Source organism: Alosa sapidissima, chromosome 4 (assembly GCF_018492685.1).
Source record: "Alosa sapidissima isolate fAloSap1 chromosome 4, fAloSap1.pri, whole genome shotgun sequence".
NCBI lineage: Eukaryota > Metazoa > Chordata > Actinopteri > Clupeiformes > Clupeidae > Alosa > Alosa sapidissima.
This window is the reverse complement of record NC_055960.1, coordinates 31000078-31140859: the sequence shown is the minus strand read 5'-3', so window position 1 is coordinate 31140859 and position 140782 is coordinate 31000078. Positions and strand designations below refer to the sequence as shown.

The 140782-nt window shown below is 42.2% G+C and overlaps 13 protein-coding genes and 1 long non-coding RNA gene across 26 annotated transcripts; 7 read left to right on the top strand and 7 right to left on the bottom strand.

Annotated features, from left to right (window-relative positions):
* Nucleotides 1-9239: 9239 nt before the first annotated feature.
* LOC121707749 lies at nt 9240-32260 on the bottom strand. 2 transcript variants are annotated; one of them, XM_042090535.1, is made up of 14 exons: nt 32002-32260; nt 31437-31664; nt 24731-24811; nt 24254-24298; nt 22586-22633; nt 19189-19212; nt 18843-18866; nt 18292-18369; nt 18176-18194; nt 18065-18096; nt 12314-12360; nt 10774-10831; nt 10234-10262; nt 9240-10060 (listed from the first exon to the last, which is right to left on the bottom strand). In XM_042090535.1, exons 1-14 carry the CDS (start codon nt 32171-32173, stop codon nt 9920-9922), a joined length of 1026 nt encoding a protein of 341 aa, XP_041946469.1. In that variant the 5' UTR covers nt 32174-32260; the 3' UTR covers nt 9240-9919. The 2 variants fall into 2 exon arrangements, with proteins under 2 accessions (XP_041946469.1, XP_041946470.1); XM_042090536.1 differs by lacking the exons at nt 18843-18866; nt 22586-22633 and having other exon boundaries at nt 18292-18382; nt 19190-19212.
* A 7596-nt stretch (nt 32261-39856) lies between these two features.
* tmcc1b (transmembrane and coiled-coil domain family 1b) lies at nt 39857-50352 on the bottom strand. Of its 4 annotated transcripts, XM_042089289.1 has the most exons (6): nt 50331-50352; nt 48244-48518; nt 44030-44458; nt 43196-43698; nt 42524-42659; nt 39857-41365 (listed from the first exon to the last, which is right to left on the bottom strand). In XM_042089289.1, the coding sequence occupies exons 2-6, from the start codon at nt 48472-48474 to the stop codon at nt 41051-41053; spliced, it is 1614 nt and encodes a 537-aa protein (XP_041945223.1). In that variant the 5' UTR covers nt 48475-48518; nt 50331-50352; the 3' UTR covers nt 39857-41050. The 4 variants fall into 4 exon arrangements, with proteins under 4 accessions (XP_041945223.1, XP_041945220.1, XP_041945221.1 ...); XM_042089286.1 differs by lacking the exons at nt 48244-48518; nt 50331-50352 and adding an exon at nt 46777-47781 and having other exon boundaries at nt 43992-44458; XM_042089287.1 differs by lacking the exons at nt 48244-48518; nt 50331-50352 and adding an exon at nt 44852-45102.
* LOC121707061 lies at nt 45414-47204 on the top strand. The gene is made up of 2 exons (XR_006031218.1): nt 45414-45552; nt 45724-47204. It is a non-coding gene; the product is annotated as an uncharacterized LOC121707061 (long non-coding RNA).
* Nucleotides 48478-50315, bottom strand: LOC121707550 (transmembrane and coiled-coil domains protein 1-like; the record flags this gene model as incomplete). Its single annotated transcript, XM_042090202.1, has 1 exon — nt 48478-50315. A coding segment is annotated over exon 1 (420 nt), but the record flags the coding sequence as incomplete, so codon positions are not given.
* A 7046-nt stretch (nt 50353-57398) lies between the features above and the next one.
* On the bottom strand, nt 57399-60441 carry LOC121707549. Its single transcript, XM_042090201.1, has 3 exons — nt 59530-60441; nt 59325-59387; nt 57399-59201 (listed from the first exon to the last, which is right to left on the bottom strand). Exons 1-3 carry the CDS (start codon nt 60428-60430, stop codon nt 57481-57483), a joined length of 2685 nt encoding a protein of 894 aa, XP_041946135.1. The 5' UTR covers nt 60431-60441; the 3' UTR covers nt 57399-57480.
* Nucleotides 60442-62851: 2410 nt separating this feature from the next.
* On the top strand, nt 62852-74043 carry LOC121707347 (glutamine-rich protein 1-like). Of its 2 annotated transcripts, none has more exons than XM_042089841.1 (12): nt 62852-63120; nt 65640-65920; nt 66146-66226; nt 66435-66575; nt 66955-67689; nt 70351-70510; nt 70992-71146; nt 71293-71407; nt 71870-71978; nt 72344-72495; nt 72780-72870; nt 73229-74043. In XM_042089841.1, exons 2-12 carry the CDS (start codon nt 65666-65668, stop codon nt 73416-73418), a joined length of 2184 nt encoding a protein of 727 aa, XP_041945775.1. In that variant the 5' UTR covers nt 62852-63120; nt 65640-65665; the 3' UTR covers nt 73419-74043. The 2 variants fall into 2 exon arrangements, with proteins under 2 accessions (XP_041945775.1, XP_041945774.1); XM_042089840.1 differs by having other exon boundaries at nt 66417-66575.
* Nucleotides 74044-74311: 268 nt separating this feature from the next.
* Nucleotides 74312-77120, bottom strand: rpusd4 (RNA pseudouridine synthase D4). 2 transcript variants are annotated; one of them, XM_042089842.1, is made up of 7 exons: nt 76746-77120; nt 76444-76615; nt 76071-76275; nt 75864-75957; nt 75484-75634; nt 75231-75328; nt 74312-75036 (listed from the first exon to the last, which is right to left on the bottom strand). In XM_042089842.1, the coding sequence occupies exons 1-7, from the start codon at nt 77007-77009 to the stop codon at nt 74809-74811; spliced, it is 1212 nt and encodes a 403-aa protein (XP_041945776.1). In that variant the 5' UTR covers nt 77010-77120; the 3' UTR covers nt 74312-74808. The 2 variants fall into 2 exon arrangements, with proteins under 2 accessions (XP_041945776.1, XP_041945777.1); XM_042089843.1 differs by lacking the exon at nt 76746-77120 and having other exon boundaries at nt 76071-76318; nt 76408-76538.
* A 9337-nt stretch (nt 77121-86457) lies between these two features.
* Nucleotides 86458-92298, top strand: twf2b (twinfilin actin-binding protein 2b). The gene is made up of 11 exons (XM_042089641.1): nt 86458-86735; nt 87649-87726; nt 87961-88139; nt 88268-88363; nt 88896-89000; nt 89176-89190; nt 89404-89445; nt 89774-89890; nt 90066-90216; nt 91603-91724; nt 91854-92298. The coding sequence occupies exons 1-11, from the start codon at nt 86711-86713 to the stop codon at nt 92019-92021; spliced, it is 1098 nt and encodes a 365-aa protein (XP_041945575.1). The 5' UTR covers nt 86458-86710; the 3' UTR covers nt 92022-92298.
* A 381-nt stretch (nt 92299-92679) lies between these two features.
* LOC121707789 (cytokine-inducible SH2-containing protein-like) lies at nt 92680-96355 on the top strand. Of its 2 annotated transcripts, none has more exons than XM_042090603.1 (3): nt 92680-93035; nt 94656-94847; nt 95639-96355. In XM_042090603.1, the coding sequence occupies exons 2-3, from the start codon at nt 94691-94693 to the stop codon at nt 96133-96135; spliced, it is 654 nt and encodes a 217-aa protein (XP_041946537.1). In that variant the 5' UTR covers nt 92680-93035; nt 94656-94690; the 3' UTR covers nt 96136-96355. The 2 variants fall into 2 exon arrangements, with proteins under 2 accessions (XP_041946537.1, XP_041946536.1); XM_042090602.1 differs by having other exon boundaries at nt 92681-93035; nt 94637-94847.
* A 1548-nt stretch (nt 96356-97903) lies between these two features.
* LOC121707072 (rho-related GTP-binding protein RhoA-B) lies at nt 97904-100811 on the top strand. 3 transcript variants are annotated; one of them, XM_042089318.1, is made up of 5 exons: nt 97904-98057; nt 98990-99152; nt 99308-99428; nt 99557-99687; nt 100490-100811. In XM_042089318.1, exons 2-5 carry the CDS (start codon nt 98997-98999, stop codon nt 100661-100663), a joined length of 582 nt encoding a protein of 193 aa, XP_041945252.1. In that variant the 5' UTR covers nt 97904-98057; nt 98990-98996; the 3' UTR covers nt 100664-100811. The 3 variants fall into 3 exon arrangements, with proteins under 3 accessions (XP_041945252.1, XP_041945251.1, XP_041945253.1); XM_042089317.1 differs by lacking the exon at nt 97904-98057 and adding an exon at nt 98227-98248; XM_042089319.1 differs by lacking the exon at nt 97904-98057 and adding an exon at nt 98441-98568.
* Nucleotides 100812-102179: 1368 nt separating this feature from the next.
* LOC121707071 (transmembrane protein 43) lies at nt 102180-108976 on the bottom strand. Of its 2 annotated transcripts, none has more exons than XM_042089315.1 (12): nt 108727-108974; nt 108368-108517; nt 108114-108248; nt 107875-107969; nt 105696-105745; nt 105480-105549; nt 105324-105394; nt 105042-105169; nt 104833-104907; nt 103742-103843; nt 103451-103568; nt 102180-103343 (listed from the first exon to the last, which is right to left on the bottom strand). In XM_042089315.1, the coding sequence occupies exons 1-12, from the start codon at nt 108736-108738 to the stop codon at nt 103141-103143; spliced, it is 1209 nt and encodes a 402-aa protein (XP_041945249.1). In that variant the 5' UTR covers nt 108739-108974; the 3' UTR covers nt 102180-103140. The 2 variants fall into 2 exon arrangements, with proteins under 2 accessions (XP_041945249.1, XP_041945250.1); XM_042089316.1 differs by having other exon boundaries at nt 103154-103369; nt 108727-108976.
* A 645-nt stretch (nt 108977-109621) lies between these two features.
* On the top strand, nt 109622-113910 carry zgc:112334 (uncharacterized protein LOC619199 homolog). Its single transcript, XM_042089577.1, has 11 exons — nt 109622-109730; nt 110263-110370; nt 110495-110591; nt 110714-110848; nt 110939-111137; nt 111373-111504; nt 111594-111693; nt 111815-111986; nt 112299-112443; nt 113035-113089; nt 113477-113910. Exons 1-11 carry the CDS (start codon nt 109659-109661, stop codon nt 113621-113623), a joined length of 1362 nt encoding a protein of 453 aa, XP_041945511.1. The 5' UTR covers nt 109622-109658; the 3' UTR covers nt 113624-113910.
* A 1087-nt stretch (nt 113911-114997) lies between these two features.
* On the bottom strand, nt 114998-117725 carry ndufaf3 (NADH:ubiquinone oxidoreductase complex assembly factor). Its single transcript, XM_042089572.1, has 5 exons — nt 117537-117725; nt 117060-117255; nt 116885-116951; nt 116645-116745; nt 114998-115598 (listed from the first exon to the last, which is right to left on the bottom strand). Exons 1-5 carry the CDS (start codon nt 117626-117628, stop codon nt 115503-115505), a joined length of 552 nt encoding a protein of 183 aa, XP_041945506.1. The 5' UTR covers nt 117629-117725; the 3' UTR covers nt 114998-115502.
* Nucleotides 117726-129537: 11812 nt separating this feature from the next.
* On the top strand, nt 129538-140000 carry LOC121707205 (NCK-interacting protein with SH3 domain-like). Of its 3 annotated transcripts, none has more exons than XM_042089570.1 (13): nt 129538-130073; nt 131663-131775; nt 132520-132730; nt 132954-133029; nt 133171-133697; nt 133836-134006; nt 135219-135305; nt 136199-136337; nt 136616-136696; nt 136918-137046; nt 137441-137533; nt 137856-138028; nt 138261-140000. In XM_042089570.1, the coding sequence occupies exons 1-13, from the start codon at nt 129903-129905 to the stop codon at nt 138483-138485; spliced, it is 2196 nt and encodes a 731-aa protein (XP_041945504.1). In that variant the 5' UTR covers nt 129538-129902; the 3' UTR covers nt 138486-140000. The 3 variants fall into 3 exon arrangements, with proteins under 3 accessions (XP_041945504.1, XP_041945503.1, XP_041945505.1); XM_042089569.1 differs by having other exon boundaries at nt 129540-130073; nt 133138-133697; XM_042089571.1 differs by lacking the exons at nt 131663-131775; nt 132520-132730 and having other exon boundaries at nt 129540-130073; nt 133138-133697.
* The last annotated feature ends 782 nt before the right edge of the window (nt 140001-140782 follow it).

Sequence of the window (140782 nt, the reverse complement as noted above, 5' to 3'; positions counted from 1 at the left end):
AGGCCTAACGTTCACGTTATCTCCAGACTGCCAGTGAGTGTAAAGAACTTTGTTGGCGTTGCATGCATCGGTTGTGAAGACACAGCTGTGCGCAGTTTCACGCGAGTCATCATTGCCCTTGGATATTTTCAGCCGGTTGGAAATTGGACTAATTTTATTTTTATTTTTTATTTATTTTATTTATTAATTTGTTTGTTGTCCGTCTTGTATGTCTTGGTGTCACGGGTACGCTGGTGACTACACCGCTCCGTCCGGCATCTTTTGCGTTTGTTATTTCTTAAATGTAGTTCTATGTCTTGGTGTCACGGGTACGCTGGCGACTACGCCGCTCCGTCCGCTATTGTCTTTGTTAGTCTATGTGTCAATGACAATGTCTTAGCCTATATGTGGAGCGCTTTGGGTTGCACTCTGTGCACGTTAAATGCGCCATACAAATAAAACTGACTTGACTTGACTTGACTATGATACATTACATACGAGGCTCTGGCCACTACAATGACTTCTTTGGCTAAAGAGGTGTCATCTCTGGCTGTGAACCAGCAGTGGATGATGCAGCAACTGACTGCCCGCCCAGCCGCCCCAGATGAGCATTCTGCAGGTGCTTCTTAATCTCCCTGGCCTTCCCCTCGGGAGGCTACTGATGACTTTGAAGGTGTTTCGCTGATTGCATCTGATAACCTTGAAGACGATTACATTGGCAACCGAGCTGCAACATCCCCTCATCCTTCGGATCGGAGCTCTGACCACAGCTCATCCTCACATTCTGTGCCTTCTGACAATTCTGCTGCACTCTCTGGTGATGAGTTCATTGCCCTAATGTGCAGAGCTGCTACAGTAGGTGCATAAAGCTGGAGATGCCAGCTACGACCCAGGTCCCACCGTCTCGGTTTGACAGGGCAAGAAATGCCACAAGTACACCATCTTCTCTTCCTGTGCTACCTGATTTTGTCAGAGAAATGAAATCTGTGTGGCAGCACCCTGAAGCTGCCACCCCACCCATGAGGCAATGGGCACAGTTTGCCAACATCAATGGAGCGGATGAGGTAGGTTTTGGTGCATACAATGGATGATTCCATAGCTTCTCTTGTACTCCCGCCTACAGCCCTCGTGGGGAAAGCCGTCATGTCCAAATAAGCAGTGTCGCACAACTGACAAATGGCTTAAGAGGACATTTTACAAAACAGCCTTTGGTGCACGCCTTATGAACACTACATCTGTTCTGGCATGTATCAAATGGAGCTCATAGAGGACCTCTCTGCTCTCCCTGCACAAGAGGTGGTAAATGAGCTAAAGAGAGTTTCAGAGGTGTTGGTGTACCTTGCTAGAGGAGCAGCACACTCCAGCGGGCGTTCCATTGCGTCTTTGTGGATGGCTCGGCGACATCTCTGGCTGGCTCAGTCAAAGCTCCCAGAGCCTGACAGAAATCAAAGTCAAAGTCAAAGTCTGCTTTATTGTCAATTTCTTGACATGTCAGGACATACAAAGAGATCGAAATTACGTTTCCCACTATCCCACGGTGGAGACAAGACATTTTACCAATTAGGTCCACAGACAAAACATAAATTAAACATTCAATTAAACAATATAAAAAGTAAATAAGAAGGCACATACAGTGAAGAAATAAGAGCAGCAAAAAAAAAAAAAAAAAAATACTCTGATGAAGTTGCCCCTCAGTCCTGGCTTTACCTTTGGGCCTGGTGCAGTTGAAATGCTTCACAGAGCTAAGGAGTCCAGGGAGTCCAAGAAACAGTGAGAGCAGCTGTTGCCTAGACCCCCGCCGCCAAAGCGCCCACGACCCAGGTGGGGTCATGCGAGTGGCAACTCGGTGCCTTTTTCAAGGAGCCGGCCCAATGTTCAGGAGCATGTACAGAGACGTCCTGCACACTCCTTTGCAACTGTAAGCCGTCGCCCTGGAACCTTCACCAAGCCCCAGCAGCGTGGCGGCTACAACCCCCGCGCTGCTCCTCCGGCGGCCCCACCACACTCTTCCTGACACTTGTGCATGGAAACTCATTCCACTCATGCATTCAGCCCCACCCAAATTGTGGCTTGGGAAAATTTTTCTCCTGTTCCATGGATCCTTTCCATAATAATGTTTGGTTACCGGCTGCAATTCAAGCACCGTCCGCCCATGTTCAAGGGCGTTCTTTTCTCTCACCAACCAGACCCACAGTGGCAACTGGCTCTTCAAAACGAGATCAATACACTGTTGGAAAAAGGGGCAATCAGGGAGGTAAAGCTGAGCGAACAGCAGAGTCGCTTCTATTCAAGCTACTTCCTTGTTCCGAAACCGGATGGTGGGTTCTGCCCGATACTAGATTTGAGACCACTGAATAACTACCTCCGGCCGTTACGTTTCAAGATGCTCTCTGTGAAACAGATCCTCCAGTCAGTTCAGGTGGGGGACTGGTTCACAAGCATAGACCTGAGAGATGCTTACTTCAACATCTCTGTCCACCCCGATCATCGGTGGTTCCTCCGGGTTCACACATTAACAGACAGAGCTTTCGAATTCAACGTTCTCCCTTCCGGTTTATCTCTGGCACCCCGCACGTTCACAAAGTGCATGGATGCAGCTTTGAGCCCTCTGCGCCAACAGGGCATCAGAGTGCTAAATTATCTGGACGACTGGCTGATTTGTTCACCATCAAGACGGCACGCCATGTCGGACACAGCAGTGTTGGTAGCCCACTTGCAGCAGCTGGGCCTGTCTCTCAATATAGACCCTTTCAACAAGGTAAACAAAAACAATGCTTGAACGTTCTATTTGGGCCCCAATCTACTTCCTCTGCATTAAGATAACATATGGAATGTTAAAACGGAAGTCTTGTGGGGCCAACTATGATGCTGATAATGGAACTCTCTTGAAAGGGTCTATAGAGAAGAGTCAGCTGAATCCGTCACAACGAATCGTCTTTCTTGGGGTAAATCTGGGACTCTGTGACCATGTTAACAAGTCTGGTTCAGGTGGTTCGCCTCGGCCTGTTGCATATGAGACCAATACAGAGATGGTCCAGGGCACTCCACCCAGTGAGAGATCGGAACAAATCCATTCTGATAACATCGAGCTGCTTAAGGGCTCTCCACTGGTGGAATACACCCAAAAATCTGAGCAGAGGAGTTCAGCTAGGCAGGGTCTGCCGACGCAAGGTCTTAACCTCCGATGCCTCCCTTTCAGGTTGGGGAGCAGTGTTGAACGGTGTGGGAGCTCAGGGAGTGTGGTATCCTCCATGGGACTCCGCCCACATCAATGTTCTGGAATTAAGGACAGTCTACCCATCTCTCTGCCATTTCCTGCCGGCACTACAGAACAAACATGTACTAGTGCGGACAGACAACATGTCAGCAATAGCTTACATAAACCACCAGGGGGGACTGAGATCTCCAGCGCTACACAGTGTGGCTCAGACACTCCTTCTTTGGGTAGACAAACATCTCTCCTCCATCAGAGCGGTATACCTTCCGGGCTCGTTGAACTCTGCAGCGGACCTGTTGTAAAGAGGCCGTCCGCATCCGAGCGAATGGAGGCTACACCCAGCCACAGTGCACCTGATTTGGGCTCGTTTTGGGAAGGCACACATAGATCTTTTCGCCTCAAAGGAGTCGGCCCACTGCCCACTTGTGGTTCTCCTTAAGCGCAAATGAGGCTCCTTTGGGGGTGAATGCACTGGTGCACCTGTGGCCCCAGGGCCTCCTTTACGCCTTCCCTCCAACCTCACTCATCCCAGCAGTGCTGGAGAAGACAAGGAGGGAGAACTTGGAGGTTTTGCTGGTAGCACCACGCCGCCACCAAGCGCCATGGTCAGGGGAGCTGCCATTTCCTGCCGGCACTACAGAACAAACATGTACTAGTGCGGACAGACAACATGTGAGCCATGGGAAATCCCTCTGAGGAAGGATCTACTATCCCAGGCAGGGGGGCAGTTGTGGCATCCATTTCCATCTCTGCTCAATCTTTGGGTCTGGCCACTGAAAGGGATGCACTCCTTTCTCAAGGATTGTCCAGCGCGGTGACACAGACTCTGCAGTGTGCTAGAGCCCCCTCTACAAGAGCACTCTATTCTTATAGGTGGGAGATGTTCAAGACTTGGTGCATATGCCGCAATGAATGCCCAAGGTCAGGTTCACTAACGTCAGTACTTGAGTTTTTGCAGGAACTCTTTGAACAGGGCAAGTCCCCTTCGACTTTGAAGGTATTTCTTGCAGCGATTTCAGCCTGCCATGAGCGTATAGATGGCAAAACTGTGGGAGCTAACCCCTTGTCTATACAATTCTTAAGGGGAGCTCAGCGACTACGCCCAAGACGACTTCCTTCTGTGCCTGCATGGCAACTCAATGTAGTCCTCCAGGCACTGACAAAATCTCCATTTGAACCCTTAGCAGATGTAGATATAAAATTGCTCTCTTTGAAGGTAGCTTTCCTACTGGCTATCACGTCTATCATGTCAAGCCGGACGGGGCTGAAATTGTGCTGCGCCCTAATCCAGCCTTCGTGTCCAAGATCCTCTCAGCCCAGAACTTGAACCAGGTCATTGCCTTAGACCCATTTCATCCCCCTCCCTTTGGGTCAGAGGAGGATGAAACATTGAATTGTCTGTGCCCAGTGCGGACCCTCTGTTACATCAATCGTACGCAAAGCTTCCAGGTAACAGATCAGCTTTTTGTATGCTATGGTGCAGGTCAGCAAGGAAAAGCCATTTCCAAACAGAGATTGTCGCACTGGGTGGTGGAGGCTATTAAGTGTGCTTATGAGCTGTCGGGACTCTCTGCACCTACAACGGCAGTGGCCCATTAGACAAGGGGTATTGCTACGTCGTGTGCTCTCCTGAAAGGAGTTCCTTTGAATGAGATTTGCCAAGCAGCTTGCTGGGCTTCACCCTCAACCTTTGCCAGGTTCTACTCCTTAAATGTGACATCCCGCTTATCTTTCGGGAATGCAGTTTTGAGTTCTTAACTGAGTATCCTACAGAGTTCCAGATGCCAGTTGTTTTTTTGTCCTGTCATTATTGAACTCTGCTGGGTGGTCCGTCCTCCGTGACGTTGTGACATACATGTATTCCAGCCCTCTGGGCTAGCCGTCTGGCAGCCTTTCTTGAGTGAAACAGAATGTTGGGTTACGGATGTAACCTTGGTTCTGTGAAGGAAAGAAAGGCTGCCAGACTTTGTCGTCACTCTGGACTTCACATTCAGGATTGATATGAGGACGACTGTGTGCCGTGCTCTGGCTTATATTCGGTGACGCGACACACTCACGTGGGTAATGTTTTGATATAAGTCTTCCTCAGAATTCTCGCACATGCACAGATTATATTCCAGCCCTCTGGGCTAGCCGTCTGGCAGCCTTTCTTTCCTTCACAGAACCAAGGTTACATCCGTAACCCAACGTATTTATTTATATATAAAAGGCATTCTGCTAGGCTATTTGAAGGTAGTTTTTCTTGAATATAAATGCATAAGGATGAACATGCATTGCATATTTTTAGAAAATCACAAATGATTTCTGCATATTTACAAATTATCAGAATTACTGACTGACTGCACACATTTCCTTCTGATTAAAGATTGTATAGGCTACATTTTCAGAAATTAAATACAGACATAACCCTTTATGTATTCATTAATCACAATCTAATAATCTTACTGTTGTCTTAAACTACTGATGAGTGCTCATGAAATTAGGCCAATGTATGACTGTGAGCCAGCATTCTCAACTCTATATAGCCTATAGAAACACACTGAATGTTGTTGAAGCAGATAGCAGTTACCAAAGTGTGACCCTAGAGGGCAGTAGATCTGATGGTATGCAGAGATCAAATGTGCTCCTCAGTAAAAACCCAGGAAAATGGCAAAAACCAGGACCACACACACACACAACTGAGAGGCTACTGGGGACTCAGAAGCAGAGGTGGGTGGAGCCAGACAGAAGTTTCCAAACGTTCTGAAGGATTCTGCAGTGAACACAAAAAAGTCTTATGTGAAATGCACTGAATCTGTTTATGGCAGGAGGCTTACTCTCAGAGCACACTTTAGGTTTAGGCTTGGGGGGATTTGTTTCTTTCCCAAAATGTCTAGGTGTCCCTGGATGTTAATATGTATGCATCTCATACATTGCACAGCCATCCAACTACTCCACACCGAACAAAGAATACAGAGTATAGCCTATTGCTGCCTGTGACACAGATAAAAACATCTTCTGGATGTTGTGGAATATATTTGGTAATGATTCTTGCAATATTTACAGGAGAAATCTGGCGAGTTTTCACATAGATCTCTGTTTCTCAAGGTCACCAAGTACTGCAGCAAGCACAGGGAAAAAAGAAAATAATTGGTTTTAGCTAGCTGGAGTTACAGGAGCAGCTGATGCAGCCAGGCAGCTACAGCGCTACACTCTGGGGGCATGTCCGTGAGCGCATGTACATGCCCCCGCCTCCAGAGTGTAGGCTGCAGCTGCCTGGCTTTGTTAGCTGCTGCTGGTAATCTATGTGAGAATGAGGCATCGTGGAGATGCAAGTATTTCCCTATAAGTCACTAGACTAACTCGGAGAAGTTCTTTCACTGCTGTTGCTTCTCCTAGAACCTAGAGTTCTGCTCATGCGCAGTCCACGCCTCATCACAAAACGTTGGAGGTACAGTATGCGACATCCCCTGTATGCCACGCTGATGACACAATTTTCGTCATGTGCTCAGCTAGCACAGCGTGCTCTGAACGCACATGCAGGTTCATGCATGCCGCTTCAGGGATCGAATCAGCCACCTTTCAGTCACAAGTCAGATTCCCTGATCAGCAGGTCATGGCTGCTCCAGCTACTTCAACATATTACTAAACTGTTGTTGTTGTTTTTACTAAACTAAAATTGGTGCTCTGTTGGTGGTTGTTTTATGTGTGTGTGGTGGGGGAATTGGCCTCCATTCAATTCATGAATTGAATTGGCTCTGGAATTGGACTTTGGAAACTTTGGTTACTTTGGAAATGTAACCATTTACTATTAAAGGAATTATCCGGAGTAAAATGCACTTTAGATCGATTTACGGATGATTGGGAGTACATACGTTGAGTTGACATCCAAATCATGTCATTCGGATGTATTTTGAGAAAGTTCGATGTTACCGTTTTTAGTCAAAGCTCGTTAGCGTGGAAGTGAGAAGGGCATATTATTTCGCCGCTACAAAACGCTATTTTTATACCTCTTCTACAGTTCCAAACAACATTGCACTTACGTGGTAGTGAGTAGAGGGTCCCTAAAGCCATTTTTGACCTGGATCCAGTGGTCCCCAACCTGAGAGACAGATGATGATGCACTATATAACATGTAGCAGGGGAAGCCATTGCATAGACAAACATCACTTGACCTGTCATGGGCTATTGGCTGAATGTTTTCTATATTTTCTTCCATGAGGCCTAGCCTGAGTGACATTGTGTCATCAATATTTCTGGACTGGCTGTCACTTTAGCAGTTGATCCATTGGGTGACTTCTATTACACAGTGTGTATCCAATCGTGCAAGCTGACAAGCTGAAGTCCAACTATCCCCAACAACTTAGGGGTGAGTTAGGGGCCAAGATACAAAAGTGAATCCATTAGACAAAGAATGAGTCAGAATTATCATGAACCTACATATACTGTATGTTTTTATACTAGTGTACTCTATTTGTAACTTTCTTATCAAAGACAGTATTGAAGAAATCATATGTATATGGTGTCTGTCAAGAGGATGTAGTGATTCCCAGAGTTCTCCTTAGATAATTTGGATTGTCTCTTTTGATGAATAATTTTATGATGAGAGATTAGAGGCAAGGTATCATAGTGTATGACTCAGACAAGTCTGCATGTCAGCACGGTGGGAGTGTTTAGTGTCAGCATGGTGTGAGTGTAGCTGTGGTTGACAGGAATAGCTGTGAGGTATGGTTTGGCCAAATCATCAGGGTGCTATCTGTACATCTATAAAGTTATCTGTTTCTCTTAAAGTGTGTGGCAGGTGTCAAAGATAGAAGAAAATAATTGTTGCATGCAGTGTTGCACGCATGTGCTTGCAGAGTCCATCCGGCTGTGACCCAAAGCTAATTGAGGACATTCTCAGACATTACTGTTTTCTGTCATCTGTGGCACTTTATATCTTACTTTAACAGTGACAATATAATTAAAACCTAAAACTGCTCAATAGAAAAACAACTCAATAATACTGCTCAATAAAAAAAATAAGTGTCTTGAAATCATACACTATTCATACACATTATCAGTCAGACTAACCTATGTACCTTATGTAAAGAATGTTTGCGGTCTGTAAAGCTTTATGCATACACATATATATTTTAATCATTTGAATCTTAATGCCTTTTGTTCACAAAAAAAGAAAACACAAATGTGTTAGCATTGTCCACAGAATACTGAAGAGAGCACTTTTTTTTAAATGAATGATTCATGTTGAGCACTGAAATGACTGCTGCACTTTTCCTTTTCTGGACAAAAGGCCAAAGTCACTTCTCACCTCATTTTGAATGACAAGACATTCTGTCAACATAATAGAGAGTTCAGGGCCATCAAATGTTACTTTTGTCTGCATTTATACTATATTATGAAAAGTATGATGTGCATGGAAGGTCTTTGTTTGAACACATTCTGTGAGTGTAACACCTCCGTCCAGTCAAGTCACTTTACAAACACACCCTAACCACACATCCACTGAATACTCTGACACTTCTGAGACCACTCCAACTCCAAACTCTGACACTCTCTGTAATGAGTACATCTGCAATCTGTTATTTGTGGGGGTATTTAAACCTGTTCCTTTTTTGTACCTCACTATAAGGTATTGACTTCTCTGTGCCAAACCGGATTGCTGACCTTTATTCTTTGGAACTCAATTCTCTGGCTTTCCTGATGTATGCCTGTAGTTACATTACTCTTTTCGGTTTTACCTGTTGCTGAACATTTTTTTGTATTGCCCACTGATTCTTGACTGTGTGCTGTGTTCTAATGCACAAATTACTCTTCACTTGGATCATTTGAGTTTCTTCATTATAATGAGTCAGCAAGTCACAGAAGGAATTCAGCTACCAGCTTCAAAATTCAATCTAATTCATAAATCAGTGCAATCATAACAAAACAAATAACCAGTACGCCTAAACATAATGAACCATATTTTGTCACTCTATGATACAATCACTGATCATTCAGTTCGATTAATTTAACTTTTGTAGATGAATAGAAGCTCTGCAACACTTTTATTTGCTAACAGCATATTATAAGTAACAGTATCATACAATATCAAGCAATAACAAAAACGTTATATGATGCAATGCATTCTTCGGCCATACTGCAAAGGTAGGTGCTAAAAGTAGCCAAAGCCAAAGTTTACCAAGTAAAATACCAAAGTTTAAGTAAAACCATCTACAGTTTTTACAACTTAACACACATTTTCAAAACTATGGCTCATTTTGTTTGAACTATGGTTCAAACTCTACTGACAATTCACAAAACTTCACAAACAAAATGCAAAACAAATCAGCAAAATGAAACCCTAAACTTTGTGGGGCAGTGTCTTTAAGAAATACAAAGGCCTGTTTCACAGAAAGGGCTTTATGATATTCAAAAGGCTTATAATTAGCTTAACGTTTTGCTGATTGTGCATAGGGTTTTGCTGTTTGAGTGATTTTTCAGAAATTGTGTGATATCATACCCAAACTTTTGTGACACAATCAAAAACAATAAACAGCCATACACAGCAAAATCCATAGTAAAAAGTTGAAGACATATTTAGCTTTTTTTTCTCTTTAGCTTCTTTTGTGAATTTAACACGTGATACAACCAACTTCACATTTTGGTGGTTATTATCAGCTAAATTGATCTCAAAATGAAATTCCATGAGATGTATTATAGTAGCAGTGCATGGCTAATGTTTCCTACTGCACAGCAGCTGTATCAGGGCATCTGCAGCAGGCTGTAGGTCATGTTCTGTGTTACCCCACTCCTGTGGTCCTGCTGCAGGCTGTAGGTCTGGTCCCTTTGGTTGGTGACACTTGGCATGTCAGATATGGAGCTGTAGACATGATATGGGTTTGACTAAAAAAAAATGGAGGGAGAGGGGAAGATGGATAATAGAATCAGATAAATATCTAAACACCAAAATAGATAAACACCTTCAGTCAACTTGTGGAAAATGTATAAAAACATAAGCATCCGTTATTATTTTGTGAGAATTAAAGTCATAGAAATGTTTAACATTGTGCACTCACAACATCCTGTTCATCCCCTTTTTCTTCATCTGAAAGAACAAAATGTTCCCCATCATCATCCATCCAACGGTGAGTGGGTGGGGTTACTCAACTCAGGGGTATTATGTTAAACATGGCAACATTGTGCACATGTCTCTATTTACGTTTGTTGTACTTACATGTATGTGTGTGTGTGTGTGTGTGTGTTAGAAAGAGAGATTTTCTAGAACATTTGTCAAGTGCAGAAACTGATGAAAAGATCTCTGGGGCTGTATGGTATTCAAAGATACATAGAAATACTTTAACAGAAACAAGATCGGTTCCTCTGAGGAACCTGTCTGAGGAATAAGTCTTTCTCAGTTCTCCAGCAAAATAAGGATTTCCCACAGATATCTGTTATCTCAGTCTGACATTGCTACACACTATACTATCCTCACTTTGACATTGGTTTAAAGTTGAACACTATAGGAATGGGTGGGCCTTTTCGATGGTGACACTACTGACCAACAAAAATAGAAATATAGAAAAGGAGAATAAAGGACAGATTGAGTTCTGCCTCACCTGAAGCTGGAGGCACTGTGGAGATCATGGTGCAGGTTCCAGCAGGGTCATCAGCAACCTAAATTTAGAAGTACTGTTTGTAATGCATTTGTCCAGCCCAGGGGCATCACTAGACCCTTTTTAGTGGGGCACGTGCCCCAGTATTTATGAGCTGTACCCAGTAAAATCTTGTGTTCAACTTTTTAAAAAAAACAAAGGGGGCAGTGCATTCATGTAGATTGATAATATCGGGAAAGGTTGGGTTGGGGTGGTTGGTTGCGGGAAAAGAGTGGATGTTTTTCCACTCTAAAATGTATAAGATTGTTTTAACCCCAATATAATCAAAATGCGCACATTCCATACATGCCTGTGTCTGCGTAGAATCGTTCTACTACAGACAATGGTAGATCACAGCAGCAGGCAATGACACCTCCGGAGTTCCATAGGCATGCAAAACTGAAGGTTTTAGGCTGTCCCTGTTTGATCACAGGTTCAAGAAAACGCCTTAGAGTGGATATAACGTCAATGCATTCTAGTTATATTCGGTTATATTTCATGTACTTTATTTCAAAGTCTCGGGGAAGTCTTTTAGACATCCCGAACAAAGGTCAGCGGGACGTCAAGGGAACCCTACACAATGTCGAGGAGGTGACGTTCGCCAGGGGACCTTTAGGGGACGTTGCCAGGACTTTATTTTGTTTACTGGGGAGGTAACATCTGGCTGTAGTTGGGGGATTGTCTTAAAGTGCAGGATTAGCTATATTTCCCCCTCTGCTGGAGAAATTGTGCATTATGCTATTTCAAACTGTGGAAAAAGGTAACGATAAAGCACATGGATTTGTTTACAAGCTAGCGAAACGGTTAGCATAAGTTCGGCAGAACAGTGTGGATGTTACAAGGTAAGAAACACGATTTAAAACGAGTTTCTTGTTTTTCACTTCTCTTTCCGGGACGGTAGTCTCAATGTTGCAAGGTTGGTTTTCCGCCTGGGGAAGCTAGGGGCAGCGGGGAAAGTCACCATTTTCACCGGAACAGGTCATTTAACCATCCAAATGATTAAACGGGTTTATTACGTTGAAATATACTGCTCAAAAGAATTAAGGGAACACTTCAATCATACACTGGATCGGTACTCTGACACTGTTTGCTTCTGAGCACAAGTAAAACTTTTGAGGTGAGTGTTTTATTTTGCAAGAACTGTCAGACATTATGAATGTAGTTTGAGGATGGAGAAAAGGGTAGAAGGTTTCAAAAAATGTGTTTTAACAATTGTGGAAAACTGTAAGCATTCCCTTAATTGTTTTGAGAAGTAGAGTTGCCAAGTTCCCCTTTAAGTCTAGTGACGCCTCTGGTCCAGACCTGTGTGCAGTGAGTAGCGGTTCTCTCTTTGACACAGTAAGACACAAGCTAGGGACAAAGCTAGCAGCAACTTTTAGCCTCCTTGCTAACATGCCCTCTTCCCATGTCTGAAGTGAGTTCAAATCTGATGTGAGACTATGTTGTCATGCAACAGGTTATCCTGAAAATGTATACAAATATTGATCCAGAAACGTATCCTTACTGTTAGTGTACTGCTCACAGGTATGGGTACCATTTCCACGTGTTGGTCTGAAACACAAATAAGAGTTAATTGGAATGGACTGGGCTTTAGTGATGCTGGAAAGATATATATATATATATATACATACAAAGAAATATACATTTCTCTTTCAATCGAGTTCACTCAATGTTAATCAATGGGATGACATTTTTGGATGATAACATCGATCTGAACCATCCACCGATTTGAATCTCCAATCACCCATCTCAAGGATTTCTGCCTATATACTGTATATACCCACCGCAAGGTACAAGTCCTCTTTGCATTTTTTAGCGATCACAAAGATCTGCTAACCTGTGCTCAAGATCGAAGCCTCCAACCCCCAGGCAGGTTGAAGCTCACTGCTAGGTGGATCCTGAGTCTGCTGCTTGAGCACTGGCTCCCCTTCCAGTCTCTGCTTTGAAAAGCAAAGAAGAGCCTTTTTCTACCGCAGTACACCACAAAGCCTTTATCAAGGTGCCAATATTTTGACAGCAGTAAGTATGGTGGCAGATTACTGTCGATACCCAGTTCCATATGGCTGGGCTATCCCTGCATCAGACGGGCACGACCTGCCTGGGCGCTGAGCACGTCTGGGCGGCTCTCTGTTCACCTGACTGCTGCAACACCTCGCAAGGATGTTACCCCGAACACTTTTGCATCATGGTGTGCGAGACCATGCCAGAAAGTTTCTTACACCCTCTGAAAATCATTACGGCACTGACCAAGAAAAACCTGGTCTGTAGGCCTAGCCAACCCTCATAGTAATAGGTATATTTTAATTTTTTCAAATGTATTTATTTGTTGCTTTTATTTTTCCTTCCAACTTGCTGAGGCCCCCCTGGCACCCCCTCGCAGCCCCCACTTTGAAAACCACTGGGCTATACACTGCTAGTCACAAACATAGTAGCCTAAAGCATGGTTTAGTGGAATACCTGTTCCATATGGTCTCACATGCAAGAAGATTCCTTCAAATGCGCCGCTGACTCAAAATACAGATGCGCTGTTTGAAGTTGCACTGTTTGCGATTGAAAGGAATGACAGATGTCATTCTCATTGGTTCAGAGGATGTTATACGCCCAAAACACACCATTGATAAGAACAACCTTTTTGCACCAAGCGCCTAACTTTTGATCACACAATCACGCCACTTAATTAGTGAATGCGGACTGGCCACACCTTTAATGTCTATAAACATTATCAAGTCAAGTCGGCTTTTATTGTCAATTTCTTTACATGCACTGGTCATACAAAGAATTGAAATTTCGTTTCTTACTTTCCCATGCAGACATAGACATACTTTAAATACAGACATAGACATACTTTAGACATAGACATAGCCATAGACAATAAACATTAAATTAAAGTGCGAGACTTAAATATAGAACATATATCAAAATATAGAAATATAGGACATATATCAAAAAAATAGAGGTAGTTGTGTTGTATATTTACATAGTCTTAACAGTTACATGAAGTTTAAACTTGTGCTTGTGTGACCTGTATATTTACATTGATATGCAGTAATTTCAAGTATATCAGGCTTGATGTGAAGCAGCAACACGTTAGGGGTTAGGGTAGACAGGATCCTAGGTTCCTAGGTTCCTAGGTTCCTGGCTGGCTGGTGGGTGGGGGGGGCTGTCAGTGATGGGAAAGTGGGTAGATTGTTCAGCATCCTGATTGCTTGGTGGATGAAGCTACTTGCAAGTCTGGTGGTGCGGGAACGGAGGCTCCTGTACCTCTTTCCAGAGGGCAGGAGGCTGAACAGTTAGTGTGCAGGGTGGGTTGTGTCCTTGACAATCATTAGTGCTTTGCGGGTGAGGCGGGTGGTGTAAATGTCCTGCAGGGAGGGGAGTGGTGCTCCAATGATCCTCTTAGCTGTGTTAACAATGCGCTGGAGGGTCTTCCTGTTCTGATCTGTGCAGCTTCCGCCCCACACTGTGATGCTGCTGGACACGATGCACTCGATGGTCCCTCTGTAGAATGTAGTCATGACGGGAGGCGTGGCACTTGCCTTCTTCAATTTGCGCAAGAAGTAGAGGCGAGTTATGCCTCTGACTATCTGTTTCTGATTGTCAAAATAGAGCCCTAAGATCGTTATGTCTCGTCAAAGTGATGAAGAAAGGTTCGCTTTATCACAGAATAAACCACACTCATTTCACTTATAGGCTATTGAGCTATATAGAGCAGTGCGCGCCACATAGACACAGATCGCCATTATTTTTATAAAGTATTGATTCTAAAAACCTCAGAAATCATATAGGTTTTTGCAGGAGGGCATCATGATGCCTTTCTAATATCAGTACACCATGCAACACCAAGTGAGACAGAGGCAGAAGTGGTGGTTCCCCTCTCCTCACGGGGTGAGGGAGTCGAGGCCAGCCCCAGTACCTGTGACAGCCCTCAGGCTGACACAAGCGTCTTCCGAAAGTTCCACAATGTGGTAAACCGCGCTACTGAGATGCTTCACATCCCATGTCCAGAACCACCACCGGTGACTGAGACCAGGATGGATGGCTACTTTTTCGGGTTTGCCCCACAAAGCATATGATGTTAATTGTAAAATTGACTCCTCAGTCCTCACATAGCCCTTGCTGCCAACATTGCTTAGCCTTAGTTGTGCCCTAACTTGATATAGTGCAGCACGGAAAAGTCAATACGACCCATGAGAGAACAAAAACAAAGGCTAAACAGGCAAAAGCACAGTGCCCTTTTGGATGTGTTAATAGAGTTTAGTTGTTAGCGATTGACCAGGCTTTGCTTTTTCAAATGAAATGCGTTTGTTAATATAGGCTAGCCGATTGTCAAAATAGGGAAGTTGAACTGCGTGCCTATACATTTTCAAACCGTATAGCCTTCAAAAAACAATCTTAAGTAAACGTGAAAGCCTCTAATAATGCCTCAGCCTCTAATAAGCACAATATGAAGTAGACTAAATAAAAACATGATGTTGGGATAAACACCGACAGTAGCTATATACAGTAGGGGCCCACTACAGGTCGTCGCCCCACCTATAGAGACCGGTGAGTTCGTCCAGGGTCATTCAATTCTAATGGAAACGTGAGGACAGAGAGGGCCGAGTGATAGCAGGTTCCTGGACAAGTTCCCGCCTCCTAGGTTTTACCCCGAACGGCGATAATGAAACTTGGCTATTGGCTCTCTGGACCATGTCCATTGGATTGCTTCAGAATGCCCTATGAGGACTTGTCTCTCAAGATGTACATATACTGTATAGGGAGAGGTCTGTGATGGGAATCCCTGGAGATTGGTTCCTATTGGTTAACATCTCGTGTTCTCCTTCAGAGAACCAATATTATATCGATAATATACTTACTTACTTACTTATACTGAATAAGCAGGAATTGTTAGTGATAAGTATGGTTATCGACAGACATGTGGACTCGAGTCACATGACTTGGACTCGAATCAGACTCGAGTCATGATTTTAATGACTTCAGACTCAACTTGATAAAATTCAGCATGACTTGCGACTCGACTTGGACTTGAATACTATTCACTTGAGACTTGACTCGGACTTTGCCTTTTTGACTTGTAATGACTTGACATGTCTCGAGTCAAAAAAGTCTCGCCAGTCACCCCAGAGATGCTTTCACCTCGCAACGAGAAAAACAAAACACATAGTGGACACAAACAGGAAGAGCACAGTGATCAGTGCTGCTGTTACCACCACCACACGCATCACACACTATGTGTAGGGCACCAAGAGACAGAGGAAGGACCAATATTAAATAAATATTAGCTTTACTGCAAACTGATTTGCATTCTTGTTAGAGAACGTTTACAATGTCAAAATGTATCAACAGCATGTTACATAAAGATGATACTTTTCGGGTCCTCTCCATTAAGATCCAACTTGAACATATGCTAGCCTACTCCATTTAATTGAGAACGCATCTCAGCGCGCACGAAAGGGGAGAGAAACGTAGGCCTATGAAGGGAAATCGTGAAGGAAACAAAGACGAGATTAGAGGAAATTGCGGATTTATCCGGTACTCACTACTTTTATAAACTGTGAGAGCCAGGGCACTTTGACATAGGCTGCACTCACTGTGATTTGGAAAATGGACAAGAATATGAAGAGTTATCTTTGCCTTTGTGTAATGGAACTGGCGAGTCTTCAATAATTCGTTTACGTGATATTATCATTAGCACATGATATTATGCCGATTGAAACGCATTCCACGTAGCTAGGTGGCTACTGGCTATGCAGGCTTATAATTCACTTTTAATTGCAAACAGAAAATGTCTAGCAAGCATCATGTCATTACATGCTTTTATTTCCAAAGGAAAGAAAGCTGTTTGTGCCAAATTAATATCATGCTTATCATTGTTAATATTGTGCTATACATGTGGCACCAACAATGTTAGAGTTTGTGGACTAGCCATAGCTATATTTGAATGGAGCTGGTAAAAAAAGATCATTAGGAGAACGTGTGAACAGTGGCACACAATGGGCTTAAAGTGACAGTGCACCTTTTACAAATGAATTAAACAGCATCACATGTATAGTATTTAAGAAATTAATGCTTTAAAACTAAATTACTTTGTCATTATTATCCTTTAAATAATATAGAAGTGTTTTACTTTTACCTTTGTGGTTACTCAGTAATTTTGTGATTTATGCTGTATTTAATATGGCATATAAGAAGCTTAGTCTTTAGGGAGAAAATGTACTTTTTAATCGCAATTAATCTAGATTAATTCATTTCAAAATATGAGATGAATTAGTTATTTTTTTAATAGTTTGACAGGCCAAAACGTAAAATATTTAACTGCAGCAATTTACTAATGTAGCCTATGTGACGATTCTTCTCGTCACCATTTATTGTAATCATTAACCATGACCTTGGCTTCCCTTATGAGTCGCCACTGGCAGACAGCCTAATAAATTGTTTGCAGGCAAATCTGTGGCCTAACACAGTGAAATGCCATCAGTCAAATTATTACTCATCCTTACAGTGGACGCCACAATTTGGAAAAACAATATATATTTGCTGCTGTGCTGAGTGTCTTGTAGCTATCCATTTTGTACAGATTACTCAGGTAGGCTCATGCGTATATTTCACAGGTATGCACATGCATATATCGTAAAAGATTTCAAGACAGAACCATTGAACATATTTTAATCTGTATTTATAAAAAACATACTGTAGATTAGATTGATGTGTTAAAATTATGATCGATAGTCTAATAATGGCATGATTAAGTGAAGAGTACCTGATGACTTGTTCAGGACTTGAAAAAGGTTGGGACTTGGACTTGGACTCGACTTGGCTTTGAGCTGACTTGGACTTGGACTCGGCCCTTCTCTGTCTTTACTTGGGACTTGACTGCTAAGACTTGGGACTTACTTGTGACTTGCCAAACAGTGACTTGGTCCCACCTCTGGTATATACTCTTTTGATCCGAGGGAAATTTGGTCTCTGCATTTCTCCCAATCCGTGAATTAGTGAAACACATTCAGCACACAGTGAACACACAGTGAGGTGAAGCACACACTAATCCCGGCGCAGTGAGCTGCCTGCAACAACAGCGGTGCTCGGGGAGCAGTGAGGGGTTAGGTGCCTTGCTCAAGGGCACTTCAGCCGTGCCTACTGGTCGGGGTACGAACAGGCAACCCTCCGGTTACAAGTCCGAAACGCTAACCAGTAGGCCACGGCTGCCCCACTAATTCATATTCAATATTCATATTGCTTAGAATTAAGGACTTACGCTGTCGGATTATGTTTGAGTTATGCTTTGATCTATGAGAAAAGGAAGACAAAATACTTTAGTGATACACATCTACTTCTTTCAACAAACTGTAATATACTTCTATCTTACCGCTGTGGATTTGATCTCTCTAGTGGAAAGAAAAATAAGCATAATCAATTAGGATCTTGAAATTAGTACTGCCATCAGAACTATACTCCAGGACATGGTGTCTATACAATACTTACGGAATCTCCAGAGAACACAGGCTAAGAGTCCAATCACCAATATGCTGGGAGCAACCACCAATATGATCAACAGTGGCACTGATAGAACAGCGGAGATCAAAAACACAAGAAGTTACATAGTTACATTGATGGTACTTCAAGATCTGACTATTAATTGAAACATTGAAAGATGTATTTGATCTGACAGAGAATTTGCAAACAAGTAAAATATTTTAACACATCTTATCAAATCTTTTGTTTCCTAAAAAGGTACGTGACAGACATCCAAATCATGTCTTTGGAACTTTTAAAAGTTCAGTTTATTGTCACAAAGTGTTGAAGGCAAAAGGACTCTGATAAAGTACCACAAAAAAGTTCGATTTTTACATTGTTGGTGCTTCAAGATCTGACTATTGACTGAAACACTGCAAGATAAATATTTAATTTATGTGCATGACTATTGGGCTTAAAAAACAAAGGATAACATAAAGAAAACAGAACATCACCCAGTGGAAAAATTACAAGCTAAAATGTCTTATTTGCAAAAATTCAATTAAAAAAACCTAATTTACCTTGTGTTGCAGCTTCATTTTTTTCTGGAAAGGTAAATGAAAACTAACTTTAATTGTTTGAAATAACTTAATTTTAATTATTTAGGCATTGTAGTCAACCATTCCTCTGAGCCATTGTTACAGTAGGTGAGATTACTAACACAAAAAGTTAGATTTTTACATTGTTGGTGCTTCAAAATCTGACTATCGACCAAAACACTGCAAGATAAATATTTAATTTATGTGCATGACTATTGGGCTTAAAAAAAAAGAAGAAAAAATAAAGACAACAGAACATCACCCAGCAGAAAAATTACGAGCTAAAATGTCTTATTTATAAAAATTCAATTAAAAAAACATAATTTACCTGGTGTTACAGCTTCACTGTTTTCTGGAAAGGCAAATGAAACTAACTTTCATTGTTTGAAATAATTTAATTTGAATTATTTAGGAATTCTAGTTATCAATTTACTGTCACAAGTTATTGTGTCTTTAACAGTAGACACAGGGGCGTCAGACTGGGGCAGGGACGTAGCACAAGATCCTGGGCCCCTACATAGGCAGTCCTGATGGGCCCCCATGTTCCTCAACATGTTCCTCCTTTTATTAAAATAAAATATATTCCAGACTTTTCTAGAGCCCCCTCTCCCCTTGGGCCCCTATAATCAGTAGTGGTTTTACCCCCAGTCCGACGCCCCTGGACTGGGGGTAGAAGTGGGACTGATTACTAGGGCCATAAGGATGCAGGATGATAGGTAGGCTATCGCACTTTGATTATGTTAGTTGAGTATCGCTATGGTTGAGCACTAACCATAGACAGTAAAACATATGGACACAGCCATCCCATAGACTTCAAACGAGACGAGTGAAGCAAATTTGAACCCATTTCCTGTTGGTCGTCTTCAGTTCTTGCGTATCCTCAGTCCAGGCGAGTGAGAAACGTGACCTTAAGCAACAGACTGAAACACAGTCACTCGCTTGGTAGCCGTGCTAAGAAAATTGGTAATGTGCAGAGTGCTGTGAGTTCGAGTGCAGCTGTTGGTGGGGATTTGTTCTGACATACAGACCATAGTGTAGTGCCAGCCCATCAAAACATAATTTGTTGTGCTGTTTTTTTCCGATGCTTTCCTAAATATCTTACCCATGGACAGGGGCGCCGCTAAGTGTGTGTGTGTGTGGGGGGGGGGGGGGGGGGGGGGGGCTATTAATAATACTATATATTATTAGGGGGCCCAGAATTATTGTCTGTCATAAATGATCTAGCAGCGTACCTGCCCGTGGACATTCCCCCAGACTGCCTTTGAGTTTCTTATCCAGAGAATACAGTTACAGTACTTCGCTCCTGTGTGACGCTAAGTCCCATGTTCATTATGTCATGATAGCATTGTTTTCGGAAAAAAAAGTTTATTACTCAGCCGTAAAGTGAGTGACGAGGCTATGGCTTAAAACGCTTCAGATGTAACGTTATTTGATGTCGATGTGACGCCAAAAGGAATGGGGTTCAATAGCCTGGGTTTTCCCATGCTGCCTTACGCGCGCAATTTTATTCATGCTGCTAGGCAGCCTGGATTCCATGGAGCAAATTTTCGCCTCAGTTAGGGGACCAATCACAGAATGGAGGGAGGGCAGCAAGACGATGACGACACGCCGAAGCCGTTATGAGCTACGTACAGACGCATTTGATAGACATTCCTAGCGCCCAATAAACGGCTCTGTGCATTCGTAAACCACGTTTCAAATACGAGAAAATGGATGCCTAGTTCCCAGACCCCATCTCAATGAGATGAGGTCTGACGTTAGCCAGGCTAGGGGTTCAATGGAATGCTAGCTGGAAGTGCTCAACTTCTAGCCTCAGAGCTGGCCATAGTGTCTACGCTCTCGGAACGTTCGCCTATCCCCTTGGCGCTAACTGTGCCTTTCTCCAAGAGACACATTGGATTACCAAAAAAATAAGGAGAAAGAGGGAAAGCAAAATGTGGGAAGACAACTAATAAACTTCCAAAGAAAGGTGAGCACAAACGTTAAAACACAAAATCCCATGGTGTTAAACTGCTTGAATATATCCGCAATCATTAGTGTTAAAAACAAACTGAGAGACAGCCCATGGAACGAGCAGATAGTGGGGATGGAAGAGGAAATGGGAACTAGTCAGGGCAACGGCATTTTTTTTTTTTTTTGTGGGGGGGGTAACATCCAGAGGGGGCCCATCAGAACTGCTTATGCATTTTTGTGCCCCTGACAACATCCACTGGAGACATCACCTCTGTTATTGTAATCTCTGGATTATTTACATCTGTAATTGACATTGAGACCAGATGCAGATTACTCATCAAAAACATATGGAATGTTTTTTGTGACAAAATTAAATAAATAAATTAAATATGAAATAAATTATTAAAAGTTGAAATAAATAAATAAAAGATTAAATAAATAAATAAAAAGTTAAATAAAATGTGAAATAAATAAATAAATAAATGTAAAAAACATATATACATTGACATTTACATTCCGCACGGTCATGCAATGTGCCATGAAATAAATAAATACGTCAGTCACCCATCAAGGCGGGACCTAACCACTGATTGCTGCCTGAAATAACACGAAATGATCCAGCTCTGAGTCAGACTGCACTGGCTTGCTACCTGTGAACCACACTGGACTTGGACTAAGGACATAGCTCAGACTTGTATCATAACTCACGAAACATACAACAACAAGGATTTCATTCTAAATTCATACTTTTGGGAAGATATCAGGCGTGAAAGCGTTCTGTCATTTGATGGGTCTGTTTGCTGTGTCTGAGGGTTGATAGACATGCTATGTGCACATCTAGAGCTAGCGATAACAGTTAGCACAAGCGTTAGCTAGTTATCGACATCTACAGAAAGCGAACTTCTATCTATGGCAAACGACTTTGCTATTGCTTCTATTTATAGTAGGGTGCCCAGACGTCCCAGTTAACTTCATTTGAGCTGAATTCACCTCATTTGTTATATGATACATAAACAATAAAGCTTGAGATGCCCATGCCGTAAACTCTTATTATGTGAGTGTCAGTGCCAGCTTGCTAGCTTGCTACATTGCCCTAGCAGTGTCCACAACTTTTCAGAGACTTTTTAGTTCTCAATATGAGGGTATAACTCAGCAGCCGACAAGGATTTTTGACAGCACTAGATGCTATGCTTTTACGTCCTGATAACTCACAGCCAAGAGTTAGCAACATAGAACACAATCTTTCTGAATGAAAATGCCTAGGTTATGGCTGTTAGCAGTAGCACCAGCTTTTAGCTTCTATCAATGACTTTATTCTGATCAGCCAGTCATGCTCACAAAGCTTGATTTTTTTTTTTTCAGGCAGCAACCAATCAGCGGCTAGGTCCGGCCTTGATGGGTGACTGAAGTATTTATTTATTTCATGGCACATTGCAAGACCGTGCATATGGAATGTAAATGTCAATGTCAATGTATATATGGTTTTTACATTTAATCATTTATTTATTTATGTATTTAACATTTTTTTTATTTATTAAACTATTTATTTAATCTTTTATTTATTTATTTATTTATTTATTTCATATTTCATTTATGTATTTCAACTTTTAATTATTTGTTTCATATTTAATTTATTGATTTCATATTTCATGTATTAATTTAATTTTGGCACAAAAAACATTCCATAAAAACACAGCATGTCATGTAGTAAGAGTATGCAATATTTGTGAACATCTTTCAAAGATACATCAACAAGAAATGGCATAGCCTACCAGTATTTGAAGTACATGTTGGGCTCACTGTGGCGTCTACCTGTGATGCTGTTGATGAGAGAAAAGAGTAAATAAGTACAGTATTGTAAGTACATTTTTACATTTAAATACAGCTTTCACTGACCAAAGTGCTGTACAAAATAAAATGTAGGGTTATGAGTATAACTTTGGATCTCTGAAGAACATGAAACATTAACAAATGGGAAGTCATCTCCTTATGACATCATCGATCTGAACCAGGGAACCAGTAGGGGTTAAGTCTTTTAAAGACCTCAGACCAGCCTCAAACGAGTCCAGGAAGTGAAGTCAATTCCGGAAATAAGTACATAATTTACTTTACTCTTTATGGAGAATACAGCTTGAAAAAACATGTTTTCTTTTACAGTTCATGAAAAAATAGTCACATTAGGTAGAAGCTTTTTATTATTATTCGTAATTCACATTTATTTATTAAATAATCGATCGCGACTGACTGTCCACGTGATCTGCCAGAGTCAGCTGGGAGGAGCCCGTGACTCACGCATAGGGACTCACGGCAGATATTGCACGAAATTTTGATTTATGGCTATGGTTTAAATGTCCTTCCTATTCATTAACATGAACATGATGACTGACGAAATGACTATGATGTTTAATAAACCATTGTAGGCATACATTTAACAAGTTATCATTATATCACATCACTTAAGTGTTTTCTGTAGGCTAGGCTACTGTGTGACATGCTTTACACTACAGCATAAAAATCAACAATAGGCTATCAACACGTTTGCAGTATCACTGTTGCGGAAATCACATACAAGAAGGCATCCTCTTGATTGTTTGTACATTTTTACACATTCCAACATAAGGAAGCAGCATGAGGAAACTTGTAATTTTTCTGCTTTATTTTCTAACTAATTTTACAAGTCTGTAGTATCACCGAGTACAGTTGTTACAAGAGGGTCTGGCATCCCTTTGCTATGATGCACTTCCTGCGACGGTCACTCGTCTCTAAATGACTTAACTCCCTCCTTAATTTATGTTACTGTACACCAACTGGCCTGTAGGTGGCCGGACATAGTTTTCTGTGAATATCTCGAGAACCGTAGGGCCTTGGAGCATCACCCTTTTTTTTGTATGTTGGTCCCATGTTAACCCATCCCATAACCGCTCATTTCATGTATAGCGCCACCTAGTTAAAAATTAATAAGCAAAAGAATAGGTGTTGTAATCACAATATCTCTCTGGCTGACATGGTCAAAACTGCACAAAATTGAAATCATTATCTGAATGCATGCCAAGTTTTGTGGACTTTTGTTCATGGGGGGCCATACAATAAATTAATTTATGTGTACATTTAGTGACTGTACACCAACAGAGTTTTCTGTGAATATCTTGAGAACTGTAGGGCCTAGGATGAACAACTCATGTCTAATATCAAAGAGGTCCTGATTGTGTATTGTGTAGAGGCAGTACCTACTATGGGCCTTTAATCTAAAGAATTTATTTTTACATGATGTATGAAACAGTCATTTAAAATCTATTTAGCACAATGGTAAACATAACTTTATACAGCTGAGCCAGGATATTATTAGGTAATCCAATGAATGCATTTGTTTCTCTTGTGAAAGCACAAATAATATCTGACATAAAAAAATGTAACTTGATTTTTTTTTTTAATTAACATACCAGGATCAGATGTTGTCTGTGGCTTCTTTGTTGTAGGTGGAAATCCTGCCACAGAAACTATATGTTAGTTCAGAAGTATTATCAACCTTAATTACTAAGGTCACATCTAGGCACAACTTAAAGGAAACATTTAGCAACAGGGTGAATATATGCCCATGCATGCTGCAAAAAGATGCAATATGACTAATTCAAATACAGGTATAGAGTTGCTTTATTATCACAAATATACACCACTGTTGAATAATTGAGGCTCATTTTCAATCAATCCATATAATCCAGCAATCCATATAAGCTATGTCTAATTAAAGACAGCTCCTGATTGTTTAGATGCAGTTCCTACTTCTCACCATTAGCTACAGTATGTACGGTATTATACCATAAAAGCTATAATATGTTTATTTACAGATAAGGTGATTTTAAACCTATACACCTATGTCCTTTTAAAGAGCAGGGCAAGAGCACACGTAGGGTGTTTACCTGGGATGATGTATTTGGCACTGCGTGGAGAATGGGTTGGGGGCTTTGTGTTCACTGTGTAATTACAGCTGACCCCCTCAGCTGACTGCAGATGCTTCAGTAAATCTGATCTGCTTACATCAAAAATGCAGTTAGAATGTCCATCTTTTTGCTGTGATGGTTTACTCGTAGTTTCACTATGCAAGTGGTCTGCAATGAAGAGATTACAACTGATGACATCAACAGAATGCCTGTAGATTTCACATGTAATCATGGTGAGGCCATCAGCCTGGTCATTCACGCTGATGACGGGTAATTTGTCTGCAAGGAAACATAACAAACAAAACTTTCAAATTAGACAATACAGGTAATAGTCTGTTGCTTTTTAAGAAGTAATGTGTCCGGAAATATCTTCCTGCTAAACCAGCACAGAACAAAATTGCGCTTTAACTTACTAAACAATTACACTGTTTATCCTAATCAGATTTCTTGTTTTGTCTTATTTATTGGGGAGAATCAACAATCAGCAACCTATTGGCTTAAGCACATAAGCAGACAACATTTTGATGCAAGCATGGAGGAAAAGTTACAGAATAGATCACTTACCTACTGAAACAGAGGAAGAGTGATCAGAGGGATAGGAAACACCAGAGATGGTGTAGAAACACCTGACATCAGTTGGTGAATAGAGTTCTTGGCCGGTCAGCTGAGCTATCTGCTCCCCTGTGAGAGAGAGCTGGCATGATGCAGAGGTGCGTGTAATGCTCTGATCTCCCATGAAGTAAAAATAACACTGAGACGCAGAAGATGATGCATAGACCTCACAGCTCAGATTAAATGTCTGACTTTTTCCGGTCACTGCAGGAAACACCTTCACTTTTGGTTTAGGAAGCTCTGTGACACCAACAAACAAGGCTTGTGTCATTATTCCCCAGGGTCAAAAACATGAGTAATGAGTAAATATGCTTGTATTGTATTGCATTGTATTGTTGCAGTGTTTATATGCATATCAGCATAAATATCTACTTCTCCATTTCCACATGCATATCAAACATTCACACATACTATATACTGTATAACATTTAGCAACATACCAGTGACTTCCACAGAGGGGTCAAGATCATATAGAGAGCGTATCCCATAGCCTCGGTCTTCATAATAGAAACATCCCATCTGCAGTTTAATTGGTAAATTCTGTCCTTGCCAGCTGATGAGGTCACACCCGCGGACAGTGAGGTGACATATTGCAGCATGACGAGCATCCATCTCTTTACCCACAAAATAGAAATGACACCCAGACGCAGGGGGTGACCGATGGGTCCCACAGTTAAGCTGGGCTACATCACTCTCATGCTTAAGTGCAACGTCCAACTTCATTTGGGGAGAAGGCCCTGTAACACATTGAAATGTGGTTATACTCACACATACAGTACCAGTTATAATAAGGACATTTTACTATTTCAATAGCAGTGTTTCTATATAGTTACTCCCTTGGAAACACTAATATCCCCAAAGAAACATGTTTTCCAGTTCTTCATGAACCCACCACAATATCTTGTATGACTGGCAGGAGTAAATGTAAATGTACCATACACGATGGTCATTCAATGTGCTGAAATGTAAATCCAAGTAAACGGTGAAGAACTACAGGCCTTAAAAGGACCCTACCTAGCACAGTCAATGAGGCACTTCTTGATGTTTCTGAAGGGTAACGTCGCTGAGAGTCTGTGATCATGTAGCTGCAGGTGATGTTGATCTCTGCAGGTGGCATTTGCTTGGCACGCTTCAAGAGCTCCTGGGGCATGACTGAGTACTGACATGAGGTTAAGGATGATGATTCCTTTTCCCCTTGAATGTAGAAAAAACACTTAGCAGGAGGAGACCTGTGAGGAGGCTGAGAGGCCACACAGCTAAGTTGAACTGTGTCTGACTCTCTAATGACTGTAGGAGTAACCTCAATGTGGGGCCGTGTAGATCCTAGAACAAAGACATATGCATACTGATGAATATGATGAAATGCACAGACTTACTGTACCGGTATACCATAAGGCTCATTAAATCCAATCTATAATGTGCAATGAAAATGCCAACACTTGTGCTTTCTCCACAAAAAAATGTATAAGTAAGTAAGTATATATAATCTTTTGATCCAGTGAGGGAAATTTGGTCTCTGCATTTATCCCAATCCGTGAATTAGTGAAACACACTCAGCACACAGTGAACACAGTGAGGTGAAGCACAAATGAACATTTGTCTTGCTGTGGAGAGGCATTTATTTTTTATTCATTATAAAAAATAATAATTTCTTTTGATGAGAACTAAGATCATCCACACAGCAAAAACACAGGGAGTAATGGGAAACTGTTTGCTAAGTATATCTTTTAACCGATCAGAGTATACCCGTCATTAATTAAAAGTCATTCTTGATTAACATACCTTGGGAAAAGGTAGATGAACCTGAAGAAACATGGAAGAGAAGACACCATCACTGATGTTTAGCATGAAGCTCATACTACTAGTAATCAACTGAGAAACCACTAAAGATCAAGCATACCAGCCACCAGGGATGTAGTGGAGGCTAAACGCAAGTAAACGCAGTTTATCCACCTCTGAAATTTCAGAAATAGAGTTTATCCACCTCTTCTTAGAGTTTATCCACCTCTCAGAAGAGTTTATTCACCAATTGCAACTTTTAACATTCTAAAATCATACTCCACATTCACACTATGTAGACTCATCAACATTCTAGGAACCATTTGGTATTGTTATAAACATTTGACAATAACTTCCACCACCACATCCGATACTGCATGTTGCAGTCCACCTCACTGAGATCACAGAAATCATAGTTTACCCACCTCTTATTTTACCACTACATCCCTGCCAGCCACCACTAGTGTGTACTTTTCAAAACAATAGTGAGTATTACAATGGCAACATTCTGTATGCAATGATTTCTTCATTAATGAATTAAGTTCATTACACAATGCACAATAATTCACTTTTTTACTATGTTTATATAGCAGTTCACAAATGCAGTTAATTCTACCATTTTAGCAGTTGCCATGTATTGTCATGCATGTACAGTATGTATCTATTATATCATATCATTTTCTCATAAAAGTACAAGCTTGTCTTGTAGATAGTAGTTCTTTACGTCAAAGAGTGGAACAGAGAAAATTAAATCCAAAATTAAGAAATAATAAAAAATAGAAATAACTTACAGCAAAAATGGCTGACCAGGAAAACTGTCATGAGAAGGGTGAGAGGTGCCATTTCTACTTCTAAATATTCACTGAAAGGGATTCGACAAAAGCTGTCCGACTATAAGTGGTTTAATAGAATAAGGAAGTAACAGTTGAGAAAAAAAAACTAAAGCTCAATGATCTTACACTCAAATCACCACAGGCCTCATTGTGGTTAAAGACACATTTCTCAGAAACTACGCGCTTGTTGATGATGTTTCACTCTTAGTTTAACTCCCCTTGCTAAGATCTGAATTCTCATCAAAGAGAATACAGGGTAACCTATAATAAATTATTTGTATCTGTGTCGTATATATTTTGGTGTGGTTGTTTGCCACAAGACACTGTTTGCACGGCGTCCAATCAGATTCTCCTGGGCTTTGAGAAGCCATCTATGGCAGCCGAACAATGAAAAAACAGAGACATAAAGTAAAGAGAAAAAAAAACAGAAGGGTATGCTGCTGAGGAACCCGATGAGCCCTTTCAAAAGTATCTAAATGCAAGTGCCAACATTCACAGTCCATATCGTTCAATTCAAATTTGCTGTATTTGCAAATTTGATGTATTTTTTAAAGTATGATCTCCCATGTATGCTCCCCATTCACTTGTATAGGAAAATAACTGCCCAAAGTGCGACTTGACTAATAGGACTTAGGCAACATTTTGTGCAACAACAAACAGATAACAATCTGTAAAAAATAAATTTGTACAAGAACTTTAATAGGCAATCAAATCATTTGACAAATATATAGTTGCACAAATAACACTTGATGTGCTGACAGAGGCTGACAGTCAGATGCCCAAAGAAAAGCATGAGGTAAACTTAACTGAGTCCAGAGTGAAACCTGTGATGGACCCTCTTTGGTATAACTTTGCAGTCATTTCCTGTCCTTATACATACATGCAATACTAGCACTAAGGTCAAACACTGTACTAAAAAAATACTTCTTTACTAGATGTCTGTGGTGTGTGTGGTTATGCAGTCAGCTTTATTTTAAAAGAACTCTGCAGTTTGAAGGTTTTATTAAACTGCGTAGGCCTAATGATTAACATGCATTGCATGTTTTTACATAATCCTAAATGACTTCTGCATATTTATGATCAGAATTACTTTGCACATTTTCCTTCTGATGAAAGATTGTACAAATTTTCAGACACAAAGAAATTAAATGAAGACAGAAGGCAGACATTATAAGTCACAATCTAATCTAAGTTTTGCTGTTGCTGAAGCAGATAGCAGTTACCAAAAAGTGACCATAGAGGGCAGTAGATCCGATGGTATGCAGAGACCAAATGTGCTCCTCAGTAAAGTCCCAGAAGGATGGAGAAACCCAGAACCACACACAGGCACAACATCTGAGAGGCTAGTGGGGACTCAGAAGCAGAGGTGGGTGGAGCCAGACAGAAGGTTCCAAACGTACTGGAGGATTCTGCAGCGAAAACAAAGAGGTTTTTAGTATAAATTTAATAAATTTAATCTGCTCAATGAGTTGCTACAGTATTAATGATGGGAGTCTTAGGCTATCCACACTATAGCTTTTTTGTTAGAAAGACTTGTCACGATTCAGCCTCTCGTCCACATTACATTGTATCCAAGCTCCTGAAACGTAAACACTTGGATCCACTGAAGACCCTGTGTGTGATTTAAGCCGGAGCCCTGCGCATTAGGCCGGTTTTCCACCAAAGCTTCGTACACAAAGGCATAGACTGTGAACGTCTTGTTACGCATTGAATTCAATGAGAACCTCTGTGAGCTCCGGTTACGGGCTCTCACAGAGGTTCCCATTTAAACCAATGGGCAACACGGCGGACACAGTTGCACAAAGTTGGTGGAAAACCGGCCTTAGTGTGGACGATGCTGCTAGTGCTGGTGAAGCCATTTGACTGTGAAGGTGCTATTAATTCCCCTGTGGCTGTGAAGTTGCTAATACTTCCCTGTGACTCACTGTCACTGGAAACTGATATTGCTATTAACAGAGACTGTGAACACCCCGCCTCTCTGGCCCCCAGCCTGCATGGCCTGCTCCCTCCTACCCCTCTAACAGCCGCATTATTTAATGTATAGCCTACTGGCGTACCATTGAAAGTGCTGGTAGCCTAGCTCCTTCAAGATATAACAGCCTTATAGTGACCTGTTTGAATTGCATTGTGTAGTGATTTCTAAAGAGTGGAATGAGTGGAAACTTCACCTTCGAGTGTGGTAAAAATCGGATATTTCAGGCACCAGGCCTAAAAGCCCCGGTAAGAACCAAACCAGTTGGTTCAAATCTACACACCTATGGCTACTGAAAAATGTAAGGTTCATTAAAGCCCTCCTTACACTGACAGACTTTGGAAAGATTTGCAAAGTTTTGGAAAAGATTTTTGAAAGACTACAGTCTCAGACCCTCTCACATCTAAAGACAAGTAATAGAGTTTTAAGTCACAGACCATGATTTTGCAATGACTAGGGATCTTGCAGGGTCACTACTATTTACAAGACTGCAACTAGATTCCTTTAAATTATTACCCATCGTGCAATAGATATCAACAGGAACTGAAATTATAGCCTACTAAACTCAAAGTTATATTTTCGTGTTTATGCAGCATTGTTTCATGCGTGACATCCCTAACTGATATAGAGTTGTTCTGTCACGTGGAAGAGCCGACTAAAGATGTAGGCCTATAAGAAACTAAATAACAAATTATCATATTCATGGGTTTCATCAGGTCCCTTGCTACAGCCTTCCTGTTTGGTGTTGAAGAGAAGTCACTATTGGTTTTTATATTATAATATACAAATATGTTTGATATTGTCGTAACGGCAAAACTAGAAAAAGACTGACTCCGACTGACTTAAAACAGCTAAGATTGGCACCTTACACTTAACGATCTAGTTGACGGGAGCGCGCCGCGATTCCTGTACAACTCCCATGATTTCTGTCCGACTTTGGAAATTTAGTCGCCGACTGTGAAAACAGACCAAAATCGTACAATGTAAGGCCGTCATTATCAAATGTTATTTTTAAGGATTAAAAAACATCATTGTTTTTTTCAAACGAAAGTAGCCTAGTGGTAATTGGAGAAGTTATGATAATGCTGTTGACAAGAAAAAATGTTAGAAGTCAGTCTTTCTAATCTATCAAACCATACAGCTCTGGAAAAAATGAAGAAAACACTGCACATTTTTCTGATGTCATCCTACGGTTGCCGAGTGACATTCAAATGAGTTGACGGTCATATTCAAATTTGCAGTGAAAGATAAAAAGACCTCTTTGAGGCTTATTCTCACCATTAGCTATGTACGGTATTATACCATAAAAGCTATAATATGTCTATTTACAGATAAGGTGATTTTAAACCTATACACCTGTGTCATTTTAAAGAGCAGGGCCTAATAAGAGCACATGTTGGGTGTTTACCTGGGATGATGTGTTTGGCACTGAGTGGAGAATGGGTTGGGGGCTTTGTGTTCACTGTGTAATTACAGCTGACCCCCTCACCTCTAGCTGACTGCAGATGCTTCAGTAGATCTGCTCTGCTTACATAAAAAATGCAGTTAGAATGTCCATCTTTTTTATTTGATTTTTTACTCGTACTTTTACTAAACAAGTGCTCTGCTATGAAGAGATTACAACTGATGACATCAATAGAATGCCTGTAGATTTCACACATAATCATGGTGTGGCCATCTGCAGCCTGGTCATTCACGCTGATGACGGGTAATTTGTCTGCAAGGTAACATAACAAACAAAACTTTCAAATCAGACGATACAGTTAATAGTCTGTTGCTTTTTAAGAAGTAATGTGTCCGGAAATATCTTCCTGCTAAACCAGCACAGGACAAAATTGCGCTTTAACTTACTAAACAATTACAGTACACTGTTTATCCTAATCAGACTCTCACATTAACAGCTGCAGCTGTAATAGAAACTCTTAATTTCTTATTTCTTGTTTTGTCTTATATATTGGGGAGAATCAACAATCAGCAACCTATTGGCTTAAGCACATAAACAGACAATATTTTGATGCAAGCATGGAGGAAAAGTTACAGAATAGATCACTTACCCACTGAAACAGAGGAAGAGTGATCAGAGGGATAGGAAACACCAGAGATGGTGTAGAAACACCTGACATCAGTTGGTGAATAGAGTTCTTGGCCGGTCAGCTGAGCTATCTGCTCCCCTGTGAGAGAGAGCTGGCATGATGCAGAGGTGCGTGTAATGCTCTGATCTCCCATGAAGTAAAAATAACACTGAGACGCAGAAGATGATGCATAGACCTCACAGCTCAGATTAAATGTCTGACTTTTTCCGGTCACTGCAGGAAACACCTTCAATTTTGGTTTAGGAAGATCTGTGACACCAACAAACAAGTATATCATTATTCTCCAAGGTCAAAAACATGAGTAATGAGTAATATACTTGTATTGCATTGTATTGTTGCAGTGATCATATGTTTTCGCTGCCAGTAAATATCTACTTCTCCATATCCACATTACATCAAACATTCACACATACTATATACTGTATAACATTTAGCAACATACCAGTGACTTCCACAGAGGGGTCAAGATCATATAGAGAGCGTATCCCATAGCCTCGCTCTTCATAATAGAAACATCCCATCTGCAGTTTAATTGGTAAATTCTGTCCTTGCCATCTGATGAGGTCACGCCCGCGGACAGTGAGGTGACATGTAGCAGCATGACGAGAGTTCATCTCTTTACCCACAAAATAGAAATGACACCCAGACGCAGGGGGTGACCGATGGGTCCCACAGTTAAGCTGGGCTACATCACCCTCATGCTTAAGTACAACGTCCAACTTCATTTGGGGAGAAGGCCCTGTAACACATTGAAATGTGGTTATAATCACACATACAGTACCAGTTATAATCAGGACATTTTACTATTTCAATAGCAGTGTTTCTATATAGTTACTCCCTTGGAAACACTAATATCCCCAAAGAAACATGTTTTCCAGTTCTTCATGAACCCACCACAATATCTTGTATGGCTGGCAGGAGTAAATGTAAATGTACCATACACGATGGTCATTCAATGTGCTGAAATGTAAATCCAAGTAAACAGTGAAGAACTACAGGCCTTAAAGGACCCTACCTAGCACAGTCAATGAGGCACTTTTTGATGTTTCTGAAGGGTAACGTCGCTGAGAGTCTGTGATCATGTAGCTGCAGGTGATGTTGATCTCTGCAGGTGACGTTTGCTTGGCACGCTTCAAGAGCTCCTGGGGCATGACTGAGTACTGACATGAGGTTAAGGATGATGATTCCTTTTCCCCTTGAATGTAGAAAAAACACTTAGCAGGAGGAGACCTGTGAGGAGGCTGAGAGGCCACACAGCTGAGTTGAACTGTGTCTGACTCTCTAATGACTGTAGGAGTAACCTCAATACGGGGCCGTGGAGATCCTAGAACAGAGACATATGATAACTGATGAATATGATGAAATGCACAGACAAATGTATACCATAAGGCACATTCAATCCACGATTGTTTTTTTCTCCACAAAAGAAATAAACATTTGTCTTTTTGTAGAGAGCCATTTATTTTTAACTCGTAATATGCTTAAAGGTCATTATTAATGATTAACATACCTTGGAAAAAGGTAGAGGAACCTGAAGAAACATGGAGGAGAGAGCATTATATATGTGATGTTTAGCATGAGAAGTAAGGATCAGTAATCAACTGAGAAACCATCAAAGATTAAGCAATTATCAGCCACTATTAGTCCCCCTAACAAAATTTTACCTTAAAATGACATTTTGATGGCACAAAACTTTTAATATGGCGAACAGCACTTCTGCTGCACTATGAGCAGGTCTTATCACTTGTAAAATAGGAAGTTGCTGTTCAGGTAGGAACAATGGAGAAAAGAACTGATGATATCTCTGTGCCCAAGTAGCAGTGCTTCGCCCCAATATAGTCCCAAGACAATACTTGCCTAGGAGATCACCTCGTCTTAAACTGCATTGCCATTTGTACTTAAGCTTCAAGATGTCCCAACAGTTAGTGCAAATATTATACTGTACAATACAGCATATGCAGAGTATGGGGCGTATGCCATATGCCTGAGGCTAATAAAGATAAAGATGTTTAAACTGATTTCTTTTAAATAGTTCCGATATATTTGCGGCCCCAGATTTATTTTTATTTCTGGTCAAAAGAATGGCCCTTAAAAGAGAAAAGGTTGCCGACCCCTGCTATAGATTGTTGAGTAATAGATTCATCTCTTTTAACTTGGTGCATTCCCTCTATATTGTGTCAGAGTTATGTTTATAGATTGTTGCTTCTTTAGTGCTGCTTTAAGGTACGGTAGTTTTGACAACAATAAGCAAGGGCAACATTCCTTATGCAAAGTTTCTTCATTAATGCAAGTTAAGTTCATTCACTTTTTGATGTGTTTATGCAAGGGTTCACACATTTAGTTAATTAGATTATATTAGATTAGATTCAACTTTACTGTCATTGTGCAGAGTACAAGTGCAGAGACAACGAAATGCAGTTAGCGTCTAACCAGAAGTGCAAAAAAAATGAAAATTGCAATGTGAACAGTATAGACAGGCAGCAAATTCATTTCTCATAAAAACATTAAAGCATAAAAACATTTTAAACATACAAATATCTATATTTAGTAAAATACCTTCAAAGAAAACAGACTAAAAAACAATAATAAATAAAACAAATAACTTACAGTGAAAACAGCTGACCAGAAAAACTCCTGTCATGACGAGGGTGAGAGATGCCATTTCAGCTTTTGAATACACTAAGACGGATGAAATAAAGCTGTCCGACTACAAGTGGTTTGATAGAATAAGGAAGACAGTAGAGAGAAAGACACTAAAGCTCAATGACCTGACACTCAAATCACCAGAGCCCACACTGTGGTTAAACAAATCGATTCACTCTTGATTTGAATTCAAAACTATTACCTTGCTACGATCTGAATCCTCATCAAGTGAAATTCACTGTGACCAACAATACATTCTTTGTCTCAGTGATATGTGTGATAGACCTATTTTAGTGTGGTTGTTTTGACCCATAATGGTGTTTAAAAATAGAAAGAGAAAGTGCTGCATGGTGTCTGATCAGATGAAAACAATGAAAAATAACAGAGGCATAAAGCCAAGAGATTTACCTCAGAGAAGGGTGTTGAAGAACCTGATGAAGGGTGCTGAAGAACCTGATGAGCTTTTTTGAAAGTATTAACCCTTTACTGCACAAATTATCACCTACACTTAAAATGTTTTAATGCATTTTTCTTACTTAAAATGTTTAAAATAATAGACATTTAGAAAAAAAAATAGGGGGGGGGGGTTGGTAAATTGTTGCCATATTGTTGCCTGTGGAAAATGCTGTGAAATCCATTTTTTCTTTAAAAACTTTTTTTTTTTAATATTTAATTACAAGTCTTTTATATGAACTAAATTACTTGCTCTGATACATCTAGTTTTATACCTAACATAATACAAATTCAACTGTATTTTGGGCTATAAAGTGATATCATATTGTCATAGTGTAGTCCGCCAGAGAAATAACCTTCCTGCAGGGACATGAAGTAATTGTTTTGATCAAAACCAAAGTTTATGTTAAATAAAGTCATCATTTAAATGACTATGATTTATAATGACTTTCATTTCCCATATTCATAGGGTTCTATCGCAGTCAGAGGACATGTTCAACTGCATTGAGACCGCAGTCACAGAGCCCTCCCCTTTAGAAAGCATGCAAATTCATGCCATACACACAGAGAGACATTGGTATCCTTCACATACCCCCCTGGCACACTTCTCCTGTGCTGTAAAGACATGCCTCATCTATATCTGGGGTCCCACACACCTAACCTAGGGGTCCCCGGTGGTTTATACTACAGGCACACACTGGACATGCATTGTATGGCTCCATAGCAAGCCAGTCCACTTCTTACACCATTTATAGTGAGAGGAGAGAAAGGTCACCCCTTTTGCCCTTGAATGGGCCTGTGAAGTACTAAACCTGTAGCCATAGGGCCAGAATGGGTGACTGCAGCCTCTATCCGCTACACATATCAATGTTGTTCTCCTCCCTGCTGCATTATAGCTAATCCTGGCATTTCATTGGTGGAAGAGCCAACAATATGCTTTTATCTTTCCCAAAATCCCAAACAGAAATGATGAAAAAAGCATGTCTAGTTGACTGTATAGTGAACAATAACACAAAATACATCTTACCGCTCCAGTCACTATCTGGACCTTATTCCACAGATAAGTTGCAAATTGGTAAACATTTACAATATCCTATAATACTCTACTAAATGTCTGAAATTACAAATAAAATGTAAATAATGCTTTTTTACTTTAAAATATTGTCAAAAGTTGTAAATATTCCTAGAGTATTCTAGTGCTATGCAATCCTATGGTAATCCTATGATATCATTCAGTTGAATGGGTATAAATAGGTTGTGTGTTACTACCAATTAGAAACACTAATATATATTAACCATATGGCAACACACCATGCAGGGTTAAATGCAAATACTCCATCCACTGCCCAAAAAGCAATTGATGACTGTATTTGATTGGAGCCAAATACCCAGATAAAACTTTAGAAATTGTGAATTGTGAACTCTATTCTGCCTAATGGATTATTAGGCATGCATACAGTTTGTACAAGTCATATCTCAATGCTTTGAGTAGCGTTGTAACGTCAGTAAATACTGTATAGAGTTATCTGTAAGAAAAGTGATTTCCCCTCCAGTTATCTGTTATTATATGTCTGAGTATCAAATCAAATGACAAAAGACATGTTTGTTTGCAAACATTTGGGAGGGTTACAGCACCAGACCTGACATACTATGGTGTACACTAAGGACTATGGACTACAAATAAACTGAAAGTCTCACACTGAAGATTTTACATACTTTTTCATATCATTGTACAAGAACTTGAATAGCCAATCAAGTCATTTGATAATAATAGAGATGCTATTTGGTATTACTTTGGTATCAGTTTGCAGTCATTTCCTGATCTTAGATGCATTCAATAGCAGCATTGAGGTCAAACACTAAAAAATGTATGTGGCTGTGCACGCAGTTATATTTAAAAAAGAACTCTGCTGTTTTATACTGAACATTTAACTGCATAATGATTAACATGCATTGCATTTTAGACAATCATAAATGATTCCTTCACATTTAAAAATTATCAGAATTACTCTGACTGCAAGCATTTTTCTGATTAAAGATTATAAGATCAGACACAATTAAATTAAATGGAAACATGTCCTTTATTTATTCATTAATCACAATCAAATAGCCTTGCTGTTGTTTTAAACTACTGATACCCTGACATTACTCATCAAAGTAAGCAAATCTATGAGCTTTCAACTCTATAGAAAAATACTGAATGTCTCTGAAGCAGATAGCAGTTACGCAAGTGTGACTCTAGAGGGCAGTATAGATCTGATGGCATACAGAGACCAAATGTGTGGGTATGGACCCTTTCAAGAGAGTTCCATTCTCAGCATCATAGTTGGCCCCACAAGACTTCCTTTTTAACATTCCGTATGTTATCTTAATGCAGAGGAAGTAGATTGGGGCCCAAATAGAACGTTCAAGCATTGTTTTTGTTTACCTTGTTGAAAGGGTCTATAAATAAGTGAGGTTGTACATGTATCCACTTGAGCACACTGAGGAAGGCGCTAAGCCGAAACGCGTCTGTGCAATAAAATACGTATGCAAAGTGCGGGCCTTTTTTCTTTCAGAGACCAAATGTTCTCAGAAACACACAAACACATGCATTACTGAGAGGCTACTGGGGACTCGATCAGAGGTGGGCTGGGCCAGATAGAAGGTTCCAAACGTACAGTACTGAAGGATTCTGCAGTAACCACAAAGTCTTCACTAAAATGTACTGGATTTGTTCTACTCACAGAGTTGCTGGCTTACTCTCAGAGCACTCTAAACAACAAAAATGACTAGAATCATAAGCACATTGAGACTGTGTTACTATTTGAGGATGCACAATTATGAGGACAGATAAGGAACACTTCATAGAGATAAATATTGACACAAGGGATATTTTAAAGGATATTTTAATTGGCTCATTATTTATAGTTTTGCTTTATTTGTATTTATGTCTAACAATAACTGCACACATCTGATAATGTTTGTGTTATATGTGGGGGCGCTGCTGTTTACAAATGAGACAAATGAGGTGTGACTTTCTTGTCCTTACCCATTCTATATTGACAAAGTTATTTGTACTGAAACACCTTTACAAACTCAACTTCTGTTCTGTGTACACACTGAAAAAAACAGTTTTCCTACACAGTCCTGGCGAAGTAACCTAAAAATAAGTGTGCAATATTATGCATAAGTGTGCAGTGTCTGTGTCTAATCAGAAACTGGTGCTGTTATTTTGCACCCACAAATCTATGGAGAACTTAAGAAAGAGGTCTTTTTTTAAGCTAAAAGAACTGTCTGTCGTGCAAGAAAGAAGCCTTAAATTTAAAAATAAACATACCAGAGTCTGTGGCTTCTTTGTTGTAGGTGGAAATCCTTTAACAGAAACAATGTCAGTTCAGAGGTATGACAACGTTTAACCGGTAATACTTTCTATGAACCCAGTATAAAGCATTATAAATACATTAATAAAGGGTTATAAACCATTCATAAAGTCATATAATTAAATAATTGTCATTAGTATACAGTATATCACCAATTATATACTCATAACTGCATTCATAAAGGTAAAGTGAGATTTTCAAAATGCTAATAAAACAAATAAAATGGCACCATCATAGACGATAAGTAAAGTGGTATGGTTTATATGTGTTTGGCTACCTCATTTCTAACTATTTTTGATACTGAGTTCATGTTTCCAGTAGTTCTTGTTTTTGTTATGCATGCTGTAAACATTTTTGTAGTCATGCCAGCACAACACATTTATTAGGTCTGTAAAAGTAGCCTTTAGGTGGCTACTAAATTATACCTACTGTACATTGTGAAATTCACAAAATCTTTTTTAACACTGAAGTGCAATGCTGACTGTCTGATTTTGAAATGTTAAACAAAATAATATATTTATTAGGACTGAATCTCATTATGTACAACCTCTAATGGCCAAGAGGAATCATGTTTACCCTATTTATTTCATGCTGTATCCTGATGGCACACAAGAAAATTCACGCAATAATTCAAATTTTAAAGCAATTATGTCAAAGTTCTCTAGGGTAATTGCCGTGCCATCCTGAATGGATAAATAAATAGTTGAACTAAAACCTTCTGTAACTTGCAGGTTTGTGTAATACAATGGTGTATGCAAAGCAACACTTGGGGATACTCACACTGTATTTCGACAAGTTCTTATTTAAATCAAGTCATGTTTTGTACAACAACCCATGCGAATTTGTACATCTTATCTTTTAAACACTTTAACAACTACCAGTATGTTTGATCTAATTGGGCCCCACATTTGGAGGATCTATTTCTGTTAAATAGAAACTAGCTAATAATTAACCATTTTCTAGGTATTCTTTGGTTTTTAAAATGCAAACCATATTCTTTCAGACATCTGGAGCATTATTGTAGAATTAGCCATTCTGGCCATATAGGTCAGAATGTCAAGCACAAGGTCACAGTTATCCAGTATGAAGAAGCTAATTAGCAAGAGACTGAGTGAGCCACATGCTATCCTCTTCCAGCCTACAACACAAAATGTGTAGCATTACCAAATTGAGGTCCACAATTTAAGCTTTGTCAATTCTTCACTGCTTTGAACCGAATCCATGTTGTAGAAGAGATATGTGCTCCCAGAAGGCCCCAGGACCCTGACCCAAGCATTCCTCACAGCATGCTGCGCTAGCTGAGATGCTGGGAGAAGATCTGCAAACATCTGCACAAACACTGACAGGCCAAGACCGCACAGTTTTTAAACAGCGTGTTTATTCTTTTAGTTTTTAAAAAATAAAAAATAAAACTAAAAAGGACTATTTTTTTCCCATTGTCACTATAAAGAAACAGTACGGAAGCACTGAGAGTCTTTGAGCCTTCCATGGCTCTTCAAGTATGTTCGTGAAGTTCATGTAAGTAGGACTTCATCTTTGCACGGCACAGGTCACTGATGTGGGGCCATGAGCCGTGGGCCTGGGGGTGGGTGGGGGTGATGTTGGTGGCTGATGGGTAGAGAGGTGATCGGGTCTTCTCAGAGAGAATGTCCTGGGGTCATCATCCCATTCTGTAATCTTATGAGAACCAAACGGCACACAAGTCCAAACGTCTCATAGTCCTGATCTAGTATCCAGGGGCACCTACGCCACAGCAGGCGACTTTCAGGCGTTCACGACAATGTCAACGTCTCGGGGGGGTGGGGCAGTTTCGGAGATTTGAAGTAAATGAATGCGGGAAATGAACGCAAGTTAGGGTGAAGAGTTAAAGAACAGAGGCAAGAGAAGAAGGGAGGAGGTTTTGTAAAGACTAGAACAGAACAGAAGTAGAGGTTGGGAGGAGAGGAAGGGGCAGTGGCTAAGTCGAGATCTGCTGACTCTGAGAACTCCAACAGCTCAAACGCATTTCATGGTTGCAAATCTTTAAATTAAAAAATGTTAAAAAATAAACAGATCCCAATCCTTTGCATAAAACTGATAAGAACAGTAGTTAAAATAACAATTAATAAGCATCTCATCAAATTCACTTAAAAAAACAACATTAAGATTTATCCAGTGGGCTTCAAAACATAAACAAAGTCCAAAACCCTTTAAAATGTAAACAAATTCACTCTCAAAAGGAGAAAAGGGTGGAGCCGGGAGAGCTCTCGCTCGTCATCTCTCTCTCCCTGTGCCCTCTGTGCGTCCACCTCGCCTACTTCAGCAGTGCATCTACGAAAGGTCAGAGGTCAGGCAGTGTGCAAGTCTCTTCTCCTCCTTCATTTCACCTGTGATCCCTCTGTTCCACCGTCTTTCTGCCTGATTCCTTCTTTTCTTCCTCCTTCAGCTCCTCGTCCTCGCACAGAGTCAACTCTCTCTCTCTCTCTCTCTCCCTCCCACCCGTTTACCAAGCCGGACGTGGGTGGGTGGGTGGGCGTGTGGCTATGACGGTAGCGGAGGTGCGGCCGGCCAGGTCATCTGGGGTGCAGCAGGAAGCGGTCCAGGTACTGCGAGATGACCTCCCAGTGCCTCCAGAGGAAGGCCAGCAGCAGAACGAGCAGCAGCGTGGAGAGCGTCCGGCTGCGCGTCTTCATCAGCGGCACCACGCAGTTGGCCACCGTCGACACGAACACCAGCAGCACGGCCATGAGCGCCAGCAGCACGTTGATGAGCTTGCCCAGGAGCGTGCGCGCCGTGGCGTTCTCCAGGCCCTCCAGCTGCACCACCTGCTGCTGCTGCTGCTGCAGCTCCATCTTGGAGATGCGCGTCTGGCACGCCTCCAGCGCCTCCTGTAGGATGGGAGGAGAAAAAGCAAGGGATCAGATTTCAATCAATTCGTCTTATTCATCCAGTGCCCATTGTGAGGCAGAACAAGGCTACTGGGTACACTTGCAATCACATCTCAGTCCAGCAGATGGCGGTAATGCAATCCGTTTGCAAAATGCCAGAGTAACCTTCTATTACTGTGTTCCCTGTCCCCCCCAAAGTAACATTGTAGGTCCTACACCTCTCTTCCTAAAGTAAAATGGTAGGCCCTAACTGTTTCTACTGTGTCAGGATTGTTTAGGCTACATCAGAAGTTTTACAAGCGTGCACTGGAGAGGTAGGATTAAAATGCAGACTGCGCCTTTAAAACAGGCGACCTTTTATCTATCTGCACAATGCTACAGTAGGCTATGTTTTCAGTAAAAAATCAGCTCAATATTACATGCAAGACTGATGTTTACTAAACATGCCCAAGCTTTTCATCTCCTAGCACTTGTCGGTCACCATACGTTTTCTCATGGCGAATTGGCGATATACTGTATATTTTTTTTTAGAAAATTATATTGTTGGATGACATGGTGCGCCAGGTTCATAGAGGTGAAGGGTTGGACAAATGCGAAATGACAAGGTATTAACTAAACTCTTTAGTAGGCTAGGCCTAAGGTACACAGGTTTTCTGGATAAAACAAGGAAAATCAGTAGGCTAGTCTGCCACAACTAACTTCAAGCACAGTGGCCTACACACTGCAGAAATTATGAGATTGTTATCTTTATCGGACAATCCCGACAGGGCAAACTAGACGCCAATCCGCCCCAAAGCCAAAAACGAGGAAAAAAACTTTCAATTATGCCTTTTTAAATTGATTTGTTGGCCTTTTCATGCCACTCCTCCTTATAATTTGCATGGGTCTCATTTTCAGATCAGACTCTCATGTTCAGATCCTTGAGAATGCACTGAATACTTCTCTCAGTACTTTACCAAAAACAGAATTCATTTATTTATTAATTTCACCATCAGATGGACAATTTACCTTTTTGCTACCTTTTTACCTCCATGACAACCATAAATGACAACACTAGAGGTACATGGCTGTCATTCAGACTAAAACTAATCTGAGAATAATTAGCTGTTGTAAAAGGCGATGGCCTCATGCGTCACATTGGGTGGCGTGACTCCTGACCTGGATGTCCCTGGCCCTCTCATAGGACTGATAGGCGATCTTCTCCTCCATGCTGGCCAGCTCCTGCTTCAGGTTCAGAATCTCATTCTGATGGAGCTCTGTTAAGTCGTTCAGCTGCTCCTCCAAACGTTCACACCTGCACACACACACGCACACACACACATGCGCACACACACACACACACACACGCGCACACACACACGCACCCACACACGCACGCACACGCACGCGCACACACACAGAGAGAGAGAAAGAGAGAGATAGATAGATACCAGAGAAGGTTGAAGCAGTTAGTAATCAAGGATCTTTGATAACACTATCAGTTCTTTCAGTTTTAATACTGTTGCCATAAAATTTCACTTTCAGTAAGAATTTCTAACATTTCGTGACAAAAAAACGTTATTTTGTGTCAAATAACAAGTAATAACATGGCTATAGCCCTGCAGCGACCCCTGAATAAATTTCTTCCGCTGTGAAAGGTCAAATCAATTGTTAATGGTAAACATCTTTCCCCAAAGCCAGACATACCAGTTCTGAATCAATGCACTTCTTTGGAAGTTACCCTGAAACGTAACACTCTGACCTGCATTTCCTGTGTTTTCACGCGAGGATCTGGTGTAGCAGGCAGCCATACGGCCACACACACACACACACACACACATCAGGGCTTACCGGTAGCGCTCCTCCTGCAAGGCCTGCATGATGAGCGTGTAGTCCTTCTGGTAGTGCGCCTTCAGGCTCTCAAAGGACTCCTCCAGTCGGCCCTGGCTGTCCCTCAGCTCCTGCACCTCCTGGTAGAGCGCCTCCAGGCCCAAGCTCTGGCCGTGCTCCAGCGTGTTGCCACGGGAACTGGGCGGTCCGCCGGGCGCCCCCGTGGTGCTGTTGGCCCCGGCCGAGCCCGAGGTGGCGCTCGAGCAGTCGTCCTCGCTGCCGTACTTGGGGCTGGACTGCAGATGCCCGCCACCACTGCCACTTCCGCCGAGGGCTCGGGCGCCGGGGCCAGGCACGCCGCCGTCCTCTCCCTGCGTCTCGTCCAGGGAGTCCTTGAGGCCGGCGATGTTGTCGGCGCTGCCAAACTTGTTGCGGATGAGCGAGGCGATCTCGCGCGGCTTGGACACCACCGCGCCGGCCGCCGAGTGCGTGGCCTGGGAGAAGCTGGAGAGGCCACCTGTCACCTACAACAGGTGAGAACACTTCCAGTGTTATGCTTGGGTGCAACCAACACAAACGCAGGCAGTGCCATTAATCACAACAATGTCACCGCCAAAACAGAGTAGAGCTCTTTAATGAAGCATGCACGACTACAATTACTGATGCCAAACCCTTTCAAGTCCACCTAGTTCTTAACACCCATCATCCTTAATGACTTGAGCTAAAATTACAGCTACTGACCACGCCCACCCTGAGCATCAGGAAAGCAACCATCATCATCATCACCGTCGCCGCCCCCATTCACATCAACACCTACTACAGGTAAGGTATGCAATACTGATGGAGCTGCCGGACCTTGGCGCCCACGTCCTTCAGGCCCTGGTGCATGTCTCGGAGGACGTCCTTGGGCTGCCGCGGGATGCCGTTGTGCTCCACCTCGCGCAGCTTGCGGTGGTAGTGCTCCAGCTTGCGCTGCAGCTGCTGGATGGTCTGCGCCGACTTCTGGTTCTTCTTCTCGAACACCTGCTTGATGCGCGCGCTCTGCTGCTTGTCGGCGTTGTTGGCCAGCTTCAGGTACTCGGCCACGTTGTCGTCGCGCGCCGTCTGCTCGATCTTGATCTGCTCGGTCAGCTTGAGGATCTTCTGCTGCAGCTGGGCGATGGCCAGCTTGGTGCGCTGCGGGTCGGGCGTGCTGTCGACCACGTCCAGGCCGTAGGCCCCGTCCGAGCCGCAGGACAGCGCGTTGGGGGACACAGCCGGCCCAGACACATCCAGGCGGTCCAGCTGTTGTTGATAGAAGGGAAAAAAGAAAGAAAGAAAGAAAGAAAGAAAGAAAGAAAGAAAGAAGAAGTAGAAGAAAGAAAGAAAGAGATAAAAAGAAAGAAAGAAAAGACAAGAATGGCCCAAGAAAGGGAGAAAGAAGTAGGAGAAAGAAAGAGATAAAAAAAGAGAGCGAGCTTAACAGATCTATTCACAGTTCCCTCTTGTCACAATAGTACAACTACTCCCTGGTTCAAATAAATTCCAGTGCTCAGTAACATCATAGAAAAACAGGATGGAGTATTTAGTTAAATACTCTACAGTTATGTTTAATCTCTTGCTAAGGCTAACACACGAGCACACACACACGCACACACACACACACACACACACACACACACACACGCGGTTTAAAACCTCGGCAGTGGGACGAGGGTTCACCAGCGCTGTAGGCTTCATGCTGTCGTGAGGAGAGCGGCGGCAGCAGCGGCGGCAGCAGCGGCGGCGGAGGGCTCAGAGGAAGCACTGGGAGCGAAGAAGCAGCCAGGCTGGCCCACTGGCCCTGAGATCCTCCTATCTGGCCAGACCTCTGGACTATGAGTGCATCTGCGATCGAGATAAGTGAGGCGGCCCCCTCGACTCTGATAACACGCCTGGCCACACTCTCCGCACATGATCCATTTACATAAGGTCAATAAAATTGCAAAACTCAATTAACATCTATGAATTGCCTTCTGGCTTCTGGTGATAAATGATAGTTTACACCCGAGGCTTCCTCCACAATCTCAATTAACTCTGCCAAGCAGCACTACAGATATCCCTTGCATGGATTTCAGAAACCCAAGATAAGATGGTTACCCTGATTAGCTCAAGGCCAAAGACATTCACCTCACACAATGCATCGTACCACCACTTAAAAGAAATGATGGCCAGTATCGGAGTATCAGAATGCAGAGAGGCATTTCACGCCTCAAAAAATGACAAATGTCTATTGCAAATTATTCATCCAGGCCTAAAATACACAAGTTCTTGTGAAAGTTTTTACTTGAGCTTCATGGCTTGACAACTTAAGATGTTCAGAAGTTGAAGAAGAAAAAATGTGAAGACATTGTTTACATGTGATTTAAGACATTCTGACTTAACTCTATTTTCTATTTATTTACAGGAAGAGATTTCAGTAAAGCACTTTTAAGAGATTCATATTTTTTTTTTTTTGTTGCATTTTTCATTAAGAAGGAATAGATAAGTTGGAGATCCCAATCTGATTGCAGTCTTACTTTGTTGAACAGGCTGTATGGTGAGTGTATTGGACGGGGAGCCCTGAAGTGTGTATCAAGCCAAATGGTGAGTTGACTGTATAGTTACATCCCTGGCCATGAGCTTCAACTCATATCTGCAACTAGCACTACATGGGCCGGAACAGTCAAAGGAGCAGAGAGAGGACGACTAGCACTACATGGGGCGGAACAGTCAAAGGAGCAGAGAGAGGACGACTAGCACTACATGGGGCGGAACAGTCAAAGGAGCAGAGAGAGGACGACTAGCACTACATGGGCCGGAACAGTCAAAGAAGCAGAGAGAGGACGACTAGCACTACATGGGGCGGAACAGTCAAAGGAGCAGAGAGAGGACGACTAGCACTACATGGGGCGGAACAGTCAAAGGAGCAGAGAGAGGACGACTAGCACTACATAACAGTCAAAGGAGCAGAGAGAGGACGACTAGCACTACATGGGGCGGAACAGTCAAAGGAGCAGAGAGAGGACGTCTTGACTGCGGGAGGTGACAAATGGCTGAGCGCACTCTCTCTGGCAGCAAGCAGTAATTACACAGAAGATAGCTAGCGGGAGGTCACTGAGCATATGTGTGTGAGCGTGTGTGTGTGTGTGTGTGTGTCTGACAGCTCACAGCTCTCAGAACTCTCTCTCCCCGAATCCTGCACCGCACTGCACCGTACCAGACAACACGTCTTGGAATGGACCGCAGGCCTCGGGCTGACAATAACGACTCACACTAATCCTGACCCCCTCCCTTTACGCGGAGTCCAGCTCCAGTGGTCATCAGTTAAACACAACAGAGATTAACAGTCTCTTGAAGGGCTTATTCAAGTCTTAAGGAAGCAGTCAGAAGAATACTTCTTGGACTTTGTCATCTGTAATCTGTACATTTCCATCTAGCTTCCTTCATTAATTGGGAGAGTTCCAAAGAATGACAGGTTTTGTGTTTGTACTGCACAAAGCCAGGAGAGGGTGGACCATATGTTGATCTCTCTTGCAGCACCTTTGAACAAAATGAGGAGACTGGAGCATTAGCGTAACTGTAAAGTGATTCTGTAGCTCTACCTTTAGCCTGTATGAAGGGGCTTGTTGTAGTATTCTGCTGTGCGATGCGTTTCCAAAGGAACATTCCAGATTGGCAATGCTGGAGCCTGCTAGCCCTCTCCACTGAGAGAGTGCATTCGACCACTAAAGTATTAAGTGCTTACACAGGGGTGAGCACTTAGTATTCTTACAGCTGAGTGCTTGCCCTTACACTCTGTGTCAGACTATTAAAGACAGCCTGCAATAGCAGCTCGTGCCAGAGTTGCAACGGTTCTCAGAGTGCACAGTCTGCCTGCTGTTATCAGGGCCGTAACAGGCCGTGCCATCGCACAGCTTGGCTGCCTCTTATCAGTGGGAACAGGCAGGGGGCTGTCAAAGCATCAGGGCAGCTTCCCAGAAAGAGAACAGCCAGCAGCCGCCGTGAAGATCACTACGTCATTTCATTTAAACATTTTTTTTTTTTAAAAACGAGTTCACTGGTGAATGACACAAAAACAAATACAAATAGGGTTACTTGTAAGACTTGCTAACTGTCAGGTGTTTCTCTGGCATGCTCAGGCAGGGTTTTAGGAGCAATCCCCCATAAACTGCATTAGTTGTGTTAACCTTTGCAGGGCAGGTGGCGCATGCAGGTAGCAGCAGTGCTCACGCGTGCCACTGGCCAGGGAAGGGACTTCAGTCAAACTTCACAGCGGCTTTATCCTACGCCAGGTCATCGGCCTGGAGTGCACTTGGAGACTAAGGGAGGGCTAAATTTAGAAGGGCTTAGAGAACATGGTGACCTGCCACCAGCACTCGCCGACCTTCCCGCACTGTCAACGCCCGTCGGCTCCGTTTCTCCCAGCAGCCCATCGCTCTTTAATCACAGCTCCCAGGAAAAGGCCAGCAAGGGCCCTCCGCAGTAGCAGCACCTGGAGACGTGCCGCATGAAAATAGATTGTCTGGTCAAGTGCCTGTGGTGGGGGAGTGTGTGTGTGTGTAGGTGTGTGGGTGTGTGTAGGTCTGTGTGTGTGGGAGTGTGTAGGTGTGTGGCAGTGTGTGAGAGAGAGAGAGAGAGAGAGAGAGAGAGAGAGAGAGAGAGAGAGAAAGAGAGAAAGAGAGACTGTGTGTGTGTGTGTGTGTGTGTGTTTGTTTGTTTGTATGTGAGTGTGCTGTGTACAGGACGTGGTTTCAGTTACCTCTCCCTGTTAACTCAATCAAATCCTGCTTGGTACATCAGAAGACACCTGTTCCATCAATCCAAGGACCCGCTTATACACATACATACATACATACATACACACATGCATACAAACATACAAGTCATCATAACCACACACACACACACACACACACACACTATGTGCTATGCCCCCTATGGAAACCCTTTCCCATGGGTTCACACACACCCAGTGTCTCGTGCATACTTAGCGTTTCACACACAAGGCTGTGTGGAGCCTGCGGCAGAGGCCCTGAGGTGTGGGCGTGGCCGCCGGCGCTCTGACTCACCCGGTCGGCCTCGTCGGTGGAGTGGTACCCGGAGCTGATGAGCATGTCGGCCAGCGCGGGGCTGCTGGGCGTGTCGGTGGTGGAGGAGGAACGCGGCCGGCCGGCCTGCAGCAGCAGCACTTCCTGCGTGGAGCGCCGGTGGATCTGCGGGCTGCCCTTCTGCGCTGGCTCCCCGCTGCTGCCGCCAGCGGCCTTGTTGCGCCGGCTCTGCAGGCTGGTGCCTCTCTTCATGATGGGTGGCGCGCCTCGGATCTGCTGCAGCACGCGGCTCAGAGCTGCGGGAGGGGCGGGAGGGGGGGCGTCAGTGTCGGAGGACAGCGGAGCGGCGGCCGGGGCCCCGGGCCCGAGCACCCCGTCGCCCGCCTCCGCCTCCAACGACAACTCGGCGGCGGGCGACGTGGCCGAGGCGACGGCGGAGGAGTCGTGCGGCGAGACGGACGAGCGGCGGCGCTGTGGCTGGAAGAGCTGCTTGAGGCCGTGGCCCAGCGCGCCCATGTTCTCCAGGGCGTTGTGCGTGATTTTGGACAAGCCGTGCTCCGGCTCGGACGCCCTCCGACCGGCCGTCTCCGGCTCTAGGGCACCGCCGCCGCCGCCACCGCGGCCTCCCACCGGCTCCAGCTCCTCCGGGCTCAGCTCGCTACTGGTCTGGTCCATCGGGGGGCGCCAGTCTTGCACGTGGGGTTTCAGCCTTGGCAGCTGGAGAGGATGGGGTGTGGAGGAGGGGCGGTGTCTACCTGCACCCCCCACCTCCACGGCCCCTCGAATTGGCCGGCTGAAAACTGGGAGGCGGGGCGGGGGTTCTCAGTTGGGCCCTGAGAGTGCGCATGCATCTGTGGATTGGCTGAAAGTCATGCTCATCTACCACAGAAGGAAAACAAAATGGATTATGACATGCAGCTGTAAGCGATGGGATACAAGCAGAAGCAGCAGAAGCAGCAGCAGCATTAATAGCAGGATGGGTTAACAAAACACTAAGAGGCAGAGTTAGGAGTTGGCTGAAAGACATGAGGGACTGTTTTTTTTTATGACACTGTAAAGGATCCTGTTATTCTGAGGCATTAAAATTGAACAGGCCTTTCACCTATAATGTTCTAAGTCCTTTATTAATCCATGGGTACATGAACATTATGGGCAAGGACCTTTAGAACAATTTGTCCAGTTCCCAAAAAAGGCACAGTAGGTTTACTCGGCTACAGCCTCTTGGCACAAGACAACTAACAGAACATCTACTGCATTTGCATGTGATACTACTGGCAGAGTACCAGTACACAAAAAAGATCTGACTTCCAAACCATCATGTCCATAGGAGCCAACCCATCATGACACACTAGTCTATGTTGCTAAGTAAATACAACAGTCTACCTACACACACACACTGATGGTATTTGATAAAGCATGATAAAAAAAAGTGCAACAATTTCTGAAATGCTTTGCTATTTATGGAGTGGTTAAGATCCTCTGCATGTGATTGCATGGAGATAGCAAGATTGCTTAATCTTAAGAGCTGTAAGAGGGCTGTGACCAAAACTTAATTATCATAATTTCCATCCTAATCTGGAAATAAACATTTCAGAGATTATTTGCACAACAAATTATTGTTTGAAAACCATGGATGTCGGTGGATGTGAGTGATGGTTTAAAAAAAGCTAAACAAAGGCAATGGCAAGCATCTAATGGGCTTTTGTGCTTGTGAAAACTCATGATCAAAGGTTGCGTTGATTGTCGTTTGTGGGCCAAAGTCTCGGGGTGCCCCCAGAGGGCAAATGTTCCTATTCTGGCCAGTCATTGAAACAACCAGCTTTGGGACTTCTCTCTCAGCCAGACACATGTCAACTGGGTACAGCGGTCATTTTTACGTTTACATTGTTACCACATCATCATCGATCAATCCATCTCTTATCATCATTATTCATTAGTTGTCATTACAAGAACCACAGTAGCGACAGGTGGGAGTACCACACCAAAGAAATTATTTTCCTTCTACCGTTGTTTTTTTTGTTTTTGTTTATTTTTTTAAAAGAGATACAAAGAACACAGAGACAGAGAATGAGAGAAAGAAAGAGAAGCTGACAAAGAGAGTGTCCTACCATCAGTCCAGCCGCTCCTCTTCTGACTCAAGGCTCCGGGTCAGCTGCAGAGGACAAGAGAAGAGACGGTCACACACAGGCACCATCCATCCCAAGCAGTGACACACACACAAACGTGCTCACTCACACGCGCACACGCGTACACACACACACACCAAAACACACTAGTGTTCTTTCAAGTCCAGAGGCAATCCATGTACTCTAACAGTTCTTTCTGATGGCTACACACAAGCTCACACCCAGACGGACATCCTCGTGGATATAATGCTTTATGACATGACTTTCCAGCACTTGTCGCTTGGTAAACCTACTTCCATTATAGTCAAAATAAACCTACTGAAATAGAGACCTTGTTGCAGGTCTAGCGTCTTCACTTAAAACAACAGCCCCCAATGCCATGCTAATGCTATACTGCAGTAGCTTTCACATGGCCTGATTGCAAACTAGAGAGAGTCATTTTAAGCAGGCCTATATCACACAAGAATTTAATGTCATCCTCAGTCTATGGCCCACAGACTGGGGAGCTACAATCCCCATATAGATATGACAGGAGAAAAACGACTGGCCCAGTTTATATGATTGATGAACTGTAGACAAATTGATCAACCCCGAGTCAAGACTCTAAGTGAAATGGATCTCTCTTCTTCTAGTACACAGAGCAGCTAATGATACTTTGTGTGTAGGTTACAAACCCTCCGAACATGCACGGACCTAAGGATCTATAGGGCTCTCATGCCCACCATTTCCATTTGATCCAGTACGGTAAGTAAACCTTAAAGAATGTCACAATTAACATGCCATTAAAACAGAACAGTACACCCCATTCTTCTCTTCTCCTCCCATTTAAGTCATAATATATGCAAATCAACAAGCACTGCAACAATGACACCTTCCACAACAACACGGTCAGCCAACACTAACAGCATCCACTGTGAGACCTGATATGAGAGCTCTGGCCGTACACCTCTTTGATCAATGCAAGGCAGACTAGACACACTGAACTGGACCACGGGGGTTGGTAGATGGAGTACAAATAAGCGGGCACACTAGCAGAGTCCTGCTATAAGATTGCATTTCCATGTTCTCTCCTGCTCTATGATGTAGTCTTATAGACACTGACAACGGTGGTGGGGTGAGGCGTCTGTGTCCTGCATGCATTATTAAGCAGACAAGCCCGCCACTGACTGCTGGACTCAGTGCCGCTATTGTGTGTCACAATCAACACTCTGGCAGCGTGTGGTGGTGTCCTAAACGCAAACACGCACAGACACACAACTCCAGGCATTAACAGAGGCAACCAGTGTGAGAAGAGCAGATAGGGAGGTGTTATTTAACTACCGCAACACCTCCAGCTTCCCTCTCTTCAGACCAAGGGGAATGTATATGAAAAACATCCTCCACTTGACCAAAGTGAGGTGAACTAAATTAGCGATTACTAGCTGTAACTAACAACAAGTGTGCATCATCAACACAGCCTTGTTATCAACATAACATACAAAATATCTGAATGTCACTTTCATTATTAAACATTAATAGCCTACTTCTGATGAAAAACAGTGTTTTTCTGATGGTGATTATCCAACCAAAAAATGCCATTAGGGTTAACTGTAGTTAAATCTCTGGTAAAAAAAAAAAAGGCAAATCAGAGCAACCTTTACACACTCTCTACCAAAGCCCTAAAGGGCAGTGCATTTTCTCTGGCTGAAATGGGTCAGCCAACACCCATCACACACAGACTCACTATCTCCCTCACCCACTCACTCTCCAGTCTCTCTCCAACACACAGCTTCCCAAGGTCACAACTGTGACTGTGGGTGTGTGTGTGTGTGTGTGTGTGTGTGTGTGTGTGTGAAAGAGTGAGGATGGGATTGGTTGTGTTCTCACTACACAGGCTGCTAAATATGAGTCAGGAGAACAAAGAAGTACAATTAATTAATGACACACTTAATCCACAAAAGGGATGACATGAATTGGAAGCTGCAGTCCTCACCCCTCCGAAAACTCAAACTCTAGGTCTAAGTCTATATGGCAATATCTAAACCTAGGGCACACATATAGTTCTACCAGGGACTAGAAGTCACCTGTCAGAGTTAGTAGGAACCATACCTTCTGGCCCAGTCATCAGTGTGCAGGCTCTTGTCTTCTACATAGGAGAGGGCTGTCTCAACGTCCAAAAACAACCCCTCCTGCGCATTAACCCCTCTAGTCCTTAAACAGTGCCAAGGTATCTCCCAATAGTCAGCTCTTCCCGGGAAGGTTTATCGCATGCTGGAGCTAAAATATGGAGAAAAGTCATGGACCTGTCACAGAACAGTAACAGGTGCACAAGTCGCAGACAAATGGCCTAATCAATGCTACCTATGACTTGTCATCCAATTGACGTTATCTCTGATAGCGTGCTTCTTCATGTATAACTAGGATCCACTTAACCCTGATTGGATGTGTCTTGGTTGGTCTTAGCTAATTGGTTAGTTGAACTTTATATCACCAAATTCACCCAGGAATACATTTTTAATTATTCAATCTTATAATAACTTATCAACAAGTATTCTTTATCATATTTGGGGTCTGAGACCAGTGGGCATGATACAAAATATCAAACATCACTACAATGACCTATGATGCCACAGGCTAAATATGTTTACTTGCTAATATAAACTAGCGTAGTAGGCTAAATCAGTTGTGGCTCATCCTCGCCGTTCATAGACATTAGTGAAGAAAAGGTAAGGAATGAATTGACACGTTAAACCAGCTGGCTAATTTTGATAAATAACCTTATCCAGTCTAATTCCTAGATCTGCCTCTAACGTTTAAAATGACTGACCGTGGAGCTAACTACCCTGCTAGCAGGCTAGCTTGATGGCCGCAAGAGCTTGGGATTGCTCAGTTTACGCCCAAAACCATCTCTATAAAAGTTGGCCATCGAAAAAGCTCAGTACGATATCCTTAATCAATACCACTGTAACTGCACAAAATAAGGTGCTGAATCTATGTTAATATTACAATATAAATATGTGTTTTGGTCAAACAGTGTTAATCATAACGTTATAAGATTATGTCACTCGCATCCGGCTGTCAAACGAGAAAAGCTCCAGCATCATCAGAGGCGATATGGAGGGGCACTGCTGTGGTAGCAAGCTAGTGATAGCTTGCTAACTGGCTAGCTCGGTAGGAGACCTGAGCAAAGTCTATGGTCCTAAGCAGGGTGTTGAGGATAGTTAGCAAGCTAACATTACATTTAAACGCCGAAGCCTGATATCACTCAGTTAACTATCTAGCTAACGGTAACAAATTAACTGACGTATCCCTAACATAAAAAATCTTATACATATATGTCATGATTGCATGACAGCTAGAACAGGTTGTCGCCCTGTTTGGCAAACCACAAATACTAGCACTATCCGTATAGCAGCTACTGCCTAGGAGGGTTCATTAGTTATCAACGCTAAACGCTACCAGCTAGCCAGCTAACGTTAGTGGGTGAGAACAGGTTGAGTTAGGGAGCAATAAAATATTTGTACTGACTGAGAATCACTACTATACTCTTCAGACGGAAAATGATTACGGCAATATACGGGCGGCTAATTCACAACTATCCCGCCGTTTAATAATGTCACTGGGTGCATTATTTAAAGATTTAACGTAAACTTACATGGACGCTTAGAGGATTGTACTGATGACCGTTCATTTCTCCGACGGAACACTCCCACGATTACGTCAAAGAGCGTGGGCAACGTGAGACGCTATGCGCTATGACGACATGAGCTCATCTGATTTGTTTTGTACAACCATAAATCATCTTTTTAAAACATAAGGGCTGTAATTAAAATGTCTAGGAAACGTGCATGATAACTTGACATACGTAACGCAAATTGTGCAAGGCGGATGCCAAAATTCACCAGACACCAATAAGTCACCTGCATGGTATCTGAGAGACAAAGAAGGTGTAGCCTAGCCTACTTTATTTTCTACTGCGTTTGAGCCAGGAGTGCCCACAGATATGCATTTTCCCCGTTTCACCAATGGGTTATGCAATAACAACCATGATAAATGAGAAATAATAAGAATAAAAAAGAAACAAACCAATGTTGAGATCATCCAAACATTAAGTGACTTTACAAATGGTAAGGTCTGTCAAGTCACATGAACACAAGTGTGTTGCGATAGCATGGTTGTATAATAAAGGCCTGCATTATTTCCCACACCAAATGTCTTATCCATAGGCTGTATCGTGGTTGTATCCAATTGCTTACAGGGATCATTTTTTCATACTACAATGATGATTTCTAAACCCTATTGTGTTAAGGAAGTTGTGAATGGAGTCCCATATTTTTTGTCTTAGTGCATTTTGTGCATATCTCTATAGGATATTTAAATTTTCAAATGATCCAATCAGAAATAATAGTCACCTGACGAGATTGCAAGATTCTTTTTTTAAATTGACCACCAGATGGCAGCACATTCATACAAATCAGAGCCGCACATAGACGATATACGCCTATCCAAGCATTTCGAGGAAAATTGAAGTAAGCCTGTTGATCTGTAGGCTAATTCAGTTGCATTTTATATAGTTGTCAACCTTCTTCAACTCACTGCTACCGTCAAATGAATGAATATATGGATATACAGTATAGGCCAGGCCCTATGTTATATGTGATCTGTGATGTTTTCTGGAGGATGCACGTGAGGTTCTAGCAACCTTAAGTTGTCATTCCTGCATTTATCATTTATGACTATTTAAAAACACAAGCATCGATAAAGTGAAAGATAAAGAATAAAGTGAAGATAAAGAATTTGATCTCAGACCACAGCTGTGAACTCATTCAAGGCTACAAGCTCCTTTATCTTTTTTATTTACTGTTATTTAACAGATGGGAGTTTGATTATAACTTTAGAGCCGAAATGATTAGTCACGGGTAGTGTAATACTAGGGACAAATGTCCAAAGACATCTGGTAAGGAACAGAAAGTTTAACTAAATTAAATTACACTTAGATCAGTTAGTGTAAAGTAGAACAGTAAAACTTGCCCCCATCACCATAAACAACACTTACCCTGCAAAGGATTAGGCGATTACAGAGACATCTATTATGACTGTTAGAGGGCAATGCCAGTAGGGAAATGTGAAGGGGAGTTGACAAATAGGGGAAAGGGTGTAGCGGCAGGAATCCAGGTAGGGTTGGTTGTGGTTGTTCACCTAGTCTATCTACAATTAGAGTGAATATTTCTGGAGCAGCATAGCCTAAGAATCACGGTAATCACGGTGAACACTTTATTCCAAGAGGCCTAAAAATGCAACCTTCTTGATATTTATGTATTTATTCAAATCTACATCTCACGAAGCATAAAAAAAAAAAAAATCATGGCAACAGGTCATTGACAATTAGATCACTTCCGATTTTAAATGTGTGTTGAAGTGGACATCTGAAATAAATAGTTTTTCACCATTAGTATAAAGTTAAATATTTGCATTCAATATTTGTACTGTACATTACTGTTCCTTGGGTTATCATTTGTAACATAATCGTGTGCAGGTTGTCATGGGTTATCATTTGTAATGTAACTGGGTGAGCAGGTTGTATGTTATATAGTGGGGGAACTGTTGTTGTGGTTTAAACAATAGCTGAAATAAAGCTCATTATTACTACATTGGCAAGATGATGGTAATGCAGATGTTACAGTGGATAAGAATATTGTTCATAAGACTATTAGGAGAGATGCAGTTGTGGCTTTTGTAATAGGGGAACCTCCAGGGCTATTGTCTCACTTTGGTTGTAGCCATTTAGAGTATTAAAAAGATCATGGTCATGAGGAGAAATAGGTAAGGCCACGAAAGAAGTTGGTGGAGTTGGGACTGATTGACAGGATACAAAGTCTTGTTTGTTTGTTTGTTTGTTGTTGTTGTTGTTGTACAGGTTAGGGGCTTGATCTGGCTTTAAGTGCAGCAGGTAAGGCTTTATTTAGGGGTGTGATCTGCATACCATCTCCATGACTCAGATGGCTGGGGGCAGGGCAGGCAAAAGTTAATTCCCCATCTGCTGGCCGGAAGGAGAGCAGAAGCTTGTTGTCCTAAATACATTCCGATAATGACTCAGCAGTTGTCACTGCATAGCAATGACTACATATCAAAAGTGAAAAAATAGCTATATTGGTAGGAAAGGCCTCCATCCACCCATCAGTGCAAACCAACCATTATTAATCTCAGATTGTACTGGAGAGCACATGTAGCCATTTTTGTAAAGGCGGGCAAGAACAAAACTGAGCTACACCCATAACAAACTCATGGCTGTTGAATGTAGCCTATGTCTGTAACTCAGGGGCTGTTATTGTCATTAATCAGCTATATTCATGAAATAATATAAGACTCACTACATTCTAATTGTTTATTCATTGAACAACAATCACATATACAAAATGTTATTCCAAAAAGACAAGTAGGTTCTTCTGATAGCATAGAGAATGTAATTTCTCAAATTACATTTATTTGGGCAGTTAAATAAGTTTCCTACTCAGAATGTCCTCTATAGCCTATGTGTTTGTGAAACATTTGGATTGGTTTTGAATCATTAGTAGGCCAAGGTGGCCATCTGTTTGACAAGGGAAATTAATGAATGAATGAAAATTCATCTAAATATTTTTTTTTAACGCAGTTTGAGTTTTCTAAACATAGCATTCATGATTGCTTATATGAAAGTCTAAGCTATTATTCGAACATACTATAAAAAAAAAATCATTAATCCTGACTTTGTTGACGAGGTTTCAGGACAAGCTGATGGTGTGTTTCTGTGAAGCCATGTGCATAATGTACATACAATGACGTTGGCAGCCTAATAAAGTGCTTTCATGTAGAAATTGTAAAGGGAGTAAAAAGATAGAAATAAACGTGATGATATAATGACATATCACACATTCTACTTATACACATTGCTCTTATTGTATTAACATCGTGCAATACCTTTTCAAATATAATCTCGTTGTTGTTTGTTTATGCTACAAATAAACATTACAACTCAGAATTATTGGACCAGTGGCTGAGAGAGCACTGGGTGGCCTCATTTTGACAGCTGCACTAGAGTTCAATCTGATTCAGTGGGAAAGACACAAAGCAGTTTAAATCCCTCAGGTGTCCCAATGGCATCACATACAGGAGTCTATAGGTCGGTGATGTCATCTGTACTGCCCACGCTGCTCCAGTCGTCCTCCATAACGATGACGCCCTGTATCCCGGGCTCCATTGGCTGGTCAGACTCCTCTAAGTGCAGTCTAAGGTCTGTTGTAGACAGAGGAGATTGGGCGTCTGACCGCGGTGTTTGGAAGTGGTGCGACGAGCCCCTGAAGCAGTGAGGCTGCACAGGGCTGGAGCCAGCATCCAGGGCCCACCTGTAGGCGATGTGTGCGGGTGTGGCAGGGGCAGTGGCGCTGCCTGCTTGTGGGCAGTACGGCTCCAGGCCTTGAGTCCAAGATGGAGGTGGTGGCGTGAAGAGGCTGCCTAATCCCAGGAGGTCGTCAAAATGAAGTGCATTGTCAATGCTGCGGGTAAGACTGATGGGCGACGGGGGACACAGGTCAAACTCAATGAGGGACAGGATGCAATCCCTCTCACTCCAGTCATGTCCATGTGACCACAAAGGTGTGGGGTAGGAGTCACACATGGTGCTGTTGGTGGAGATGCTACCTATGTTGTCTGAATTGCTGTCCTTTTGACCCTGAGATGTAGTGACCACATCATGGTTATGGATTATGGAGCTGCTAATGTCTGCACACTCACGCTGGTGGGCTGCCCAGTTATTTGGTATAAGCTCTGCCCAGTGTCTGTCTGGCATCCCCCATGGTCCCCCGGGCAAGTTCTCCAGCATCCTGTCCCAGTATGAACCCAGCTTCCCCCGTTGCGTTGCCTCTGGTCTCCCCTCGCCTCTGCGGTTGTTTCCCCTGGGTCTCCAGAAAGGCCAAGATGCCAGCAGGAGCATGCAGTAGCTCCATGTCAGTTCCAAGAGCCGTGCAAAGAACTGACACAGCCACCAGCCCCAGCCAAAGCTTCTCCAGTTTCCAAGCAAGCCGTAGAGCCAGAGGATTCCGTGGATCTGAAACGCATAGCTTAGTGCTCCCAAGACAGCGCATAAAGAAAACACTCGCCTTGCCCGGTGTTCGACTCGCTTTGCCGCTGTCCACTGTGGAACAGGAGTCCTGGTCGACTGAAGAGGGCTCAGGGTTTGGAAGAGAAGACCCAAGCAGAGAGGCAAGCCCCAGCAAACCGAAAAAGTCTGTAGCATCAGGGGCAGAGCAGGAGACAGGGCCTGGGAGAGGATATCAGCCACAAAGAGAAGGAAGCAGTGGAGCGCCACAAGTCCTGCAGTCACTCGGGGGCACTGCAGAGCAGGGGGCAGGAGATTCAGTCTCTGTCCACGCAAAACAATCATCGCTAGCACAGCCTGTGCCCACAGCAGAAGCGGAAGTGGCAAGTTGTACAGAGCGGACAGGGCAGGCCGTGGCAAAATATGCCGTGTACCATAGGGGTCGATCAGGAAGTGAGCACACCTCAATACTCCTGCTAGCAGGAGCAAAATATTTGCCAGGGGTAGGGCGATACAGTAAGGACGAAGCAGGCCAAATGCACTTTTTATCCCCCAGAGGGCACCACCAACCAATAGCAGGAATAGGGAAGCACAGCCAAACACATGCAGCTCCCAGGCAAAGGCCAGAGTGCGGCTGAGGTCTTCCCACTGAAGGCTGGTGCCATCAGGCCCTGATGGAGCCACACAGACCCCCAAACCCAGCAGACAAGGGCCTAAAGAACCAGAGAACCCTGGCTCGTTTATTGATCCTAGAAAACCACCAATCCTCCCCAGGGGACTTTTTTTTGGCTCATCTCTCTCTGAAAGATAAAGTATAGAGGGTAGACAGAAAAATGAATGTCACATTAAAATTCAGAACAAATTTTAAAAAATCATAACAATCACTTGATGTCAGAATGTATGACTTTTGACTGCTGACATACTTGATGATGTTATCTCTGATGGCACATCTGGCAGAATCCTTGTAGGGTTTATGATTTCTTCACCTAACAAAATAAACAAAACACAGTCTTAATGCAGACTGAATGGAGATCGTGCTGTATATTGTTGTATTTGATTGCGCTTGAACATAATATACACTTGTTATGTGTTTAAATAATGTGAAATAACTATAACTTAATAAATTACCTGTTTGATTTGACTGAATAGTTTGTGTAACCATGTGCACGCCTCTGTTCTCCAGGTGTGATAACTGTGGGTTTGTTGTGATGATTGAATCAGCTAGAGTGACATGGGGATTGACCTCCTCATCAGCAGGGACAGTGGCACCATATGGTGTGAAGTCCTCAGGATGCCCTGGCACTATAACTGTGGCTTGATCCAGAGCAGTATTTGCCTCCATACTGTCATCACTGCCTTTCCCATTTAGACTGTCTGAAAGTGTCTGGGTCGTCAAATTCAAAGATGCTTCTTTTTGGAACGTAGCAATGTCCTTTGTTGTACTCTGCCAGTCACTGCTAACAGACTTGACTTGCGACAGTATAGAAATGGTGGTTGGGACAATTTGTGTTGATGTGGCATGTTCAGGAGTGTAGGAGCTCACACCCTGTAGTGTTTGTGCCTCAGTAATTTCAGGAGACCTATCGCCATCCATTACCTGGATCTGCCGCTGGGGCAAGGGAGGTGCAAAGTGGTACCAAGTGTCTTCCCAGTGTTTTTTTTCTTCCAGCTCCTGTGCAATCATGTTTTCTTCCAGAACACTGATAGAGGGTGCCACCCCTTGTTTCAACTCATTATGCCCCTCTTGAAATCCACTCCCATCTCCAGAACTTTCCATAATTTGTGTTAAGGACATGAATGAGCCTTCCAAGGTCTGAGAGATTCGGTTACTGATCTTTTGCTCAGTCCAAGCGGAGGTCTTAGGGGAGGAGGGAGGTTTCTCATCTTTATTCGTCCCACCAGAGCCTGCCTCCAGGGCAGGGGAAGTCACAGACTCAGAGATGTTTGGTTTTGTTGGGTTCATAATGGGACTGCCAGTTGAATGGTGCAACAGGGTGAGTATCATTGCAAGAACAAAAAGCCAATGCATGTTCCACTGCATTGTCAGTTGTCAGGTGAGTCAGAAAAGAAGCTGCAAAATATAAACTAAATACAATGCTGACATTATTATATGATATACATTATTATGATATGAGCCTGTCTGAATGTACAATTATCCTGGTATATATGTGACTTTTACAGAAAGCTCCCTTTGCCACAATGTTGAATTAAGTTGCATTAAGGTACAGTCAAGAGGTCATTATAAAGTACTTTTTCCCAGATAAGCTTCAGATAACATGTCTTATCAGGCTTATCAAGTGTCAACAGTTTGTAATGTTAGGACAGCTGAACAAAAACACCAACTATTTTAGTAGAACATATCCAGCCATTTCAACACAGCATAATGCTAATATTTCTGAGTTGCTAACAGGCTAAGAATAAGGTTAAAGATCATTCCTGGGGCCAAATGAAATTCATAATGGCTAAAGAGCATAATTGTTGCCTTCTTTTTCATTCAGTATATGGCAAAAGAACTCTGTCCATAGAGCCAACGTAGGAGTTAAACTGTACACATTCCATTCAGATAAATAAGTTACGAAACCACTTTCCACTCACCTGCTGTTATTTAATCCAGCCTTCAGAACGAATCAGTGATTAAAGTGATTAATTCACTGATTTCAAATGCTGCTTGCAATTCTACCCCCAAATTGAAGTATGAAACAACAGCACAGACAATTAGATTATCAGAATTTCCACTGCACTCCATTCACTCAGGTGATGTTATCATGGGCCCCAGACTGGCATCCCCTCCTACAAGTTATGGAAGACTTCTGGGTTTTGAACAACCAAACGATCTGCTCCAGAAGAGGTCTTCCTCCACTGAAGAAATCCAAATGGTAAACTGAATTCCATATGGTCTGGGACACTGTAGCCTCTTTCTTCTAATGAGAGCATATGCACCTGGGCTGAGGGCACGTTCAGCTTTCTCTCCCTCTGTCACTTCACAGCTGGTTTGGGGTAATCTCTAAAGGATTTCTCTAAGATCATTAAGTGGCAGGGGCAAGTAGTGCATACGGAGGTTAGAAAACACACACACACACACACATGAACATGCTGGGAAGATTATTACAGTGTTGCTGTATGATCCCTACCGCCACCCTCTGGGTGCCAAGCACAACCATCTTAATCTTGTGTGACTGGACTGGCTACCAGCCTACTGACTGGCTACCTCAACCATGAAATAAATTGCATTGGTGAGGACAGAATGACTGTCACACTTACACAGACATCAGTAGACTACTATCACACACACACACACACACACGTTTAGCTGAAGGAAATCTCAATTATTTAGTTTGAATTATCGTTTAGCTAAAGGAAATCTCAATGATTTACTTTGAATTATAGTCAAAAAGATAGATCATAGGCTAGGCCTGCAACAGGCTATCCTGTAGGCTACATAGGCCAATCTAGTAGGTCTGTGTTTAGGAAAAGTATACGATTTTCTGTTTTTTATTCTCGTTTTCAGTGATCTTAATTCAAAGTGGGTCAGAGTAGGGTTAAGGGGGGGGGGGAGACCGTGGGAATTAACTCCTTCCTTTCTTCTAAAGATGACACATGAGTGCGCACCACGGATCTAGTCAGGTCTACCTTAAGAGCGCGGCCTGGCAGCATGTTGTAGGGTGAACAGGGGGAGGCCCTCGCAAGCACATGCCTAGCTCTTTAAGGCGGACTGAAGCAAATAAAGTGCTGTTAAAGGCACATACACCCTTTACGCTAACCTGAATCTGACAGATCGCTAAATGAATGTTAAGTGCTATGCATTTATCGGCCAGCTATTAGGGCAAGTGTTTGAAGTAAGAAGTTTGAGTAGCCTAATATTCAATAAGAACAATATCTATGTAGGCTATAGGCTATAGCCTATATATTAAGAGAATAGCTTATGTCTATGTTGATGTCAGACTGTTTTCCTAAGCCTACATAAGGACAAATAGATTCGTTCTTCATTATGTAGCCAATGCAAAAATGCTCATATTCCTTATGTTTGACCGAAAAGACAAGACTAGAGTAATGCTATGGGACTGTAGTAGTGGACTAGACCACAGAATCTCAATTTAGTTGAGCCTTTTGAAATAGCCTTATAAATAAAAGCGTCGAGAAATAGGTCTACTAGCCTAGGCAACAAAAATGTTGTTTTTCATTTAATAAAAAAACAACAAAAATCTGTGTGCCACATGTTGATATGATTAAATTCAGGAAAGGTAACCCTTTGCACATTAATGAAGTAATTGGCCTAGTCATATCAGAGCCAAAAACCAAACCTTTAGTGTGAAATATAAAACTATTGTATTCCTCTATCTGTATACAAATTATTAGTACACACATTATAGGTAACACATTAGCCACATAATTCGTGTTTACTTTTTTTATTATTGGAGCGGGACTCGAGTACACGCAATGCACGTTCCCGGTGTGATGAAATGTGTCGATGTGTGGTCCTCGTGCACGAACTAGGAAATGTGTTTATGGAAGACGTGTAGCCGGAAGGGGGAGCTCTCATTCCGTCTTTAGACTTCTCTGAAACGGCCTTCGGTTATCAGGACAGTCCGGGGACGTGTGCTATGACAGAGGGCCTACTTCCGTCTGCATTCAACTATTTAGCTAGTTATATGCAATAAGTATCTCTTTCTTTTATAACCGCATCGGTCCGTGCAATCCACAATAAGATCATTAAACACGGTAAGATACTTCTCGTGAGTATTCTTCTGCAGATTGTGTTGTTTTTATTTTTACAGCAGCGCAGATATCTAAACTGCCGACAAATAAGCCCACGTCATGTCATTTTGGTATTGTTTTTCGCTTCAGTAAATTGGACGAAATAAGAATAAGTATGCAGTGTTACATCTTCAGTAGCCACAGTCCAAATGGTAATGACATGTGGACAGGAATGAATAAGTTTCGTGGGGTTTTTATTTTTGAACGGAGTGTTTTGGCGGAACGGGAGGTTTTGGTTTTATTTAAGGTAGCATGGGAAGATGCCTCTTTAGCCTGCGTTAGCTACCTGCTTGTAGCTTGTTACTTCTGGTCGTAAACATCTTCACAAGGAATTACAAGGAGTTATTTGAAATGTTGTATAATCTATGTGTTGTTAAAATGCAATGTACTCATTGAAATTGTAATTATGAAATGTGCCAATATGCCCACTTTATATTGAATCATGCTAACGGACTAGCTAGTTGGCATAACATAAACACATGAAATGCGGTATCGTAATGGGTGGGTATGGAGCTAACATTAGCTAGCTAACGTTAGCAAACTGGTTCATTCTGATACCAACTTGTTAGCTAACGTTAGCTAGCCATCTAGGGAACATAGTGACGAACCAGAGTAAAACCGTCTCGACAACATGACACAAATTGCTTATACGCGTATATCTTCAACTAGGCCAGCTTCAGATTTTAACATAGTGTCTCTAAACGCACGTGAGTGTAATAAGATGATGTGCCCTCAGTTTACAAAATAATCTGTGTCAAAGGGAAACAGCTACATGGGTTGCCACCCCCAACATTTTGCACAGCTGCCTAGTGCCCACAGCCCCACCCTCTCAGGTATACATTCTGCTGGCCCCCCGTTTAGACACAAGTGAATGCATCTTTATTGTACATATTGGTAAAGTGCAATTGTGGAATTGACATTATGGATTTCATTATGTATTAATTTCATGTTGTGCATGAAAATGCACTTGCACCTAAGCACACTTTGGCAAAATGTTGTAATATTTGGCAAGATTATAATCTATGCTTGACGACTGTTGAAAAACAATTGTAGGATTTGGCATGGTAAATTACAAACCTTACTAATGCAATATCAGAAGAGTTCATATTCTTGGTATGCAATGTTCAGTTATGCACCTATGTTGTTGTTAGAACAATTTGTTATATATTTTAGCTTGTTTTCCCTAAGAACATATATTTTCTAGATAGCTATATGACTTTGGGTTATAACCTAGTGTCCTCAAGATAACAGGTAGGTCAAGTAAATAGGTTTGGATATGACCGTATGATTGTATTGTGGTTAACTAGACTAGCAATAGCAACTAACCTTTCTTCTCTCCCATCACCATCTATTAAAATCTAAAAATATATGTATACACTTTACCAATAGTTAATATGCATAAAGGACGGTGTCGGAAAATTGTAGGTTTGTCATTATTGTAAGATTTTTATCTTGGATAATATTGTTGCATGCACCATTGAGGAATTTAAAGGATTTAAAAAGCCATTGCAAGTGAATGTACAAAACCGGATTCTCTAACTAATATTGCATTCATATTTATTAGATATAGATTAGATTAGATTCAACTTTATTGTCATTGTGCAGAGTACAAATGCAGAGACAACGAAATGCAGTTAGCATCTAACCAGAAGTGCAAAAATGCAGAAAAGTGCAATGTGAACAGTATTCTATAGACCGGTAGTGCAGCATAAACAGTATAGGACATAATAGTGTAGTGTAGACAGTACTATACAGTTAAGGAAGTGGTATGGTTTACAGTAAAGGCCTACACACATGGCCAGTGAAGTGAATGGGGCAACACATGTGGCAAGTGGAACGACGGCCGTCGCATTGCTCTAATCGGCGCCTTTCTATTTTTCAGGGCGATTTTGATATGCATAATAGAAAACCACTGTATGGTCAGTGTATCTCCACTGAATCGATGCGTGATCGCGTCGCCAGTAGTGTGTCTAATAAAGCGATTAACAGAATTCCACCGTCGGGTTTGACTGTCACATCGCTGGCCGTGTGTGGTGGCCTAAGGATATGTGCAGTGTATTAACAGTAACATTATTAGAGCAGGATAAATATGGATATGCAGTATGAACAATATAGACAGATATGTGAAGTGTATTAACAAGAACATCATAAGAGTAGTGAAAATAAGTTTGTGTTCAGTATGAACAGATATGTACAGTTGACTATGGAGTATTGTCTACAGTAGGAAAGCAGTAACATTATGGACCCTTTCAAGAGAGTTCCATTATCAGCATCATAGTTGGCCCCACAAGACTTCCTTTTTAACATTCCATATGTTATCTTAATGCAGAGGAAGTAGATTGGGGCCCAAATAGAATGTTCAAGCATTGTTTTTGTTTACCTTGTTGAAAGGGTCTATAAGAGCTGTAGAAATAGTATGTACCGTTTATAAATATAAACAGAATGCCATCTGCTACACAACGATCAATGTGGTTGTGCCACAGGCTCCAGGGGAGGGTTGTGAGACGCCATGAGCGAGCCGATGGAGGGCGGCACGGTTTCCTTTGATGAGTACGTGAGGCAGAAGGCCCGCACCGTGCCACAGCATCGCATGAAGGAGTTTCTGGAATCACTGGCCACCAAAGGCCCTGAGGTGCTGCAGGAGTTCAGCCAGCAGGGTGGCACCCCGACCACCACCACCACCATGGTCTACCAGCAGGGGGCAAACTGCATCTACACAGACAGCACAGAGGTGGCAGGGTCCCTGCTGGAGCTCGCCTGCCCTGTAAGACCTTTTTCCACAACCAGTCAGAAAATGTCATTTAAATGAGTTTCATTTTGCATGAAAACTGATGGGAAATGCACCGGGGTGCAGTAGGGTAATTAATATGAAGCTAAAAATAGAGTGCGCAAAATATATGTTTTCATCATTCAGCTTGGTTAAAGGTGTCTGTGAAATAACTAGATATGAGTTTAACCGGTGTCTGTCTGCCTGGCTGTGTCTAACCAGGTGCAGGTCACATCTGCACAGATCACGCCACAGCTGGCTGCAGCTGTGCATCAGGCCTCTGAGCAGCAGATCCAGGTGCAGGTCAGTGGTAAACCCTCAGACAATCTAAAATATCTAGACGCAACTACCAAAATACATATTAGATTAGCTTAAGCTCCTCTGTGCCCATTTGACACAGCCAGCTTCATGCATTGCAATTCAGTTCTTTTAATTTCTCTTACAATAGTTGCAGTAGTCATAGCCCACCCATTAAGACTACAAATGTTCCTAGTGTCATTCTGCATGGCAGGTGCAGATACAGGGTGACCAGGGTCAGACGGTGGGCCAGGTGCTGCAGGTTTCATCACCTTCTCACCAGCAGTTGCAAGGCATCACCACGGCAGCACAGCTTGTGCAGCAGGGAGAACTCACAGAGGAACAGCATCAACAGGTACAGTGCATTTAATGACAGAAGCTCCAGTCACTCACACAAACACACACTTACGGCTCCCACACACAGTTGCGTTCCGTCAGCGCATGCCAGTGGGTGTTCCCGGCGGTAGCTATGCAAATGACTTGAAGTATAACTGTAATTTGATTGGCTGGTGCCTTCCGTTGTTACAACGGGTGGGCAACGGGTGACGTAAGCCCATGTAAAGTGGACGGGATGCGTCTCCAGCACTGCACTGCGCGCAGCTATGTGTGGGAGCCGATACCGATTCCCCTTTATCCTTATCTCTATGCACCTATAAATGTATGTTAAATACATTATATATCGCTCACACATCTCCCCGAATAAGCCCTTAGAGTATCTCGTGTGTTCTCCTCAGATCCAGGCGCAGCTGGTGGCTGCGGTAGCGGGAGGGCAGCAGATCCAGATCCAGACGGTCGAGGCCCTGTCTCCCGTGCAGCAGGGCCAGCAGCAGGGGTCCCCCCGCGAGGCCGAGCGTCGGCCCAGCGGCTCCAGCCCCGCCGGCGTGCTGCAGCCAGCCAAGAAGCGCAAGGTGGACATGCCGCTGGCTACCGTGTCGTACGCGCTGCCACAGGGCCAGCAGCTGGCAACCGTGCTGGCCATCCCGCAGGGCCAGGGCCAGCAGAGCTACGTGTCGCTGCGGCCCGACCTGCTGACGGTGGACAGCACGCACCTGTACAGCACCACCGGCACCCTCACGGGGCCCTCGGGCGAGACGTGGACCATCCCCGTGTACTCGGCGCCCCAGCCGCAGGGCGTGGCCCACATCGCCATCCCGCAGGAGGCCTACAGCGCCGCGTTGCAGCTGCAGACGCTTCCCATTGCCACGGCAACCACCGCCACTGACGACAAAGACAAGATGGCTGCCGGCGGGGTGGCGCAGCACCAGGTGGTGACGTCGTCGGGGACGGGCACACAGGAGGAGGTGGTGCAGATGTTCCCAGCGCAGTTCATGAACGGGAACATCCACATCCCCGTGGCGGTGCAGACAGTGGGAGGGGCCTATCAGGGGGCCACGCAGGCCCTGCACATCTGGGACCCGCAGCAGCAGGGCCAGTTAACAGACGGCCAGGAGCAACAGCTCCACCTACAGGTCAGATACTGGGCAGGGAGGGCAGCTCACTCTGGGTTTGACTCAAACACTTGAAGCCATTTCGTTCCTTTGGTTAAATAAATGTTGTTCACAGTTTTAACACATTACATTGTCATAGAGATTGTGTTATGTTGCCATTTGACTGGTAGTACCCAATACCTATATCCAGGGGCACCTGCAGGAATGAATGGTATGGTACGCACACCCGCCTATAGACCCCCCACCCGCGCTCAACGAAACTTTCAACGCGTTGATAATATTTGCCCGTTTCCTGGTTAGGTTCATGCATTGGTCAGCTAAAAAGTAGCCTACATAGTACTAACAACATCCACATGCAATATCTTTACAACAACAACTTTATACAGCCCCATATAGGCTAAAGTTACCTTTTAGTTTTGTTTGAGCGTACCGTTCACGTATGGCTTTAAACGGCTGTAATGCTAGCCAAACGTTTTGACAAGCACACCAATTTTGCCTACTTTGTTCTTGCCCATCTGAAATAACTCCTAGCTTTGTTGCCTCCATCGTTTCTGATTTCGTTGTTTAAAAAAAACGTGTTATATCCATGATGAGTCTTGAATTAGTGAATTAGCTAAACATTGTGTGCTAATAACCAGGTAGTAAAAAAAAAGTACCCTAACCTACAACTTCTGTAAGGGTCATTCCACGTCAGTTCAACCAGGGCCCACGCACTTAGGTCTCAAAAAATTCTGAAAAAATTACCAGGTGTACCTATGTTACCCAGGAGACACACTATAAAATTACTCTTATGTAAGATCAATACTTTCCAAGATACAGACAGTTTTACAGGGGGAGGGGGTGTCGATTTTGTCCAGCCTCTTTTTTTTGTCAAAGTTCACAAGCCCACAGCGCAAGAACTAAACCATGTAGGAGGCTCAAATTTTGCTGGTACATAAATAGGAATAGTATGTAGCAAAATCGTCACGTTTGGTCTGGATAATCCTGCATGGTCATAGCTGTCCCTCAAAGTTGATACAAATTTTATTGGAGTTTTTGGCTGGGCTCTGTTTAAGCCTTCAGAAGACATATTTGTACTCAACATAGGCTCTTGATTTATTTTCCTTACTGAGATAAGTAGAAACACTCTCACAAAAAGCAATGAATAGAAAATAAATCCCTTCAGGGTCTGAACAGCAGACCTCACAAGACTGAAAAATCATTTTGGTTATCATTTTCAGAGCACCCAAACACCTTGTGGGAATATACAAAGATTTTTTAAATATGTTTTTCCTTATTCTCCATGATCCCTTTTTGAAAACACCAATTTGACTTGTCTTATTCAAATCTTTCTTTTTTATTTTCCACCCTGAACATGGGCAAAATGCCCCATTGACATCAATACGTTTTATATAGAGTCACCACACTGCCACCTGTGGTTGTATAGAGTAACCTGTGGTAGCTCTATACAAAACATATTGATGTCAATGGTGCATTTTGCCCATGTTCAGGGTGGAAAGTGAAAAAGAAAGATTTGCATAAGACAAGTCAAATTGGTGTTTTTAAAAAGAAAAGATCATGGAGAATAAAGAAAAAAATATTTAAAAAATCTTTGTATATTTCCACAAGGTGTTTAGGTGCTCTGACAATGAGAACCAAAATTATTTTTTAGACTTCTAAGGTCTGCTGTTCAGACCCTGAAGGAATTTATTTTCTGTTCATTGTTTTTTGTGAGTGTTTCTACTTATCTCAGGCTCTTGATTTATTTTCCTTACTATGTTGAGTACAAATATGTCTTCTGAAGGCTTAAACAGAGCCCAGCCAAAAACTCCAATAAAATTTGTATCAACTTTGAGGGACAGCTATGACCATGCAGGATTATCCAGACCAAACGTGACGATTTTGCTACATACTATTCCTATTTATGTACCAGCATGCAAAATTTGAACCTCCTACATGGTTTAGTTCTTGTGCTGTGGGCTTGTGAACTTTGACAAAAAAAAAGAGCCGAACAAAATCGACACCCCCCTCCCCCTGTAAAACTGGCTGTATCTTGGAAAGTATTGATCTTACATAAGAGTAATTTTACAGTGTGTCTCCTGGGTAACATAGGTACACCTGGTAATTTTTTCAGAATTTTTTGAGACCTAAGTGCGTGGGCCCTGGTTGAATTGACGTGGAATGACCCGTAATTGTTGTGTGTGTGTATTCTCTCTCCTGCTCAAACAAAAGGTGTGCGTGTGCATATAGTTCTGGATTAAGTTGATTTTGATAACATGTTTACAAACTTTGCTTACAGAAAATTGTAAATAGCCTACTGTCATACAGTTAATGGGCTACTGTGCAGAGTTAGGAAGTTATGCTAACTTGGTGTGAATACACACACACACACACACACACACACACAGGGGAAATTCTCTCTCGTTGTTGAGTAGCCTGATGGTACGCACAGTGCGTACGGGCGTACATCTGCAGGCGCGCCTTCCAATATCCGTGTAACGTTAGTGACATAAATGTCCCTGATGAATATCATTCCATTTATGAGATCTAACTCCAACCATGTAGTCTCTAGAATATCTTTGAGAAATCCATGAAGATTTGAGTGGAGGACTGCACTAGTTCAGTTCACTCATGAGGACACATTTGTATAGGGTGTTACCTAATTGTATATGAGAGTTGTTGACCGTTGTGGGTGTTGTCCAGGCTCAGGTGGAGGGAGAGCAACAAGGCGAGACCACGACAGAGCTAATGCTCCCCATCTCACTGAAGCCAGAGGAGGGACTGGAGGTGTGGCGCCTCTGGGTCCACCGCAAGAACGCCGAGATGGACAAGGAGGAGCAGAACAAGCTGGCCCCCATTGGACGTGAGTACAGGAGGATAATCGGATTGGCTGGGACAAGTTGGGAGTTTGAATGGACTGTTGACTTAATTATTCAATTAGGCCAGGGGTTTCCAACATTTTTGGCAGACGACCCTATTTTGATGTCACAAGACCCCAATCATTCACAACATGTTGAGAGAGAGAGCGCATCTCATCTCTGCTGTAACATCCAGTTGAGAGCGGTATATTTCCCCAAATGTCCCAGCAAGCTAATTCGTTTGTTTGACTAACTCGCCTGGTTGTTTTGCTACTGCTACTGCTATTTTTTTTATTATTTGAATTTTTATGTAATGTACTGGTCGATTGTAAGATACCCCATTTGAATTTCATTCGACCCCATGGTTGGGAAACAATGAATTAGGCATACACATTCAGTTGACCCTTTCTCTTTTTCTCTTTTTGTGTGTTTCTTTCCCCCCCCTCCCTCTCTCCCTCTTCTCTCTCCCTTCTCTCCCTTGCCCAGGTCGTCAGCCTCTGCGGTTCCGTGAGGACTTGGTGTCGAGTGCGGTAGCCGAGCTGAATGTGGCCCTGTCCCTGATGACGCAGGAGGCCAAAGGCCTGGAGGAGGAGCCTTTTGAGGCTGACGCCCTCTACTACGTCTTCCTGTGCATTCAGAAGGTATCTCCGGTTCTGTTGAATTGATAGCCCAATTGTTTTTTTTTTTTTCTTTTCTATAAAGTGAGCTGTAAAGTAAGTCACACAAAAAGATGTCTCTTGTATTTGAAATTCTTTTTCATCCCATTCTGCCTTTTGTCTCCTCATAGTACCTGTTTGAAAATGGACGGGTAGATGACATCTTCTCCGATCCTTACTATACACGCTTCTCACAGTGTTTACACAAAGTGCTTGAAGAGTACAGGCCTAATGTACATCCACTAGGTAAGACATCATCCTGATCGTGTGTGTGTGTGTGTGTGTGTGTGGTGGAGAGCTTTTGAGAGAACGAGTACTAAAGTGCTTTGTACAACCCCTTAAGGTGAAAAACTGAATTGAGTATTTAAAGCTTGTGCCTTGTTTTAAGAACATGATGATGACTATGATAATGCCAATTATGGCATGGCTAAAAGGACATGTTAAATGAATCTGCTGATGGTAGAACCATTATTAATGGATGCTTTATCTAGTTTTTTTTACATAGATCTGTATCATCACCACGTCTTACATCACTTCTTATAATGCATTATTTTATCACATATATATTTTTAGTGTAGCTCTCAATTTCTACATGCTTTCTTTCTCGCACACACACACACACACAGAAACACACAACATTCCCTTGTCTCATGTGATAGTGTTGTGGGTAGCTGACCACATGTGTGTTGGCCTCTCTGTTCCCCACAGGCTACATCATCCCCAGTCACGTAACTGAAGAGATGCTGTGGGAGTGCAAGCAGCTCGGGGCCCACTCGCCCTCCACACTCCTCTTCACGCTCATGTACTTCAACACCAAGTGAGCAGAAAACCATCTTCCTCCATCTTCCCTTTCCCTGTATGTCTTACAGGGAAGCTACACCAGGCGCGTAACTGAAGCGTTCCGTTCGCGACGTGCAAAAATCCATTTTAGAAGAATGGTCTATTTTTTTTTTTTTTCGAACGTACGTGCCGCTATCACGTCTGGTGTAGCTACTTCCATTGATTATAGTGGAAGCTAATAGTTGCAGCAGACGCAACGCGAACGGAGTGCTTCAGTTACGTGCCTGGTGTAGCTTAGCCTTTAATCATCCTACATGTAGCCTATAGTAATAGTGTTTGTTTACTATTAGCTGTATGAGAGGGACTCGTTTGATTAACTGAAATGGCTTGTGTCTACGTCAGGTATTTCCAGCTGACAACAGTGGAGCAGCATATGAAGGTGGCCTTCTCCAAAGTGCTAAGACACACAAAGAAGAACCCATCCAACCACAAGGACAAGAGCACCACCATCCGCTATCTGAAGGGCTCAGGACCCCATCACCTTGGCCAGAAGGGTGAGGAGCTCGGCCTTACAGCACCTCCTCAATGTCAAAACGCAGAGGAAGACATGTTTGTGTTTGTGAAAAATCATTCCATCACACCAAATTGGATCATTGTTGTAACAATAGAAGTATCATATGTGACAATAGCTATTTGTCATGCAGTCTTCTTAAGATAGAGAAATCGTAGTGTCATCTTAATCAATGACTGGTGAGACATCTATGCAGAACTGGCACATTACTTAACTGTCCAAAATAAAAAATGTCCACACAAACTAACTTTTATTCTGTTGTCACAGTGACTGATGACATGTATGCAGAGCAGGCAGAGGACCCCGAGAATCCACTGCGATGCCCTATCAAACTCTATGACTTTTACCTCTTCAAATGGTGGGTCTAACCTTTGACCTTGTCTGTTAAATGTGGTTTTGTTTCAACCTGTTCACTATCTTGAAGAAGAAAAGACTGCTGCAGAAAATGTATTTTCATGAAATGTTGTCTGAGTGAATATATAAACATGTATGGCGGGTGTCGTTCTGTTACCAGTGATATACCGGCGATGTTCTGTCATCACACAAAAAAATATATCCTAGTAGAAAATACTTAACTATCGAAAATGTTCAGTGCTGTAATCAGTCTGCTGCACCTCATGAGTTCTCATTACCTTGCTGTTTCATTCATCTGTCCTGATTTACTGCTGCTGGGGTTTTCCTTGTTCATCATCCATCTTTTCCATGTTGTCCTACAGCCCTCAGTGTGCTAAGGGGCGGAATGATACATACTACCTGACTCCAGAGCCAGTGGTCGTGCCCAACAGCCCTATCTGGTACTCCACACAGCCAATCCCCAGCCAGCAGTTGGAGCACATGCTCACACGCATCACAATGGTGCGGGAAATCCAAGAGGTCATCGCCATAGCGTCCACAAATGTAAACTGACAAGAGTGAGCATCTGTCCGTCCATTGTGGAGGATTCACTATTAGAACTGCTCCCTGCCGACAGCAGCCGGGAGGATTCCAGCATTCCTTGCTGGAAGTTGAACTTGATGGCCTTTCACCTTTTTTACGTAAAGTATATATAAGAATATGTACACCTAAAGAAACATCTCTGTTGAATCACCTGACAACAACCATCATGACACCCACTACAGTGAATGGAGCCTTTCTTAAAGTTGCTCAGTCATGAACTGAAAGCTTAATTACACCAGTCATTTGCAAGTTTCATAAAATAAGTACTCAATCTCTTTTGTGAACAGACCTAAGGAAAACACTTTTTCTGATCTAGACGGCTTGGGAAGATGACACACACGCACGTCTCCAACCTACTCAAATCCGTTGGCTCTGATCCTCACACTTTGCCTTCACTAGTGAGGAAGACCCTACAGAGCAAGGTCATGGCTCCCTGTAGCACGTAATCTGCAGTATGGTTATATATGAAATATGATTTCTGTTCTGCTTTTTATTTTTATATCTGTATGTTTGATCTCCTGTCTCTGTTGATATACTGGAGTTGGGAGGTTATGCAGGAAAAGTTCATGGTTTCAAACATGCTTTTTGTACAGTTTTTGTCCTTTGTGGTGTGTTGTAATTCAGGGGGGGTTTACTCCCATGTTTGCCACTGTTTTTATGTTAAATCAAAAGGTGTTTACAAACAGGTGTTTTGATTAGTCATCATGATGGTATGAATTAATTGGAATATCAATACATATTGGTAAACACTTTCTTTGCCTTCCCCAAATTACTGTTTTTAGTGACCAATTACAAATATCGGTAGGTTTAATTTATTTACAACTTGACGACTCTGAAATAACAATAGGAATATATATATATTATTGAATATGCAAATCACCTTTATTCAGCATCAACACTTGAATTTACCTGCAAAAACCTGTTTACCTTGGAGTAAGTCAGTAGCTGTTCAACACGACAAAGTTGCTTAAAAAAATGAATGTTGCCAATTTTGAGTTCTGAGTTTTGAAGTGTTATATGTGACTTATTACAGCTACATACAGGATACAATTAGCATTCCTTCATTTGCCCTCTATATGAATATGAGTGCATTGTCATCCCAGAGCTTAAAGCCTCCAGAAATGTGAGCACATTTATAAGTTACAACAAATGTAGCGTATCGTAGTTCATATTTAATAACGGAAAACAAGTGGCCTTATAAATATCTAATTCATCAGAGCAGAAACCCAGTCCATATATGGGCATGAAACAAGCTATTTGATCCATTTGTTGTAGGTTCCTAAACCAGGATTACCCATGAAGAGAGAGCTGGAGATTCCAAGCCTCCCGTTTCTCCTCAGTCATCAGAGACTTTTAAACATCACTGGTGTGTCTGGATGTCTGTCTCAGTTCCATTTTTGTCTGGTAGGGAAATATGTAGCCTTTGCAAAGTACTTGTCAAGAACCTGGGTAACCGGCTGGATACAATGAGTTCGCGGTGACCTCTGAACCCGGGGACTGTCAGCTGGCGATGGTGTAGGTGTAGAGGAAGATGGCGTGCTTTGCTCTGCTCCAGGCCCAAGCGACGTAAAACTCCCTCTGGCAGTTGCTAGAAATGCACAGAAATGCTTATCTAGGATTTTGGCACAATTCAAAAGTAGTAGAAAAGCCCACTCTTTTGTCTTCAATCTCAATTCACTCTATTGATTATGAAATCACCTTGAATGATAAGTTAATTGTCAAACTGGAAACAACTTTACCAGAGACCAATTTCCAGTTAAAGATGTTAGATGAAATGGTTACCTGAGGTGCTAGCTTATTCCAGTGGGCATATTTATGATCACCCAGAATGGGGCATCCAAGTGCAAAAGCCATGTGGACTCGCAACTGATGCTTCACGGCTAAAGGTTAAAAGGGGGGGGAAAAAAAGTCTTAAAGCTACAAACCACTGTAAATCCCAGGTGCATATATTTGACTATACCTGTGAACAAAATAAAAAAGATGCCTTCTTCTCTTTAGCAACATTGGAAGGTAAGATTGGTTAGACACAACTCACCTGTGATTGGCTGGAGCTCCACAAGGCTGCAGCCATGGGTGCTGTCCAGCACACGATAGTTAGTCACTGCACTACGGGCACTTCGGTTGGCTCGAACCCGAGTCACGCCCTCTCCATTATCACTGGTGCGGAAGAGAGGACTAAGCCCCATCTGATGCCAATGATTTCAAGGTCAGGGTGTGTGCAAAATGTGTTGTTTAAATAAGCCTTAGCTAACAAACAACCTGTAGATTTCTTGTGCTTTGGCAGAGAAACTGGAGGCATTACACAAATCAACACAATGTGTGTTTTAATACGCCATTGCAGACCAATGTCATAACTGTGTTATATCTGGAACTATGATGATTTTGCATGCAATGTCCACTCATAATGTAACTTACCTTAAAGTGGGGTTGTGCTCCAGTGACCTCTCTCTCAATGACCGGTATATCTACAACCCCTTCTGAGGGGACAGGTACACCAACGACCACCGCCCTGCAAAGCAAAATAAAGCTTGAGTGTTCAACTGAGGTTTGTTCCCTCAAGGAGGGGGAACACAGCTGTATAATTATTCTATATTGCATCTGGAACTCCATAGCTGTTTGTACCAGTACTTCCTCTCCATTTGCAGGGCCTTGAAGAGGCTGTGAATGTGGTCAGCTGCCTCTTCTGTTTGGGCAAGCAGTAAAGTACCAGTTGTATCTTTGTCCAGACTGTGACAAATGTGCAACCTCGTTTCTGTCCGCATACCATGGACCATTTTCGCCAACACTGGCAACACATTTTTTATGCTGGTTGTGGCATCCGTTGAATCTACATTGGACATGAAAATTCAATAGGTTTAGGTTAAGATAAAAAATGAAAATTCAATAGGTTTAGGTTAAGATAAAAAATGAAAATTCAATAGGTTAATTATGTAGCCTATGACATAACTGTCGGTGGTTAGCCAATGTCTGCATTAGTATCCGCATAAAACCATACCGTGTAATGGAACTCCATAAGGTTTGTTGATTGCGATTACATCTTGGTTTTGGAAGATTATGCTTTTGTGTAAAGCCTTGGCTAGCACGTTAGGGTGTACATTTTGTAACTGTTGGCTAAGTTGTTTAAGTTGTGAGACTCTGTGCTGCACCGGGGAGACTGCAGTGTGCGTCTAAAAAACATAAGCAGACATAACCACATGAACTTGATCGTCATACTGCAACGTGAAGTTCTAGGCTACTCATCACAAGAAAAATGCAATGTATGCTACAAAGAGTATCATATAATATTTGTCAACCAACCTCTTTGAAATTATCGGTCTTTGGTATTTTTCGGCTTTTGGATTTTACTTTAGACTCACGTTCTCGCTGTACAAGGTCAATAGCTTTCAGACCCGTATTGTTTTTTGATACTTGACCACCAGTTTCTTTCCCTACGGGTCTCATTAGCGTGCGGACAACCTGAGTTTGTAACGTTGATACAGACAGTATTTCACATGACGACCACGTTTTCAAACAGTGTAGACATGCATTACCTATTCCGCCATTCACAAATAGTTTAGCCATTATTGTGTACGCGACGTTAAACTCGCAAATAACTAAAAACAGGACACTTGTGGACCATACAGTAAAAGGTTGTGGACATGTGAACACCAGGACTGACGGACCAGTTCCGGGTTACTCGCCTTAACTAGGTGTCAAAATAAAGGTTGGTCGCTTTGTGTACATTTTTGCAGAGAATGTGTTACAAGCCCACGAGCTCCTAAACTAAGTTGACTTGGGAAAAAATCTGCACACCAAAGATAAGATATTTTTTGCCTTCTAGGAATTTGTGATGTAGAATACTGGAGCAGGCAGGGGTGTCCCTGTGGGATTGTGCATCAATGAGGAACTAGGTTAGCCTAGAAATCTAGACGCACCCAGAGAATGTCTAATAAGGGGAGAACCGACCGGGAGAACCGCCACTCTCGGGAAACTTCCGGTTGCAGTTCCTTTTCTGGTTCCACATGAGGGCGCCAGAGCCCGTTTACGGAGAGCCGCATCACTCCCTATTAACTCCATTGTACCTGCAATCTGTTGCAGTTCCGCTAGGGGCGATCACGAATAAGTGCAAAAACAATGGGGGTCTATGGAGCTAGACGGCTAAATCTGTCCTGGTTGTCGTTGAGAAATTGAAGATTTGATTGTGGTTTCTGCAAGCTCAATATGGATTATAGTTCAAAAGTTGAATGAACGAGTAGTCACGTCCTTTCGATTTCTTACAGGTTGGGTTGGGTTGGGTAGCTTTCTGCGAATGAATTACGTCATTGACACATTTGAAAGGCTTTTTAGAACAATTAAGTGACTCAAACAATATAATACTCAGCGGTTTGTATTTTCTCTGCCCCCTTTTTTGACTGCAACAATCGAATTTCTGGGCAAAAAAATATATCCCGAGAAAAGTGGATTTAAGGGGTACAGCTCCATAGGCCTCCATTCATTCTGCACTTATTCGTGAGCGCCCTCATGTGGAATCAGAAAAGGAACTGCAACCAGTTCAGAAACCGGAAGTTTCCCGAGAGTGGCGGTTCTCCACTTATTAGACATTCTCTGAGGGCGCTCACGAATAAATGCAGAATTAATGGAGGTCTATGGAGCTGTACCCCACTGTAATCCACTTTTCTCGTGAGTGCCCAGACCCTACATTTTAATGTGGGTCTGGCTCGTCAGGCTAGAACTAGGTGCTCAGGGATGTACAATGCATGGACCTTTCTTTTATCACCAGCAAAAGCAGTGGCAGCCACCCATCTGTTCTGAAGCTGGCTGCGTTTCTCTCTGAGGTAAATCTGCCGAAGCCTACTCTATTACTGGCAGGTTATCCAGATAAGTCGGTTGAGTTTGGAGAATGCTCCCCCCTCAACGCCACCTTCAATAGCTCCGGTTCCCAAGAGTTGTGCAGAGCTCCTGGAAAGTCCCTGCAAAAGCCTCATGCCTTAAATGCCTCTTGCCCTGGGCAGCCATGGTTGGCCAGAAGAATTTATTATTTTAAGATGGATGACACAGCCCTAGCGACGCCTTCCACCCAGGTGTGAGCAGGAGGACAAGGCTGGCAGATAATGGCATAGACGCGGGAAGGGGGGTGCTGCGGGGGCTGCAGCCTCCCTCGTCATAGCATCAGCCCCCCATGGGGCTGTGGAGTACAGGCGCACGGGAACCTATTTTTGACCAGGGGTGCTGAATAACAAAAATGATGGATGTCCGACGATTCCCCCCTCCTCCCTCCCCTGGACATGTTTAGGATTTTGACTGCTAAATACGTCATTTTAGTGCGGTGTGCGGGTGATAGCGAGAAGTTTTAGAAAAGTCCTGGGCAGCCACAAATTCCAATGTTCCGCGACAGCACTCCGAGTCCACTGCGCCCACCCTAACCCCCCACAGAAGCGCACTTGACATCGTTAGCCTATTTCAGTATAGCTAAGGAAAATTACTTTTCTGATCGTCAAAACCCCACCAGAGATGTTAGGCTTTAAATATAGGCTAATAATCAGGCTGCAATGATCTCGCAAATAATTTCTGAATAGCCTAAAGTGTGTCGTCTCCACAGCAAGTATGTGTCCTAATAATTTCTATCTTAGCGACTAGGATAGTGAAATGATTTTACTAGCTATGCATTTATTATTTTTGCAAAACTGTAAAACACAATTAAAGTTTCTTTCAGCTTATCCATGGTTTTTTTGAACGTGTAAATCGCATAAAATATGTAGGCCTATATCAACCGTAGGCCTACACACTTGATCGCTATCACATAGATGAAACCACGCTACGGTTCTTACAGTAACTGACTAACGTTCACGTTGATCTCTATAACTGTTAATTTTTAGTAGCCTATATTCGAACCTATCCATAACCCTTTTTTGCTATTTGACTTATCATTTCACATACAAAAATATAAATAATGTCAGACAGCGAATTAGTAATTATTTAAAAATATATATAATATTTTTTCTTTAATCTATCTCCTGCCAGCAGGGGGTGCTGCAGCACCCTCAGCACCCCCCTTCCCGCGCCCTTGGTGGAGTAACATAATATTTTACTTAAAAACGTGAAATTATTTATTTATTTATTTTTTAAAAGACTGTGTTTGATATGGGATTAAAATGGTGGGCTGTGTATGTTTTGTTGTTAGTTCGTATTCAGATTCAGAAGAAGACATGAACACACACGCAGTCAGGAGCGGAGGAGCAGCAGAACTTTACTTCTCTCTTTCTCATCTCATTACATACTTGTCACTAGTGCCCACTAGTGCCTCCAGTAATCAATGCATTTAGAAAACACAATTCATATAAGGTGAATAGACACAACAGTGTATACGATAGAAACTAATGATTCATTATTTTAATATTTCGTTGATAAAAGACCAGGCTACTCCTCAGGAAGTGCTTCCGTCACCTCACATTCGTTTGGACATGACTAGCAATAGGCAGCAGAAACGTATTTCTGACACAGGATGTAAACAACAATGACGATGAAACGGCGGGTGAACCTGCGTCAAGGGCTGACACCGACACAAACTCGGTTCAGACTAGCGTCGTTAGCATGTCAGCATCCCCGAGCAGAGAAGTTTGTGAGCTGGACGTTAGCATGGACTCTGCTGAAGTCGGGACACATTGGATAGGTGCCAGAGAAGATGACAAGCCCTACCAGAAAAGTTTGAGCGTTCATTTCAATGTGGGTGGTTTGACCAATGGAAATGGCTACATTACATTAGAGAATCTGACTCTGTGCTTTGTTTTATATGTGCTAAAGCCACGGATAAAGGATTACTGCGCCTCACCTCTTTCTTCTCAACTGCCTGATTTCTATCCCATGTCTCCTGTGTTGGATTTCTTAAAACAACAAGTCTCTAAATTACTGAACAATAATATAATTGATATAATTTGACAATAGGTAATATTTGTGCCATGAGATAATATCCTTCACAACATTATCCATCCTATATAACATTGATATAGCTTTGTTTTCAATGCAGGTTAGCTAACTGCATCTCCACTGAATTTCAACATACATTTTCATTATTTAGCATCTCATTGGTAGCCCTATTGCATCTAGTTATTGTATTCAACCAAGTAGGCCTACATTTCTCACCTTCCCTCCTTCTCTGTCTGCTCTTCTGCTGGCTTTCCAAACGTTAACTTTGTGACAGCCTTTGTTCAGGTCAGGTGAATTAAGATTAGCCTACTGGCAGAAATTAACAAGACGTCAAGTTTATTTTGAAGTTTATTTTTAAACTATGTGAGCTGCGTTGCGTTCGTTAATTAGTTTAGGACACACTCCGCGATAGCCGACTCGACTCTACTTTCGTTTTGACATGTCAGAGGTAGGGTATCACGTGACGGTCCGTTGATGCAAAGATAATTGTCTCGTCGGCTAGGCCTATTTGTAGCCTACTTAATAAATGAAACAAAACTTGAAGAAAAAAATACCGAGGACATGACCTCGGTGTCCTCTATGGTAGCTACGGCCATGAGTGGGTGGATATAGTAACTGGAAGAAAGCTTGTGACAAATTTGCTCAACATGAGTTATCCGATTGCACTCGGATTCAGTGCGTGCTTTGGAATCCTTAAAATTAACACCAATCAACGCTGTGATCTCGGATATTGCCACTCAAGACCAGGCTACAAGTAGGGCTGTGCTGGAGCTTTTTTTCTGGTCAATCAAGCTCCTGGGCCACGAAGGGTTGCCACTCAGAGGGCACGCTCACCGAGATGGAGTTCTCTGGCAGTTGATGCTGGAGAGGACGCATGCTCTCCCGAAAGAAAGAGAATGGATGTTACGCAGAGATAATTGGATGTCCGATACAATTCAAAACGAAATTCTCGGGATGTTTGCTCATGCCATCCAACGTTAAATCATGTCTCAAACTAGCCACTGTTCTTTCTTGGGCCTCACAGCAGACGGAACAACTGATATCAGCACGAGTGAGCAATTTTCATGTTGTTTGCAGTTTGTGGATTCGGATTTAAGGGCACATAACACCTTTCTTGGATTTTATAATGCGAGTGACTCATCTGCAGAAACATTGTTTTCATGCATCAAAGACATATTCATCCATTTAAACATAGGGAGGAGATCCAGCACCTATAGTGGTGCACTGACAACAACCTGACTCTCGACACCAAGAAGACTAAAGAGCTGATTTTGGACTTCAGGAAGTCTAAAGCTAGCACACACACCCCCATTCTCATCAACGGGACTGAGGTGGAGTGTGTCACAAGCTTCAAGTTTCTGGGTGTCCATATCTCTGAGGACCTCTCTTGGACCCTCAACACCCTGATCAAGAAGGCCCACCAGCGTCTCTTTTTCCTGTGGAGACTAAAGAAGGTCCACCTGTCTCCTCAGATCCTGGTAAACTTCTACTGCTGCACCATCGAGTGCATCCTCACCAACTGTGTCACAGTATGGTATGGCAACTGCTCTGCCTCTGACCGGAAAGCACTGCAGAGGGTGGTGAAAACTACACAATGCATCACCGGTTCATCACTCCCCTCCATTGAGACCATCCAGGGCAAGCGATGCTTGCAAAAGGCGCGCATGATCAAAGACTGTTCTCACCCCAATCACAGACTGTTCACCCCACTCCCCTCCGAGAGGCGTTACAGGTCTCTCCACACCCGAACCAGCAGGTTCAGAGTAAGCTTCTTCCCTGTGGATGTCACCCTACTTAACTCTAGCTCTGCATCCCTGTGACAACCAGCAAACTAATTCTGTTAAAGACCCCTGTGTAAGAATTTCTCCAATCTAGTGGTTAGGTGTTATATTGCAACCAAACTCTCAAGCGCTGCCTCGTTTAGAACTACGCTAGCGGTACGGTAAATGCCACTAGTTCCGGATTCCTATGTGTCAAAACATAAACTTTTCTCTGAATAAGCAATTTTGTGTACTATTTTATTGCCATTGCTTGTGTGATGCCAATGAAACACTCTTTCAGACATGGAAGAAATAGTTTCCTTTTGCCTGTTAACACACGTTAACACAGTAAACGGAAAGTGAATGGGAACGGCTAACGTTAGTGATGTTCGTTAGCTAGGTAGCAGTTAAGGACTTGGTTAAATTTGTATATTGTTGAACACTAACCTGAAATAACACACGTTCAGCAACTTTGTGGTAGTCTACTAGTTTTAGCAAAACTATGTTAGGTTAGTTTATCAACTGTCTCTCGGTCTAGAGATCAAGTGAGACAGTGACAGATCACGAACAAAGTTATTTTTCTCCTTATGTATTTCGTTGGAAAATACAATTTCAATGTCGGAAATTGTAGAAAATGGGTTCGTAACATACATTGCTGAATGTAGGGAAATTCTGCAGATGAATCCAAGCTAATGTTTTTTCTATGCATGCAGATGCCAAAGACTGAGCTGTATTTCACATATGTCCCTTGCTGGCCACCGTTATTTTAAAATGGCGCACGTACATGGAGAGTTGCCTCCATACTATGTAGATGTAAATGAGGATTTCTAAGCCAATACGTATGCTTCGAATTGGTGATGGTGGTAATTAAACATGAATAGGGCCACATTTATGAATGGGAAATGTTGATTTTGTTAAACAACTGAAAACATTACACAAGGGAGCTTTAAAGGGGAACTATGCATTTTTTTTAGCTTAATTTACCTTATCTGAACAGCTTCAGAGTTATTGAAATGGTTATATGACTATTCGGATTGAATGGAGACCGTCTCGCTTCCCCCTAGCACCTGTGAGCGGAAAAAATGCCCTTGCAACTTTGGGCCGGTGGGCCGACAGAAAGTCTCGCAGCCTCGCGATGTAACGAACTGCTTTACTGCACTACACACATACACATCAGGCACCGGCTATAACAAGGTTCTAGACATTCGTCATGGCAGAGCCAGCGAAAAGAAGCAGAAAGCGAGTAAACCGTTGTCGGAGGAACGGGGAAAGAGGAAAAGGCAGACTGACAGATTGAGGAGTGTTGTAAAATATATACTCTGAAGCTCTGCAGAGAAACTTGCAAGGAAAATGCGAGAAAACAGCGAAGAAATTGCCAAAACTGCATAGTTTCTCTTTAATACACTGCATATATTTATATTATTCTTACTACTCTTATAATGTTACTGCTACTACACTGCACATATCTGTACATGTTGTTCATACATTGTACTACATTGCCATATTTATTCTGCTCTTATAAGGTTACTGCTAATGCACTGCACATTTATATTTAAAACCTTCTGTAAACCAACTGTATACTACTGTCTACACTGCACTATATTGTCCTGTCTATGCACCACCTGTTTATACTTTGTATATCATACACGCTTTTTTGCACTTTTGGTTAGACGCAAACTGCATTTCGTTGTCTTTGTACTTGTACTCTGCACAATGACAATAAAGTTGTTTGTAAGTTGTAAGATGGTCATAGAGTGGTCGAACAAGCTGGTCAACCAGCAAGCCACCTTAAGCTGGTCAGGCTTTTTTTCAGCAGGGCTCACTCTTACGCTTACTGTTGTTTTTATCATTACTATTATTTATTTATTTATTATTGTCTGCTGTTGGCGGGACTCACAGAATAAGATTTTCATTGTACTGTGTAACACTGTGCATATGACAATAAAATTGAAGCGCTCAAGTCCTCCCTTCCCACCATACTAGTATGCCTACAGGTCAAACAGATATGATCGGCTCCACATTGTCACTCAATAGTGGTGCCCCACAGGAATGTGTGCTGCTCCCTGGTGGACACCCTGTTGATGTTTGGCAAAGTGGTTGTGTGCACATCCCATTGTTCTTTCAGGCCAGGTGCAGGACAAAGTGAGCATATGCAGTGTTTCCCACAGAATTGGATTCAATTTGTGGCGGTAGCTGACTTGGACAACGGGGGGTGGGGGGGGTGGGGCTGGGATGGATTACTGCACGGGCCTAAGGGGTCAGGGGGCCCTGAAGCCCAAGCCATTGCATGGAATCATTGCCTCAATATCAACACATCAGGATGTAGGCTATGAATCTGATTGAATTAAAGTATTGGCCATCCCAAAAATGCACCAGAATACAGGAAATCACATCAAAGAAATTAAAAACACACATATGCGACAATTAGTGGGGGGCCCTTAATATATCTGGGCCCAGGGGCCCGAAAGTTTATAATCTGTCCATGTTTACCGGTGTATCACTGAGAGAATCCTTGTAGCATCATAGCCTGTTATGATTTCTCTCACGTGATCAAAAGAGTATATATACTTATAGCACTGCCCATGACCGCAAAGCTCTGGTTAGATAAGGAACAGCACATCACAAATACTGATACCAGCTATCCAGGATGTCTACAGCCAGTGATTCTGAAGGAAGGCAAGGCGTATCTTCTCTGATCCCAATCATCCCTGCAACAGTCTTCACTTTCCTGCCATCTGGGTGGCAGTACAAGAGCATTTAGATCCATATCTGATACCATTTCTATTCACAAGTCATCAGGATACTGAACTGCTGTCACTTAGCCTACATTTAAGCCGTGGCCCACTGGTTAGCACTCTGGACTTGTAACCGTAGGGTTGCCGGTTCGAGCCCCGACCAGTGGGCCACAGCTGAAGTGCCCTTGAGCAAGGCACCTAACCACTCACTGCTCCCCGAGCGCCGCTGTGGTTGCAGGCAGCTCACTGCGCCGGGATTAGTGTGTGCTTCACCTCACTGTGTGCTGTGTTTCACTAATTCACGGATTGGGTTAAATGCAGAGACCAAATTTCCCTCACAGGATCAAAAGAGTATATATACTTATACTTATACTATTTCATGCACAACTGAGAGCAGTACATCATCAGTAAAAGCTGCAGGGAATAAAGGGGAAGTAAGTAAATGAAGAAATAAGCCATTTAGGGACTAATTTCATCATAATTTTAAAAGATTGTTTGTTTAAGTGAAGTGAAAGTCCAGAGTTATGTGTGTGTGTGTGTGGAGAGGACTGGGGGAAGGTTGGGGGTGCTGAGGGTAGAGTGAATGTTGCCTGTCACAGGTGAAAGGCTACAATGTAAGGCGATACGGTTACTATTATTTAGCAGAGTGGTAAGGCAGAATGTTATCTAGGCTAGGCCTACTGTCTGCACATAATAAAATAAATGAGTTGGCATGTCGATATAAGTAGATGACATAACAGGTGCTTGTGTAATACAGAGTAGCCTCGGCCTGTATCTTTTTGCTAGTTGGAGGCTCTGCTGATGAATAATGAATGCTATCTGGGTTTGTGTACTCACTGTTGAGTAAATTATATATGAACCCATCACCAGTATACTCGGTAGCCAATATCTGTGTACGCAGAGGCTCCTGTACGCGTCCTCCTATCGCAACACACACACACACACACACACACACACACACACACACACAATCACACACACAAACAAACGTACAATTTTATGTTTTAATCTTTCAGTCTAATGAGTTCCCTTAGGATCATAAGTCAGGTGATTTAATTAGGCTACCACACAAAAGGGTAGCCTAAGTATTAATATACAACCTATGAAACTCATTAGTCTATATGTGTTATGTAAATGAAAGGATGCATTTTTCAGGCCAAAACTCGAAAATGTTGGTCACACAGGCCTATGCACTGTTCTAATTTGACCCAGGCTCCTATCAGCCAGCTCTAAGCTCATCTGGGAACAGGCAAACAGCATCGAGCTGGTTGGTATGGGGATGGGTTCAACCGCACGCGGGGTGTCGCGTGTCACTGACCAGGTTGATGGAATTTGAGCCCACTCTTGCGGCACCTCGCTGAAAGGATCCGGTCCAACCCGAGTGAATGATAATGTGTCTTTACCGTTCACACGGAACTCGTTATCTAACCTAAACTGCACAAGAGAGAATTCGCAAGATAATGAGACTGTAACGCAAATTGGGGATAATATCATACCAGCCGGTAGCGGATGCAGATCCAGATAGCCGAAGCTATCTGCTCTGCCCTAATGATTGCGTATGTCAACAGGTGCTTTTGGAGAAGGAACGCCCCTGTGTAGCATCGATGACAGTTTATGGTCATTGACGCGCGAAGAATTTCAGACCAGTGGTTGACACAGCGTATCTACTGACAGGCGCAATATTACACATCTCCCCTAGTTCCGCAGATTAAGTTTCACAGGTTAGGAATCCCCAAAGTTGGTTCGGAGCGTTGATATCATTGGCGCGGAAGTGCAGTTGGGACCACATAGACAGGTTCCCAATACGTTGTGGAGTACCTGTGTTACGCAAAAGATCCTGCGAGGTTTTGGCAGAACAGTCGTGATGTCTCATCAAACTGGTATCCACGGTAAGTACAATGACTGGAAACAGCTCAAAAGAATACTTTGTTAATAATCATTTTGAATTTGATGGTCAATGTATGGAGGTGAATTTCCTGGTCTAGGCTATGTATGACCCGCTAAACAATTTGGTGGTAATAGGCATAATGTGTTTGAAGTGATTTGTGAAATGACTTCAGTCATTAGGCCTAAGTCAACATTTATAGGCTGATAAATAGAATATAGGCCTGAATGATATATAATATATAAATTAAAGGCTGTACTTTCTTTCCAGTGCCACATTTTAGAAGTGTGCAATTATATAGGTTTCTACATTTATTGCATCATTGACTCAATTTTTATGTGAATGAGTTCAGCTTTTAATATATTTTAGGGAAGGGAGGGGTCTTTATGAACTAGGATAAGGGTTTCTTTAGTTTAACATGAAGTATATGACAATTGATAGAACCATCAGTAACTGGAGCTAAGGGCGGAAGCACTACCTCACCTGTCTCTGCTGCACTTGCATTATTGATGGTTCTCTCCTCAGTAACCATGGTGAAGGTGAGGTGGGGATACAGTCCTCAGTTCATTCAGAGGATGTCAGTCATTCATTTGTTTAGGAAATTGTATCACCTCAAACAGCCTGGGATCAGTTATGATAGTCCACATTGCAATTGAATACACCATAGGTCATCCACGTAAAAGTAGCTGAAATTGAAACTGTTGAAGTTGAAATGCTTATATGCCCTATATCCTACCACCGTGCGGTCATGCTGCACGTTGCCAGGCCTGGATATCAGATCTGCTCCTTTCACAAGGAGTCTAATATCCTCATCTTCTATACAAGTTCTTGTCTTTCTTTTCCTGTGTCACCTTTTTTGATCTGTCCTCCACTGTGTTGGTCTGACACATATCTGTTTGTTTGTCTTTCTGCCGCAGCTACTTCTGAGCTGAGGGAATTCTTAGCCAAAGCCCGTGGAGGAGCAATAAGGATAATCAAAATTGTCATTAGGAACGGTGAGGAGTCATGTCTGAGTGTCTATCTCTCTCTCTCTCTCTCTGTGTATATATAGTGTGTGTGTGTGTGTTGTATTATGAAGCCTGTAAATTGTATTATTATAGGGTGCTGTGAAATATGGGATGTTATTATGGGATGCATTATAAAGTCTCTGTATTTGGTGATTATGAGTATTATGGAGTGTGAGTGTGTTCCTACAGGGTGTGTGATGGGAGTTGTGCTTTGTGTTTCAGAGCAGCTTGTTCTGGGGTCATACAGAGAGCCCTCTCAGAGCTGGGACCGCGACTATGACCACTTCCTGCTTCCATTGCTGGACGCCCAGGAGCCCTGCTACATCCTGTACCGGCTGGACTCTCAGAACGCACAAGGCTATGAGTGGATCTTCATCTCCTGGTCACCGGACCATTGCCCTGTACATACAACCCACTAGCCACACAAACACTGACAGAATTTCACACAAAGCATGTGCACAGGGTGCTGTTGCCCCATGTTGACTGACTCTTTTGCTCTACTTGTGTGTGTGTGTACAAATACTTGTAGGTGAGGCTGAAAATGGTGTATGCTGCCACAAGGGCCACTTTGAAGAAGGAGTTTGGTGGAGGTCATGTGAAAGATGAAATGTTTGGCACAATTCAGGTGGGCCGGTCTCTCAAGCACTCACTTCAGGCAGTTTAAAGATGGCGTTATCATGCTAAAATATGAGGCTGACAGCTACACTGAAGAGCCCAGGATGCTATCAAGAGTAGTAGGCCTATACTACACCTTGTAGGGTGCATTCAGCCAAACACAGTGTATCATTCAATTAGTCTGAATATTAGGAGTCTTTTCCCTGTAATTGAGACGTACAACTGAGAAGCCTGTCAGGATGTGTTCCACTGTAGGCCTGCTCATTTCATTCATGAGCACCTGACTCTACCCTATCTCAAGGTGGGCCAGAATCTTCAGTCGATTCTGACATATAGGTCCTTTACACATGTTTTTATGCACATTACCACATAGATTAAACATATACATTTGACTTTTTTGATTCATATCTTGAAAATTTGTCCCACTGCTATACAACTGTCCAATTGTTAGGATGAAGTCTGCTGCCACTGCATGTGACCTTACCTTTGTGACCATTTACAAACCTACACAGCTGTGTAACTGTGTGAACTGTTCTGTACAGGAGGATATGTGCTTCCAGGGCTACCTTAGACACATGTCTTCCTGCTCCTCACCAGCTCCTCTGACCACTGCCGAACAGGAGCTGCACCGAATCAAACTCACAGAGGTCAGTAGACTTTTGGTCTTCCCCTTTTTTAATTTTACCATGACTGATTGAACCATGACTGGTTGAATATTGCATACATACACAATACAGCTCTCTCAATTAATAGATTACTTGATGCTAATGTTGAATCTGATATTGACACATAGTTTTGTACATCTCCTATTGTCTGTTTCAGGACAAAGTGGTGAGGGTAAGTTATGCTGTGTGTCTTAGTTTTGAAGTGCTTTTTGCCATCAAAGCATGTGTTAGAGCTTTGTTAGTATGACATGAGATATATGTACCTACATACATAGTTTTTGTGTCGTAAAATGTGTATTATGGTCAGGTGGTTAGGTACATTTAAATGTAGTCAGGTTGAGTATTGGTAGATAATGAACTAAACAGTATTTTTATACTAAAACAGGATGAACGCAGACGGCTACCCACTCCAATAGGACGACCCAAGGTGTGCTGCCCATGTAATTACTGCAACTAATGCTGTATTTGTTTTCTTTCTCTCTCCTTTGCTCTTTCTCTCTCTCACACACACACATACATACACACACATAGACAACAATGTCTGAAGGCTAGTATTTGCTTGGTTCATGTTAGATAGATAGATAGATAGATAGATACTTTATTGATCCCCTGGGGATCAATAAAGTATCTATTTATTGTATAAGTACAGTTATATGATGCATGTCCTCATTGTATTCTCTCTCTCTCTCTTTCTCTCTTTCGCTATGTGTGTGTGTGTGTGTGTGTGTGTGTGCGTGTGTGTGTGTGTGTTGCAGGTAATGACGGAGATCTGTGTAGGAAACAAGCTGCAAGGTCTAGCCTTCCCTCTCCAGGAGGAGGCCAAACGAGCTCTGGTGCAGCTTAAACACAAACTCATCAACTATATTCAGCTGGTGAGTTGAGCATGTTTAAGTGCAAAGATGCCATCATAGCTTGGGGTTTATTTTATTTACCAACTGTACAGAACAGAAGTTTAAACTCGCATACTTTTAAGGACATTATTTTTTTTTTTTTAAAGTGCCTGTGTGAGAATCAACATAGCTCTTTTGTTTCCATGTCTATTCTCAGAAAGTGAATGTTGAGAAGGAAACCATTGAACTAGTCCACACAAACCCCACAGAGACACGGGATCTGCCATTCCGCATCCCCGCGAACGCCCCACGTTATCACCTCTTTCTATACAAACACTCCCATCAGGGACAGCATCTGGAATCTCTGGGTCAGTACAACATTGACATCACCCTTCATTGCAATAATGCATTGCAATGAAGCTGCATTTTTTGTCCACTAGGTGTCATTGTGAACCCCTAAAGGCTGGAGGCTTTGAGACTTTTGTGCTTTGTTCATCTATATTAGATTAGATTAGATTCAACTTTATTGTCATTTAGAGAGAATAAAGTAGTATAGTATAGTTGGATAAACACAGGTTTTCCAGATGACATGTCTACAGACATTCTATATAACTAATATATATATATTTACTACATATATATTACATATATATATATATATATATATATATATATATATATATATATGTAGTATATTGCACAGGTTTATGGGCAGGCTATGGAATATATAAAATATATATAAATATAATGTATAGTATGGAGTGTTAGCAGTGGGTCATAGGTGAAACAGTGTAGGAGTAAAAAAGTAAACAGGTAAACTAGTAACAGCTAAAGTGCAAGTGCTAGACAGGAGGTGAAGTTTTGTTCAGCAGTGTTACAGCCTCTGGAAAGAAGCTGTACCTGGGCCTACTGGTGCGGGAGCGCAGGCTCCTGTATCGCCTGCCAGAGGGAGTAGACTGAAAAGACCATGGTTTGGGTGGGTGGCATCCTTGACAATGGATTTGGCTTTGTTTGTACAACATTAATGATATGTGTTGTGGATGGAGGGGAGTTGGGAGCCAATAGTCCTTTGGGCAGATTTCACTACTCTTTGTAGTGCCTTGCGATCAGCAGCAGTTGCCATACCATACAGAGATGCAGTTAGTGAGTCTGTTAGAATCCTAGGACATAGGTGTGCTTTCTTCAGGGTTCGTAGAAAGTGAAGGCGCTGATGTGCCTGCACCAGACTGGAGGAGTTGAGAGACCAAGAAAGATTTTCAGTGATGTGTACCCCAAGGAACTTAAAGCTAGACACACGTTCCACCTCAGCACCTTTGATGTGGAGGGGGATGTGTGCCCTGCTCTTGGCTCTCCTGAAATTCACAATGATCTCTTTGGTCTTCTGGTATTGAGTGCCAGGTTATTGTTTTTGCACCACATAGCTAGGTGCTGAACCTTTATCAGCTGCAATTCATTTCAAGTTTTCAATTATCAATGGACCCATTGCAAACAGTGTCAGAGAAGTGATCAGGGTTGAACAATTTATCTGAAATTGAACACAACTACCTAATCTTAGTGATCATTTTATTTACTTTTTTATGTTATGCAAGCCTGTATCACACATGTTATGTCAGTTGCTCCCACTACTTTTCTCTATGTTCATTTTTTTTTATTTCCTGCATACAACAGAATAGATTATTATAGTAATGTATTACATATTGAGTTTATGTTTATGTGTTCTGAACTCCTTATGTCTCTCGTTCTCCCTCCATCAGTGTTCATCTACTCGATGCCCGGCCACAACTGCAGCATTAAGGAGAGGATGCTGTATTCTAGCTGTCTAAACAGACTTTTAGATGAGATGGAGCGAGACTACCATCTTGAGGTCATCAAAAAGGTAAATAGGGTCAGATAGACAAACACTGTGTAGCCCTCAATGGAAAAACCCATAAAAAGCTAAAAGTACCTTCAAAAAATATATAATATCAGTAAGTCTAATAAATGTGTTTTGTGTGTGTTTGATCAGATGGAGATTGACAGTGGTGAAGGGCTGACGGAGGAGTTCTTATATGAAGAAGTGCACCCCAAATCAAATTCTGTGAAGCAGACTTTCGCCAAGCCCCGTGGTCCCCCTGGCAAGAGGGGCAACAAGCGGCTCATAAAAGGGGGAGGAGAGAATGGGGAGGAGAGCTAAACTAGCACCTCAACACTCTCCAACAACATCTGCCTCTGCTTTCCACATTTCTTCCTTGGCTACACTATTAACTGGCTTTATTCTGCCTGAGCCAAGTTACATTCATACTCTCCCTCTTATATCTTATTTTGCTGTACAGTGGTGACATCACCCATTGTATTTCTATTTCTACCCACACTTTGTTCCTAATGCAGGAACCCACTCAAGACATGGAGTCGGTGCTGATTAATCAGTTAATAAGAATGCTTAATATTTTTCACATATAAAATGAACGATTATCACCAAATAAAATATTTTTCTTGTACATTTAGGCCTAACCAGCACTAAGCCTCCTGTGTGTTTATTGTTATTGAGCTGTCACTGTCTCTATCTCGCAACAGACTAGCCTATTCCCAACATCTTCTTGATAGATCGTGCTTAATGGTTTGTTTGTTTCATTTAAGCTGCTTTGGAGGTTTGTTAGCTTCAGTTGAGCTGCTTCGGTTGTAGCTCATTTCACTGCAGTCGCCCTCTCACGGTTCCTGGAAAGCGATTACTAGGAACGACAGTAGCCTACCAGTGTCGGCTATTAGCAGAAATCGACTGTACAGCTTCAAATGGCATCACGAGCTTCCCAATGGGGCCAATGGAAAGGCTGCGCGTCGTGACCGCAGTTCTGCGAAACGGAGCGCGCGGACGAGGCTCCATTGGCTGCGAGTGTCGATATTCAGTGCTATTCTTGGAAATAAATTCCCAGAATTTTGTCTCTTCAATTTGTTGAACTGGGGAGTTTTTCATATCTCAAGGGAAACTGTTTACATTTCTCGTGCATTCTCTCTTGGTAGCTTAGGCGATCATTTTCATGAACATTACGTTTTATTGGTGCTGGCGGGTTGACAGTTAAATCTCGAATATCTTCTCGGGTTTTACATTTGATGGTAGTTTGATTATACCGCATTCCAGTGAAAATATGACTTTACTTACTCATGATGGACTTCAGTGTGTTGATTCTGTAGGCTACCGACCCACATTAAGGTAAGACTGAGCAACTAGCCTGGTTAGCACGCAGACCTTCTCATCCTACATTTGCCGAAGGTTCATATGGGTAGGCTATTCAGACTACGACTAAACTAGTCTATTACAAATGCCTATTAGGCTACTTACGAAATCGTTGTGCAGTTCCTAATTGTATTGAATGTTATATGATTTTTCAGACCCCACCCTTGTAAGTGTCCTCAACTTTATTTACCGATAAATTGTTCTCAAATTCTCAAAGATTGATCTTTGTAGCTCGGGAAAACAAGATCTGATGTCATTATTGTATAGGTAGTGTAGTGTTTATAGAATGAATTTATGCATAGATATTTCTCCTCAAATTAATCTGGAAAACGATATGCTGCATAAAAGAGGTGAGGCTCTGTAAAATTAACAAAAAAATTAACACTCCATATATAGTGCTCTTGTCGTATGGTGGTTAAATGCACTTTATTGTAAATAGACAAAAAGAAAAGTACTCTTACCCAAACACCAAAGTTGTAGTGAGAAAAAGGAATGAGATCAATATTTAATAATAATAATAATTTAGTAGAAACTGATTTGTGACATAACTCTAAATAACATCAATGTGTTATATTTCAACTGTCTGTGTGTTCACAAAGAGAAACAGGCCCTAAACAAAGCTCGGTTCATTTATCAGCCAGTGCTATACATGTTTAAATAATTTTTTGAGAAAAATGGGTCATTTTAAACATGTCTGAGTAATTAGCCACACTGTTCTCTTTCTTATATTCATTTTGACCTTTTCGGTTCTTGAGTTCAGGAGTCCGCAAGAAGGCAATAGACATTTCAAAGGACCCTTCACACCCAGGTCGTTATCACTTTCAGCTCTTGCCATCAGGCAGGAGATACAGAACAATGAAAACCAGGACAAACCGTTTAAAAAATAGTTTCTATCCGAAGGCAATCATGGCCCTTAACTCTTCAAATTTGACATAGTCTATTCTTGGCCCCTAACCCATTGTGCAAATTCTATTGTGGAGTATGTTTTTTACCAGTGTAATCTGTACAGATTTTTATCACCAGTATAATGATGTGTATATAGTCTTTACCTTGTGAAATCTGTACAGAACCATTCCCGTTCATAACTAGTGAAATATATGTTTATATTCTTTTTATATTCTTATATATGTGTATTTTTTAAACTATTTATTGTTCTTATGCATACCTCATGAGTTGACAGCACTTTCAATCTCATTGTACCTTTGTAAAAAGTGGCAATGACAATAAAGACTATCTATCTATCTATTACTAGAGTAGCCTATTCATGTTAGTTAAAGACTCATCACTAGAACGTGTAAATAAAAAAAAAGTTGTCTTGTATCAAAGGCCCTTGGTTGTGATGAAAACAGTGCGTTGAAATACATTTTAGTAAGCAACTTACTAAAAATACATGTGCTCCCTCCTATCCTGTGTCTTGTTACAAGTTTCAACATTGTCTGACCTCAATAACAAATTAAGAAACTTTCAAAAAAAGCGATAGCTGCCTACCTCATGGAGGGGGAAAAATACAGATGCACTTTGGTGCAGATGCAGTCTTGATGGTTTCACTATACCTTATCATTCTGTTTTCTCAACAGAATTATTTTTCACTTCTAGTACTCCATTGCAAAGGCTGCCTTCTGCCTTCAGCTATGGTCGCCAGGGAGAGGAATTTGCAGAGTGATGGAGGCAACAGACAGCAGACTGTGTCACACCACCAGCCCTGTACCTGTCTTGTCTCCCACATGTGGGACCCCAGCACAGACCTGCTGCACATCAGCAACACCTTCCAGCAGCTTCATACCTCAGGTATGGGCTGTGTCGTTATGTTTTGCTTTGACATGTTAAATTGGTTATTACCACCATGAGCATGTCAGGTATATTAGTAACACTCAAGAGCTCAGTGGTTCTTAACACTAATGAATGATTCGGAATGTTGCTACTTCCCGAATCCAAATTGCTGTATCTTGAACATGCAACACTGTATTGTTTCATGTTCTTCTGAAGTAAAGACAACAGACAGACAACATCTGTTTCACACATCAGACACAAGAGGGACTGAACTGTACTTACAACAGCAACGAAAAACACACATAACAGTCCAATGCCTGAGGCATGCTAACAGAAGTGGCATTGCAATATTTTCAGTACAGTCAGAGTGAGACTATATGCATAACTGCCTATCAGCTTATAAAACATGCATAACACTGTTAGGTTGCAGTAACATGATTAAATAAAGAAACCGATGGCATTTATTTCATATAATGCTAAACTATTTCACTGGAATTAGTTTGGTAAATTGTGTCTGTATATAAGGGACCTGAATAAGAATCACTATTAAGTATATCCAACATTTTTTTCCCTCAGTGTAATATTGCACGTAATCATTTGGGAAATGCCTTTACACAAAGCAAACTACTACATTACAGTCATTTTTAGTGGCATACTCCACTCATCCACATCCGATGCACATCCACTTCCGCTTTCATACTGATATATCTGTGACAGGACGTGCTTTTCTGGTCGTTCAGTGCTGTAAATGAAATAATGCATAGCCCCCAGTGGGTGAGTTGAAAATGTTATTCTGTTTCCACTGATAGGCTGGTACTGGGGAGCCATATCAGCAGCTGAGGCCAAGATTGCTCTTCAGGATGCATATGAGGGCACCTTCCTAGTGCGCGACAGCAGTCATCCACACTATATGCTGACGCTGTCGGTGAAGACTTGTTTTGGCCCCACCAGTGTCCGCATCGAGTACAACTGTGGTCTCTTCCGGTTGGACTCCAGCTCCCCTGCCCTCTCCAGCCTACTCTCCTTCCCCAGTGTCCCCAGTCTGGTCCAGCACTATGTGAGCAATGGACAAAGACAGGGAGAGGGTGAACTGGAGGAAGATGAGGCCAAGTCATGGGAGTCTATGACACCCAAAGGTGACGCTGTGTTCCTGAAGCTTCGATATCCGCTCCACAAACCCCAGGCCTTTCCCTCCTTACAGCACCTTACACGCCTTGTTATCAACCGCCATGCCCCCAGCCCTACCCAACTGCCTTTACCTGGGCCATTGGTGCTTTTTCTGCAGGAGTACCCTTTCTACATCTGAGGACGTCAAAGGCCTCAAAACAAATTCCTTTTCTTCAATGGTCCTGCAAAGCCTGGACAGAACGAACATACCAATTAAGCAGGACTTCAGCACAGCAGGATGCAGTACTAACATACTTTTATGCCACTTCTGGTGAATCCAGACTGAATAAGGCCAATGAGGAGGAAAACCCCATAACAATTTAAAATGAATAAGGACATAAAAAAATAATGATTGGTAACTTGTGTGAATGTGACTGTTATTAACTGTTTGTTTTATAAATATCTGTTCTCAAGTAAATTTGTACTTTTTAACCTGTTTTGCTTATTTTTGAATTAGAAGGATTTACTGTATTCATGGAAATGAGATTTTTAGTATGTTTTTGGTACATCAACTAACTGCCTCTTGCTGGCTGCTAATGTTACAGGCTTTCCAAGTGAGCGTTCCTGGAATGGTGAAGTCACTGTCTCGGCAAGCTTCTTATCAGGCTTAGCGTCAGAACTCTTGTTATTAATAGCTCAGTACAGGACAAGGTGTAGCCTTCATATTAACAGCAATGCGCAGCAAAATATACACTTTGTATACAGTAATTTCCTATGTATTAGCCACATTGTGTATAAACCGCAGGACAATGTTTTATGCAAGTTAAAAAACAAAAACCATATTAATAACATATTAACTGCCCCCGTGTATTAACCTCATAGCTGAAGAAATTTTGCAAAATCAATGTATAAACCTCGGCTTATAGTAGGGAAATTACGGTACACTATATATAAAGATTCAGAGTGCTGAACAACTCTTAAAAGTTGGGTAGTACACAGGACTACATATAGAGTTAATCTGTCAACCTATGTATAAACTGAAGCAATTTTCTATTGCCATAAGACATGAGCAAACACAAGATATTATTTTTTACCCTGCTGAAGCTATACATTTACAACTGTGTGTGTAAGTTCTCTTATTTGCAGATCTTAGTGTTTTTTTAAAGTTCTAGTCTTTGTTATAAAAATAGTAGACTACATATAGTGGTAGGCAACATTCCCCATCACTAGTCCTCTGAGATAGGCTACTGTAGGAATTTTACAGTGCTGCCCTCTTGTGATGATAAGCAAAACGCACTTTGGAAGATAACATTCCAAAGTAAAATGTAAGACTTATGTCAAACACACATATTTCCTTAATATGTTGATTTCAAACAAGACTGGATGGAATTAATATGAACATATTTAAAGGTAATTGAAAGTGGATAAAGCCTAAAAAAAAAAAACATACCTTCAAAGCCTACAATGTGGGCCTAAAGGTAACTAGGCTTGTAGAAAAACAACAGATAAGTTTCAGGCAACATAACTGCATGCTGAGGTTGTCACAATGTATTTTATCACAAGGAAGAGCTTAAGTGAAATATGATTTCTTTTTGTCCTACATACATCCCTGACAAACTAACAAAGGATAGGGGGAAAGAGAAACTATGTAATCGCTTTGTTAGGCAACACGTAAACCTGTGTGATAGAGGTTCTAGAACATCACAGTTTATTTTACAGCAAAGATGCGCTCTAGAATCTTTGTTTTACAGTGTATGATTTTACAGATCACAGCCTGCAGCCTGGTCTACTCAAGGCTGGCAAAACAGTAATTGGTATAATTGGCAATTGGTTTGTGTCCCTATTGAGTTGTGGCTTTCGTGAACTGTACTAAAATAAAATAAAACAGTTTAGCATAAAGTGCATTACTTTGGACTCAGGTGGAAAATTAGCTGGTTAAGACACAGACATTGTTGAACTACATATTTTCCCAAATGACCCGTTGTCTCGCCCAACCCCCACACTCCTCCCTTCTGCTTTTGCCTCTTAGCTAGCTAACGCTACCAGTCGCGAACTGCGTTTGACTAACCTTTATCCAGCTACTTTGTGGATTGAAAACACTGACCAAACAGCTAACTATTGGTAAGAGTGATGCTTTGTATTGTTTATGGTGAGGCAAAGAATACATTTCTTATACTAGGGAGACGTACGAGGCCATACAAATGGGTTTATTTGAGTCGAAGAAGTCCAGTATGTAACCCTAATCACTTCCGCCTTATGTTCCTAGCTAGCCAGCTAGCGGTCTGGCTAACTAACTCAGTAGCCACCCCCAGGTAACATTATTGGTTTTGAAACAATCGCGTATAGTTAAGTTGCCATCGTAATTAATCATATTGTTTACTTTTGTTGATAGTTGTGGGTATATGTCTGACGCCAGTCTGAATTATTTTGCTACGCTTTGGTAGTTAGCTAACGTTAACGTTCCGTCCCTTGTCACTTGGCTAACTAGCCATCTTAGCAGTCCTTTTTTTTTTTTTTTGCTAGCGGTAAGTGGCCAACTTTGAGTATAAGGCCTCTGGATAGTCGGGCAGCATTTGGTGATACTGACATATAATTGTAACGTCGTTTAAGGCACAGTAGAGCGGTTTCATATGTAAGCCAATTTACTGCAAGGTTATATAGAATAAGACAACGTGTTTATGGTTAATATTTCATTTTCAGTTATCTGTAACCTTACACCAAAGTTACGACCTAGCAAGTTAGCCAGCACTAGCTATGTTGGGTTTGTTTTGAAGTAGATGCTAGCTAGTCAATTAGCAGAACTAGTGTTTATCCACATCTCAGTCAATTTAACGTCAATGTTAAAACTGTATGTTATAATAATAATAATAATAATAATAATAATACATTTTATTACTTTTCAAGACACTCTAAGATGCTTTGAACTAAACGTTAATCGTCTGAACATAACTTACATCTAACGTAACGCTATGTGTTGTGATTGAAATGCAGTACTGTGTCAGGCATATGTGTGATTTAATAGTAATATTCTCCATGTATCTTTCCCAATACAGTGTAGATATGGCAGCAATCCGTAAAAAACTTGTAATAGTTGGAGATGGAGCGTGCGGGAAGACGTGTCTACTTATCGTCTTCAGCAAAGATCAGTTCCCCGAAGTTTATGTACCAACCGTCTTTGAAAACTATGTTGCTGACATAGAAGTAGACAGTAAACAGGTAAGTAAACGACAATGTTAAAGTCACACTACATTCATTTAAAATGTCGTTTTATAGTGTCCACTCTTTCTCATCCAGATAGTATTTGTAGTAATGTATGTATTATTGTCTTCTAACATTGCTTGTTCAACTTGGGTGTGTGTCTGCCATAACAGGTAGAGCTGGCTCTGTGGGATACTGCTGGCCAGGAGGACTATGACAGGCTGCGACCTCTCTCCTACCCAGACACTGATGTCATCCTTATGTGCTTTTCTATTGACAGTCCTGACAGTCTGGGTAAGTGAGGTCTTGCAACATGCAGTCAGTCATCCATGTCTGCACACTTTCTATTTTTAGCAATGCATATAAAGCACACCACCTTTTCATTAATTATTCTTAAACTTGCATTGCTCTGTTCTGTCCAGAAAACATCCCAGAGAAATGGACCCCAGAAGTTAAACACTTCTGTCCCAACGTTCCAATAATCCTTGTGGGCAACAAGAAGGACCTGCGGAATGATGAGCACACCCGTCGTGAGCTGGCAAAGATGAAACAGGTAGACCTATGAGTTGGTGATATCAGAGTCTAAAAATAAAAAGGGGTAATGCATGATTGCTGTAGCAACGTATAACCAGAGAGGGTTAGTAATCAAGGATCTTTGGTATAACATTTGAAATAAAAAGGATGACTTCTTGTCAGTGATTGAAAAAAACCTTTGTGTGGATGTTTAAAGTTTGCAAGCAGCTTTGTGCCTACACAAGTTTCACTACATTGGTCAGTCGTCCTCAGTCACTTGAGCAGATTAGATTTAGCAAAAATTATGTTCTCTTTCACTGTGTAGGCCTTAAATAGCAACATTTGTGCTCTCACCAAGACAGCGATGGCTTAGCAATGGAAAAAAAATCAAAACAAACTTGGTTAGTTTCATGCAAGTTTCTATTATCATTAAGCTTTGTGTGTACTGGGATGCTTATATGCAGTTACACACCGTGGTGGACTTGGGCTAAATAACTTGCAGTCCATTCTTACATTCTTTTTGTCTTGTTGATGGTGAGTTCATGTGAGTATTGAGTGTTAATATGAGTCAACGTTGATGTGTTGGTGTTACCCATACTGCTCATTAGCATCCTTTCCTTTGTAAAAATATCTGTTTTACATAAAGTAATTTGCTGGTTTATCTGTCAAAAATAACAGAATGCTCCCTCTGACCAAATGCAATTTGCCGGTTTATGTGTCCAAAATAACAGAATTCTCATTTTGTATGCCAACCCCCATTTGATTTTCTTATGATATAATTTGCTTGTTGTGATCCATTGCCTGATGATCTTGACATGGCGGCATCTTGTTCTCATCCTCAGGAGCCTGTGAAGCCAGAGGAAGGCCGGGACATGGCCAACCGGATCTGTGCGTTTGGCTACATGGAATGCTCTGCCAAAACCAAGGATGGTGTGCGGGAGGTGTTTGAGATGGCCACAAGGGCAGCGTTGCAGGCTAGACGGGGCAAGAGGAGCAATAAATGCCTCCTGCTGTAGACACAAGCGGACTGTATATCCTACAGCAAAGAGGAGTACAAGACACAAGCTGTGTCCTCTGCTGTTCAACCTGTATGAAAAGACTGTGCTCAACTGATTTTTTTTTTTCCATTGAGAGATACAAATGCTTTTATTTAGTCTGTCTTTTTAAAAAAAAAAAAAAAAAAACGAAAACCAGTAGGCCAACAACTAGTTTTGAAAGGTTTTTTTGTCAGTATTTAAAGGAGCTGATGTGGAGAGAGATTTTCTTTTTGTACTCTACACCTGTGAGTGAATACGCCATATTTACTCCTACTAAGCCAATATCTGTGGAGCTAGTCAGGCACTCTGTGCCATAATGAGACTCGTATGTTCAGCGGTCAAGTCCTTGCGATGGGTCAGAACTGTCTGGCCACACACTGTGACCCTTCCCTCATAACCCTTCATATCTCTTTGGACAACAGAAAATATGCAATTTTAAAAAGCTGGAAATGATCAGGACCAACATGCCTATTACATTAGGCACATGTGCATTTTCTCATATGTACCCGTACACGCAGGTGCAAGACTTGAAGCTTTTTTTTTTTTTTTTTTTTTTTTTAAATTAGAAGCAAAAAAATTGGTATCTTTGTGTATTAAAATCTTTTTAAGAAGCTTTTGAAATTAATACACTTGTCAGGGGTTTAATTTGCTGTGTACGTTCATTAAGGTTTTTCTTTGAGTTTTCTTTGAGTTGTCTAGTTTGCCCGTCACATTGCCTGATATTAAGCGGTGAGAATAAGCATGTTTAGCTTCATGGCTGGCAGTAGTCCTGGGATGCCAAGTGTAGATTGTGTGTGAGATGTCCACTGACACCCGCTATGGATAAGGGGTAATATGAACTTAGAAGAACAAGTGAAAAGGAGGAGAAAGCGGAGGAGTTGGGAGGCTTGGCAACGGCGGAATGTGTTACGTAGTGGGCAGGTAAGGAAGGTTTGAGTCTATAAATGGGGCAGTGATAGCATAGTGGTGGTTAAGGAGTTGGGTTAGCATGCAGTAGCTTGCAACATGGAATCAAATATTGGTTGCGGGTTCAATTTCCAGCCTCCACCATTGTACCCTTCAGCAAGGCGTTTAACCCCAAGTTGCTCTGGGACAATGTAGTAGAACTGACATGTAAGTCACTTTGGATAGATAGTGTCTGCTAAATTAATAAATGTAAACGGTAGTGGGGTGAATTATGGCTGTAAATCAAACAGATGGGTTCCTCCTAAACTTTGTTTAGAAACATTCAACAAGACTGCATCATATTTGAAGAGCACAATGTCCAAAAAAACACTACAATTTTTAAACGTGATGGCAAAAACTACACAAATGACAATAGCAATCTCTGTCACAGTCCGTCCAGGTCCTATCCTATCAAATCATATCACTGTCCACTTTTCCAGTCCTCAATATATCAGTTTTATTGTGTGATCTAGTCTACATAGTATCTTGATTATTAAATATTTCGGTTGACAGAATATTTTGTCCTTAAAAAAGAAGAATGTAGAAAAAATAGAAAATACTTTTTTTTTATTAAACAATTTATACCAGACCAAAATCCAGCAAATGTACATTCTACACAAACCTTATACGCAGGCAGCATAGTGCAGGAAGTGATGAGCATGAAAATGAGTTTTTGGCAAATGATCAGTGTACCACAAACGGGGTTACAAAAATGTCAGATGTCATATACCTTTACAGAATCACAATGACCCCTCTCTGGCCCTGATCCTCCTCAGTGCATGGATGTGTTTCTGCTCCTGTGTCCATTCTTTGGCAACGTCTGTCTCTGGATATGAAATATTTTACAAATAGTTCAAAAGAATTTGTAAGCTACACAACTAATCGTTCTTCAATTCCCTCGCTGTCGTTTGACTGGGTATGGGACTGCTGGACACAAGGCAACACTTAAAGCAGAACTGTAGATAACACATACCTATATTCCTGTGTGGAGTTCAGACATTCACAAATGACCATATCTAATTTGTACTTCCTGTAAACTTGCTGCATGTATGCATCGCATGAATGAAATACTTAATTGCAGTAATAGTATGCATCCACAAGCAAGACCATTGCAGTTGCATCTCAAAATTATAAACACTAATTCTGCTTGGTGTGTGCGGTCCTCAAAATAACTTGTATGCATATAACACAGAACCTTCTATGGTCTTAGAAACTACACAATCCCTGCTGATTTGTAAAGACAACACATTGTAGCAGTAATATACATACTGTAGACAATATTTAAATTGTCTGGACAGTCGCATTTGCTGCTGTACTTCACAAAGTGACTTCATATCACGCAGTCAGAGCTCATGATAAAAAAAAAAAACTTTGGTAATGTGAGCATAACTGCATTGTTAGGTAACAAACAAACACACACTTCATTCCTCACAGTTTGGGAATCAAGACAAAGCACATCCAGTGAGAACAACAAGCACCAAGAGACGTCAGAGCGACTCTTAGGTCAGAGGTCATTGGTGTTTTTTGGTGGGGGCCCGCGAGCGGCCCAGGAGAATTGGGAGCAGTGCCAGTGCACATAAAAGGATGGCCACCAGGGGGCGGTAGTACAGCCAGCCAGCAGCGATGGTCAGCAGGGACAAGGAGCTCGAAACAGTCAAAGCAAATAGCTTCAGACCCAAAGACACCAGCTCCCTGAGAATAGGAACCCAGTCCACTGCAAAGCAAAATGAATAAGACAAACTGATGAAATCCAGTGAATAGGCTTGTACTGGTACTGGTACCACCAGTGAAATGAATATAGTGGAATACTCTGTGTATTACCCATTGTGTGGACGATGCGCACGGTCAAGCTGACACCCAAGAACATAAGAGCCCAACCTCCAGCCCTCAGAGCCCAGGTCATCATAGAGTTGTGCTGGTGCTCACGCTCAAACACCTCCTATATGCAAACATTCAGGAGGAAGTGCTCACATCCTACAGAACACAGCAAGCTTTTTCATGTGTGGCAAACAAATTTTACATGTTGACTCAAACACCTTTACATATAAAGACTCCTCATTTGTCTCAACTGAATAGTCTATTCATTTCAACACACACACACACACGACACACCTTTGCTGTAAGTTCCTCCATATAGAGGATCTCCAGTGGATCACCTGACTTGGTTTTGAAAGGTGTCAGCTGCTCTCCCCTCTGCATGGCCACAGTGCTCACCTGGAAGGATATGAAATAATCAGTTAATCAACAGATTGAGTAATCAATACAACTAGATGTACCGCAAAGCAGTACAAAATATGACTGTCGCTCAGTCCTGCACATTCTCTCTGCAAAAATAAATCACGCTTGTCAATTTGTCCCCATTTCCTACTCCAGCCCATACTCTTGCAACTCTTGTGCATGTAAATGAGTGTGTGGATAGTGTGTGTTTGTTTTTGTGTATATCTGTGCTGTGTGTGTGTGTTCACTTGTGAATGTGTATGTGGGAGTAATGGGGCGTGTGTGTGTATGTGGGCATGCATTCAGAGGGTGTTCTAATGATGCTACACTTGAAATTTCGTGCAGTTTTGAACATGTCAGCCAAAGATACCTGCGACTACAACGCTTCGTTTTTGCCTTTTCATTTTTAAGTAGGTGGCGCTATACCTCAAATGAGTGGATATGGGATGGGTTGACATGGCCCCTTGAGACAAACATTTGAAAAAAAGTTGGTCATCCTAGCCCCTATGGTTCTCGAGATATTCACAGAAAACTGTGTCCGGCCAACCCTCCTTTCGGGGGCCCCAGTGCGGCAGGTGGGCGATGGATCAAACAATTGTCCGTGTCAACCTTGTGGGGCTACAGTACATGCCCACCAAGTTTCGTGCAGCCTGGTCTTTCAGTGTCCCGGGAATCAATGACACAAATTTACAGAAGAATTTTTTTTTTTTTTAAATCCGGAAGAAAAATAAACTCTGACTAAACCTATATGACCGTAGCTTCGTTAGCATGGCAGTCATAATAATCTATATACCGGTATCTCTCTTAAACCCAGAAACAGCCATAATGCAGTACCTCACATGCCAACATTTCCGCCAGAGTTTTTAGAGTTTCAGTTAAAGGACTGTGAGGAGCTATTTGCTGTATTCGATTGGACTTCTGCACTGCATCTTTAATCGCTCGTTAGTTCTTACAGTGATACATCTTTAATCGAAGTAAGTTCTTACAGTGAGGGCAGGTCCAGGCCAGGTGCCCTCTCCACTAAGCCCAGCATACGAGAAGCTCACACGAACATCCCCCACCTGCAGACACAAACAATCAATGACTGTAGAGTAGGCTTATAGGACTGCGTGTCCATTCATTTATAGGTGACATAGATTTTGTATGGATAGGGGTGATGTGTATAGTGAATGTGTGTGACTGAGAGAAGGCTCACTTCTGGGCGCCGTGGGTTATGGGTGTGGTAAAAGTAGTCTCCGTCTACAGTGAGGAAGGGGTCCACATGGGACGGTGGCAGTCCAGTCAGACTCAAGGTCTGAAAATTATTTATCTGGTCCACCAAACCTGAAGGTCAACAGAACAAATAATTAGTATACCTCATACACTGATCTTCTTCTCTTGGTGTACACAGATTTTATTTACTAAACAGGTTCACACTAGACATAAAATCATTAACGCATACAACATGTAATGTAAAAACATGCCAGAACATACTTACCTTTGGAGAGCAAGAATGGTCCCACCCACACTTCTGGAGCTACCACAGTCACACTCTCCACTGCCATGGCACTAAGACAATGAGATCAAAGGCTATTCAGTATGTACTAAATGCACGTCAATCCTATACTATTAGAGAAGGACATGATTGTCTTACCTGGGATTCATATGGCCAATTTCTTTATCAAAGTTCCGACTGTTAATAACTTCGGACTTCCACTCTGTGTCTGAAAGGTGAATAGTCATTTGAACCACAACAAACTTACTTTTACAGCCTTGTCAAACTATCCATGACTCATCACAGCAACCTCACTTGGTTTTTATTTAAAAGTAACTTAGTTTATTGATGTCCATGTGTTAGGAAGACACTCACTGTAGGTGTAGGTGGTCTCACTCTTCTGTTCCCCATCCTCCACATAATCCCTAATCAATGGGACATTTCCTTATTAGCATCAATTAGTCATTTGTGATCAAGTCAAAAAACATAAGAATGATAACTCAACTTGTGTACTTTGAAACTAAATGGCTAGTGTCTGGAACAATCGTAGGAAATTGTGCAAGGAAGGTTCAAATGTAAAACCAGTCTACAGTAACATTATTTTAAAATTATTTTAAGTTCTTGCCCAGTCAACTATTTTAGGAGATTTGGACATTGATGAGGGGCTGAATGACGTCACACCTGTAACAAAGCATGATAACTTAAAAACACAGCTGCACAAATGTTCATCACTGGCCAGAAAATGTAAAGTTTAATTCCTTAAAACCCTAAACAGCACAAACGATATTTTTTTATGGCACAAACCGGTACAAACGTAGCACAAACGAATACTAGTTTTTTTTTTAAATAACTTTGGATGACATGGGGGACCAGCTTCACGGAGGTGAGAGGAGGGAGAAGAGTGTGGTAAGTGCATACCAAACGTTAGTGATTGGTTGTCAGAGAGTAAGGAAACACGATGAATTGAAGTAATGGCTTATTTGACAACATTACTCTAACCCGTAAAACCCCGTAAAACCCATGAAAAAAAATGAGTTACGGGGTGGAATCTCTTGGAATTTTCGTTTATGTTTTGAACGATTAATTCTAGAATAGAACTCCAATGATTTTAAACTTCAAACAAGTGTCCCCCCACCAGACTCTTTGCATGAAGAGAAATTAAGTCAAGAGTCTGGTTTACAAGGCTAACTTAATCTCTGAAATGCTTCAATACTGATAGATAGTATCATCTCAATGTATGGCCTGTACTTATAAAGACAGAGCCGGATTCTGAATGGCCACAACATAATCCAGGACAGTATTCTTTCACACAAGCTTACGTCACAGACCACTTGGAGTTGCAAACAATATTGGATTTTTGGTTGATTTGACCATCAGTTAACTGTCCTAGCCCCTCCTTCTAATTATTTTTGTGAAGGAAACGAGGAAGGAACGATAGGAGGAATGAAGGAGAGGCAGGAGGAGAGACAGATATGAGAAATGAGATGTCATGCACTCACGATTCACTTTTAAGAGACGTCAATTACTGATGATGTGGCGCATCACCTCTTAGGCTAGAATAAACAGACATGCAAATTGCAGAGAATATAAACTGATACCAAAGCCTAAAAATATAATATTGAACATGGATTACTGGAGGACGGAGGATATGCAAATAGAGCTTTGAGATGAAGCCTATGTGAATAGAGCTTTGAGATGAAGCCTATGTGAATAGAGCTTTGAGATGAAGCCTATGTGATCTCAATGGCGATGCAGCATTTGTTTGCACCTCCAACCAGTGGTGTAGTCTACGTGGTACGCAAGACTACGCAGTATTTGGGGTTGATCACAGTATATCCACTACAGCTAACTAGACTACATCACTGCCTCCAACAGCATGGTGTACCTGGTAACCGCCCAAAAACACCCTCAAACGCCCACAAATGCCCGTATGTTCGTTTTGAGACATTAGCACCTACATTTTCTGCACAAATGACTATGAACCCCCATGCAGTCCTACATTTATGAATAAACTATAACAGATAATGTAATAATGTAATAGTTTAATTAAATGCAAGGACATGCATGTAGCATGTTTTTAGATGTAGGCAACACTACGGTAAGTCTTAAAGTAAGGGCTCAGGGAAGAGGAGTAAAGCACTTCGTTGATGCTTTTTGTCGTTTCTAATTACGCCAGTTAAATACTCTGCAGTCTTTACCCTACTGACGTTACGCAATGATGAGGAAAGTGTCCATTTGCCATTTTGGAGAATGCCATCTTTTGCCATTGTTAATACAAAGCAAAGATGTTCTGATGCACTGTAGCTTCAAAACGTCTGATTGAGTGTTGTTTGAATTATGTTTGCAATTGTGACATTCATTAGTCATTACACAAACAAATCCCACCTTCAACATGTAAATATGGTGACAATGTCAAAGTGTATTGCAGCATTAACATTTAGATGAGTGTGTGCTCTGTGATGATGTGCAGTGTGGGCTATGCCCCTGGACTTCCAATAAGCAGACTGAAAACCTGTAAAGGTGGATATTGTGGTGATCCTTTAACCAAACCAACCTGCTCTCCTGGTACTCCACCCATTGGTACATCTCTACTTGCCGTTTCAACTTCACCGCCTGCAAGGCCACCCTGTAGTTTGGGTCATGGAGAGGCTAGAGAGAGTGATAAAGAGAATGACCTCCAGACAAAAGGGATCCCCATAATGCTGTATAGATTACATTTGACATGATGGATGATAAAAACTGAAGGGTACAAACAACTCCAGTGTATCAGAAGTGCAAAATGAATTCCCTTACCTGTGCAGTGCGTAATTTCGCTGACAGGTGGACCAAGTTACCGTTGTTCTGAGGTTCTAAGCCTGAGTAAGGGTGAAGGGGGATCACTTGAGAGAGACCTTCATCAAGGGATGCTGCAGTACGCAGTGCTCTGCCCTGCAGAAAGTGTGGAAACATGCAAAACTGCTGTGTTACAGAGGGCTCCAATTTACGAAATTGGTTCAGACGGTTTCTCGTTCTGCCACTGCAAGCACTCTTTCATATTTAAGCCTCACCTCATTCGTGAACAGTACGTAGAAGGAGAGCGCAAAAAGTCCAAGTCCAACCACCATTCCTCCTGCTGTCTCACTCAGTCGCTCCAGGAAGCCCGGTTTCGCACGACTGGTCACCCGCGTGTGTTGGTTCCCCGATTCTGAACTAGCGAACTGAACATCAATCAAATGAAAATATAATTGATGAGTGAAAATGACGTCAGTCGTAGCCTAATACAAACAGTTAAGATATGTTCCCTAGATAGCTGTGACACCCATGCTAAGTAGCCTAGCTTATGGTTCACTGATGTAAGGTTTTAAGTTAACTTCGCAGATATTTCTTATATTATAATCAGCATAAGTTACTTCTTGTTTGCACTTACCGATTGAGACATTGTGCTATTTCTTCCACGCCCAATTCGAAGTTTAAGTGAAACTGAATTGAAGTTGAAGACTACGACCCGAATGCAAGATTTCAACCGTTCAACTGTTTCAAAACTAGAGTTATAACTTTGAAAACACAGACTTATGTAGCATATTGCATCGCATGAATAGCTGCCTTAGGCCTTTGTAGTGGTGTTGCAGTGCATACCAGAAGAATGTCCTTCCAATTCAAGTCTGACGTGTATACCGATACAGACTAGGACTCTGGGAAATGTAGGCTCATGCGTCCAGACACACACTCTGTCTACGGTCAACAATGTCCGAAACACTACACAACTCACACCAAACTCATTTTTGTTCAGGGCCTAATAAAGAAATGCAATTAAAAGACTATAATGAATGCGACAAATGGCGATAATCTGGATATTTACTTGCTAGGTCACTGGCCAGACCTGACCCGTGACCTCTGACCTAGCAACATGGGTTGTGGATAAAATCTATTTAAAACACACTTTTGTGAAATGTAGTGTAGGCCTATCTACGATGAAGATGTAGCTGGGTCTTGACATTATTGTAATTCATTTTTGCATGGTGCCTTCAATTGGAAAATGTTTTCAAAGAGAAAATGTGGATCCTGGTATCTGCAAATGAAATGTAAGAACCTTTACTTGTTTCCAGTTCACCTTGAAAATAGCTTTAAAATACATTATAATCATTTAACTGCCATAAAGTTAATTTATTGGAGTGATAGAATAGAGCTGGAGTAGACAGACCTGACCCACACACTCCATCTTTATTGGGCCTCTGTATTGCTGAGAGGATTATCACATAGGGGTTGTCCATGCTTAGAGAGAGATTCATACATACGCACATATGCCAAGACAGGAGAGTTGTCCTGCTGCCTGACTTTGAAGGCTGAGGCATCTCTTGCATGTCCAGGGGTGCTTCAGAATTGTTGACAATGCAGGAGTATGACATTATTGTTTTGGGGACTGGGCTTAAGGTAAGACAGACTACTGCACAAACCACCAATAGTAAATTATATTCAGCTTGTACTGAGCATTCCTGATTGGTGTGATATCAAAACAAATTTGTTAGGTAGGCTAACTATCTTTTTGCTTTCTTGGTTTTGGACCAGTGTGCTTTTTTTTCTTTCTTTTTGTTTGTTTGTTAAGTGTACGTTGTCAGTACATTTGGGCAGGCAGATGCCAGTAGCCTGTAGTCAGCATTTCGATTAAATTTTGTTTTCAAACAGGTAATTGATAGTAGTAGCCATAATTGGAAATAATAGATAATGTTATAATTATGCAGAAGAAGGTATTATGTATTAATTAAGTTAAAATGCTGCACTCTTTCCTTGAAGAACTTATAGACTGACCTTAATGATGAGGGATACTGTCAAGGAACGTGGCTGCTCACAATCTGTCTGGGATTAATATTAATCTAGATGCCAGAAAACCCCTTGGGGGATGGGACTTGTTATTCTTTTGCTCTCTCTCTCTCTCCCTCTCTCTCTCTCTGTCTTTCATTCCTAGGAATGTATTCTTTCGGGCCTCTTGTCAGTAAGTGGGAAGAAAATTCTCCACATTGACCGCAATCCATACTATGGAGGGGAAAGTGCCTCACTCTCTCCCCTGGATCAGGTGTGCCCATCTAAAACACTTGAGCATTTTACTGATTGTTCATTACTCTCATCATAGACTAGTGTCAATCATTTATTGAGAAGCATATCAAGCTTGTGTTACTTGTGTCTGTTTGTGTTTGCAGCTCTATAAAAAGTTCCAGGTCTCAGGTCCTCCCAAGTCTATGGGCCGGGGCAAAGACTGGAATGTTGACCTCATTCCCAAATTAGTACTGGCTAATGGTGTGTCCCAATCACCCACAGCATCACACAGAAGGTTTTAGTCTTTTAAGCTCATGGATGGTTTTAGCCCATTGTTGGTAACCTATAGGTGGGGCTTTGGCTTTGCTGTGTATTTATTACAGGTCTACTGGTGAAGATGCTTCTGTACTCAGAGGTGACCCGCTATCTGGACTTTAAGGTGGTTGGGGGAAGTTATGTGTTCCGGGGTGGAAAGGTTCACAAAGTCCCATCAACCGAGGCAGAGGCCATGGCTTCAGGTGGTGATCCACTGTCCATGACACACCATCAACTTGTCTTGCACACAGTACCGGAGGTGTCACCCTTATAGTTCTTGCCATTGTTTTCAGATTTGATGGGGATGTTTGACAAGCGGAGGTTCCGTAAGCTGCTGCAGTTCATTCAGAACTTTGAAGAGGGCGACCGGCGAACCCACCATGAGATAGACCCCAGCAGAACCACGATGCGGGAGGTGTTCCGTCACTTCGACCTGGGCCAGGATGTTATAGAATTCATGGGACATGCCATGGCACTGCAACAAACTGATGGGTACCTGTGATGACACTCATATCCAAGCCACATCTATACACAAACAAATAAAAAATATACATTCACCACACTCACATGCATGTACAGATGTGCTATAAAACGCCACAAAAACTCACACTCACAAACTATTGACAATTACTCTTGGTTGAACTAAATCCTGTAGCTCATCTCTTACTTTTTGCCATGAATTTATTTTCATTTATTGTTATTTTTAATACTGTCCGTACGTACTTAGCTACCTGGACCAGCCCTGCATAAACACCATCCGAAGAATCCGACTGTACACCGACTCTTTGACTCGCTGCGATCAAAGCCCCTTCCTCTACCCTGTGTATGGCCTGGGAGAACTACCGCAGGGCTTTGCCAGGTGATGCTGTTCAAGACTACAGACACAGAACGAGTCGTGTTGATTGCCTGTTTTGACCAGAAGTGTTTATTTTTCTCTCTGTGCTTCAGGCTGAGTACAGGGCATGGCGGTACGTACAAGCTGAATCGACAGGTGGATGACATTTTCATGGAGGATGGGAAAGTTGTTGGAATAAAATCTGGAAAGGATGTAAGTTAGATGTGCCAGCGAGGTTGGTGCAAAATGATGCAGCATAATTACAGGAACATTGAGAACCAGTTTGTTGTCTTTGCTATTTTTCCCTCATGCATTTCTTCATCTCTCTGGGCAGATATTTCGCTGTAAGCAGCTCATCTGTGACCCCAGCTACATGCCTAATCGTGTGAAAAAGGTGGGCCGGGTCATACGTGCCATCTGCCTGCTAAACCATCCTATCAAGAACACACATGATGCCAGCTCTTGTCACATTGTCATCCCTCAATCACAGGTCAATCGCAAGTCAGGTGAGTTGAAAGACTTTATTGGGAAAAAGTGATCCTAGACATGTCCAAAAGCCTAGGACATGGTCTAGGTAGCGTGCATTTGTCGGATGTTACATCAGACAAGACTGTCCAAAAGTCAAGTGTTCTCCCTTGTACTGCGGTAGACTGACAAGAACGGTGTACTACCTAGGTCCCATTCTTTACCTTTGGACACAACCAGGGTTTGTGAAAGTAATGAGGAGGATGTTTGACCCCTGTAAACAAGACAACCAAGTCTTTCCAAGCTGTGTAGATTCATCTGCTTTATTCATGGCATTGCTCATCTCTTCATAGATATCTACATCTGCATGGTCTCCTACACACACAGCGTCGCAGCTGAAGGAAGGTATATTGCCGTGGTGAGCACTACTGTGGAAACTAGTAACCCTGAGAAGGAAGTCCAGCCAGGACTGGCACTGTTGGAACCCATCCAGCAAAAGTGAGGAACAATCACAATCCATAATGTTTGCTTTATGAGTTCATGGCATGCTAACCATCACTCGGCAGTGATGTGGAAGTTGGGGCCTTTTCCCCCCAATCAATCAAGCAATCTTAATATCAAGTTTCAGATATTTCCACAAGTGACAGAAATTCAGAGCTCTGTTGTTGAACAGGATATGACAGGATATGACAAGATCCTATTGCAAATCTAGATGTTTCCAGATTGGATTGAGGCTGGCTGTTATCTATTAAAGGAGAAATCCGGTGATTTTCACATAGATCTGTTTGTCGAGGTCACCAGTACTGCGTACTACTACTGAGTACTATGGGGGGGGGGAAAGAAAACAATCTACTTAACTCGAGTTGCTGCATGCAACAGCTAGACATGCCAGGCAGCTACAGTGCTGCACTCTGGTGCCATGAACATGGGGGCTCATAAACATGAGATCTATGTGAAAGATCGCCGGAATTCTCGTTTAAGGCTATAGTTTTACTCTATATTTACTTTAGAAATGATCTGAATGTCTATGTATCTTACACTACTTCTACAAGCACTAACAATAGTAATGTTATTATGATTGGTATACAGATTTGTCTCCATCTCTAACTTCATGGTTCCAACAGATGATGGGAGGCGGAGTCAGGTAGGCTTTTATGTTTCTAAATATGATGGCCCTCATTTGTGCCGTTAAAGCATTAGAACTGTTGACTTTCAAGCCAAAGACAGTACTGAGTTATCACACCAGATGAATCTATTTCATTCACTTTTAGTCAAAGCCAGCAACTAATTACATATTGTGGACTGTTTCAAAATCAGAATTAGTTAGTAGTGAACAAATAGCTTTAGATAGATAAATAGATAGATAGATAGATAGATAGATAGATAGATTTTTGATCCCCAAGGGGAAATTCAAGCTCTCAATCTTTAAAATGTTCATCAGTTTGGTTCAGGGACTTGAATCTTGAGTCTGTTCTGCATTGAGTGTTCAGCATTCACAGAGCACTGACTTGTGTCTCTCTGCTCTGCCCAGGTCTTTGTCTCACGCTCCTATGATGCAACAGCACACTTTGAGACAGAGTGTGATGACATCAAGGACATGTACTACCGCATCACGGGGAAAGAATTCACCCCTGCAGACATACAGAGAGACCAATTTGATGATGAAGATGACAACTAGATGGCAGACATTTGTGGATGGCAGGAAGAATATTAGCACGTGGCCCAAGGTATTATTAGAATAATAATATACAGTTGTTGCATAGTTGTTTGTAGTTTTGTTTATCCATACTCAAAAAGGCTCTATTAAAATCTGATCTACCCCTGTTCAATATCATTATCGCTAGTCATTTAACACTATCCACTAAATGTTGACATATGCTAATTTTACAAATGAAAAACATTACAATGTCCACTACACCTCTCCTGTATATTTGACATGGCGTTCATGGTGTACTTGGCTGTGTATGACTGTTATTTTCATCAATAATTTACATGTATTCCTTTTTTAATATTATGTTAGATGACTACTCTAATAAAGTCAGTCAAATGCAATCACATTGTCTGAGGGCATGTGTAACTGGAGAAACTATAAACACGGACATAGCTGCATGCATAGCATGCAAGGCTCATCTTATCGTATCTATGCATATCAACAGTGGTTCAGTATACGATCAGTATTGTGCATGTGTACTGTATGAACAAGTCTATTCTCTGTTAGCAGTGTGTTTTTGCAGAGAATGAGTATGTGGAGGAAACACGAACAGAGCAAAGTATTAGGGCCAATCCTTATGTCCTTGTGGAGAGGACACTACAGAAGAAATTGCATCATGACAAATGCAATACTCCTGTGTTTTAATGAGATTGCTGTGGTTTGTGTGTGGCATTACTGTATGAGGGAGAGGTTGTGTGAAAGCAAGTGAATGGGAAAACAGTGCAGGAGAGGAGTGCGTAACAGACTGACATTAAAGAGAGATTAATGAAGATTACTTATCCAAGTGAAGGTCAGTAATCACCACTACTGCTGACAGATTATACATACACAGACTGCAGCAAATCAACGCCTGAGATGCAGATAAGAGCCTTTCCACATTCGTTCATCCCCTCCCCTTGCAGACGCACTGACAACACCATAGTCTTGCAATCGTATGCACTGGGCTCTTATGACTGATTATAAATACTACGTATTTGGTGATCTGTAAAACAGTTTATGTTTCATCACAATTATTTTGTTGATATTTTTATCTGTAATGAGGTCAACTCTGTTGCTACTGATGATGAACACAAGTTTGAAAGTTCATCTAATTTCCAATCATCCCTGTTTATATTCCTGTGTAGAAGTATACATTTCCCTGTGCTGTACAAAGGCTATTTTAGATTTGTAGTTAAAATCATGGCCCCTAAAGACATAGCATGTTCTGTTGCCCATATCACAAGTACCCCTATCCTGAAACCTTAGTCAATCATGGTTATGGCTTGAGACACATAAGTAAGAACAATAATAACACCAAAATGGTGCATTATCATGACTGTTATCATCACTGCTAAATCACACTTGACACTTAAATATATCACTTTATTAAACATATTTGAACACAGTATCTATACAATTCATTCATACAGTAGAGCAAAATGTCCTCTCATACTCACACATAAACACTTGGATATAAACATACCCAAATAAAGAGCACAATTTATTAACTCTTTCTGATACACTTTTCCACTGTGATATTCAAAATAAATCATCTTAACTCAAATGTTCCACTATTGCTTTCATGTGGAATGGCATTAACACACTTACACCTTCTAGCAGGCTGTGTGTGGCTACTGAACCCATGTGTATGATTGCAACCTGCAAACATGTCAGATTTCAAAAGAACCGTTTTATGAAGGTAGGACGGGTTGATTTTCCAGCCTTTCAAACAAGCCTCAGTTTCTCCTCATCAGAGTCTGAGAACCACCTCCAAGCACTTACTGGAACTCCTCCAGAGATCTCTCAGGCGTCTGTGCGACCTCCTCCTGCTAGACATTCTCATAGCGCCCGCGCTGTGACGGCAGACCTACTCCAGCTCTGTGCTGACAGCGGGAGGGATAAGGCCGGCCGCAGTGATCCTCCGCTCACTGCTCAGGAAGTTGAAGGTAGCACATGCATTTGCCTGAGTAGAGTAGAAGGGCAATGTTTAGATGTGCTATTTTTGCCATTGGCAATTAGATGTAAAACAGCTAGCCGCAGGAATAGTATCAGAGGAAATGGCCATCTCTTGTAGTCTTATGAACAAAGAATCAAATGTTCTGATTAAAAGACAAAAAGGTTGAAGAAATAAGTAAGTAAGTATATATACTTTTTTGATCCCGTGAGGGAAATTTGGTCTCTGCATTTAACCCAATCGTTGAATTAGTGAAACACATACAGCACACAGTGAACACACAGTGAGGTGAAGCACACACTAGTGGGCCACGGCTGCCCACAAATGCGAGAGATAAAGACAAATAGGATCATCGTCTGAATGTCTGTACAAATGTGTTGAACTAGATCATTCTTGAAAGTGGAACTTTTAAGAATCATTGTCTCACAGACAACACTTCTTCAGTAAGCTCCTCCTACATGTTTTTCAATTCTTACCCCAGTGTTTCCCATACATTGACTTATTTGTGGCGGCCCACCACAATATCAACTTTGACCACCAGACAATGATTTTCTATGTACTACTTAAATTGGACGAATTCCTTTCATTGTAGCTATGTGCACCTATTCACAGTCTCTTCTTGTCTCTCAACAAACCTCATGCATGTTTAAAGAAAACATTAACAATTGTTGGCATCATAACCATGCTGCACAGATTTGTTCAAAACTGTTGCATTCAAGTTTGCATTGCATTCTGCAATCCCCCCCCCCAATCATCTACCACCACAAATACAATTAAATTCTGTGGGAAACACTGTTACCCCATTTTGGGTCAGCATGCCTAGCCTCAGGTGACTACACACAGAAGCCAAAAATATGTCATATATGTCACTGGCTTAAGCTACACCTTTTGCTAGCATTACTTATCAATTGAGTTTGTGTGGACGATTCAGGGATGACTTAAGAGGGAATTAATGAAGGTCAGCATGCATTCATGGTCAAGGGGAAATGGGCCTCACTAGGCTGGGTGAACCCAGCCTGATCTGCCGTCTGGTGAAAGCCAGACAAGGGCCTCACCGTATCCTGCACCTCTACTGCTATGCCTTTCTTCCTTAGAACTTTTAGAATCTCTGGGTCAATCCTCTCCACTCGTCCCCCCGTGCCAAGGACCAGCACTTCTGAAAAGAGACATGACACAACACGTGCTATCAGCACATACAACCCAGGTTGATGCTGAACATGAAGGATATATGCAACCAAAAGAGAGTGAATGCATGGCACAAAGACATGTTCAATATTTCAATACATGTGTCTTACCAATTCGGGGTTCAATCATGTAGAACAATGCCAAGCTCTCAATCGTGATGTCTTTATAACTGCCAACCTACACAAGGACAGAGAGGAAGAAGCAAAGGGTTGAGAATATGAGCTGACAAAAAAAAAAAAGAGAGACATGCATCTGAAATATTTAGCTGAAATGGAAATCACCTACATTCCACTGGAGGATGGCTGGGCTAATGACAGCACAGGGTCCAATCACACGGTTCCCATCAATGTTGAAACCCCGGGGGCTATAGCTGTAGATCATAGCCCCACCACCCTGTTCTTTCTGCATCACAGAGACCGTTGTCTTCTGGTACAGCTCATCATCAGCAGGGCCAAGCCTGTGGCCACGAACTAGGGGAGGACTGTAAACCCACTACACAAATTAGGCCTATTCTCTCCAAGACATTGTCAGTAAGATATATATATATATATATAAGGTCCAAACAAATACACAATATATGCCCACACGTCATCAGACCTACACCCTAATATTATTTTGGTTTAATCTAGCTGAGCATCAACAGAGTCTTCCCGACAGAGGTCACCCTGATTACCACAAAGTGGATGTAAGTTCACGTCAGCTAGCCGTCACAAGGAGGGTACCCACATAAAGTCACAGAGAAAGCAAGAAATACACACATACCTTTGTAGAAAAGATGATGCCCTGGGGCTCAGTCGTAAGCCATGTATGGATCCCCGATAGAGTACTCTAGCACACGTTCGGAGAGCCATCATTACGCACTTCTCTCTGTTGTGCAAGCTTGAGCTTCACCGGTACTGTGGAGGGGGATTACATTTCACGTTGCACATCAGGCACACACGCGTTCCAACTTTACTTCCGGTCTGCTATCGAGCAGCGTGAACCTAGCGAAAATAGAATGTTCGTGCCGGATGTATCTATTGCTAGCAAAGGCGGCTAAGAGTTAGCCATTTTTTCAAAATAAAAGTCCCGCTAACCACATTGGGTTTAATGGAGATCGTTCAGAATAATGAAACAAACTTTTGATTTGACTAACCCTATAACATGTGAATATGAAATAAATAATTATAAATATTATAAATGTGAAATAAATAATTTATTAGGAAAAAACTGGTTAAATGTTCAAAAATACGTTTAGTTTATGAAGCTTCTTATGTGTTATGATTTGTATAGTATTATTTATTGTTTATTAGGTTGTTAATTAATTAGACATTGTTGTCAAGTTGTTGAGCTAAGAAAACTAAGTCTTGTGCCCCCTCAACATGGGGGTGAAATGGCATCCTCACATCATCAGCTTTCAGAAAATATACAATTTATGTCTACTGAATCGCCCGGGCGGCGTACGGGCATCATAATGTGCCAACCACATCACAAGCAATGGAATGGTATAGTGACATTCAAGTTGTTGAGCTAAGAAAACTAAGTCTTGTGCCCCCTCAACATGGGGGTGAAATGGCATCCTCACATCATCAGCTTTCAGAAAATGTACAATTTATGCGGATTGAATCGCCCGGGCAGCCTACGGGCATCATCATGTGCCAACCGCATCATAAACAATGGTATGGTATAGTGACATTCAAGTTGTTGAGCTAAGAAAACTAAGTCTTGTGCCCCCTCAACATGGGGGTGAAATGACATCCTCACATCATCAGCTTTCAGAAAATATACAATTTATGTCGACTGAATCGCCCGGGCGGCGTACGGGCATCATCATGTGCCAACCGCATCACAATCAATGGTATGGTATAGTGACATTCAAGTTGTTGAGCTAAGAAAACTAAGACTTGTGCCCCCTCAACATGGGGGTGAAATGGCATCCTCACATCATCAGCTTTCAGAAAATATACAATTTATGCGGATTGAATCGCCCAGGCGGCCTACGGGCATCATCATGTGCCAACCGCGTCGTAAACAATGGTATGGTATAGTGACATTCAAGTTGTTGAGCTAAGAAAACTAAGTCTTGTGCCCCCTTAACATGGGGGTGAAATGCCATCCTCACATCATCAGCTTTCTGAAAATGTACAATTTATGTCGACTGAATCGCCCGGGCGGCGTACGGGCATCATCATGTGCCAACCACATCACAATCAATGGTATGGTATAGTGACATTCAAGTTGTTGAGCTAAGAAAACTAAGTCTTGTGCCCCCTCAACATGGGGGTGAAATGGCATCCTCACACCATCAGCTTTCTGAAAATGTACAATTTATGTCGACTGAATCGCCCGGGCGGCCTATGGGCATCATCATGTGCCAACCGCATCACAATCAATGGTATGGTATAGTGACATTCAAGTTGTTGAGCTAAGAAAACTAAGTCTTGTGCCCCCTCAACATGGGGGTGAAATGGCATCCTCACATCATCAGCTTTCAGAAAATGTACAATTTATGCGGATTGAATCGCCCGGGCGGCCTACGGGCATCATCATGTGCCAACCGCATCACAATCAATGGTATGGTATAGTGACATTCAAGTTGTTGAGCTAAGAAAACTAAGTCTTGTGCCCCCTCAACATGGGGGTGAAATGGCATCCTCACATCATCAGCTTTCTGAAAATGTACAATTTATGTCGACTGAATCGCCCGGGCGGCGTACGGGCATCATCATGTGCCAACCGCATCACAATCAATGGTATGGTATAGTGACATTCAAGTTGTTGAGCTAAGAAAACTAAGTCTTGTGCCCCCTCAACATGGGGGTGAAATGGCATCCTCACACCATCAGCTTTCTGAAAATGTACAATTTATGTCGACTGAATCGCCCGGGCGGCCTACGGGCATCATCATGTGCCAACCGCATCACAATCAATGGTATGGTATAGTGACATTCAAGTTGTTGAGCTAAGAAAACTAAGTCTTGTGCCCCCTCAACATGGGGGTGAAATGGCATCCTCACATCATCAGCTTTCAGAAAATGTACAATTTATGCGGATTGAATCGCCCGGGCGGCCTACGGGCATCATCATGTGCCAACCGCATCACAATCAATGGTATGGTATAGTGACATTCAAGTTGTTGAGCTGAGAAAACTAAGTCTTGTGCCCCCTCAACATGGGGGTGAAATGACATCCTCACATCATCAGCTTTCAGAAAATATACAATTTATGTCGACTGAATCGCCCGGGCGGCGTACGGGCATCATCATGTGCCAACCGCGTCGTAAGCAATGGTATGGTATAGTGACATTCAAGTTGTTGAGCTAAGAAAACTAAGTCTTGTGCCCCCTTAACATGGGGGTGAAATGGCATCCTCACATCATCAGCTTTCTGAAAATGTACAATTTATGTCGACTGAATCGCCCGGGCGGCGTACGGGCATCATAATGTGCCAACCACATCACAATCAATGGTATGGTATAGTGACATTCAAGTTGTTGAGCTAAGAAAACTAAGTCTTGTGCCCCCTCAACATGGGGGTGAAATGGCATCCTCACACCATCAGCTTTCTGAAAATGTACAATTTATGTCGACTGAATCGCCCGGGCGGCCTACGGGCATCATCATGTGCCAACCGCATCACAATCAATGGTATGGTATAGTGACATTCAAGTTGTTGAGCTAAGAAAACTAAGTCTTGTGCCCCCTCAACATGGGGGTGAAATGGCATCCTCACATCATCAGCTTTCAGAAAATGTACAATTTATGCGGATTGAATCGCCCGGGCGGCCTACGGGCATCATCATGTGCCAACCGCATCACAATCAATGGTATGGTATAGTGACATTCAAGTTGTTGAGCTAAGAAAACTAAGTCTTGTGCCCCCTCAACATGGGGGTGAAATGGCATCCTCACATCATCAGCTTTCTGAAAATGTACAATTTATGTCGACTGAATCGCCCGGGCGGCGTACGGGCATCATCATGTGCCAACCGCATCACAATCAATGGTATGGTATAGTGACATTCAAGTTGTTGAGCTAAGAAAACTAAGTCTTGTGCCCCCTCAACATGGGGGTGAAATGGCATCCTCACACCATCAGCTTTCTGAAAATGTACAATTTATGTCGACTGAATCGCCCGGGCGGCCTACGGGCATCATCATGTGCCAACCGCATCACAATCAATGGTATGGTATAGTGACATTCAAGTTGTTGAGCTAAGAAAACTAAGTCTTGTGCCCCCTCAACATGGGGGTGAAATGGCATCCTCACATCATCAGCTTTCAGAAAATGTACAATTTATGCGGATTGAATCGCCCGGGCGGCCTACGGGCATCATCATGTGCCAACCGCATCACAATCAATGGTATGGTATAGTGACATTCAAGTTGTTGAGCTGAGAAAACTAAGTCTTGTGCCCCCTCAACATGGGGGTGAAATGACATCCTCACATCATCAGCTTTCAGAAAATATACAATTTATGTCGACTGAATCGCCCGGGCGGCGTACGGGCATCATCATGTGCCAACCGCGTCGTAAGCAATGGTATGGTATAGTGACATTCAAGTTGTTGAGCTAAGAAAACTAAGTCTTGTGCCCCCTCAACATGGGGGTGAAATGGCATCCTCACATCATCAGCTTTCTGAAAATGTACAATTTATGTCGACTGAATCGCCCGGGCGGCGTACGGGCATCATCATGTGCCAACCGCATCACAATCAATGGTATGGTATAGTGACATTCAAGTTGTTGAGCTAAGAAAACTAAGTCTTGTGCCCCCTCAACATGGGGGTGAAATGGCATCCTCACATCATCAGCTTTCAGAAAATGTACAATTTATGCGGATTGAATCGCCCGGGCGGCCTACGGGCATCATCATGTGCCAACCGCATCACAATCAATGGTATGGTATAGTAACATTCAAGTTGTTGAGCTGAGAAAACTAAGTCTTGTGCCCCCTCAACATGGGGGTGAAATGACATCCTCACATCATCAGCTTTCAGAAAATATACAATTTATGTCTACTGAATCGCCCGGGCGGCGTACGGGCATCATCATGTGCCAACCGCGTCGTAAGCAATGGTATGGTATAGTGACATTCAAGTTGTTGAGCTAAGAAAACTAAGTCTTGTGCCCCCTCAACATGGGGGTGAAATGGCATCCTCACATCATCAGCTTTCAGAAAATGTACAATTTATGCGGATTGAATCGCCCGGGCAGCCTACGGGCATCATCATGTGCCAACCGCATCATAAACAATGGTATGGTATAGTGACATTCAAGTTGTTGAGCTAAGAAAACTAAGTCTTGTGCCCCCTCAACATGGGGGTGAAATGACATCCTCACATCATCAGCTTTCAGAAAATATACAATTTATGTCGACTGAATCGCCCGGGCGGCGTACGGGCATCATCATGTGCCAACCGCATCACAATCAATGGTATGGTATAGTGACATTCAAGTTGTTGAGCTAAGAAAACTAAGACTTGTGCCCCCTCAACATGGGGGTGAAATGGCATCCTCACATCATCAGCTTTCAGAAAATATACAATTTATGCGGATTGAATCGCCCAGGCGGCCTACGGGCATCATCATGTGCCAACCGCGTCGTAAACAATGGTATGGTATAGTGACATTCAAGTTGTTGAGCTAAGAAAACTAAGTCTTGTGCCCCCTTAACATGGGGGTGAAATGGCATCCTCACATCATCAGCTTTCTGAAAATGTACAATTTATGTCGACTGAATCGCCCGGGCGGCGTACGGCCATCATCATGTGCCAACCGCATCACAATCAATGGTATGGTATAGTGACATTCAAGTTGTTGAGCTAAGAAAACTAAGTCTTGTGCCCCCTCAACATGGGGGTGAAATGGCATCCTCACACCATCAGCTTTCTGAAAATGTACAATTTATGTCGACTGAATCGCCCGGGCGGCCTACGGGCATCATCATGTGCCAACCGCATCACAATCAATGGTATGGTATAGTGACATTCAAGTTGTTGAGCTAAGAAAACTAAGTCTTGTGCCCCCTCAACATGGGGGTGAAATGACATCCTCACATCATCAGCTTTCAGAAAATATACAATTTATGCGGATTGAATCGCCCGGGCGGCCTACGGGCATCATCATGTGCCAACCGCGTCGTAAACAATGGTATGGTATAGTGACATTCAAGTTGTTGAGCTAAGAAAACTAAGTCTTGTGCCCCCTTAACATGGGGGTGAAATGACATCCTCACATCATCAGCTTGAGTGTGTGTGTGTGTGTGTGTGTGTGTGTGTGTGTGAGAGAGAGAGTGATGACATGACATGAACTGATAACATCAAGTGTGTTTGTGTGTGTGTGAGAGAGTGACAGAGAGAGTGAGAGTGTGCATATCATGCATTGGTTCACATGCACAAGTGACATGAACTGACAACATCAAGTGTGTGTATGTGTGTGTGTTTTTGTGTGTGTGTGTGTGTGTGTGTGTGTGTGTGTGAGAGAGAGAGAGAGAGAGAGAGAGAGAGTGAGAGAGAGGCTATGCCATGACATGAACTGACAACATCAAGTGTGTGTGTGTGTGAGTGACAGAGAGAGAGAGAGAGAGAGAGTGCATATGTGTGCGAACATTGGTGGTTCACATGCACAAGTGCTATGACATGACATGAGCTGACAACATCAAGTGTGTCTGTGTGTGTGTGTGTGTGTGTGTGAGAGAGAGAGAGAGAGAGAGTGTCTGTGTGTGTGTGTTAGTGTGTTTGTGTGTGTGTGTGAGAGAGAGAGAGAGAGAGAGAGAGAGAGAGAGAGAGAGTGAGAGAGAGGCTATGCCATGACATGAACTGACAACATCAAGTGTGTGTGTGTGTGTGTGTGTGTGTGTGAGAGAGAGAGAGTGTGCATGCATATGTGTGTGAACATTGGTGGTTCACATGCACAAGTGGCTATGCAGTTGCTATGACATGAACTGACAACATCAAGTGTGTGTGTGTATGTGTGTGTGTGAGTGAGAGAGAGAGAGAGAGAGAGAGAGAGAGAGAGTGTGTGTGTGTGTGTATGTGTTTGAGAGGGAGTGTGAGAGAGAGAGAGAGAGAGTGTGCATGCATATGTGTGTGAACATTGGTGGTTCACATGCACAAGTGGCTATGCAGTTGCTATGACATGAACTGACAACATCAAGTGTGTGTGTGTGTGTGTGTGTGAGAGAGAGAGAGAGAGAGAGAGAGTGAGAGAGAGATATATACTTATACTTATACCATAACACAGACCTATGGTGTTGGGACGGTGTCCACTTGAGTGATGACAGAGGCATGCTTGTGTTGGTGGACCTTCTGCAGTGTGCTTCGTACCTGCACCTGAACCCCCCAACACCGCCTCCAGCCATTGTATCAAGGCCAAGGTCCGTGTCAAGAGTAGCCCCCCAGATTGTGGTCTAACAGGCCTTCTAAGTAATGTGTACTTTGCAGTTCCTGCTGGTGGTTTCTATTGTGTAGGTCTGGTGTCCTTTGGCATGGATGACATGTTGTTAGACCTTGTCCGAAAGTGCTTTACACTGCTGGACAAGGGTACGCTTTAGGGTAGACTAGACTGTGGTGTTTTCATGCTCCCAAAATATGCAGTAGACTAATGTAGTAAACTGATGTTAGAGAAAGCATTGCACATACAGTAAGTTATAAAAAGCAATGCATCCATCATGATTTTAACAGTGTTTTGCGTTTTTGGTGTGGCTGCTCTGAACGCTCACTTGAAAAACTCGCATCGCATGTGTAAGGAAAAATGAACGCCATGTATGGTACAGGATATCGCCACCGTCCTATGCAGTGGCCGAGATCTGAGCTCACAGGTCACTGCCACAAGATGGTCTTTCCAGACCCATTGACAGGTGAGTTAAGTTAAGTTTAGTACTACTTCAGTTAGGATAAGTTATAAGTAATGCAATTTCAATCAGGGTGCCATACGAAGATCGCTATAGGTTTTTGCAGTCTGACTATTCCATTTAGGACTTATAATTTAGAATAAAGACATTGTAATTAGTGCCTTGCCACTAAAACTAAATTTTTGACAACTGGTTGTGTGAGCTGTTTGACTTGTCATTTGCAAATGTATGCATTTCTTTAGTTTGTCATGGTATTTGGGGCTTCCCATCTTCGATGTCTGGTAGATGGGATTGTGACCATGCCGGTCAGCGGTCTGACCTTCAGGTTCGACAGCACGCCGGGGGCTGCTGCTAAGGTTACAGGCAGTCACCATGCCACAGACTCCTGACCTGGTATGTATTACGGCTCCAAGTAATAACATAACTTGGAGTCGCACAATTGAAAAGGCCGGGAAGGATTTTGAGGACCTTGTCCGAAGTGCTTTACACTGCTGGACAAGGGTAAGTACGCTTTAGGGTAGGCTAGACTGTGGTGTTTTCATGCTCCAAAAATATAATTGTAATTGTCAGGCTATGTGTGATGTGAAAAAGATTGCTGAATTCCTGTAGCGCAGCAGCTCTTTTGCGTTTCGAGGTCAAATTCTTATTTTGTAGCACTGTACATCCCTGCTGTTGGGTGTGGTGATACCTGTTGAAAGGTGGTGCAAGGCCATTTTAAAAGTAGATGTTGTCTAGCGATTAAAACCACACTCATCACAGAGCCGACATTTGCCTCAGAGTTATGTAAAACTCCGGCTTTGTGCTGAACAAAATAATACGATAGAACAATATTTTAGAGGGTGTTTCATCTATCCATCTAGGTAACCACAATGATCCAGCAGACCTTATGTACCCCATACATTTAGGCCCGAGAAAGGCAGTTTTGTGATAAAGATGAAAACAGAACAAGTTGAGACAGAGCCAGAGGAAGGCTGGAGTAAAAAACCGAGTATTCCACAAAATTTAAAAAGGTCTTATCAGTCTCCACCGTCACCACAGACAAGAATGTGTGGGTTAAATGAGAAGCAAGCGCATATAAGGCTTAGTCGAAAAAGAAAACTTTGCCCCAAATCTGTCCAACTTGTAACAGATTTGATAATCGTATGAATAATTGCTGGTTTAATGCTGTAACGCAAGCAATTTTAAATGTAGGTGTTGTTATCCAGCACCTTAGAGCGCACCCATCACAGAGCCGACATTTGCCTCAGAGCTATTTAAATCTCCTACGGCTTTGTGTTCAACAAAATAATTGTACAATCAACATGTCACACATAATGCCCGTGTTGGAGGACATTAGCAGGCTGTTCCCATCTATCGATCTAGGCAACCACAATGATCCGGCAGATCTCGTGTACCCCATACATTTATGGTTTAGGGAGAGAGATTTGTGTATTTGTGTAGGTTAAACATGCATTTCAATGTGGTTGCAAGTAAAGACACCATACGTTTTACACACATTCCTGACATTTTAATTGTAATCATCCCCAGGGCAGGTAAGAAAACAGTAATTAGGAAATCCGTGTCATACATCCATAATGCAATATCAGTCAACTGATGTGACCTATGATCTTAAATCAATAATATATCACAGGGGAACACCAACACATGGACATTATTGGACCATTCTTTGCCATCGAGATCTGGGTATAAAGGCAGACGGTGTAAATAAAGAGATCATAACACGCGATAAACGTCATTATAAGGAAGGTGTCATTTCAATGAGAAGCAAGAAAGCTCAGTGTGTAGGCTTAGTCGAAAAAGGAGACTTTACGCCAAATCTGTCCTATCATTCAACCATATGAATAATTGCTGGTTTGATATTGTAACTCAAGCCATTGTAAATGCAAATGATGTTATCCAGCACTTGGCGTGCCGTAACCCTGTGCTGTGGTCAGAGGTAGACTATCAAACTTCTGTTTTCATGTGCAGTTATACATAATACTTATGTCGACAATGGTGAGAATGTATGATCGCAAAGCCATACATGGTTAGTGTAACGGTCAGTATTTTGTAAAGGTCAGCTGTGTGCGGTGTGAAAAAAAATTACAGCGCAGACAATTTGAGGTCAGTATGGTGAGTAAAAATACAATGTAGGCTATGCAATGTTCTAACTTTCCAGCATGGCAAAGGAATTGTTTTTGTAGGGTTCGAATGGTGGCATTGTTTACCACCTTCTGGGTGTAGATGTGCTCCGCCATCCCTAAGCATTAACTGGGCAGAGAGAAGAAACCATAAGGGGAAAAAAAGGCATAAGACCAGACAGTCAGGATAGGAAGATAACAGGTGTAGGAACAGTTGGAGGAAGGGCCAGTCATACATGGTTACAAGTGTTTTGTAATTGTCAGGCTATGTGTGGTGTGAAAAAGATTGCTGAATTCCTGTAGTGCAGCAGCTCTTTTGCGTTTCGATGTCAGACACCAACACATGGACATTATTGGACCATTCTTTGCCATCGAGATCTGGGTATAAAGGCAGACGATGTAAATAGAGATCATAACGTGATAAACGTCATGATAACAACGGTATCATTTCACCTATGATCTTAAATCAATAATATGTCACAGGGAAACAAATCCCAGAGCGTTAATGTGAACATAGAAGACATCCATGTCTGCCTGTTAAATGAAACCAGCATAAGCATAGGCTTAAATATTCTACAGACTTAAGGAAATATGCAACGTACCTGGCGATGTATACTATACTATACTATTACCTACCTTAATATGAATACTCTTTTTCTATCTGAATACTCTTCAATACTCTGGTTCAGTGTGAATTAGGCCTATGTGATGCAGACACTTGCCACAAGTTGTACAGAGTGTCATGAGTGGTAGCCTAGCACTCTCAGGTCACATATTTGTATTATTATTATTGCCTGAAAGTGTATAACTGCCTATTCCCTGCGTTAGCAGGTTAGACATGACGCTTCTCTGGTCCTCCCAGCTGGTGAGACAAGGAATGGACTATGTAGTTTATTTAGACATCATTTCTGAAGTACATTGTATTTGTTTAGTGCCAGTTGTATGCACTGTAAGGTCCTTCAGCTCTCGGAATAATGTACTAGGCTATGTTGGTAGAAACCTGACTTTAAAGCTACCAAAGGGTACCACACACACATTTGCATGTTATGTCCATGTAGCTTCTTATCATATAATGTCAGCTTAAACACAAACAATTCAGTTTACTGATTAATGTCTACATTTGAAGGCTAATTGGTTTCGTTTTCCCTGCATTACATATGTATGTCATTAATTAGCTTAACACTAGGCTTAATTGTATCATATTGTGTGTAATGCAGGTTTTGCTTTTCCCTACAAAAAGGCAAAAAATGTTGGTGGTGGCACTTCTGGTTTTACCAGGGTGGGGTTCAACTCCCCATGGCATTACCTTGTGTTGGTAGAAAAGTATTTGGCCAATTGGGTCACTAATTGGCTAATTATTATGTATTTTTTTGGAAATTATAATGTACTGTAGGCAACTTTATGTACCATTTACTGAATTACCTGGTAAACTGCCTTAGTGTTATTTTAGGCGTAGTGTCTTTTGCTATATTTAACTACTGTTAACCGTTTTGTACTTTCAGTGCTGTATGACGTTACTGTGACTTGACCCTCAGATTTTGAATATAATGCATGTGTCTTCTAGCTGTTCACTGTTCCTGAAGGATGCACCGCAGGATGAGAGCTACGACTCCAGTGCCTGAGTTAGGTCATCATCATTGACCAAGCATCTGCATAAGATGACCACAAATTCGTTATTACTGAAGTTGTGTGGATTAACAAAAGTATTGATTTTATACCACTGACATGGGGTTAAAACATCAGCTTAATTAATACATGTGCATGTTTTGTACTGTCTCTTCTGTTTTTAAACTACTCTACATTTCAGTGCTGTACGACGTTACTGTGACTTGACCCTCAGATTTTGAATATAATGCATGTGTCTTCCAGCTGTTCACTGTTCATTGGGGTTAAAACATTAGCTTTATTAATAAATGTGCATTCTAAATTGCGGCATTGTATCATTAATTCTTCAGTATTTATGTGTAGCCTAAATAGGCCTAAACAAACAACTGATTGTTGATAAGGAAACAATGAAACTACTCATGCAATAGAATTACACATTCTTAAACCTATTAAATATTTATTGCAAATTAAATGAAGAACAATAAAATAAAATTTAAACAAAACATTTACCACATTTGTTTCGCTTATTTTTTATTGTTAGGCATTTGATTTCTGGTCTTGTGTCCTGTAAACAGTAAAGCATATTAAATGGATATAAAGCAAATCAAATGGACCGATATTCTGTATGTAATTAGTGTCTGCACGGACCCGTTTGGGTGTTGCACCTAGTGAATCAGTACGTTATGAAGAATTACGTGCAGACACTCAGGATAGCGACAGGTTCAAAATTCTCCATTTCATCTGACAAGTCAATCGAACTTGAGCAATTATACACGGGTTTGCGTACCTACAAAGACCGAATCTGCTAAAAAAACAGGTCTAGAACACGTTGTGTATTACGCGACTTTTATTTAGCAAATTCTGCTCAACCGGAAGTCTTATTTTCGCTGAACAATCGCTAATTTCGCTAGAATAACGGAACCAAGCTATCAAATAGAGGAGCTAACGTAGCCTAATTTCTCGTATTCCAGCATGGAAACGATACCTGGCATTTTTTTTAACATCTATCTGATAAATATGGCAATGAGGCATCCTGAAGTTGCTTCCTGAAAATGAGCACAATCAGATTAAATATAACAGTAAAATAATCTAATAAAATTATGGAATGTGTAGCTTTCTCTTAGTTATGTCTGAACGGTATTTATCAATACAGCATCAAATTATGGAGGTAATCATGCGCATATTTAATTTTATATTTTATATTTTAAATCAATTTATAACTGAATAGTTTGTCGGACAACATATAACGGGCGATCAAAACAAGTAAAAATAAAACAAAAATGTCCTCCTCTAAATGTCATTATCATTTTTCAATCGTTGATTATTTGGTCTGGATTCCAGAGGGGCGTGCCCATGTTGGTTGCTTTACGTGCGCGCCCCCTACAGTGTTTACTGCACAAGGGAGTCTTAAGTTGGATCAGTGGTGGTCATCACTATTGAGAAAGGTTGCAGAATATGTACAGTATCTGTGTCTTACCTAATAGTTATACTTAATTGAGGTCTTAAAGGACGACTTGAGACTGTTACCAAATTATCTAGGATCTCTACTGACAAGAGATTTATTCGCTATGTACAAGTCTCTTTATGCCTTTCGATCCTCGGAGCCCAACTCTCTCCACTTCGCGGCTGGAGAAAGCTTTTTGATCTTGGAACGCAGTAACAAACACTGGTGGCTTGGATCTCGCTGCAGCTCCGGGGAGACCGGCTATATACCTGCCTCTTACATCGAGAAAGTTCAGGTTAGTCCTTTATATACCTTTATGTAGTGTAGCAGGCCGAGTGTAATCCTGGAACGTTTACGACGAATCCGTGATTTTTTGTGCTATGATGTGCTTGTCTGCCTAAATGTGCCTGTAATGTCTAATCTAGGCTACTGCCTTGTTTTCGAAATGTCATACGGACTGTGCCGGGCGGGTGCTTGTGTTTGTGCTTGTGCTAGAATCGCAAATGTCGAGCATGGGGCGTAGAGGAGGTCGCCTGCTCTGTTGCAACAGTCATGGTGTTCCCTTTAAAATGGTAAAAGCCTACATCGTAGGCTACGTTATGAACACGGAGAATGCCCAGTGCATGACCTAATCAGATTGGCTGGGGTTTATGAAATACACTGGATATTGCTGTGTGTAGGGCAAAGTGATGCGAAGAAGATGGGCTTGGCTGCAGGTCGATATGCCAGCTGGAGGGGTTGATGCAGCAGCCAAATCAGCCAAAATGCATTAATTTGTTTCCGCGCATTTGCCCTCTGAGTCATGCGCACAAAATATCCCGTGATGGGTCCGGGATCCGATAGGATCCGAAAGTGACCCAGGAGTGGGGCAAACTGTGAGAACAAAAGGATTAGTCACGTTTATTTAAAATTCAGCTCAAGCAGCATTAAATCAAGTTAGCCACCTGCCTCTTACAACGCAACCCAGCCATTCATCAATTAAATTAATCTTTTTGACCTATTGATGTCGAAAACCACTCTCAACTGATTATAGTAACTCATTATCTGTCTCTTAACATTTTGTTCAGTGACATATTTGTCATTATTCTTTTCCATGTTCACACAGCAACAATATCCCTACTGTTGGGTTTGCATTACTTGACCAGTGGAGAATTGATGAGGCAGTCCAGTGGTTAGGCAGATATTGTTTTTGCGTCACTGCAGTGATCAACCTTGTCTGTCTTTTTCCTCTCCTGTTGTAATTGGCACCAGGACACAAGAGATCTTTGGCATGTGAGTCATGCTCTTGGATGTCTGAGCTACCCCTTTCTAGTTGACACAGCCCTCCTTTACTTTGCATGCAAAATCTGTAAAACAACTACATTCCTTCCCTGTTTATGGGCCCATTGTAAATTCATAGTTATGGTTGTCTTCTCTAGTTGTTTTAGATCATCTTCTGAAGTTACTGTAGGCAGTCAACTTGTCTGTCAACCATTACTTGATGCTAATGATATTACCTTGAGTAGCTTATCACCTACATTTTCTTTGCATTAGTCTCATATTTTAGAGCAGGTCTGGTCATGTCCTGTTGTCCCTCTTAGTCTCCTCAAATGCAGGTTTTGAGTTTGGCATAATGCTTTTGTCTCCATAGTGCAGCCTGGTCGTGTTGGCATCTCTCTGATGGCTGACAGTCCCTGCTGTTAGATAACTGCCCCAGATTCTTCCGCCTGAGGTCCCATCTCCTCCCAGGCAGAATTTGCTGTTTGTTTTTTTCACACTGTTTCTTGATGGTGTCACATATGGTGTTACGTTTGGATACGTAAAATTCAAGTCTTCTTTCGTCCTTCTCTCCATCCTCTCGTCTCTCTCTCTCTCTCCCTGTCACCTTCCATATCTCTTCTGCAGGCTCCAGAGCAGGATGAGGTCTTGCAGTCAATTGACAGAGCAATAGAAGGCATCCACAATGTGGCCATGAAGAATGGAGGCAAATACAACTTAGAGCAGAGAGATGTGCTCCAGTGGGTTCATGTTTGCACACACTAAACAATCACACCTGGACTTGAACACATGTACACCCGTTATACACGTGGCTCTGACCACCCTCACTGAATCCGTAAGAGAATTACTAGTAATGAAGCTAGTTGCCACAATTTTCTTCTTTTTTTTTTAAAGTATATTTTTTGGCCTTTTTATGCCTTTAATGATAGTGACAGGAAGCAAATGGGAGAGAGAGCAGGGGTGGGATCTGGAAAGGACCACGGGGAGGGAATGGAACCCGGGTTGCCGGCGTACGGTGCAGGTGCCCCAGCCAGTTGCGTCACAGCTGGGGCCTAGTTGCCACAATTTTTGCCTGCTTTATGAGCTAGACCACATTTCATGTGCTAGGCCTAGGGAAATGCAGCATCATTTGTGGCTACTTTTACTGTGGGTGGTATGAAGAAGGGTTCTGATCAGAGATATTGATGGAGACAGAAGTTTTGATTTGCAGATATGCACAGATTCAAGTCCAGTGAGGGTTAAGTTTTACAACATTCATATCTCATTGACTCAATGTTTGTAATTATTGACAGTAATATTACACATAGATATTACAAGGTTGTTTTGTTTCTCCTTCTGAAGTGGTATGAGTTTGTCATGTGACAGGAACTTCCATCGTTTTTCCTGTCTCCATCCAATTCCTCATTTGTCTCTATCACCATGACAGTAATGTCAGGAAAACATTACTTTTTGTTTGCTTCTGCCTTCTCTGCGTATGATATCAGGAAGTTGATACATCACAGAAAGGAAATCCTCTCCCGGCGAAGCCCCACTCCATCCAGCCACAAGCAGGCTCTCCCCTCCTCTGCCAGTGACCTGTCGCTCAGCCACACGCCTCCGCTGCCCAATGGGCTTAACCGACCTTATGGACGCCAGGCCAGCGAGCCAATAGCAGAGCCCCCTGACAGGATGCCAGGAGATCCGGGATTCTATCAGGTTCCCCAAGAAGCACCCATATGCTTCCACAACAGCCTTTTCTGTCAAGCCTCATTTTGTCTGTGTGTCATGATCATGATAAAGTGCACCCTTTCAACCCATCTGATATTTCTACACTGAGATGTTCCACACTGCCGTTATATGATGTGTGTTTTCATCTCCATGTACTCCAGTCTTTGAGTCTCTCATCCCAACTCCTTTGTGTATTCCCTTTGTCCTATAGGTGCCTCCTCAGCCTCGTCGAGCAGCACCAACAACCCCACCCCCACCCGAGAAGCGAAGAGAGACTCGGCGAACAGGTTGGCAGATGATATATACACTTTCACTCGTTTCCCACTGGTTGGTGTCTCAGATATGATACGGTCTCTTGCTGCATTTTTTTCTGTCTGTTTCCTTTTTTGTAACAGAGCCAGACACCATCTCTCGAGTGTCTTCTACAGGTCAAGGTTCCACCAAGGCTTCTCCAAGGGGAGTTTCCCCGTCCAGTAGCTCCATCTCATTAGATTCTGGTTCCACGCACTCTGTGGTGTCTTCGGACGTAAGTCTGCCCAGTGTGGCTGGTACTCCACCTCCGGTGCCCACCCGTGCCAAGGTCCCTCCTCCTCCAGTGGAGCAGCCTCAGCCTAGCCTGTCCCCACAGCCAGCTCCATCCAAGAAAGGACCTGCTCCACAGCCTCAGCCACCTCCCCCTCCAGCTCCAGTGTCAACCAATCAGGAGCCTGCAGAGGCGGAGTGGCCCTTGGCCCCACCCCCAGTGTCTATAACTCCCCCAGGAAGTCCCACTAAGTCAGAACCTGTGCCCATGACAACAGGGGCAGAACTCATCGAGCTCGTCCGTAAAAACACAGGCCTTAGTTATGAGCTTTCTCGTGTGGCTGTGGGCGTGGTTGTTGGCCACCTGCAAAGCACCATACCCCAGGCAGCCTCGACTCTGGAGCAAATCCTCATCTCATTGGTGGAGAGCAAGGTTAGCTCACCTCATGTTCGAAACATTTTTTTGTCCTGGAGTTAATAAATCACACTTCAAATAAATCACTGGAAAGAATTACCCTTGAACCCTTTTCACCCTTTTCACTCTATGCTAATTTTGTCCCCTGTCCTCCAGGATTTGGGCACAGCCTTGCCACAGGGGCAAGTGTGCCACGATGAGAAGCGCCTGGAGGTGATCTTTGGAGATCTGGATCGTCACCGTGACGACTCGCAGCAGCGCAGCTGGGCTCTGCATGAGGACCATGCCGTCATAGCTGGATACCTGGAGGAGCTCCTACAGATCCTAGTGAGGGACAAACAGAGCTTACCGTTTCTTACAGGCGCAGTCAAACTGTGATCTGAAATGTTAGATTTGCATACTATTCAGAAGGCAGATTTGAACATTGAATGATTATAGCTGGCCTTTTTTTCTTTGGACTCAAAGTCATTGTGCCTGAAGGCCATATTTACTGTGTGGCCCTGGAACCTCTTCTGCCCCGGATCTTATGTTTTGTCAAAGTTGATGATACATGTGGCAACTTTTTGAGCAATGTTGCTGGGCAGTGGTCCTGATTATCATGGTTTTGGCATGTTCCCATTTATATTAGGTAACAGTTTTTGTCTGGAGAACTTTAATCATCGGTAGGCAAATTTTCACGATCGCCTGATCAGATGTGTAGAATTAATTATGTGGTGGCCCAGCAACAGTGCTCAAAAGGTTGCCCCCTGTATCATCACCTTTAGCCTCAAACGACCAGCTCAAAAATGCCATATGTTGTCACATATTTGTGTATGCTAAAAAAGCCGCCGGTTTCAGGGTTTTGTCCCACTCACACAACTGTTATATAGCTGGTTGTTTCACATATCATTCCACAGGCTGATTCTGGTTAAATGACCAATAATGATTAATTAGACATTATATAAAGTCAAGCTTTCAAGATTGGGAGCCGGTTTCACAAAGCTGTTTTAGACTAGTTTATAGTGTTAGACCAGTCTTAATTTTTATAATAGTCTAATGCAAGTTAGACTGTTTCACCTTTTCCTGGCAATATGGCATATTAAAAGCTTGGAAAAAAGGAAAGTCTTTAAGTTAGACTTAAAACAGTGATGAGAACTTAATGTGGGTAGGTAGACTATTCTAGAGTCGGGGTTGTTTTCTGCTTGGGAAAAATTGAGCTTTGTTGGTTCATTGCAATGCATTGCATAGACCTACTTAAGATAGTCAAGAACTAAACTGCTTTGTGCAACGGTTTAATTTAGATGTCTGCCTATCTACTATATCTAAGCCATAGTCTATTTTTGTGAAACTGGCCCCAGAGGTTGCCTACAGTTGATCCTCATCCTATTGTACTTCCACTTGCTTTGACTTGCACCAGACAGCACTAGTTTTCATTCTTTATAGACAAGGAATTGTTATTGTTCATCTAATACAATGTAATAAAATCCCATGTGTAAAATCAGTATGTGCCTCCCATGTTCAACCTCTGATGCTATTGGCTTATTTTCTGTTTCATGTCAGACGGATGCAGACCCGGAGGTGTGCAAGAGGATGTGTAGGGTCAACCATTCAGAGCCTGTGATGTCTCTTGTCTCATATTACCAGATGGTGAGCAGATATTTATTTAACTTTACTCTTCGTTTTCAATAAAACAAGCTGTACTTGAGTATGTGGATGATGGTCAGTGGTCAATGACAGGATAACAGTCTGGCAAACAGAGTAATTGGTATGTAAGTCTTGCCTATGTTAAAATTCTATTATTCAGTGAAGAAGATAGAACTACTTTTTCTAAAGCAGTTCTGCAGATAAAGGAAGGAGGAAATCTGCAGATAAATTGTATATGACGGAGGAAATCTGCAGATAAATTGTATATGACAAAGGAAATCTGCAGATAAATTGTATATGACAGAGGAAATCTGCAGATAATTTGTATATGACAAAGGAAATCTGCAGATAAATTATATATGACGGAGGAAATCTGCAGATAAATTGTATATGACAAAGGAAATCTGCAGATAAATTGTATATGACGGAGGAAATCTGCAGATAATTTGTATATGATGGAGGAAATCTGCAGATAAATTGTACAGTATATGACCACAACTACACTTATTTTTTCTTTCCACCTCAAGGAGAACTTTTAAGTGTGAGAAAATATGCAAATACAACAAACTCTCCTAAATCCCTCTCCATTAACAGTTAAGAATGAACTTGGCTCAGTGTTTGCCAGTGTTCTCTTGAAACTTCATGTTGTTTCCTGTAGACCCTTTTCACTGATTTTCAACCAGAAAAACTCCCTGTAGACCCTTTCAAGAGAGTTCCATTATCAGCATCATAGTTGGCCCCACAAGGCTTCCGTTTTAACATTCCATATGTTATCTTAATGCAGAGGAAGTAGATTGGGAACCAAATAGAACGTTTAAGCATTGTTTTTGTTTTTATTGTTGAAAGGGTCTGTAGCCCTTTCCTGATGCCACTGTGTTGACTTGCTGTGTGTCCAGGAGCACCGCGTGTCTCTGCGGCTGCTGCTGCTGAAGGTGTTTGGGGCCGTGTGTGGCCTGGACGCTGCTCTCATCTCCACGCTGCTCAACTCCATCCTGCCCATGGAGCTGGCCCGCGACCTGCAGACTGACACACAGGGTGAGAACTCAACCGCACGAATCATGCAGATATCATGCCATCGTTTTCAGTTCACTCTGACAGGCTTATGAGGACTGTAAACTCTGTGTATTTTGTCATTCTGCATGAGACTATAGATTCATATTATACATAAGATTATAATTAAGAAATGATTTAAATACATGTATATGTAACATGGAATAATGAGATATAACAACAGTTTTAAGTGCTTTAAGTCTGAAAACTTCAGTGTCTGATTTGCTTGATTGTAATTCTTCTTTCCCTCCTGTTATTCCCAGAGCATCAGAAGATGTGTTACACGGCATTGGTACTCTCCATGATCTTCTGTATGGGGGAGCAGGTACCTTATCACCATTATGGTAAGTCCAAAATCATTTGTAGCTCACAAACAGATGAAGCTTTAAATGTCAGATGTTCTAGTTGAAATGCTCTTCTGATCTGCTATTTCAGTGATCTGAGATGTTCCTTTCTTTGAATTGAATGCTGCTGATATTAATTTATGAGTTAAGTGAATAGTTGTATATTTGAGCAAGTGTCAGTCAGCAGTTGGAACCCTCTGTGTCCATCTTGTTTCCTACAGAGCATTTGAACAGTGACTTTATGCAGTTCCTCCTGGATGTTATTGAGGACGGCCTTCCCTCAGACCCTACTGAACAGCTGCCAGACCTCTTCATCAACCTGGTTCTGGCCTTCAATTTGCATCTGAGCGGTGAGGAGAGAAAAAACGACAGAAAAATGACCAAGCCAGTGAGGCGGATAAATCCACTGACTTGGGTAACCTGCATGTGTAGACAAGCACAGCCTGTCCCTGGACTCAGATTCACAAGCCCAGATGAATGTGGGATGCGAGTGTGTGAGCAAGGAGGCTTAAGGTGTCGGGAATGAGATTTGCTGTGTCCGCACAACACTATCCACTGTCTATAGTTACACTAGCTGTACTAACTGATAACAAGTCATTTGTGACAAAGTTTTCATTTTAATGTACCCTCATAGTACTGCAATCCCAGTTGTATTCAGATGAATGTAGTGGATTATGTGTCTATATCATGTTTGATTTGATTTCAGTGCTACTGTTGTATGAACCTATACTGTTTCCTTCGTAGTGCCAGCCAATAATATGGTCATGAAGAGCCTGATCAAGAAACCCAATGTGAAGATACTGACAGAGAAAATACTACTGCTGCTAAACCGAGGGGGTGAGTTAGAATTGTGCCACCTGCTTATTACCACTTTTCAACTTGTCCCTTGTCTGTTTTTAACATCAAAGGTGTCCAATAAAGGGTCTATATTTGCAATCCACTTTAAAATTGCTACCTAGATGTCACAGATTTGAATGCCACTGAACATTTGGACTTTGGTCTTTCAGACAATACATTTTTACCACTTGCTGCATTCTGCCATGAATGAGACCTATCCTACAGTGGGACTGGACAGCTCAAATACGAACTATGGCTCAAATTCAAATAAAATAATCGAAGCGACTATTTCACATTTATGTCCTGTGCCTTCCCCACGCAGATGACCCTGTGTGTGTGTTCAAGCATGAACCTCCAGCTCCGCATTCAGTGCTCAAGTTCCTTCAGGATGTGTTCGCTAACCAAGAGTCTGCCCAGATCTTCTACCGCACCGACATGATGGTGATGATCGACATCTGTGTCCGTCAGATTTCTGACCTGTCAGCTGGAGAAAAGGTGAGCTCATACTTCAAGTCACAGACTGGAGATTTGCTAATACTGGTGTACAACTGAGATACTCGGTTCAAAACTGTAGAAGCAACGTCAGAAAATGTTTGTCATGCTGCTGTGTTATGAAGTAGATTGGCAGCTTGATGATTTTGTTGGAATTATTATCTGCATGTCATTGTTTTTAACCGTCTTTCTCGTCATATGTCTCTTGTATCTTCACTCCATCTCTGGGGTGCAGCTGAGGATGGAGTACCTGTCTCTCATGCACGCCATCATGCGCTCCACTGACTACCTGGAGCACCAGCACCGCATGGACGACCTGCGTGCCGCGCTGCAGAGGATCCTCGGGGAGGAGGACGAGATGGGGGCTGCCGACGGCTCCAGCAATGTCCGGCAAATGGACAAGCTCATCGCGCAGGAGATCTACCGAGAGTTCCCCCAGATCTCAGCGGGCAAGAGCTGAGAGCCCCAGGGGAGGCTGGAGGCACCGGCCTCAGGTGGAAGGCAGAGCAAACTGCAGTCTATTCCCCCTGGAGAGGCATCCAAATCGAGTGCCATGACAACATACTTACCCGACAGAACAAAAACAAATCAGTCTTACCCTGTGATCCCTTTTACTAGATTAATGCAATAATAACTAAATCTCACTAAATCTCAAATGTATCTGATACAAATTTGAAATGACAAGTTTGCTCATCATATCCACTGATACTATGGGATTGAATGCTTTGAATGATTGACAGTCAGATTAAAGGAGACATGAGCAGTCGTATCATTCATTTTTTAAAGTGCTTGTGCCAGATGTGGATGTTCTGCTAAATGCAGGACCCAGACTGCAGTTTCCCTTCTTCCTCTGAGATTCATGCTCTGCTGTGCTTCCTCTATCTGCATTACAAGTTAAGCTCTCATTGCGTCTCTGCTTTCCCTGCAGGTGTTAGTCGCAGCCAGTTCAACATGCCTACACAAAACACTGTCTTGGTAATGAGGTGCATTGCTGAATGCGAGCTCACTGATATTGCTGTGGTGAAAATAGCTTCCATAGCAACCTGTGGTTAATATCTAAATATCTAGAGCTATGACTTGCAGCCACTTGCTCAGCCTTAAAGAAACACAAACCGACAGAAACACGCATTTGTGCTCACTGCTTGCACAAATACACACTCTATGCATATCTCCCTCTCTCGCCCACCCTCACACACACACGCACACACTTCCTCTGATTCTGAAGTTCGCAACGCTCTACTTACCATACTAACTGTTCTTATTCCTCTCCCCTAAAGCACTTAAGCTCTCGCAATACCAGCCAGCTGATGTAAAGGGAATGTCCTCCTGTCAAGAACAAGATAATGTGACAAGATAACTCCTCTCCATTTCTACCTCTCTGTTGTCCTCAACTGACATCTCTCTTGCAGCTTTTTTCTCTGTATTGATAGCTATACTGGTACTGTATTGTGATTAGAATGCATACTGTAATGTACCTTCACTTGGACATGACCCAATTGCCTGTTACCCCCCAGTCCCATCTTTCTTATAGCATTGTGTTCCTGAGGGCACCCTTTGTTCAGCATTATAACTGTGATGCTATTAGGTACAGCCACACACCCACACTTTCACAAAACAAACATCATCACATACATTAACACCCTTGAAAGCACGGTATTTAAGGAAAACAGGAACTAGTACGCTTTTCTGTGTGAGACCATTCAGTTACTGAGATGTGTTTGTGTGAGTGGCTACGTATGCTACCTAGTTTTGTGTTAGCACTTTTGTGTTGAGAGTGTTGGTTATCATGTCTTGTTCTTTCATGGTATGTTTGTCCTGTTTTCCAGGGGTGTGCGTTGCAGTTTGATTAATGATAATAGTATATTTTCCCTTGTTTGAAATGTTTTGGAAAGGCATAGAAGGGGGATGGTAACAAATTGTATTTTCTTAAAGTTTACAAACTATTAAAATGCCAGTCATCTCTCAACAAGCAGTACTGAATGTGTCTGTGTTTACTCTTATATTACAAAGTGATGAAAGTTTAAACTCTTTTACCTTAGGTTGTTTTTATTCCAGATTATACCTTTAATGGGTAGTGAAAAGGCAACCAAATGAACTGATCATCAAAACATTATGATATTATATTTGTTTTATTAATACGATATTGATGTTTAATTTGGAAATATTATGGTTATCACCAATACCAGTATCACCCCTAAATCTGTCATATGCTTTAAGAAGCATAGGACCCCATAAGAGAACTGGCAACATCACACCCTTTACTAAAGGGAAGATCTTAATAATATACAAGAAATTGGTAAGGGCAGGGATGGGGAAATATCTGTTATCAAGCACAGATGTTGCATATTAGATTGATCCAATATAACTGACTGTTATTCATAATATAGGAAACATAAAATCAACCTGAAATGGATTCAGAACATTGGAAACAAGACCAGATGACTTAATTTCTCAGACATGATATTTGACAACTGAGACTGTACCCCTGATTTCAAATATACACACGTATACATGTATTTACACATGTATGTATTTATTTCCAGTATAGCATTTTTAAACTCTCGTTATTACTTTTCTTTTCTCAGAAATGAAGCGTGTTCTTATAAGGGACCAACAAGAAAAGTGAAACCTCTTGTGCCTCTAACCTCAAGTTTCCAGAGTCTCAGAAGCTGTTTAACAGCAGCGGTTTTTTACAACAAACTCAAAGAGAATGATGTGCATGAAATTTGAAAAAATACAATGTAGTATTATTTCAAA

Excerpts from the sequence above, each read along its gene's own strand:
- LOC121707749 (XM_042090535.1), bottom strand. The coding sequence starts at position 32,173 with ATGGGAGATCAGAGCATTACACGCACCTCTGCATCATGCCAGCTCTCT. Across the intron at positions 24,299-24,730 it reads TGCCAAATACATCATCCCAG|GATTTCCACCTACAACAAAG; the intron begins GTAAACACCCTA and ends TTTCTGTGGCAG. Across the intron at positions 12,361-18,064 it reads CTCAAACATAATCCGACAGC|ACCAACACGTGGAAATGGTA; the intron begins GTAAGTCCTTAA and ends TTTGTGTTTCAG.
- tmcc1b (XM_042089289.1), bottom strand. The coding sequence starts at position 48,474 with ATGAAGAGAGGCACCAGCCTGCAGAGCCGGCGCAACAAGGCCGCTGGC. Across the intron at positions 42,660-43,195 it reads TTGCAGGAGGAGCGCTACCG|GTGTGAACGTTTGGAGGAGC; the intron begins GTAAGCCCTGAT and ends GTGTGTGTGCAG. Across the intron at positions 41,366-42,523 it reads AGAGGGCCAGGGACATCCAG|GAGGCGCTGGAGGCGTGCCA; the intron begins GTCAGGAGTCAC and ends CCCATCCTACAG.
- LOC121707549 (XM_042090201.1), bottom strand. The coding sequence starts at position 60,430 with ATGCATTGGCTTTTTGTTCTTGCAATGATACTCACCCTGTTGCACCAT. Across the intron at positions 59,388-59,529 it reads TATTCAGTCAAATCAAACAG|GTGAAGAAATCATAAACCCT; the intron begins GTAATTTATTAA and ends TTATTTTGTTAG. Across the intron at positions 59,202-59,324 it reads ATCAGAGATAACATCATCAA|AGAGAGATGAGCCAAAAAAA; the intron begins GTATGTCAGCAG and ends TTTATCTTTCAG.
- LOC121707347 (XM_042089840.1), top strand. The coding sequence starts at position 65,666 with ATGAGCGAGCCGATGGAGGGCGGCACGGTTTCCTTTGATGAGTACGTG. Across the intron at positions 65,921-66,145 it reads TGCTGGAGCTCGCCTGCCCT|GTGCAGGTCACATCTGCACA; the intron begins GTAAGACCTTTT and ends GTGTCTAACCAG. Across the intron at positions 71,408-71,869 it reads GCCTAATGTACATCCACTAG|GCTACATCATCCCCAGTCAC; the intron begins GTAAGACATCAT and ends TGTTCCCCACAG.
- rpusd4 (XM_042089842.1), bottom strand. The coding sequence starts at position 77,009 with ATGGCTAAACTATTTGTGAATGGCGGAATAGGTAATGCATGTCTACAC. Across the intron at positions 76,616-76,745 it reads AGACCGATAATTTCAAAGAG|ACGCACACTGCAGTCTCCCC; the intron begins GTTGGTTGACAA and ends TATGTTTTTTAG. Across the intron at positions 75,037-75,230 it reads GGAATAAGCTAGCACCTCAG|CAACTGCCAGAGGGAGTTTT; the intron begins GTAACCATTTCA and ends GTGCATTTCTAG.
- twf2b (XM_042089641.1), top strand. The coding sequence starts at position 86,711 with ATGTCTCATCAAACTGGTATCCACG. Across the intron at positions 86,736-87,648 it reads TCATCAAACTGGTATCCACG|CTACTTCTGAGCTGAGGGAA; the intron begins GTAAGTACAATG and ends TTTCTGCCGCAG. Across the intron at positions 88,140-88,267 it reads GGTCACCGGACCATTGCCCT|GTGAGGCTGAAAATGGTGTA; the intron begins GTACATACAACC and ends AAATACTTGTAG.
- LOC121707789 (XM_042090603.1), top strand. The coding sequence starts at position 94,691 with ATGGTCGCCAGGGAGAGGAATTTGCAGAGTGATGGAGGCAACAGACAG. Across the intron at positions 94,848-95,638 it reads CCAGCAGCTTCATACCTCAG|GCTGGTACTGGGGAGCCATA; the intron begins GTATGGGCTGTG and ends TTCCACTGATAG.
- LOC121707072 (XM_042089318.1), top strand. The coding sequence starts at position 98,997 with ATGGCAGCAATCCGTAAAAAACTTGTAATAGTTGGAGATGGAGCGTGC. Across the intron at positions 99,153-99,307 it reads TAGAAGTAGACAGTAAACAG|GTAGAGCTGGCTCTGTGGGA; the intron begins GTAAGTAAACGA and ends CTGCCATAACAG. Across the intron at positions 99,688-100,489 it reads AGCTGGCAAAGATGAAACAG|GAGCCTGTGAAGCCAGAGGA; the intron begins GTAGACCTATGA and ends TCTCATCCTCAG.
- LOC121707071 (XM_042089315.1), bottom strand. Across the intron at positions 107,970-108,113 it reads CGAAATTACGCACTGCACAG|CCTCTCCATGACCCAAACTA; the intron begins GTAAGGGAATTC and ends CACTCTCTCTAG. Across the intron at positions 103,344-103,450 it reads GCGCATCGTCCACACAATGG|TGGACTGGGTTCCTATTCTC; the intron begins GTAATACACAGA and ends TTTGCTTTGCAG.
- zgc:112334 (XM_042089577.1), top strand. The coding sequence starts at position 109,659 with ATGTCCAGGGGTGCTTCAGAATTGTTGACAATGCAGGAGTATGACATT. Across the intron at positions 109,731-110,262 it reads TTTTGGGGACTGGGCTTAAG|GAATGTATTCTTTCGGGCCT; the intron begins GTAAGACAGACT and ends TTTCATTCCTAG. Across the intron at positions 110,371-110,494 it reads CACTCTCTCCCCTGGATCAG|CTCTATAAAAAGTTCCAGGT; the intron begins GTGTGCCCATCT and ends TTGTGTTTGCAG.
- ndufaf3 (XM_042089572.1), bottom strand. The coding sequence starts at position 117,628 with ATGATGGCTCTCCGAACGTGTGCTAGAGTACTCTATCGGGGATCCATA. Across the intron at positions 116,952-117,059 it reads CAGCCATCCTCCAGTGGAAT|GTTGGCAGTTATAAAGACAT; the intron begins GTAGGTGATTTC and ends GTCCTTGTGTAG. Across the intron at positions 116,746-116,884 it reads CATGATTGAACCCCGAATTG|AAGTGCTGGTCCTTGGCACG; the intron begins GTAAGACACATG and ends GTCTCTTTTCAG.
- LOC121707205 (XM_042089569.1), top strand. The coding sequence starts at position 129,903 with ATGTACAAGTCTCTTTATGCCTTTCGATCCTCGGAGCCCAACTCTCTC. Across the intron at positions 137,047-137,440 it reads CTTCAATTTGCATCTGAGCG|TGCCAGCCAATAATATGGTC; the intron begins GTGAGGAGAGAA and ends TTTCCTTCGTAG. Across the intron at positions 138,029-138,260 it reads ACCTGTCAGCTGGAGAAAAG|CTGAGGATGGAGTACCTGTC; the intron begins GTGAGCTCATAC and ends TCTGGGGTGCAG.